The 144,179-nt window shown below is 41.8% G+C and overlaps 1 protein-coding gene, 1 long non-coding RNA gene and 1 other non-coding gene across 3 annotated transcripts; 1 reads left to right on the top strand and 2 right to left on the bottom strand.

Moving 5' to 3' along the window:
• Window positions 1-10,260: 10,260 nt before the first annotated feature.
• LOC120104843 (small nucleolar RNA R71) lies at window positions 10,261-10,366 on the top strand. Its single transcript, XR_005507198.3, has one exon. It is a non-coding gene; the product is annotated as a small nucleolar RNA R71 (small nucleolar RNA).
• Window positions 10,367-31,076: 20,710 nt separating this feature from the next.
• LOC149753696 (uncharacterized) lies at window positions 31,077-31,522 on the bottom strand. The gene is made up of 2 exons (XR_016400418.1): window positions 31,476-31,522; window positions 31,077-31,377 (listed from the first exon to the last, which is right to left on the bottom strand). It is a non-coding gene; the product is annotated as an uncharacterized LOC149753696 (long non-coding RNA).
• Window positions 31,523-50,850: 19,328 nt separating this feature from the next.
• LOC149753695 (uncharacterized) lies at window positions 50,851-130,908 on the bottom strand. The gene is made up of 3 exons (XM_089930369.1): window positions 130,679-130,908; window positions 129,887-130,597; window positions 50,851-51,201 (listed from the first exon to the last, which is right to left on the bottom strand). Exons 1-3 carry the CDS (start codon window positions 130,874-130,876, stop codon window positions 50,851-50,853), a joined length of 1,260 nt encoding a protein of 419 aa, XP_089786495.1. The 5' UTR covers window positions 130,877-130,908.
• Between the last annotated feature and the right edge of the window lie 13,271 nt (window positions 130,909-144,179).

Below are 144,179 nucleotides of genomic sequence, written 5' to 3'. Positions count from 1 at the left end.
CATTTCAGTATTTCACTAAGCATATGACATTACTATCTCATAGTAAATTAATAATCATACATCATGCATAATTATTTTGTTGAACCAATAAAGGACGGCTCTGATACCACTGAAGGGTTTTATCATATCATAATAGACAGTGGAAGCTAGGGATTTTAAAAATTTCTTAATAAAGTCCATTGACATGAAACCCTTATAAAGCCTAGATCACCTTAATGGTAACAATCAAATAATATAAATATAAATACTGAAATAGAAGAATACCTGTAACGCTAAATCCAAGTTTGTAGAATCTCCATGAGGCGTCCAAGTGTCCGCCCTCCAACGGTGATCCACACGGAAACTCGATCAAGACTTTAGCTCCAAAGATTTTTGATTCTTAATGCTGAATCCTTTCAAAGAATTTAAATTGGTTTGCTTTATCTCCTCTCTTATTTTTCTTTTACCTTTCTAAATCACTTCTAATATTTTTTATCCTAAAGAAGACCTCCTTGTCTTGGCTTAGGATACTCTAGAAGCAATGCTAGAAAGAGACAAAGGGTTGTAAGAAAGAAGGGATAAGGGAGAGAGAATACGGTGGAGTTGGAATGAAGAATACGGTGGAATGGCTCCCTATTTATAGATGTGAAGGGATGTATCCTAGCCATCCCTTCATGCATCAAAGGGTGTGATAAGAGGGTGCCAACAAGAGAGAGAGGGAGGCGTATCAAGCTTTAGAAAAAGCCGTATCTAATGATACGCTTCTTTCTCACGTCTCCCTCTTAAATCCTGATGATCCAAGGGCTCAAATGCAGGGAACCAAAGCCAATGGTCCAGATCTAGGCGCCATCTAATGGTCCAGATCACGGCATCATCATCCAGGGTGCCATCGAATGGTCCTAAAGCAAGATGCCATCACCAATGGTCCAGATTCAGGCGCTGAGCAATGGTCCAGATCTTTCATCCAGGGAGCCATCTAGTGGTCCAGATTCAGGCGCTGAGCAATGGTCCAGATCTTTCATCTAGGGAGTCATCCAGTGGTCTAGATTCAGGCATTGAGCAATGGTCCAGATCTTTCATCTAGTGAGCCATCCAGTGGTCCAGATTCAGGCGCTGACCAATGGTTCAGATTATTCATCCAGGGAGCCATCCAATGGTCCAGAATAAGGCACCAACCAATGGACCAGATCCTTCATCCAGGAAGCCATCCAATGGTCCAGATGAAGGCGCCAACCAGTGGACCAGATCCTTCATCTAGGGAGCGATCAATGGTCCAGAAGTGAAGGCCCTATCAAACCCAATCCAATTGGGTTTAACCAACTTAAAGGAAATAATAAACCTAATCAAATCAGGTCTAAATAAAGCCAAATGGGTTCCAACTCTTGGCTAACCCATATTAGGTCATGATCTATGTTAGGAACCCGCCCATGCCGCAGAAAATTAAAAAAAATTTAGATGGTAGCGGAAGAGGCATGTGCGGGATCGACGTTCATCTCATGAACGTTGTTCAAAAACCGTTCATAGATAGATTAGGATTAAAAAAATTTTAAACCATTAGGAAGATTAGATCCTCACCTTGTGCGGGTAGATGATCACCGCAAACTGAAGTTCGTGGTTTAGGATGAAGGTTCGCTTGAAGCCATTCACTTGTCCGGCCTCTACGAGTATCCACACGAAGTAGAGATCCGATCAAAGCTTTCTTGTCTCCCCGGGGTGCTAGCTTCCTTGCAGAGTGATCGGTTCTTTCAATTTTGAAAATAAACCACGCAATAGCACATATCCTGTAGGATAGTGATTACGGGTGTCGGTCCACAGGGATTGGAGACAAGTCATTTTTCTTTTAAAAATAAATTAAGAAGAAGAGTTTGCTAACTTAATTATACTGAATTAATCTATGAGTACGAATTGAAATTTATCAAAGTAAATAAATCTATGGTTTGGAATCCACCGCGTAGCATTGCATTAGGAACTGTGTTCTTAATTTTTATCTTTTGGAGAGGCATGCAAATTGGCTACAAGCCTTTTAAAATAAAAACATAAAGAGTTTTAAGAAAATCCATCTTCGGTATAGCAAGAAGTGTCTACCTAACTATGCTAACCTAGGGTGCAGTACACCTTATCTTCCTAGGCATAGATCATCTTAGACTACTTTAGCAAACATGAATAATAAATAGCATGCTTAAAGTTTAAACATCATGAAAGGATTTTTCATTGATAATAAGAATTTAAACAAGCTCCAAAATAATAAAGAAAATAAGAACTACAATGCCCTGTAACATTGCTAGGGCTTCATCAAGCCCTAGACTAAACGTTTAGCCGAGCATGGCTTCCGGACGACTTCCCATCTTCAAATGAAAGCCTTCACCTCCCATTATTCCCAATATATCACAAACTATTCTCTTTCCCCACCTCCTTTCTCTCTTTTTTTATTTCTTTCTCTTCCGAATAGAGGCTCCTCCTCTGTTCTTCAAACCGTGGCCTTTTTATAGCCCCCTTTTCCTCACGATTTCATTCAAAATAAATTCAATTCTCCGTAAAGCTGATTTGCTCTAGCTAGGTGACTGGATTCGGGGGATATGAAGTTAATTCATATGGGGAAAAAAACTGGATCTTGGCTTTGCGGATGGGAGCAGAGACGGAAGGTGTTGATCTGGTAGCTGATTTGTTGATCGCGAAGAAGAGCTGAAGGCTGGATCCTTGCAGGCAGGGGACGTGATCTGATGCTTCTTCAATGTGGAAAAGGATCTGGATTTGGTGGAACGTGAATAACAATTGATCATGCTGAGATGCACAGAGGATGCGGCCGAGAGGAAGGCTGCGGATGTGCTGGGATGCGATCTGATCTTGAAACAGGGGATTCCATTTTTTTTGGACGTGATCGGCTGGGAGGAAATCAAGTCTGGAGCAAGAAATCTGGGAGGATGGGGGTGATCACGGGATGCTCTGGTGCGGTTGAATGGGAGGAATCCGGGACGATTTGCTTCGGTGTGCTGGGAAGGAAAGAAGTTACCGGCTGGCTGATTTGGGAAGAAGGTCTCCCCTGTTTCAGCGCTGGGAAGGAGAAAGGATTTCTTCTTGGAATGAATCTGGGCGAAGATGAGGCTCGGTGAAGCAGAGAGGATCTTGAAACAGGGGTTCTGATTCTTTATTTAACGTGATCCGGGGGCGATCAAGGGTACGACTGGGCTGGGAGTTATTCATGGAAGGAGGGAATACGCTGGGAGGATGCGGAGAAGATCCGTGAAGCTCGGGATGGCTGGAGGTTGAGCTTTGAATCGCGAAGGCGGGGGAGGGGAGGACGTGGAACAGGGGAAAGAAATGATTCGTGAGCTGGGATAAAATCTTTGGGCGCTGGATTGGATGTGGAAAGGATGATCATGCGGCTTGTTCCAAAACAGGGGAGAAGAAGATAAAAGAAATTGACATGGAAGATGAATACGGGAATGAGTAGGATATGTGAATTTTTTATTATTTATATTTCTTCTTCCTTTTTTAGAAAAGTGGTTGGGGTCCACTCGGGTAGGTTGGAAGGGCTTTGTTCTGAATCTAAAATAAAGGAAGTTTGGACACGTGGAGAAAATGGGAGAGGCCTTTGTTTTGCTAAGTTGGGAAGCTTGGTGCACACGGGAAATATGACGTGGACAAAGAAATGGGTAGCTTCATGCACATGTGGGAGAAAGTAGTCCACACATGGAACAGATTGGGACTAGTTCGTGAATGGGATGACTCGACTTGCACACACATTAGACTAAATTAATATAGAAAATTAAATCAAACTTGAATTACCTCTAATAATTTATTAAAATGCAATGACGAGGGGAAACACATTTTCTTCTGTTAATATTTAAAATATGTGCATAACAATAATAATAAGTGCTATGTAAAATAGATAAATTTGTATATTATTTAGCACTTATCACACCGCCAAACCTACATTTTGCTAGTCCTCGAGCAAAATAAAAGAGAAATTAACTCACTTTCGCAGGAATCGCGATTACATTTACCATATGCAACATGGCTTTAAACCCCTAGGTTATCCTATTGGACGAGTTATAGTCTCGTGAGGGTTTCCAGCGAAGATACCCACAAACTTCAATATTAAAAGGAATCATTTATTGTTATCATTAATTTGTTGTTGTTTTTTATATATTTTTTTAATTTATTTTTATTTTTATTTATTTTTTTTAATTCCTCTTTTTTTTTAAATTCGATTTATCTATCAAATTCCAAATGCATACTAGCTTAGAATTTCAAAAAAACTCTCTCTTTTTATTAAAATCTAATTTAAGATACATAAATGATGAAAATTTCAAAGCACACACGGTTTTATTTACTAAGTCAGCCCAAATTCTAGGTTAGTATGCTATCTAAGTTAAAGTTATTAAGTTTCTATTTATGGAGTTGTAAGACTCATTTATACTGGAGTGCTCGGTGAAATCTGGACCGTACACAAGCTAAGTGTTCGGATCTCCAAAATATTATTAATACTAGTAGTTTTCCAAGGATTGATTGAAAGGACCTGCTCACTGATTCAAAATCATCTTATCTGCAGAATTTCGAGAGTTGTGGATGTTTACTTTAGTACCTCACGAACTTTATCTGTAATATTTCAGTTTACTCGAATTTTTACAACGACGGCTTTCACACTATTATCTTTTTCAAGGTCAATACAGAGTTTTTTTTTTTAAACATCATAAAAAATATATAAATTGTGCACTTTTACTCTTGTAGTGATTTCTCCGTGTAACGAGCAGTTAGTCGACAACTCTCACACCAGTTGGCATAAGGTGTCGGGCATCAAGACTCCCCTACGGACTTATGCTCGGAGTCCTCATCACAAGCCCATTTGACCTTTGACAATAGGTAGCCCTTTTCGATGTTCCTGGCTAAATCCATTTTTATTTATGATTTTTTTTTTTTTGTATTAGATAAGTATGATTCATCAGGGTCCAAGGTTGCTACCATACTCTCAACATAATGTCGAGCCTAGACCTTAGAAGAGTCGGCCAGTGTGTAGTGAAATTCCAAAGTATTAATTAGCTTACAACTCCCTAAGAGAGACTTAATAAAAAGAACTTAAATTTGTATTATTTCCGACTAGTCATTGGGCTTTTTAGATTTTATATACCCTGTGTGTTTATCATTCTCGCATTCATGTATAGAAATTAGGTAAATTTTTTTTAATTAATTATAAAAATGAACACAATTTTTTAAAAGATATTTTTATTTTTTTATTTTTTATTTCTTTTGATAAACCTGACATTATGAAGTAAAAACGAATGCAAGAGATGCAAACAAAACAAAAAATAAAAAAAATACTTAAAAATACCCCCAAACCTAAACCTAACATTGTCCTCAATGTTAAAAAAAATCTAAGAGAATTGGGTTACCTCCCAACAAGCGCTAAGTTTATTGTCTTCAGCTAGACACAGTGCATCCTTAATTATTTTGATAAACAGGGTTCGTCAAATTAAGGGATTCGATAAATTACCCATTGGTAACATAGTCCACATAAGATTTTAACCTTTGGCCATTGACTTTAAAACATGTTCACCATTGAGGTGTTGGATCTCTACTGCACCATAAGAAAAAACCTTTTTCACTACGAATGGTCCATCCCACCTAGAGCGAAGTTTACCCGGAAAGAGTCGCAACTTGGAATGGAATAGCCAAACCTTTTGACCAGGTTCGAAGGACTTACGGTTAATATTTTTATCATGAAAAGCTTTAGTCTTTGCTTTATAAATTTTAGCATTTTCATAAGCCTCATTGTGCAATTCTTCAAGTTCACTTAGTTGGAGTTTTCGGTGAGGACCAGCTACTGCCATGTCTAAGTTAAACTTTTTGATAGCCCAGAAAGCTCTATGTTCAAGTTCTACCGGTAAGTGGCAAGCTTTTCCAAAAACTAATCGGTAGGGGGACATGCCAATAGGAGTTTTGTAGGCAGTACGGTATGCCCAGAGAGCATCATTTATCCTTTAAGACCAATCTTTTCTATCGGAACGTACCGTTTTCTCTAAGATGTGTTTTAACTCCCGATTGGACACCTCGACTTGTCCACTCGTTTGGGGATGGTATGGGGTAGCAACTTTATGGGTGATGTTATATTTGCGAACCAAAGCCTCGAATGACCGGTTGCAAAAATGAGATCCCCCATCACTGATGATGGCTCTGGGTGTGCCAAAATGACAAAAGATATTTTCATGTAAAAATTTAACCACAACTTTGTGGTTATTAGTTTTAGTGGCGACAGCTTCTACCCATTTTGAGACATAATCAACCCCTACTAGAATGTATTCGAAACCAAAAGATGGTGGGAAAGGGCCCATAAAGTCAATACCCCATACATCAAAAATTTCTACAATTAAAATAGGTTTGAGAGGCATCATATCTCTACGGGAGATGGTACCCATCCGTTGGCACCGTTCACAACTTTGGAAAAAGTTATAGGCATCTTTGAAAAGTGTGGGCCAATAAAATCCACTCTGTAAAACTTTTGCTGCAGTTTTTTATCCCAAAATGTCCCCCACAAGCTTGTGAATGGCAGAATGAAAGAATACTTTGAAATTCGCATTCGGGGACACATCGACGGATTACTTGATCGGAACAATACTTGAATAGATCGGGATCATCCCAATAATAGAACTTTACTTGTGAGAAGAATCGGTTCTTGTCTTGAGTTGACCAATCATCAGGAATTCGTCCTATGGCAAGGTAATTTACTATGTTTGCAAACCATGGCGTTTTCATTCCTTGTACCCCAAATAATTGTTCATCTGGGAAAGCATCATGTAAGGGTGAGGTATTCTTAGAGGGCTCAAGAAGAATCCTAGATAAGTGGTATGCTACGACATTTGCAGTTCCTTTCTTGTAACGAATTTCTAGGTCAAATTCTTGTAGTAAAAGAATCCATCGAATCAGACGAGGTTTGGTGTCCTTCTTTGCAAGAAGGTGTCGAAGGGCAGCATGATCAGTGAATACGGTAACCTTGGATCCTAATAGGTAAGATCGAAACTTGTCTCGCGCGAATACTACAGCTAGCAATTCTTTCTCAGTGGTGGTATAGTTCAATTGTGCATCTGAGAGTGCTTTACTAGCGTAGTAGATGACATGAGGTACCTTATCTAGTCGTTACCCTAAAACTGCCCCAATGGCATAGTCGGATGCGTCACACATCAGTTCAAATGGAAGGATCCAATTAGGAGGCCGTATGATAGGTGCAGTGGTCAATTTCGAGTGAAGATTTTCAAATGCTTCTTTGCATGCTTCATTAAAGACAAAGGGAGTGTCCTTGGCAAGAAGATTGCACAAGGGTTTGGATATTTTACTGAAATTCTGAATGAAGCGACGGTAGAAACCAGCATGGCCAAGGAATGATCGGATTTGTTTCACAGTTTTAAGTGGAGGGAGATTGGAAATAAGATCGACTTTGGCTTTATCTACTTCAATGCCCCTCTTGGACACGACGTATCCTAAAACTATGCCTTCTTGAACCATGAAATGGCTCTTTTTCCAACTTAATACTTGGTTGGTCTCCTTACATCTTTTCAAAATTATGGTCAAATTATCCAGACAATCGTCAAAAGATAGACCAAAAACTGAGAAATCATCAATGAACACTTCTAGAAAGTTTTCCACCATATCTGAAAAAATGGCCATCATGCATCGTTGAAAAGTTGCGGGTGCATTGCATAGTCCAAAAGGCATCCTCCTATATGCAAATATCCCAAATGGGCAAGTAAAGGTGGTTTTCTCTTGATCGTCTGGGTAAACAGGTACTTGATTATATCCAGAATAACCATCTAAGAAGCAGTAGAAACCTTGACCAGCCAACCGTTCTAAAATTTGATCTATGAAAGGTAGAGGGAAATGGTCCTTCCTAGTCATTGAATTAAGTTTTCTGTAGTCAATGCACACGCGCCAACCCGTGGTTGTGCGTGTTTGTATCAATTCTCCTTCCGTATTTTCAACCACAGTGATACCTGATTTCTTGGGTACCACTTGTGTCGGACTCACCCACTTACTATCAGAAATTGGATAAATGATTTCGGCATCTAATAACTTCACCACTTCTTTCTTGACTACCTCCTTCATGTTAAGATTGAGTCTTCTTTGCATTTCTCGAGTGGGCTTTGCATCATCTTCGAGGTGGATTCGATGCATGCATATGGAGGGATCAACCCCTTTCAAATCGGCTACAGACCATCCTATGGCATGTTTATTCTCTTCTAGTACCCTTAAAAGTTTACCCTCCTGTTCAGTAGGTAAGTTGGCCGCGATGATTACAGGGAGGGTATCTTCTGGTCCTAGAAAGGCATACTTAAGAGTTGTCGGAAGTGGCTTTAACTCAAGTTTAGGTGGAGAATCAATGGAAGGACAAAGTGGTGCGCTAGCAATGGGGGGAAGAGGTTCAGGTCGGATCTTCCAAGGAAGGGAACTCATGGGAGATTGATTGTCGAGTAAGATGTTGACTTCTTCTATGGCCTTGTCTATGTCAAAGTTGTCAATGTCAAAATGGGCCAAGCATGCCTCTAGGGGGTCATCTGCTAAGATATAGGGAAGGGCTTCCTCTACAAGATCATCCATTTCATCAATTAGGCAACACCCGTCTTTCCTCACATGTTGGTCAGCGGCATAAAACACATTCAACTTAATTTTCATGTTCCCAAATGATATATCCATTGTCCCAGTTCTATAATTGATACATGCATTGGCTGTAGCTAAAAAGGGACGACCAAGAATCACAGGGATTTGTTTTTTAAGGTTGGGCACATGTTCCATGTCAAGGATGATAAAATCTACTGAAAAATAGAATTTGTCTACCTTGACAACAACATCTTCAATTATCCCCTGTGGTATCTTCACAGATCGATCAGCCAATTGTAAGGACACCGAGGTAGGTTTTAATTCACCTAATCCAAATTTTTCATAGACTGAATAGGGTAGAAGATTCACACTTGCCCCTAGATCTAAGAGTGCTCGGTCGATGGAGTTATTTCCTATGACACAGGAAATAGTGGGAGCACCAGGATCTTTGAACTTTGGAGGGGTGTTGTGTTGGAGAATGGAACTTACCTGCTCAGTTAGGAGGACCTTTTTAGGCACATGTGTCCTAGATTTCCGCTTTTGGGTGCAAAGGTCTTTGAGAAATTTGGCATAGGAGGGAACTTGTTTGATGGCATCAAGGAGTGGGAGGTTGATTTTAACTTGTTTGAAGACCTCCATCATCTCTTCTAATGAAGTTCCCTTCTTGCCAAAGGGAGAGGGTGCATTAAGTGCTTCAGGGAATGGAGCCTTTGGAATGTGGGTTGTGGCAGATGGTGGACTAACTGAAGAAGGTTTTGGGTTTTCATATGATACATTCCTCTCCTCTTCTTCACCTTCCTTATTGTTACCCTCCCCAACCTTATTATTTATTATACGTCCACTCCTTAGGGTAGTCAAAGCATTGGCTTGCTCATGATTTAGTCGAGTTTCTTGAGCCACGTATTGTCCCCTAGGATTACTCATTGGTTGACTTGGAAGCTTACCTTCCTCTCGCTTGTTTAATGCATTGGTTAGTTGACCATTTGGAATTCTAGCTTAGCAATCGATTGCGTGTGAGAGTGCAATAGTTGTGTGTTTGCCTCCAAACCTGGAAGGGCAGTCAACACTTTCTCCTCAAAGGCTGTATTTCTTTGGGTTGGAGGAGGAGGGTGTTGAAATTGAGTTGAGGGACGGTAGAGATGAAAATTCTGAGGGTTTTGAAAATTTTGGGAGTAGGGTTGGGTAGTATTCGAAGCTTGTTGCCTCCAAGAAAAATTTGGATGATTCTGCCATCCCGAATTATATGTATTGGAAAATGGATCATTACCCGGTCTGGGTTGTGTTTGAGCAGCATTGATGTGTTCTTGCACGAGTTCGGAGAATTGGGGTGCTGAGGGGCACTCATGAATAGGATGCGATGGGCTAGAACAGATAGCACACACTTGTGCTTGGGAAGAGCTAATGACATGTCCTCCTATCATCAGTTGGTCGATCTTATGGGACAATGCATCTACCTTGCTAGACAGGTCCATAGAATGACTTATTTCACAAATGGTCCCTTTTCTTTGAGAACTCGGAGGTACTTGACGAGAACAGGAAGCATGGTGAAGGGAGTTTTCATTAAGATTTTCAAATAATTGCCATGCTTCATGCTCATTTTGAAGCATGAAAGTCCCCCCGCATGCAGCATCGATCATCTAACGGTTTCGTTCAGTCAATCCGTCATAAAAACATTGCCCTAGTTGCCACTTAGGTATTTGATGATGAGGGCATTTACGGATTAGGTCCCTAAATCTCTTCCAAATTTCATGAAATTCTTCTCTCTCAGTTTGGGAGAAGCTTGTAATGGCACGTCTAAACTGGTTCGTTCTTCCTATGAAAAAGTATTTTTTAAGGAATTCTTGTTGCATTTGATCCCAAGAACGAATTGAGTTAGCTTCTAAAGAATTCAGCCCTTGTTTGGCTCTATTTTTTAAGGGAGAAAGGGTATAATCTAAGTTTCAGAGCATCATCAGTGAAGTTCTGAATCTTGACTGTGGTGCAAATCTCAAGAAATTCATCTAGGTGTTTATATGGTTCTTCGTTGGTGAACCCATAAAAAGATGGGAGCATTTGGATCACACTAGACTTTATTTCGTATTGTACAGCTGCTACTTCAGGTAATCGAATACAAGATGGGAAAGTGTAAATGGTGGGAGTAAAGTACTCCCTCAGGAGTTTGGGTTGTTCTTCAGCCATCTCAAGAGGTGGGGATGATTCTATTGTTCTGATCTCAGCTCGAATATTTCTAAGGGTCCGTTCTATTTCAGGGTCAAAAGGTAATAGGTCACGTACTCTAGAACGACTCCCTTACATACACTAGTACTTGATCAATCAAGCATGCAATAAAAGAAAAAAAAAAGACATAAATCCTGGTATTTGTCCTAAAATCACTAGACAGCTTCTAACTGGTTTGAAGAGGGCACCTAAGCCTCCAATCCGGTCTAATGAACCGAGTTGACCAGGTAAGCTCCCAGGTAAGTGGAGGGGTCACGATGCATTCGCAAAGGTCCCACTTAAAACCCACTTGCCTCGAACAGATGAACTGTCTTTCTTATAGGGACAAAGCTTGCCTAGACATCAACTAAGCCACAGAGCGAAATTGGTGCAACTTTCGGTGATCTTCGTCCTATTGAGCTCGAATGTCCCTAGGAGCCAACGTCTAATTGATTTTAATTAAAGTGACACTATGTGAGATTGAGTTCACCTAAGTTGGGCAAGAGTCCGGTGATGAAATCCGGCTCTTATCTCGTTGGGGTGATTGCCCTTACTAAGTGTAGATTAATTGGTGTATGTGTATTAGGCATGCATTCACAATTTTGCTGAAATTAAAATCAAACAATCACCATAAAATTTCAAGGTAATAATCAATTTAAACAAGAAAGGTTTAGAGGTTACCAAAGGGAATTTCTCCAGCAATTTTAAATTTTTTTTAGGCAAACCTCTAAAGCATTCCTTTTTGATAGCCTAGATCTCCTCTTCGATTCCTGATCAAATAAGACCAAAAGAAAAATTAAAAAAGAAAAAAAATTAGTAGAAGAGAAAAAGGAGATAAGAAAAGTAACAATAATAGAAAACAATTTTTTTATTTTATTTTAGATATATAAATGTTTTTTTGAAAGTTTTTTTAATTAACATTTTTTTTTAATGATAGAAAAAATAACTATGCTAGCAATCCCCGGCAACGGCGCTAAAAATTGATCGGTTCTTTCAATTTTGAAAATAAACCACGCAATAGCACGTATCCTGTAGGATAGTGATTACGGGTGTCGGTCCACAGGAATTGGAGACAAGTTATTTTTCTTTTAAAAGTAAATTAAGAAGAAGAGTTTGCTAACTTAATTATACTGAATTAATCTATGAGTACGAATTGAAATTTATCAAAGTAAATAGATCTAGGGTTTGGAATCCACCGTGTAGCATTGCATTAGGGACTGTGTTCTTAATTTTTATCTTTTGGAGAGGCATGCAAATTGGCTACAAGCCTTTTAAAATAAAAACATAAAGAGTTTTAAGAAAATCCATCTTCGATATAGCAAGAAGTGTCTACCTAACTATGCTAACCTAGGGTGCAATACACCTTATCTTCCTAGGCATGGATCATCTTAGACTACTTTAGCAAACATGAATAATAAATAGCATGCTTAAAGTTTAAACATCATAAAAGGATTTTTTATTGATAATAAGAATTTAAACAAGCTCCAAAATAATAAAGAAAATAAGAACTACAATGCCCTATAACGTTGCTAGGGCTTCATCAAGCCCTAGACTAGACGTTTAGCCGAGCATGGCTTCCGGACGACCTCCCATCTTCAAATGAAAGCCTTCACCTCCCATTATTCCCAATATATCACAAACTATTCTCTTTCCCCCCCTCCTTTCTCTCTTTTTTTATTTCTTTCTCTTCCGAACAGAGGCTCCTCCTCTGTTCTTCAAACTGTGGCCTTTTTATAGCCCTCTTTTCCTCATGATTTCATTCAAAATAAATTCAATTCTCCGCAGAGCTGATTTGCTCCAGCTGGGTGACTGGATCCGGGGGATATGAAGTTAATTCATATGGGGAAAAAAACTGGATCTTGGCTTTGCGGATGGGAGCAGAGACGGAAGGTGTTGATCCGGTAGCTGATTTGTTGATCGCGAAGAAAAGTTGAAGGCTGGATCCTTGCGGGCAGGGGACGTGATCCGATGCTTCTTCAATGCGGAAAAGGATCTGGATTTGGTGGAACGTGAATAACAATTGATCACGCTGAGATGCACAGAGGATGCGGCCGAGAGGAAGGCTGCGGATGTGCTGGGACGCGATCTGATCTTGAAATAGGGGATTCCATTTTTTTTGGACGTGATCGGCTGGGAGGAAATCAAGTCTGGAGCAAGAAATCTGGGAGGACGAGGGTGATCACGGGATGCTCTGGTGCGGTTGAATGGGAGGAATCCGGGATGATTTGCTTCGGTGTGCTGGGAAGGAAAGAAGTCACCGGCTGGCTGATTTGGGAAGAAGGTCTCCCCTGTTTCAGCGCTGGGAAGGAGAAAGGATTTCTTCTTGGAATGAATCTGGGCGAAGATGAGGCTCGGTGAAGCGGAGAGGATCTTGAAACAGGGGTTCTGATTCTTTATTTAACGTGATCCGGGGGCCATCAAGGGTACGGCTGGGCTGGGAGTTATTCATGGAAGGAGGGAATACGCTGGGAGGATGCGGAGAAGATTCGTGAAGCTCGGGATGGCTGGAGGTTGAGCTTTGAATCGCGAAGGAGGGGGAGGGGAGGACGTGGAACAGGGGAAAGAAATGATTCGTGAGCTGGGATAAAATCTTTGGGCGCTAGATTGGATGCGGAAAGGATGATCATGCGGCTTGTTCCAAAACAGGGGAGGAGAAGATAAAAGAAATTGACATGGAAGATGAATACGGGAATGAGTAGGATATGTGAATTTTTTATTATTTATATTTCTTCTTCCTTTTTTAGAAAAGTGGTTGGGGTCCACTCGGGTAGGTTGGAAGGGCTTTGTTCTGAATCTAAAATAAAGGAAGTTTGGACACATGGAGAAAATGGGAGAGGCCTTTGTTTTGCTAAGTTGGGAAGCTTGGTGCACACGGAAAATATGACGTGGACAAAGGAATGGGTAGCTTCATGCACATGTGGGAGGTAGTAGTCCACACATGGAACAGATTGGGACTAGTTCGTGAATGGGATGACTCGACCTGCACACACATTAGACTAAATTAATATAGAAAATTAAATCAAACTTGAATTACCTCTAATAATTTATTAAAATGCAATGACGAGGGGAAACACATTTTCTTCTGTTAATATTTAAAATATGTGCATAACAATAATAATAAGTGCTATGTAAAATAGATAAATTTGTATATTATTTAGCACTTATCACAGAGACAACTTTGGATGGCTGATTTCCTCCCTTTGAATCAATCCTTGATTGTGCTTGGGAGGAGGAAGAAGAAGGATGAAAACTTGAAGAAGAATCAAAGCACCTTGCAGCCTTTTTCTTTCCCTTGCGTCGGATGAAGCAAAGGAGGAGGGGGGAGGCCGCCAAGCTTTCTTTTCTTCTCACCTTGCTTGCGGCTGAAACCAAGAGGAAAGAGGAGGGGTACGGCCACAAGGAGGAGGGTTTCAATAATCCCTAGGTGCTGCCCACAACTCCTTTTATAAGCATGTGGAGCTCCTAACATTTAGGAGCTCCTGACTACTTTCCTAAGAGGGGCTCCGGCCCCTCTCTTCATGCCGCACCAAGGAGAGAAAGGAGGAGGGGCATGCGCCTCTCCCTCATGGTTAACCCTAATCCTCCTCTAAGGAGGATTGGGAGGCCCTAATGTGGCTAAGCCCTAATCTAATTTGGCTTAGTTCAAAGGTGAACCAATTTCGGATTTAATCCATACTAGTTCTAATCCAATTAGAACTTGAATGAACTATGACACAATTGAACTCTTCAATCCTAACCCAATTAGGAGTCATCTTCATTCATTAGATTAATAATTAATTAGGACTTAAGAAATCTTAATCCAATTAGGATTTAATTAATTTTAGTCCTAATCCAATTAGGACTCTTATTGGAATCCAAAGTCCTAATCTAATTAGGACTTCTAGGAATTCTACTCTAAGTAGGAATCCAAATTGAATTCAAAATCCTAATCTAATTAGGATTATAGGAATCCTACTCTAAGTAGGACTCCCAGTCCTAGTCCAAGTAGGAATCTCAGTCCTAATCCAATTAGGACTATAGGAATCCTACTCCAGGTAGGATTCTTGTTTTAAGTCCAATTGATCAATTTTCATTGTTCCTTCTTCAACTGATTATCAATCGAATTGATTACTCGTGATTCATAATCACATTTCAACCATCTGATCGATCAATACCTCTAGTGTGTGTGACCCCATAGGTTCTATTCTGACTGGTAGTGAGATACATTGAGATCTCTATCACAATATCATTGAAAACTCCTTTCAATGGGTTGGAACAGTTCCAACTCAACTCATTAGGCTTTATCGATCATCAAGATATTCCCTGTGAGTCTCACCATCCACCAGTGACACCTAGCAGCATGTAGTGGCTACCCAGCAGAATGGAATGATGAACCTCTAGGTGCAGTTATCGTATGATACAGTCCTTCTATCGTAGATCTCTACAGGATGGAGGTCATGGACAACTCGTCAAACCCCATTGTCTGTCATATGTCAAGATTCCTTCGACTTAAGTTCGAGAATGAAAAACTCTTTCTCCACTGTGTATACTGCCCCGGCCGAGGTCTTACGAACTCAGTCTTATAAATCACATAGGATCTCTCCTTATCTACCAAGGTCGATAGATTCTATATAGGTGCATACCTTACTCCTACAGTAAACCTATTGCAGCCAATCTACACTGCATGGACCCGTATGCCTAGAGACCATGTATACGTGTAGTCAAACTACAATAACCTCACTATGAGTAGCCGAAGCACCGCAGGTCAAAGGACCAGTCACACTACTGCAACATCAAGCAAGTCTCTGACGAGTGGATCGACATCCAAGTCTTGGTCACGCTCAGTACCCTTGTTCTTTAACAAGCACCTGCACTATTACTTCAGTGTCGCCACACCGTGGACTCAAGTCTCGTCCATCCATAAGGAAAGCAATGTGTACACTGATCTCATCGGATCGATCACCGTCCTCGTGATGATCCATTGATCAGGAGCATTCAGAAATTAATCACCAATGATGCATGGCTCAAATTCTTAACTCTTAAGAATATGCATTATCATCTTATTAATTCTTGGACGATTCATAGACACATAAATAATATGAATGAAAAAGATGCCTTTTATTTATTCAATAATAAATAGTCAAGTACAAAATTATGTCCTAAAATTAATAATGTGTCAGCCAGATTGGCTTCTAGGGCATACATCTAACAATCTCCCACTTGCACTAAAGCCAATCAGTTATATATCTAAGTCCCATCTTCTCGGGGTGGGCTTCAGTCTTTTGCAGACTCAGCTGCTTAGTGAAAGGGTCCGCCACGTTGTCCGCAGAGTCTACTCTCTGCACATCGACATACTTTTTCTCAACATAGTCGCGTATGAGGTGGACCGATCTATATGCTTGGACTTCTGATGAGACCTTGGCTCCTTAGCAAGAGCTATGGCACCATTATTATCGCAGTAGAGTGTTATAGTATCTGATGACATTACATCCAATTTCGCAATAAATTTTTTGAACCAGAAGCCTTCCTTAGCAGCTTTAGAGGCGGCGATATATTCAAATTCCATAGTAGAATCAGCAATGATCGGTTGTTTAGAACTTTTTCAATTCACCGTACCACCATTGGCCATACTGAACCTTTTCAGCACTTCCTCTATGTACATCTTCTGTGATAGGCCAAGCATCCTTTTAGATCTATCTCTATAGACCTTTATTCCCAAAATATAGGATGCTTCCCCAAGGTCTTTCATGGAGAATTCTTTTGACAACCAGAGTTTGACCGAGGTTAGCATGGAAATATTATTTCCTATCAGGAGGATGTCGTCCATGTACACTACGAGAAATACGACAGCACTCTCACTAACCTTCTTGTAAACACACGGTTCCTCTTCGTTCTTGATGAAATCAAATGTTTTGATTGCATCATTGAATCGAGTGTTCCAACTCCGAGATGCTTGCTTTAGTCCATAAATGGATCTTTGCAGCTTGCAGACCTTGTGATCTTCGTCATTGGAAGTGAAACCCAAAGGCTGATCCATATAGATATCTTCATCAAGATATCCATTCAGGAAAGCAGTTTTCACATCCATCTGTCAAATTTCATAATCATGAAATGCTGCAATGGCAAGCAATGTTCGAATGGATTTCAGCATGGCTACAGGTGAAAAGGTCTCCTGATAGTCAATGCCTTCGCGTTGACTATACCCTTTCGCTACTAGCCTTGCCTTATAGGTCTCTACCTTTCCATCCGAACCTATCTTCTTTTGGTAGATCCATTTGCATCCAATAGGTACAATACCTTCTGGTGTATCCACTAAAGTCCAGACTTGGTTGGAATGCATGGAGTCTAACTCTGACTTCATAGCTTCCAGCCATTTCTCGGAATCGATATCTGATATCGCCTCGTTGTAGGTTTTGGGATCCTCTATGTGTTCCCTATCTCCCATGAGGAACATTTCCTTAGTATCCTCTTCAAGCATATCTAAGTATCTATCAGGAGGATGGGAGACCCTACTAGATTTGTGAGGTGGAGGAACAACGTGTACTGGCTCTGTATGAATGGGTTCTATAGGATCCATGACTCGTTGCTTTTCGGAGACTTTCTCTTCAAGCTCAATTTTCCTCCCACTGCCTCTATCAAGGATAAACTTTTTTTCCAAGAAGATGGCATGTCGGCTCACAAACACATTGTGATTCTCTGAGACGTAAAAATTATATCCTAATGACTCTTTAGGATATCCTATAAAACGAGCACTTATGGTCCTAGCCTCTAGCTTGTCCGCCTGTAGTCACTTGACGTGGGCCGGACATCCCCAAATCTTGAGATGACCAAGACTTGGCTTCTTACCATGCCATATCTCATACGGTGTGGTAGGAACGGATTTAGAGGAAATTCTATTCAGTAGATAAATTGCGGTAAGTAAGGCATCTCCCTAAAGAAACATAGGTAAATCAGTGAAGCTCATCATGGACCGGACCATATCCAATAGAGTCCGATTTCTCCTCTCTGACACCCCGTTGAGTTGAAGTGTACCTGGAGGAGTCCATTGTGAGACTATGCCATTCTTCTTGAGATAGTCCCGAAATTCTTCACTAAGGTATTCTCCTCCTCGATCCGATCGAAGAGCCTTAAGAGATTTTCAGGTTTGTTTTTCTACTTCATTCCTGAACTCCTTGAACTTTTCAAAAGATTCAGATTTGTGTCTCATTAGATACACATATCCATACTGTAAATAATCATCGGTAAAAGTAATGAAGTACAAATAACGACCTCTGGCTAGAACATCGAATGGGCCACACACATCTATATGTACCAGGATAAGTATTTCAGTGGTCCTCTCCCCATGTCCTACAAAGGGCAATCTAGCCATTTTTTCTTGAAGATAGGACTCGCAAACTGGATATGACTCGGAAGTCAATGAGCCTAGAAGCCCATCTTTATCCATTTTGTTCATTCTATCCTCTCCAATATGGCCAAGTCTGAGGTGGCACAATTATTTTTGGTTTATCTCATCCCTGGATCTCTTGGATCCTTTGGCACTCACTTCTTGCTTAGACACATTTACAGACACATCCATATGCAAATGGTAGAGACTGTCAATCATAAAACCACGTGCGACTATTTTATTTCTGAAATAAATAGAACAGCAGTCTTTGTCAAATGTAAAAATATGACCATCCTATGCTAGACATGAAACAGAAATCAAATTTCTATTAGCAGCATGTACATAATAACAGTCTCTAAGTAATAAACTAAAACCAGACGGTAGTCGCAGAGGGTAGGTGCCCACAGCCACAGCAGCAACTTTTGCCCCGTTGCCAACCCGAAGGGTTACCGCACCTTCCGCCAGCCTTCTACTTTTTTTTAGACCCTGCATAGTAGTACACAAATGAGCAATAGAACCAGAATCTATAATCCAACTAGAAGTAGAGAAAACCGTAAGGTTAGTTTCAATTACGAGCAAGTCTAACATACCTTCTGAAGGTGTGTCTGCCTTCTTGTTCTTCAGGCTCTCGAGGTATGAAGGGCAGTTCCTCTTCCAGTGGCCATCGACATTGCAGTGGAAACATTTTTCTTTGTCATTAGTCTTTTTCTTTTGAACTTCCTTCTTTGGCTTTTTGCCTTTCTTCTGCTTCTTTGCAGGCTTCTTTTTCTCCTAAGTAGACTTTCTCTTGGAACCAGAAGTCAACTCAACAGCAAGGACATTGCCCCTTCAACCTTTCAAGGCTCCCTTAGCAGTTACCAACATGTTTAACAGTTCAGTCTTAGTGCATTCAATCTTATTCATGTGGTAGTTTACTATAAACTGTCCAAATAAATCAGAAAGGGATTGAAGGATCAGATCTACTTGCAATTCCTTGTGCATGTTCATATCGAGCTTCTCAAGCTCCTCTAGGTCCTTGATCATAGTCAGACCGTGATCATGGACAGACTGCCCCTCGCGCATCTTTGCCTTGAAGAGCCTCTTGGACACTTCAAAACGAGCTGTGCGACTCTGTTCACCATACAACTCTTGCAGGTGTGCCAGTATGTCCCTAGCAGTCTTTATATTTTCATGCTAGCATTGGAGTTCATTGGACAAGGATGCCATGATATAGCACTTGACCCTAATGTCATCGTCTGTTCACTTTTCATGCGTCGCACGCCAATCAGCGGTCGACGTGCTGGTAATGTGGGGATATCATTGTCGAGTACATAGCCTATTTTCTCGCAACTTAAAATAATTTTGAGATTTCTAAGCCAGTCTCTGTAATTGGTACCGGTCAGTCGGTTGGTCTCCAGAATACGGGTCAAAGGGTTTGAGGTTGATATTGTGATCTGCAGAGAGTAAAGATTCTAGTTAGATTTTTGCACTTGATCCTAATTTGTTCTAGGGTCTTTTCGAACAAATGTACCTCCCACTATTTTCTCGAATTCCTCACACTCCCCTGGTAGGAAAACAGAAATCCTACATGACTAGGATTTCTAGTGGGTACTGCGGTCCCACCGATTTACATGCCACCTCACCTAACAGTTATTGGTGACACATAAATAGATGAGTGTACAACTCTTATACAATGCCTCTCAAGCATGTTGCAGTGCAACTTGGTCTCTAAGTCATTAAAACCTCACCTAACAGTTATTGGTCCCATTCTTTAGTTAAGTCAGACCCACCGTATAACCGTAGAAATAAAGTCGTCATTGGATCCTCACCTAACAGTTATTGATGCCCAACCCCACCTTTACCCCTACAATATCTCATGTCTATAGAGAGGTCCAGCCCCCCGATGCAACTTGCCCATTGTGTCCAGCCGAGACAAGTCAACACCAGAAAGACCTTAGCAGCTCTACTACAGTGGAAGACCTATGGACTTAATATTGGTTAATGATGTCTTAGTGTTTGCAACTTGAGCTCTTCATAAGAGGTAATCGAACAATTGGCCAGGTAAGCAGGTGGGAGGCTCCCCTTACTCAGAGATTAAGGTCCTAATTAAGTAACCACCTTTCATGCTTTTCTAGACACCAATTAGATCAATTAATCTAATATGACTCGCTCATGTTGGTTCACTCTCGACTTGATTGAGGAGGTTTTAGTTTAGGTCTCTTTCGATTGACTATTCGCATCTCATGCACACATCCATCTACGTGCTATGCATAGGCATAAACATTAAACATCCAGGCAAATATATAAGAAAGTAAATGTAACTGGTGATGATCATGGATCTAGGATGGGTCATAGTACAAGCACATGCAGTCAATTGGTTTGATTGTCTTCAACTCTTGACTTGATCTTGATCCCTTAGGTTCAATTGTAATCAACTCCTTGATCCATCTTAAATCAACCTATGATCTTGATCCGTGCAAAGCTTGCTTGCAGGAGGCGTGCATCGATCAACCATCGACATGCATCATACATCACAGATTACATCCTAGATAAAATTCAAAAATAAAAGAATAATTACAACCCCTTTTTGATGAGACACGCAGGTCTCTAATACATGAATTTAAGATGCTCGCAGGCATCTGAAAAATGATTTACATGTTATCACATAACATCACAGATTACATCGCAGAACATTTTAGCATATTCACAAAGGGTCATCCATGATCATCACCGTACGCATCACATGCATAAATATAATTTACAGATTTGAAACTTAATTGATTACCTCATCTCATGAGTCGCTGATCATGCAAGGGATGATTCTAAATAATTGTAATCATATTAATTACACAGCAGAATCATTAATCAATGCATACTAAATTCAGCATGCAGAAGAATTCTGCAACGTAAAATTCTGCTTGCATAAAAATCAGCAGGCTTAATCCTTTAATTTTCAGATCTAATATGCCTTAATCCTTTTAATTCTAATCATAATCTATGAAGCCCTGGCTCTGATACCACTGTTGGGAACCCGCCCATGCCGCAGAAAATTAAAAAAATTTCAAATGGCAGCGGAAGAGGCATGTGCGGGATCGACGTTCATCTCATGAACGTTGTTCAAAAACCGTTCATAGATAGATTACGATTAAAAACTTTTTAAACCATTAGGAAGATTAGATCTTCACCTTGTGCGGGTAGATGACCACCGCAAACTGAAGTTCGTGGTTTAGGATGAAGGTTCGCTTGAAGCCGTTCACGTGTCCGGCCTCTACGGGTATCCACACGAAATAGAGATCTGATCAAAACTTCCTTGTCTCCCTGGGGTGCTAGCTCCCTTACAGAGACAACTTTGTATGGCTGATTTTCTCCCTTTGAATCAACCCTTGATTGTGCTTCGGAGGGGGAAGAAGAAGGATGAAAACTTGAAGAAGAATCAAAGCACCTTGCAGCCTTTTTCTTTCCCTTGCGTTGGATGAAGCAATGGAGGGAGGAGGCCGCCAAGCTTTCTTTTCTTCTCACCTTTCTTGCGGCTGAAACCAAGAGGAAAGAGGAGGGGTACGGCCACAAGGAGGAGGGTTTCAATAATCCCTAGGTGCTGCCCACAACTCCATTTATAAGCATGTGGAGCTCCTGACTACTTTCCTAAGAGGGTCGCCGGCCCCTCTCTTCATGCCACATCAAGGAGAGAAAGGGGGAGGGGCATGCGCCCCTCCCTCATGGTTAACCCTAATCCTCCTCTAAGGAGGATTAGGAGGCCCTAATGTGGCTAAGCCCTAATCTAATTAGGCTTAGTTCAAGGGTGAACCAATTTCGGGTTTAATCCATACTAGTTCTAATCCAATTAGAACTTGAATGAACCATGACTCAATTGAACTCTTCAATCCTAACCTAATTAGGAGTCATCTTGATTTATTAGATTAATAATTAATTAGACTTAAGAAATCTTAATCCAATTAGGATTTAATTAATTTTAGTCCTAATCCAATTTGGACTCTTATTTGAATCCGAAGTCCTAATCTAATTAGGACTTCTAGAAATCCTACTCTAAGTAGGAATCCAAATTGAATTCAAAATCCTAATCTAATTAGAATTATAGGAATCCTACTCTCAGTAGGACTCCCAGTCCTAGTCCAAGTAGGAATCCCAATTCTAATCCAATTAGGACTGTAGGAATCCTACTCCAGGTAGGATTCTTGTTTTAAGTCCAATTAATCAATTCCCATTGTTCCTTCTTCAACTGATTATCAATCGAATTGATTACTCGTGATTCATAATCATATTTCAACCATCTGATCGGTCAATACCTCTAGTGTGTGTGACCCCATAGGTTCTATTTTGACTGGTAGTGAGATACATTGCGATTTCTATCACAATATCATTGAAAACTCCTTTCAACGGGTTGGAACAATTTCAACTCAACTCATTAGGATTTATCGATCATCAAGATATTCCCTGTGAGTCTCACCATCCCCCAGTAACACCTAGCAGCATGTAGTGGCTACCCAGCAGAATGGAATGATGAACCTCTAGGTGCAGTTATCGTATGATACAATCCTTCTATCGTAGATCCTTACAGGATGGAGGTCATGTACAACTCGTCAAACCCCATCGTCTGTCATATGTCAAGATTCATTTGACTTAAGTTCAAAAGTGGAAAACTCTTTCTCCACTGTGTATACTGCTCCGGCCGAGGTCTTACGAACTCAGTCTTATAAATCACATAGGATCTCTCCTTATCTACCAAGGTCGATAGATTCATATAGGTGCATACCCTACTCCTACAGTGAACCTATTGCGGTCAATCTACACTGCATGGACCCGTATGTCCAGAGACCATGTATACATGCAGTCAAACTATAATAACCTCACTTTGAGTAGCCGAAGCACCGCAGGTCAAAGGACCAGTCACACTACTGCAACATCAAGCAAGTCACTGACGAGTGGATAGACATCCAAGCGACTTTTTGTCTTGGTCACGCTCAGTACCCTTATTCTTTAACAAGCACCTACACTATTATTTTAGTGTCGCCACACCGTGGACTCGAGTCTCGTCCATCCATAAGGAAAGCAATGTGTGCACTGATCTCATCGGATCGATCACCGTCCTCGTGATGATCCATTGATCAGGAGCATTCAGAAATTAATCACCAATGATGCATGGCTCAAATTATTAACTCTTAAGACTATGCATCATCATCTTATTAATTCTTAGACGATTCATAGACACATAAATAATATGAATGAAAAATATGCCTTTTATTTATTCAATAATAAATAGTCAAGTACAAAATTATGTCCTAAAATTAACAATATGTTAGCCAGATTGGCTTCTAGGGCATACATCTAACAATCTAATCATATTAGATCAAACTAATCTAAGAATCAGATTCGAATTTAATTTGAATCAAGAACTAGAATTTGCAATACCTACTTGGATGTTTATCTTGCAAACATGATCTAATCCAATTAAACCCTTGATAAATTTTCTTGTGTATGACCCGTTGGGTTCCATACTTAGCCAGCAATCTGTGTGAGTGCGAGTTGACCCAACTTGATTAGAACTCTTCTAATCGATTTAAGTCCAAACTACGCAAACCCGAACTTAATAATTAGAATTCTTTTTAATTGGTGATCGAATTAAACTTTTTAACTCGATCAAACCTATAAGACAAGATTGACGTCTAGCAACGTATCATGTCTACCCGAAAAATATGAAATTTGTAGAAATACCCAAAATACCCTTCAGTGGTAAGTTACCATGCAATTCAATCCTTTAATCAAACTGCATCCTGAATATGTATAAGAGTATGAATATAAGTCAAACTCAATTTCATATTCATATAGTTCTCAATCTTATAATGATAATTCAAATAATGAAATATTAGAAACTCTTTCTAATTTTCATTATGCTTTGATCAAAGGCTCCTTGAATTATCATATGATTAGAATAAATAGGATGCGATCTTCTCTTACTAGAAGTGATTAATTTCTTGTTGACCTACTCATAACCTTCGTACACAATCCACCATATTCAGAAGACCTCGTACACAACTTATTGTCATAAATGAGTGAAAACCAAAATATGGATTTATGTGCACAAGATACTATGGTGATCTCAGGTCAAAGGATCAGTTGCACAACTTCCACTAAGAGAATCATCTTTTCACATGTAAGTAGGACTTCATAAAATTTCTCTTTGTAGGTCAATTCAGTAAACTCATTTCTCTAATGAGCACCCACATCTTTGTATTAGTGTCTCCACACAAGTGATTGTGAGATCAATCACCCTTTGCATCGAGCATACATAAGATGTGCCAGTCTTTCCGGTAAACATTGATCCCCGACTCAATGTACCAATGACTGAAAATATTTAAGATTAGGATTTTAGGATTTTAGGTCTCATTAGTATGATCTCATCATAGCCTCAAAACCATTGCCCTAATCTTAGAGGTTTATCACAAATATAATCAACAGCATATGATAAAACACAATGCCTTTATACATATTTAAATGTCATGTACATGATTTGAAAAATCAAAAGAAAATCCTTCGCAATACATATTACGATTGGCTTGTAAGGCATCTATTCTTTAAATCTCCCACTTGCACTAAAGCCAATCGCCCTTATATTTCATCCCCATACAATCGAGGTGGCGATTGAATTGCTGTTGTGGTAGAGTTTTAGTGAATGGGTCTGCTAGGTTGTTCTTTGTGTTTACTCGTTCAATCACTATGTCTTGTCTCTCGACGATCTCTCGAACGAGGTGGAAGCGTCTTAGAATGTGTTTGGATTTGTGATGAGACCTTGATTCCTTCGCTTGAGCAACAGCTCCAGTGTTATCACAATAAACTGGGACTGGTCCAGCAATCTCAGAAACTACTGCTAACTCAGAAATGAATTTCTTCATCCAGACAGCTTCCTTAGCGGCTTCACTTACAGCAATGTATTCTGCCTCAATAGTTGAGTCAGCTACAATTTGCTGCTTGGAACTCTTCCAGCTCACTGCACCACCATTTAGGATAAAGACATACCCTGAAGTGAACTTGCTATCATCTGGATCTGACTGAAAACTAGAATCAGAAAATCTTTCTAGTTTCAACTCAGATCTTCCATAAACTAGAAAAATATCTTTAGTCCTTCTCAAGTACTTAAGAATATTTTTCACAGCTATCCAATGATCCTCTCCTGGATCAGCCTAGAATCTGCTTGTTATGCCTAAGGCATAAGCAACATCAGGCCTGGTACATAGCATAGCATACATAATCGATCCTACTGCCGAAGCATAGGGAATAGAATTCATTCTATTCCTTTCTTCAGATGTCTTAGGAGACATCTTCTTAGAGAGACGTATGCCATGACTCATAGGCAAGTAACCTCTTTTACTTCCTTCCATGCTGAATCTTTTCAGCACATGATCTATGTACCTAGACTGAGACAAGCCTAGCATCCTTTTAGATCTATCCCTATAGATCTTTATACCAAGTATATAGGATGCTTCTCCCAAGTCTTTCATGGAAAAGCTTTTTGATAGCCAAGTCTTGACCGATTGTAACATTGGAATATCCTTTCCAATGATCAGTATGTCATCTACATACAATATTAAGAAGACAATGGCACTCCCACTAGTCTTCTTGTACATACATGGTTCATTCACATTTTTGATAAAACCAAACTCTTTGACTGTTATATCAAAATGAATGTTCCAACTCCTCGATGCTTGCTTTAATCCATAAATGGATCTCTTAAGCTTGCATACTTGATTTGCTCTCTTACTTGAGACAAATCCTTCTAGCTGTGTCATGTAAATATCTTCCTCAAGATGACCATTAAGGAAGATGGTTTTGACATCCATCTGCCAGATTTTATAATCATAGTATGCAGCTATTGCAAGCAAAATTCGAATAGATTTGAGCATAGCTACTGGTGAAAAAGTTTCATCATAGTCAATTCCTTGTTTTTGCCTGAAACCTTTTGCCACCAATCTAGCCCTGTAGGTTTCTACTTGACCATCTGCTCCAATCTTTTTCTTATAGAAATATTTGCAACCTATAGGGTTTACACCCTTTGGTGCATCAACCAAAGTCCATACTTGGTTGGTATACATAGAATCTATTTCGGATTTCATGGCTTCTAGTGATAGTATGCGTGCAGAGGGCTAAGCATGAATTTTAGAAAATTTTATGCGGAAAGAATGGGTTAAACATTTTAACCTAAAACATGCTTGATATTTTAGATATTTTTGACTCTGGTACCAGTCGAATACAGTCTTCAACTGCACATCACATGTGGCGCGGGTTCAGTCCCAATACATAGGGTGACACCCGCGCGTGCCTATCAAAGCACTCATCATATGAGCCCCCGGGTGGAGAACCAAGCTTCGTCACACGATCACGCGTGAGAGTTTCCGGAAATCGGATAGTCTCCACTAATCCTTTGCTTTGACACCAAATATCACAAAGCCCTCAGATTCCGAGGATTGTGTGATTCAAATAAATATGCATAAATCACAACTTCTTTTGATTTGAAGATTGAGATCATATCTCAACCATAAAAGAGATCAGGTCTCTTACCTTTAAAAGGGGGTTCCTTCAAGGATGCTTCGCAGCTGCACAAGCGTCCGGCCTTGATGACTCGTCCACGCGAAGCTCCGGAATGATCAGCTTTTCGGAGAGTGCTAGCTCGCAGGAAGGCAGAAGGTTGGCTGAAAGGAAGAAGGAAGAAGATGGACCTTCACAGCTCAAGAACTCCTTTTTGGGCTTTCACCTTCAGAGCTACTCTCTCCTCTCACTCTCTTTCTCTGGTGCTCTTTTTTTGTGTAGAGAAGAAGGAAGAGGGGTGGCCTATTTATAGGTCAAGAAGAGGGTGAGGTGTCCGATGAGGTGTCCTACCAGGACACATGTCACACATGCAAGAAAAAGATGTGTCTTGCTCCGCCACATGTCATGCATGCAAAGGGTGAGGTGGCCTGGAGGGCGATGTCATGGATGACCTCATGAGGAAGATAAGGTCATGGATGACATTAGGAGGAGTGTGAGGTGTCCAGGCCCGCCACATGTCACACATGCAGAAGGATGACGTGGCCTGGAGGGCGATCGGGATGTGGGTCCCACATACAGTATGTGGGTCCCACCTAGGCAGGACGTGGGTCCCACATACAGTATGTGGGTCCCACATATGCAGGACGTGGGTCCCACATACAGTATGTGGGTTCTACATAGGCAGGGCGTGGGTCCCACATACTGTATGTGGGTCCCACATGGGCAAAGAAGTTCTAGTCCAATTTGACTCAAGCCAAATCTAATTTGGTTGGGGGCAAATTGAGTCTAATCAGTGATCCAATCACCAATTAACTTTTTCAAGCAACAAATGCCTAGGGCAATCAGTCAATCACATTGGCTATTTTACCTCTAGACGATTCTCAATCGTCAATCAGCCATTTGATCAATCTAGAAACTTCTAAGCGTGTGACCTCACAGATTTGAGCCTAAGCCGGTAGTACAAGAACACTTTCTACACTAATCGAAGTAACCATCTAGCAATGGGACCCGACGACCGGATAGGCCGAATAGATACAAAGCAACATTCTAGAACCTATGGACTATGGTTACCGCATAATTCATCCTCTTGACCAGAAAATGCCCAGGGTAGGTTCAAAGTCTGTCTACCCTGAAACGATCCATTCGGAAATATGTTTCAATTCAATAAGTCAAGTGATAGAGATTTGACTTTTTCTGGCCAGGGTACTACTTAATTGAAAACACAAGGCATTCACCCTTATTCTTAAGGGAGGTCAATCCCATCTTGATTTGCAACTGACTACCAAAGTACAGTGAGTTGCTTGCGAGCCACCGGTTGCAATCTCAGGTCTAAAGGATACATATGCCCATATCCACTCGGAACAACTCTTGACAAGAGAGAGTCCGTCAATTGGTCACGTTCAGTGAACGTACAGTACCATTCACCTGCATACCATACTCGTATCTCTATACTCTTTAGTTTGGAAGACAACCAACAATTATGATACACAATGACCTATGCCCGATAATACTATCGTCCTATTAATAGTATATTATACGGTCATGAACATTTAAGGACCTATGTGACAAAATCATATTTCATTACACAAAGCAGTCCTAAGGACTTCATCACATCGGAGTTTGTGAAGATGTTCTGGTGATGAATAAATACCATGTTATTTAAAATTGATCCAAATACATTTACAATCACTAATTGATTGGATTTATGACATAATTTCCAACAACTCCCACTTGACCTAAAGCCAATCAGTACAGTATCGTATACCCATCTTCAAGTAATGATGGTCAAACTCCTTTACACTGAGGGCCTTAGTGAAGGGGTCGACAAAGTTATCCTTCCCGTCAATCTTTTGAAGATCAACGTCACCTCGTTCTACTATCTTACGAACAAGGTGATACCGGCGCAGAATGTGCTTGGTGCGCTGCTGTGCCTTTGGTTCCTTAGCTTGAGCGATGGCCCCAGTGCTATCACAGTATAGTGGGACTGGTCCATCAGCGGAGGGTGTAACTCCTAGCTCAGCAATGAACTTTCGTAACCAGACAGCTTCTTTGGCGGCATCAGATGCAGCAATGTATTCAGCCTCGCATACAGAGTCTGCCACGGTATGCTGCTTAGAACTTTTCCAGCACACGGCCCCACCTAACATGGTAAATACATAACCAGACACAGACTTGCTATCGTCACGGTCTGATTGAAAACTTGAATCGGTATAACCGATAAGTCTCAACTCAGTATCTCCATAAACAAGCCACTTATCCTTAGTATTTCTCAAATACTTGAGGATAGTCTTTACAACTTTCCAGTGGCTCTCTCCTGGGTTAGATTGGTACCTACTCACTAGTCCTAGTGAATACGCCACATCTGGTCTAGTACATGTCATAGCATACATAATAGATCCCACAGCAGAGGTATATGAAATTCTACTCATACGCTCTCTTTCTTGGGGAGTTGTTGGGCAATCTCCTTTAGAAAGAGTGATTCCCTGACTTATCGAAAGATAGCCTTTCTTGAAATTTTCCATGCTGAATCATTTCAACACAGTATTTATGTACGTGGACTGGGATAACCCAAGCAACCTTTTAGACCTATCTCTATAGATCTTCATCCCTAGGATGTAGGATGCATCTTTCAGATCTTTCATGGAGAACTGTAATGACAGCCAGATCTTTATTCTCTGTATTGCAGGAATATCATTCCCTATTAAAAGAATATCATCCACATACAGTACAAGAAACATCACTACTGAACTATTTACCCACTTATATATGCAAGGTTCCTCTCCGTTCCTAACGAAGCCATACGTCTCGATCACCGTATCAAAGCGTATGTTCCAATTTCGAGAAGCCTGATTCAGTCCGTATAAGGACTTCTGAAGCTTGCATACCTTAGATTCATTTGCAGAAATAAAACCTTCAGGCTGTATCATATACACCTGTTCCTCTAAACCTCTATTCAGAAAAGCAATTTTAACATCCATCTGCCAAATCTCTAAGTCCAGATGTGCAGCTATCGCAAGCATGATCTGAATGGATTTTAGCATTGCCACAGGAGAAAACGTCTCGTCATAGTCTATGCCATAATGTTGGCGAAATTCCTTGGCAACCAGACGGGCTTTGTAGGTTTCCATATTTCCGTTTGTGCCTCTCTTCCTCTTGAAGATCGATTTACACCCAATGGATTTGATTCCTTCAGGTGGGTCAACCAATGTCCATACATCATTGACCTCAATGGACTCCATTTTGGATTTCATGGCATTAAACCATTTCTCAGAATCAGACCTTTGCATAGCATCCATGTAGGTGACGGGATCCTCTGTGTTCTCATTGAGACCAACAGGTTCGCCGTCCTGGACCAGAAAACCATAGTATCTGTCCGGCTGATGCGGTACTCTACCGGATCGTCTCACAGATGTCTCTATAATGGGTTTTGGATCTGATCTAATCAAATTCGGTTCTTTAGTCTGTACTGGTTCTTCTATACGTTGAACTTCCTTAAGTGCAACATCAGAGCTGTTAGCTCCTTCACCAAGGAACTCCTTGTCAAGGAAAACAGCCCTATTACAGACAAACAACTTTTGCGTATCAGTATTATAGAAGTAATACCCTAAGGTTTCTTTTGGATATCTGATGAAGAAACAATTATTAGACTTGGATTCCAGCTTATCTGCTTTCAAACGCTTGACATAGGCCTTACACCCCCAAACTCTTAGGTGACTAATCACTGGCTTACGCCCAGTCCACATCTCATGTGGAGTTTTAATTACAGAATTACTAGGAACCTTATTTAAGATATAGCAGGCAGATTCTAGAACATATTCCCAAAAGGATAAAGGCAGGCTAGCGAAACCCATCATAGACCGGACCATGTCTAACAGAGTCCTGTTCCTCCTTTCAGATACACCGTTATGTTGAGGTGTTCTAGGAGGGGTCCACTGAGATAGAATTCCATTCTCTTCCAGATAAGTCAAGAAATCACTGGAGAGATATTTTCCTCCTCAATCAGATCGAAGAATTTTAATATACTTTCCAGTTTGTTTCTCTACTTCATTACGGTATAATTTGAACATTTCAAAGGACTCAGACTTATGCCTCATAAGAAACACATGCCCGTACCTTGATAGGTCGTCTGTAAACGTAATAAAATAGCTGTACCCTTCTCTGGCAATTGTACTCATAGGTCCACATACATCAGTATGTACGAGTCCTAGAATATCTATGGCTCTCTCACCTTTTCCAGTAAAGGATGATTTGGTCATTTTACCAGGAAGACAAGACTCACAAGTTAGAAATGATTCAAGATCATTAATATTCAGAATACCCAACTTGACCAACTTGTTGATCCTGTTCTTGTTAATATGTCCTAGCCGGCAATGCCATAGGTAGGTATCAGAGACATTATCTATCCTGGGTCGCTTACTTGATGTGTACATTACACTAACAGGATGTGATATTGTGTAAATGCCATTTATTAATTGTCCATCAACCATAATAACACCATTCACAATGATATTACAAGAACGATTCTTTATTGATATTTCATAACCGTTTTGGGCTAAAAGCCCTACAGAAATGATGTTCATTAAGAACGACGGACAAAAGTGATAGTTACTTAAGGCGATTACATGAGAATTGAAAACTAACTTAAGATCTTCCAATGCTAGAACTGGAACAGTCCTTCCATCTCCAACATTCAGGAACCTCTCATTATCCTCAAATCTCTTATTGACATGCAGTCCCTGTAATGAATTGCAAATATTATAAGGACTTCCGGTATCCAATACCCAGGTCAATTTATCACATATGAAGAAATTACAAGGAGTTATCATATAAGTACCTTGCCCAGCAACTGTTTGCTCATTTCTCCTGGGCCTTTTTAGATCAAGGGTGGCTACATACAGAGGACAGTTCCTTTTCCAGTGTCCCGATTTTTGACAGTGGTAGCACACCGCCTTTCTAGGGTCAGCCCGCTTTCTTATCATCTGATAAGATGTCCCGACACTTAGCACCTTTCTCTTTCTTTTATTTTTATTTTTAATTTTATTTTTGTTTTTCCCTTTCCCAAAGGGACGACATCCTGCCCCACCACCAACCACATTAACCGACCCTTTTCTGAGCTGGTTATCCTTCTCAAAGTTCTGCAACAACCCCAAAAGACCATGAAAGTTGAGTACAGGCTTTGTCATTCTATAATGAGTGAGGAATGGTCGGTAGGAATCAGGTAGGAAATTCAAAATCGCATCCTTTCCCAATTGTTCATGCAGGAAAAAGCCGAGTTTGCTCAGGCACTCTATCAGCTCGATCATGTACAGTACATGGTCCGTAACAGAGGCCCATTCCCTGAGTTTGGTGTTGAAGATACGCAACTGGTACTATACCTTTTATCGTCATCAGGGATGCCAAACGATTCATTCAACACTTGAATGATCTCGTTCGGCTGAGCACTCTCGAATCTTCGCAAGAATTCGTCGCTCATTGCTGCTAGCATAATGCACCGGATAGTGATCCGATCAATCGTCCATTTCTGGTAAGCGTCACGAACTACTACCCGTGCATTCGCTGGAGGCAATTCAGGTGCCGGATCAGTAATTATATACATGGTCCTCTCGTGTTCCAGAATGATCTTAAGCTTTCTAAGCCAGATTGAAAAGTTAGGACCGGTCAACTTATCATTATCTAATAATGACCTAAGTGACAATTGAGTTGCCATTTCTGCAAAGAATGACAACAAAGCCTAATCAATAAATGAATCAATATAATCAAGAAATTTAGATTTTAGTCTAAGGATCCTTCCACCATTTTGTACGAATCAATAGCCTCTACTTTAATCCGAAGAATTACTCCTAATTCTTTAGTGGGTACAGGAATCCACATAGACTACAAATGGGCCCGAGTGTGGCTCGGCTAACCCATCTGTTTCTAAGGGTAGGTTCATAACCAATTGTTTCACTAAACAACTCTCAGTAATATCCTTTTGCCACAGGCCACTTCAGCAGGTGTGTGTCACTTCCACTGAAAAATCTGGTCAGGTCCAACCATCAACTTGCTGCAATAAGTTCATCACATCAGTAGATGACCAAGCCTGAGTGTGGCTCGGCTCACCTGACCACCTATTTAATGGATGCAACCGATTCAACATTAATTGAGTGATAATCCTAATAGCCGATGAGCACCAGGCGTGTATCGCCTCCAATGATCGTAAACATATTGGACTCATTATCATTTCAACGCAATAGGAGGCTATGACACGGTCATCTTCCATTAACCGCACCATTTTTAAGAACCTGATAATTTAGAGGACTTTTATGAAACAAGAAAAGCTGACTAACCTTGATCCTCCCACTGACTTCTTCAAATCAGAGGTTAATAAGAACAGGTTTGAGTCAGTGCACCTAAATCGGTCCGACCGATTTCCTTATTTGGCATGGGTCAACAAGAGTTAATCAGAGATCTGATCAAAAGAGATTCACTAAGATGGCCAGGTAAGTGAAATCAGCGGAAGGGTATGCCATTAACTTGACTGGACCAAAACCCAGCAAGTAGCTTCCAATTAAAAATCTACTGATAACAGTTGCCTTAGACACCAACTGGTTCATCAATTTCAATTCGATCAATATCAAAACTCAGTGCTCAACCGCGGAGCCCAAATCAACATCCATTTGGTCTTATCAAGAGACATGGACTTGATCAACTACAACTATTGCAAAGATCAAGAGTTACCTTGATCGAATCCAAAGTAAACATTTTAAATTAGATTTGACCAGTTATTGTTCCGTATTTTGATTTTGACCATTGGGTCTAACCCAACCAGATTTGATTAGATAACCCATTATCCCCATGATTTATGCAATGTCTTAGATGTTTAAATCACATTTAAAATCTAAGATCTACATCAATACTTAATTCACAATTAAGTGTATTGCATTATTCATGTCTTATCTTGGTTTTGCATGCATTACAACTTTGAATCATTAAAACCCCTTTTAATGTTCAAGTTAAATGGTTTCCACATGCATACAAACATGTCTATTCATCATATGAATAACATCATAAAATAATATAATCAGTTTACATCATACGTAAAAGATCACATTTTGCATAGATATTTGATATCATAAAGAATCTGGACGAGCTCTGATACCACTGATAGTATGCGTACAGAGGGCTAAGCATGAATTTCAGAAAATTTTATGCGGAAAGAATGGGTTAAATATTTTAACCTAAAATATGCTTGATATTTTAGATATTTTTGACTCTGGTACCAGTCGAATACAGTCTTCAACTGCACATCACATGTGGCGCGGGCTCAGTCCCAATACATAGGGTGACACCTGCGCGTGCCTATCAAAGCACTTATCATATGAGCCCCCGGGTGGAGAGCCATGCTTCGTCACACGATCACGCGTGAGAGTTCCCGGGAATCGGATAGTCTCCACTAATCCTTTGCTTTGACACCAAATATCACAAAGCCCTCAGATCCCGAGGATTGTGTGATTCAAATAAATATGCATAAATCACAACTTCTTATGATTTGAAGATTGAGATCATATCTCAACCGTAAAAGAGATCAGGTCTCTTACCTTTAGAAGGGGATTCCTTCAAGGATGCTTCGCAGCCGCACAAGCGTCCAGCCTCGATGACTCGTCCACGCGAAGCTCCGGAATGATCAGCTTCCCGAGGAGTGCTAGCTCGCAGGGAGGCAGAAGGTTGGCTGAAAGGGAGAAGGAAGAAGATAGACCTTCACAGCTCAAGAACTCCTTCTTGGGCTTTCACCTTCAGAGCTACTCTCTCCTCTCACTCTCTTTCTCTGGTGCTCTTTCTTTGTGTAGAGAAGAAGAAAGAGGGGTGGCCTATTTATAGGTCAAGAAGAGGGTGAGGTGTCCCTATGAGATGTCCGATGAGGTGTCCTGCCAGGACACATGTCACACATGCAAGAAAAAGAGGTATCCTGCTCCGCCACATGTCACGCATGCAAAGGAATGAGGTGGCCTGAAGGACGATGTCATGGATGACCTCATGAGGCAGATGAGGTCATGGATGACATCAGAAGGAGTGTGAGGTGTCCAGGCTCGCCACATGTCACACATGCAAGCAAAAGAGGTCTCCTGCTCCGCCACGTGTCACGCATGCAAAAGGATGATGTGGCCTGGAGGGCGATCGGGAGGTGGGTCCCACATACAGTATGTGGGTCCCACCTAGGCAGGACGTGGGTCCCACATATAGTATGTGGGTCCCACATATGCAGGACGTGGGTCCACATACAGTATGTGGGTCCCACATAGGCAGGACGTGGGTCCCACATGGGCAAAGAAGTCCTAGTCCAATTTGACTCAAGCCAAATCTAATTTGGTTGGGGGCAAATTGAGTCTAATCAGTGATCCAATCACCAATTAACTTTTCCAAGCAACAATTGTTTAGGGCAATCAGTCAATCACATTGACTATTTTACCTCTAGACAATTCTCAAACGTCAATCAGCCATTTGATCAATCCAAAAACTTCTAAGCGTGTGACCTCACAGGTTCGAGCCTAAGCCAGTAGTACAAGAACACTTCCTACACTAATCGAAGTAACCATCTAGCAATGGGACCCGACGATCGGATAGGCCGAATAGATGCAAAGCAACATTCTAGAACCTATGGACTATGGTTGCCGCATAATTCATCCTCTTGACCAGAAAATGCCCAGGGTGGGTTCAGAGTCTGTCTACCCTGAAACGATCCATCCAGAAATATGTTTCAATTCAATAAGTCAAGTGATAGAGATTTGACTTTTTCTGGCTAGGGTACTACTTAATTGAAAACACAAGGCATTCACCCTTATTCCTAAGGGAGGTCAATCCCATTTTGATTTGCATCTGACTACCACAAGTACTTGACTGGACCTAGAAACCTTTCGTTGCTGGATTAGAAATCCAGGTAGTTCGGCACCAAAGTACAGTGAGTTGCTTGCAAGTCACTGGTTGCAATCTCAGGTCTAAAGGATACATATACCCATATCCACTCGGAACAACTCTTGACAAGAGAGAGTCCGTCAATTGGTCACGTTCAGTGAACGTACACTACCATTCACCTGCATACCATACTAGTATTTCTATACTCTTTGGTTTGGAAGACAACCAACAATTATGATACACAATGACCTATGCCCGATAATACTATCGTCCTATTAATAGTATATCATACGGTCATGAACATTTAAGGACCTGTGTGACAAAATCATATTTCATTACACAAAGCAGTCCTAAGGACATCATCACATCGAAGTTTGTGAAGATGTTCTGGTGATGAATAAATACCATGTTATTTATAATTGATCCAAATACATTTACAATCACTAATTGATTGGATTTAGAACATAATTTCCAACATCTAGCCATTTGTCAGAGTCACTACTCATGACAGCTTCCGAATAGGTCAGAGGATCATTATTCTGAACAATTTTGGCTTCATCATTCTCAATGATAAATCCATATCTCTCAGGTGCTCTTTGCACTCTATCTGACCTTCAGAGAGGAGATGTATGTTGTGGCTATACCTCATTTATGGGTACATCTGGTTGAAGAATTTCTTATGTTTCTATTTGTAGGTCTTAAACTTCAGTAAGTTCAATTCTTCTTTCACTGCCCTTTTCTAAGATAAACTCTTTTTCTAAGAAAGTGGCATGCCTACTAACAAATACCTTTTGTTCAGTAGGGTGATAGAAGGGATATCCAATACTTTATGACGCAATCGGGGTGGGCTGCAGATTTTTTTTCTTCTTTGAGGATGGCTGAATCTTTCTTCTCTTCTTTTTTTTCTAAGCAATGGCAATGGAGGCTAGGGTTCTTTGTGGTGGAAGGAAGAAGAAAGAGGATGGGTTGGAAAAATTGATTTGAATTGGCAGCAATTGGCTCCAAAGAAAGGTTGGCGTTGGGCGGTTCTAGATTGCAATTGGATTCATTGAGAGGAATCAATTCAAACCGATTGGATTGATCAATATAAGGTCTGATGGCTTGAGAGTTTTTTTGAGTATTAGATGGATTCTGAAAGGGATGAAGTATTAAAGAGGATGGAAGAAACTTTACTTGAATTTAATCAGGATTTCTAATAGGTTGGTGATGGAAGAACTAGGGCACAATCGGTACACCAAAAGGAACTAGTCTGAACCCGATTTGATGATCAATATATTGGCTATATGAACGTAGATTTTTCTGAAGAATATGAAGGTTGGAAGCTCTTGTGGACGTGAGGGAACAATGGAGTATATATTTTTTTTTTTTTTTGGATTTTATTTCTAAAGGATAACTAAGGAAACTAGGTTGAGTCTCACACCCTAGGTTCCTAGAATTTGAGGAGAAGGTTGGGGCGTCTCACCTTTATCTTCTTCTCTCCAATGGTGTCTCACCAATGGCTGGAAAAGAGCCCTTCTTTTCGTGGTCTCTCTCTCACCAATCTCTAGAATTTTTTTCAAATAAATTTGATATCCTTTCATTCATCAAAACCTCCTCTTATAAAGAGAAAGAGGTTGGAAGTTACAAACAGATTTACTTAGACTCAAAATCAGATAAGGACATTTTTTAAAATTCAAATCTAAAGATAAACTTCTTAAACAACTTGCCAACTAAAGGTTGGACAAGTGTCAACCCTTCATGGTGTGTGGGTTGGAGATTAGGAGCAGGAAACCCCAACCGCACCATTACTCAAACACCTTCTCGAGTACCAACATCAGCATGAAGTTCAGGAGACTCCTCAAATTTCATCTGATCTCGAAATTTCATGTTCTTATAGTCATTGGAAAGCTACGGATGTCTATTTTCCAACAAAATTTAAATCAACTTAATCAGACTTCTGTAGCTCCCAAAATCTTCAAAATACCATATGGTGTTCAATCTGTCACGGATTTCAACTGGATTTGAACTCTGAATTTCTTCCACATGTGAGAGATCTTCATGGTTGAACTTCTCCACGTGATGAGTGATGATCTTCACGGCATTAGGAATCCTTCTTAATGGCACTCAATCATAAGGACTCAATCTTAAACACATGGACTCAATCCTCTCGCATAAGGACTCAATTTCACTCATACGACTAAACTAAATTCTCCACACATGACCCAATATGACTTGACTCAATCCTTGCATAACATGGACTCTTTTGATGCCACTTGGCATTCAATTACAAACATAAATCAGCAAATTGCAAACCCAAAATAAGAACTCAAATAAACCCAAAATAAAAGGACTCAATGTGACCAAAATAGAATAGACTCAATCCAATTAAATGCTAGAAATTATGAACCCAATGTGTTTTCGGGCACTCCCAAGCAAGAATCCAAACTCGACGTACATCCATTATGATTTGGGCTCGTGCTCCTGCATCAATTCCCCCCTTCTGGAAAAAAGACTCGACTCCGTCGAGTTTCACAACTGATAGAGCTTGTAGAAGTTTGGGTTCAGCTGTTGGACTTCCTCCATCTTTAATCATGAGCGATCTGAATTTAGTCGATCCTCCAATGAAAAACTTCTGATATCCTCCTCGATGGGTGGACACTATCTGAACAACTAGGATGTCCTCAATGATGTCCGTCGGGGCTAATCGTCGAAGAAGTGAAGATGGTACAGATGGGATGTCTTCATCTTCAACATAGTGAGCTTCATAGGGCTGCAACTCTTCAACATAGAAGATGGGGCTAACCTGCAAATCATCTGGTAACTCGAGCACAAAGGCCTTGGGTCCCATCCACTTCAGCACCTTGAAGAATTCGACTTGGCAAGGTTGAAGCTTCTGAAAATTTCTGCATTCAACACTCAACCACATCAACACAAAGTTTGCTTCCTTGCGCAGGGTCGGCAAATAGAACTTATCCTCCACCATGGTGACTATTTTGATGTAGCCAAAGTGACCACCAAGGTCTCCGCCATGGACCTCTCGAACAATATGATCACCAAGTGAGGTCTCCGGGACACATAAAAGAAAGCAATCATGGGTCAAAAATTCTGAATGCTGCCACTGATCCACTCCTGAAACTTCTGCATATATGGGCTGAAAATATACTTCAGAGGGGTACAAAAATTTTAGATTGGCAAACCCCATTACCTCAACATTCAAAAGAGTTAGAACATATGAATTTTGACTGAGGGCATCAGCAATAAAATCTTCTGCATGCGGCCCATGCTTCAGGACTTGGCGGTGAAGCTCCTCATGTTCTCTAGGATTCAGCCGGTATGCAGGAAGATTCGGTAGACTTGAACCGGGCACCAAATCTATGGAATGTTGGATGTCCCTCATCGGTGGAAGCTCCTTGGGAAGGTCCTCAGGGGTTACATCAGAGAAATCATCCAATATAGACTTGAAATCAGGAGGAACAACTTCTGAAATTTCAGCCCCAACTTCCCTAGCCATTAGTGCATACATGACCCCAATCTCTCGGCTACAAGCTTCAAACTTTCTCATGGTTAAAACCCGTTGGATTATCAGATTTTCAGAGGTAAAATCAGTGATCCTAAGGGGCTTTAACACAACTCTTTTGTTGGCACAATATAGAGAATAACAATTGGATCGACCATCATACTCGACACTACGATCATACAACCAAGGTCTTCCTAGAAGAAGATGGCACGCTTTCATGGGCAGAACATCGCACCATACTTCATCTCGGAGGTCCTTACCAAGTGAAAAACTGATCAAGCATCTTTGTTTAACAGGGATGGAGGAGTCTTCGATCCAACTTACCCGATACGGCTTTGGATGCGGTACCGGTTTCAGATTCAGCTTTTTCGGCACTTCTTCGGAAATGATATTCATGCAGCTTCCATTGTCAATGATGAGGTTTAGAGACTTGTTGGCATGCTCGACGCGAGTGTGGAAGATATTGGTGCGCCTCCAATCTTCCTCCACGTTCTCCTCCAGCTTGCAACCCGTAAGAACCCGCCGCACGACGCACACAGGTAGATCTGAAGCTTCTAGCTCCACCGCAGGGGCTTCTTCATCATGTTCTTCGTTTCCTTCATTTCCCTCTTCATCAGCGGGCTGAGAGGGAGGAGTGACTTCAGAGGGTCCTATGATCTCATCCTCCTCGCATACCAATGCAAATCGTTGGTCTCGGGTAGGACAAACAACGGCGAAATGGCCTCGCCCGCCGCACTTGTAGCATTCAACAGGATTCTTCCCTTGCGGTGTGGATTGTGGCATAGGACCTTTACCCTTTTCATTAGCCCTTGGAGCACCCCTTTCCTGATATGTGCTTCTATTTACAGAGGTTTCAGATCTGAAAGCAGGGGCGTTACCTCGAGGAAATGGAACTCCTCGGTTGGTGCTGCGCTCGGGAAATCGTCGTACAACTGGTGCTTGCGCAGGGCGTCTTTGTCGTAGCTGCGATTCAACTCGAATGGCGAGTTGGTATGCCTCCTCTAGGCTGAAGATGCGCGTTGTCATTAGCTCCCTCTTGATGTCATCCCTCAGCCCGGATCGGTACCGAGTTAGGGACTGTCGATCCGTCTCCGTGAGGTTGCTGCGGATCATCAACTCATGGAATCGTGCCGTATACTCCTCTACGGAAGAGCTTCCTTGACGAAGTTTCAGAAGTTCTTCAAAGAGTGTCTCCTCATAATCAAGGGGAAGATACTTTTCCTTCAAACGAAGTTTCATCTCCTCCCAATCATTGATAGGGGGCTGTCGGAGTCGATGAAGCTTCTCTTCAACGCTATGCCACCATATGCGTGCTTGGCCCTTGAGCTTCATCTTCACGAATCGCACCTTGGTTTCATTGGGCATGCTGAACCATTCGAAGTAGTCTTCGAGAGACATCAACCAATCCTGGAAGTAGGTTGGGTCCATGCTTCCGCTGTAATCAGCAACTTCTACACGAACCCGCTTCATGACATCGTCGAGATCATGGCGCTCCCGCTGATTTTGATGAACATAAGGGTTCCGGAAATTATTCCCCATACGAGGAATGTTTGGAGGGGGCATCCGCTGATCCCTAGGTGGCCTTTGGGGTGATAGACCCCTGGGGGAGAATGCTTCAACATCGGGATCTCCTCCAAATGGCACTTCTGAATTTTCAGGTTGCGCGGGGACAGCATGTTCATCTTCAAGATTGTTTGGCTCGGGGAAGAGACGATCCCAAACAACTTCCACCTTCTGATTCAAGGCCGCCACTTGCCGGATGAGCTCGGCCATCATCTCAGCACGTTGTCGTTCATTGTTGTAGGGGCGACCACTTCTGGTACTCATGGCGACAAGGATTCGCTCTGATACCAATTGACGCAATCGGGGTGGGCTGCAGATTTTTTTTCTTCTTTGAGGATGGCTGAATCTTTCTTCTCTTCTTTTTTTTCTAAGCAATGGCAATGGAGGCTAGGGTTCTTTGTGGTGGAAGGAAGAAGAAAGAGGATGGGTTGGAAAAATTGATTTGAATTGGCAGCAATTGGCTCCAAAGAAAGGTTGGCGTTGGGCGGTTCTAGATTGCAATTGGATTCATTGAGAGGAATCAATTCAAACCGATTGGATTGATCAATATAAGGTCTGATGGCTTGAGAGTTTTTTTGAGTATTAGATGGATTCTGAAAGGGATGAAGTATTAAAGAGGATGGAAGAAACTTTACTTGAATTTAATCAGGATTTCTAATAGGTTGGTGATGGAAGAACTAGGGCACAATCGGTACACCAAAAGGAACTAGTCTGAACCCGATTTGATGATCAATATATTGGCTATATGAACGTAGATTTTTCTGAAGAATATGAAGGTTGGAAGCTCTTGTGGACGTGAGGGAACAATGGAGTATATATTTTTTTTTTTTTTTGGATTTTATTTCTAAAGGATAACTAAGGAAACTAGGTTGAGTCTCACACCCTAGGTTCCTAGAATTTGAGGAGAAGGTTGGGGCGTCTCACCTTTATCTTCTTCTCTCCAATGGTGTCTCACCAATGGCTGGAAAAGAGCCCTTCTTTTCGTGGTCTCTCTCTCACCAATCTCTAGAATTTTTTTCAAATAAATTTGATATCCTTTCATTCATCAAAACCTCCTCTTATAAAGAGAAAGAGGTTGGAAGTTACAAACAGATTTACTTAGACTCAAAATCAGATAAGGACATTTTTTAAAATTCAAATCTAAAGATAAACTTCTTAAACAACTTGCCAACTAAAGGTTGGACAAGTGTCAACCCTTCATGGTGTGTGGGTTGGAGATTAGGAGCAGGAAACCCCAACCGCACCATTACTCAAACACCTTCTCGAGTACCAACATCAGCATGAAGTTCAGGAGACTCCTCAAATTTCATCTGATCTCGAAATTTCATGTTCTTATAGTCATTGGAAAGCTACGGATGTCTATTTTCCAACAAAATTTAAATCAACTTAATCAGACTTCTGTAGCTCCCAAAATCTTCAAAATACCATATGGTGTTCAATCTGTCACGGATTTCAACTGGATTTGAACTCTGAATTTCTTCCACATGTGAGAGATCTTCATGGTTGAACTTCTCCACGTGATGAGTGATGATCTTCACGGCATTAGGAATCCTTCTTAATGGCACTCAATCATAAGGACTCAATCTTAAACACATGGACTCAATCCTCTCGCATAAGGACTCAATTTCACTCATACGACTAAACTAAATTCTCCACACATGACCCAATATGACTTGACTCAATCCTTGCATAACATGGACTCTTTTGATGCCACTTGGCATTCAATTACAAACATAAATCAGCAAATTGCAAACCCAAAATAAGAACTCAAATAAACCCAAAATAAAAGGACTCAATGTGACCAAAATAGAATAGACTCAATCCAATTAAATGCTAGAAATTATGAACCCAATGTGTTTTCGGGCACTCCCAAGCAAGAATCCAAACTCGACGTACATCCATTATGATTTGGGCTCGTGCTCCTGCATCACTTTATTTGGAATAACTCTTTCGAGTCGACTCTGGTACACTATGAGTCGACTCCGACTGAGAATAGACAGAAGGACAGAAAGATGAATTTCAGACCCTATCATCGAATCGACTCCAAAGATTTCGAGTCGACTCCGATGCTTGCCGAGTCGACTCTCGACGGTTCCGAGTCGACTCCAAAGGGTAACAGACAGAAAGACAGAACGATGGTTTTTAGATCCTGTTACCGAGTCAACTCCAGAAGGTTATGAATCGATTCTGATGTTTGGCAAGTCGACTCCTAGTTATGTCCGAGTCAACTCCCAGAGGAAAGCAAGTCCAAAAGGTAGAGAACCATTTTCGGAAACCCTATGAACGAGTCAACTCCAAATATTCCCGAGTCGACTCCCAAGTCAGCCGAGTTGACTCCAACAAGGTGCGAGTCGACTCTGAGGCAGTTCAGATCAACAGACAGAGAATCGGCTTTTCAAACTCTGAAAGCCGAGTCAACTCCAAGAGAACCCGAGTCGACTCGAGAGAGAAAAGCAGAGAAATGGATTTCTGGAATCCTGAGAACGAGCCGTCTCCAAAAGTGCCGAGTCATCTCCAGATATTGGCGAGTCGACTCCAGATTTGGTCCGAGTCGACTCCAGGATGGGACAACACTTTAATTCAAATTCTGAATAGTGGGTGAGTCGTCTCCAGTGAAGCATGAGTCGACTCCAACAATAATAGCCGAGTCGACTCCAGATCGAGCGAGTCGACTCCGACCCCAACGGATACATTGTCAGGATAGGCAGACTGTACAGATCAGCTACAAATCAGTGTCTAACGACTATTTTCCATAGTGAACAGTTTAAATTGCCAGAGTAAACAATAGTAGACAAGGATTGAGCTATTCCGTTGTGTGCATTAAAGCTTTTCAACGACCAAGATTCTCTAGAGAGAAAATACAAGCAAAAGATGGAAGAAGCACATTCAACTCAACCCAACAAGTACTTCCTTCGCAATTAAGGCTCTACTACTGTCATTCAATCTTCTGTGCATTCAAGAGGAGACTCAGAAATCGAGAAGCCCCTACTTCCCCTTCCGAAATCTGTTTGAGGGCTTCTAACCTTTCTCTATTAATATTGTTCACATTTGCTTTATAGAAGCTTTCCTTGTGATTTTCCCAAACTATTTTTCTTACTTGATTCAATTAGGAGATAGAATCAAGGGTGGTAAGGTTTGTTGGTAAGCCAAAGTTAAAACCAATGGTGTAAGGGCTTGATTGTGATCCTAGAAAAACTATCGGATGGTTCTAGTCGGTGAGCCTGTGAAAACCGATCGAGTTCGTTGTGATCTCGCGAAAACAACAAGTTGGGTTGTGAACTTGTAAAACAACCGGTTGTAATCCTAGGGATTATAGTGAACTTCCAAGTGCGGTTTGGGGAGTGGACGTAGGAGCAAGAGTTGGCTCCGAACTACTATAAAGTCTCTTGTGTTTGTATTGATTAATTGTCTCTTCCACTCTCTCCATTCACTACATCTAGTAATCTATTTAACCTGCTTGTAATAGATTTAATTAATTACTCATTAAGTTTTAATTTGTCAATAATTAATTAAAACCTAATTCACCCCCCTCTTGGGTTGTCTTCTTGGGCAACAAGTGGTATCAGAGCAGGTGCTCTTATATCGATTGGTGTTCCAATCCCCAAAAGAGTAAAAGATTAAAATGACAACCCCTTTTGGATCTTTCCTTAGTGAGGGGCAATCCACCAATAGGCCTCCATTGTTCAATGGAACTAACTACACCTATTGGAAGGCTAGGATGAGGATATTTATCCAAGCCCAAGACTATGATATTTGGAGCATCATAGTTAATGGACCATATACTCCTTCTATCTATGTAGATAACATGGCCATACCCAAGCTTGAAAAGGATTGGGATGATAACGATAGAAGGAAGGCACAACTAAATACCAAAGCAATGAATGTACTTTATTGTGCCTTGGATCCTAATGAATTCAATAGAATCTCTACTTGCAATTCTGCAAAAGAGATATGAGATAGACTTGAAGTGACCCACGAGGGTACAAATCAAGTCAAGGAATCTAAAATAAACATGCTAGTTCATAAATATGAACTATTTAAAATGGAGTCTAATGAAACCATCTCTTGCATGTTTACTCGATTTACTGATATTGTCAATGGTCTAAAAAGCCTTGGCAAAAGTTATACTAACAGTGATCTTGTCAGAAAAATTCTTCGCTCTTTACCAAGGTTATGGGAAGCCAAAGTCATGGCAATCCAAGACGCAAGGAACTTGAACAAGCTGCCACTCGAGGAGCTTCTTGGATCCCTAATGACGTATGAGCTCACAATGAAACAACACAGCAAAGAAGAATCCTCTCATAAGAAAAAGGTAATGGCCCTCAAATCTACTTCTTCTAACAAGAATCTATCTTGCAGTAGCAGCAGCGAAGAAGAAGACAATGAGGAAGATGAAGAAGAGGCTCTTCTCGTGTGAAAGTTCAGAAGATTCATCAACCGAAAGAAGTCCTTTCATCAGAAGAGAGGTTCCTCAAGTTCCTACAACAAGGATAAAGGTAAGAAAAAAAAAGTGAGGGAATCGGATGCTATGAATGCAAGAAGCCGGGACATTTCAGAGTCGACTGTCCCTTGCTGAAGAAGGGCAGCAAATACAAGAAAAAGAAAGCTCTTGTTTCCACTTTGATAGACTTCGATCAATCATCATCATCATCGGATGAGGAACAAGAGGAAAAGGCCAATCTTTGCTTTATGGCAAATGAAAATGAAGTAACATCTGAAACTTATTTAAATTTTACTTTTGAAGAATTGCATGATGGCTTTAATGAGCTATTGGATGAGTATAAATCAATAAATCTTAAAAACAAAGATTTGAGGCTAACTAATCAATCCTACAGTCATAAAAATGACAATCTGATTATGGAAAAGAATTCCATTGTTAAGGAGAACTTAGAACTTAAAACAAGCAACCAATTGCTAACTCAAAAGAACTGTACCCTAATTAAAGATAAAGAAAGACTAACTAAAGAAATTTCAGAACTTAAAAACAATAATCAAACTCTAAAAAATAACCTTACAAAAGACTTAAGCTTATTAAAAATAGAAAAACTGAACTTAATAAAAGAACTTGAAAAATATAAACCTATTGTTGAGAAGTTTACCTATAGCTCTGAAAAATTAGAAATGATTCTTAATAATCAAAGAGCTGTGTTTAATAGAGCCGGTTTAGGGTATAAGCCAAAGAATAAACAAAAATTTCTTAAAAACTTTTTTGTAAAAGCCGGAGAAAGTAAAACTAAAAATGTAACTTGTTTCTATCGTGGAAAAGTAGGACATAAAGCTAATGTGTGTGACCATAGAAAAATAAAAGCTAAAAGAAAAATTAAAAAGGTTTGGGTTCCAAAAGGAACCAACAAAACTAACCTTGAAGGATCCAAGAAAACTTGCGTACCTAAGATTATATGATTTCCTTGTGTAGGAGTGTCTTGCAGCCAAGCTCAATAAAAACTGTTGGTACTTGGATAGTGGCTGCTCAAGACATATGACGGGTGACAAGAAGCAATTCTTCATCCTAGAACCTAAGAAAGGAGGTGTGGTGATTTTTGGAGATGATAACCAAGGTCACATCATGGGTATTGGTAAGATAAAAATCACACCTTCAACCTTTATTGATAATGTTCGGTTTGTAGATGGTCTTAAGCACAATTTACTTAGCATTAGTCAACTATGTGATAAAGGTTTTGACGTATTGTTTAAGCTATCTATGTGCATCATAACCAACTCAACTAACAATAGTTTAGTTTTCAAAGGACTAAGACATGGCAATTTTTATGTAGCAGATCTTAATGATCTTGCTAAAAACAGCCACCGCTTAGTAGCTAATGATACTAAGCTTAGTGAGGCAAGTTGGTTATGGCATCGTAAATTAGGTCATGCAAGCATGGACACGTTATCTAAATTAGTTAAAAGAGATTCCGTGATTGGTTTGCCAAAGCTGAAATTTGAGAAAAATAAAATCTGTAAAGTATGTCAATTTGGCAAACAATCTAGAAGCTCTTTTAAGTCCATAAATTATGTCTCTACAACTAGACCCCTTGAGCTACTTCACATGGACCTTTTTGGACCAACTAGGACCACAAGCCTTGGTGGAAACAAGTATGGACTTGTCATAGTTGATAATTTTTCTAGATATACATGGGTCATGTTTTTAGCTCATAAGGATGAAGCATTTTCAGTTTTTAAGAAATTCCACAAGGAGGTAACATATACAAAAAATAGTTCAGTTATAGCAATTAGGAGTGATCATGGAACAGAATTTGAAAATCATCTATTTGAAGAATTCTGTAGTAAAAAGAGAATAACTCATAATTTCTCTGCACCTAGGACACCACAACAAAATGGAGTTGTAGAAAGAAAGAATAGAACCCTAGAGAAAATGGCTAGGACCATGTTGTGTGAAAGTGACCTCCCAAAGTATTTTTGGGAAGAAGCCATTAACACATCATGTCATATAATATATAGAGTTCTATTAAGACCAATTATAAATAAAACACCTTACGAACTTTGGAGACATATAAAGCCCAAAGTAAACTGCTTTCATATGTTTGGCTGTAGGTGTTTCATTCATAATAATGACAAAGATAACTTAGAAAAATTTGACTCCAAATCTGATGAAGGTATCTTTTTGGGATATTCTACATCGAGTAAGGCTTATAGAGTCTTCAACAAAAGAACTCTTATTATTGAAGAATCCATTCATGTTGTTTTTGATGAGTCTAATGATGCTTCCTCCAGCAAGAGAGTAGTATTTGATGATGATGCAGGAATAATTGAAGAAAAGATGGATCACATGACTCTACAAGAGGATGAACCCAAGCAAGTTGAAGAAACTTCAACAAGCCAAGAGGTAATTGCCGAACATGGGCTTACAAAGGCTTGGAGTATGCTCACGGTCACCCTAAAGAGTTAATCTTAGATGATCCATCTCAACCTGTTAGAACTAGAGCCTCTCTTAGAAATTTAAATAATTATCTTGCATTTGTTTCACATTTAGAACCTAAAAATATTGAAGAAGCTGAAAGTGATGTAAATTGGATAAATGCTATGCAAGAGAAACTTAACCAATTTACAAAAAATAAAGTATGGAACTTAGTTGAAAGACCCACTGAATACTCAATAATAGGAACTAAATGGATATACAAAAATAAACTTGATGAAAATGGAGTTGTGGTTAGGAACAAGGCTAGACTAGTAGCAAAGGGCTATAATCAAGAAGAAGGTATAGACTTTGATGAGACTTTTGCTCCTGTGGCTAGACTTGAGGCAATTAGATTGTTACTAGCATTTGCATGTTATAAAGATTTTAAATTATTCCAAATAGATGTAAAAAGTGCCTTCTTGAATGGGTATATTAATGAGAAGGTTTATGTAGAACAACCTTGTTGCCCAAGAAGACAACCCAAGAGGGGGGGTGAATTGGGTTTGGATTAATTCTCGACCAATTAAAAACTCTGATTAGTAATTAACTAAATCTATTGCAAGCAAATTGGTTAAGTTACTAGATGAAGTGAATGACGAGAGAGAGAGAGGTCAGCGGCCAATACAAACATAAACCAATTTATAGTGGTTCGGAGCTAACCCTTGCTCCTACGTCCACTTCCCAAGCTTCACTTGGAAGTTCACTATAATCCCTTGGATTACAGCCAATTGTTTTACAAGTTCACAACCCAACTTGTTGTTTTCACGAGATCACAATGAACTCGGTCGATTTTCACAGGCTCACCGACTAGAACCTCCCGATTGTTTTTTCGGGATCACAATCGAATCCTTACACCGTTGGTTTTAACTTCGGCTCACCAACAAACCTTAAAACCCTTGATTCAATCCCCTGATTGAATCAAGTAAGAAAATAGTTTGGGAAAAGTTACAAGAAAAGCTTCTTAATAAGCAAATATTAATCAATATGAATAGAGTAGAGTTAGAAGCCCTCAAACATATTTTGGAAGAGGAAGAAGGGGCTTTTCGAACTCTGAGTCTCCTCTTTGAGTGCACTGAAGATCTGATGTCAGAGGGAGAGCCTTGAATGTGAAGGGAAGACTTCTAGGAATGTATTGAATGCGGTTCTTCCTTCTTTTGCTTGACTTTTCTTTCAATTGACTCTTGGAAGTTGGAAAACACTTAATGCTCAGATGGAGTAACTCTCTTTTTTTCTACTACTGTTCACCCTGGCTATTTAAGCAGTCCCCTTTGAAAAATAGCCGTTAGATACTGATTTGTGGCCGTTCTGCACAGTCTGCACTTTCTGACAATGTATCCGTTGGGGTCGGAGTCGACTCGCTCGATCTGGAGTCGACTCGGCTGTTGCTGGAGTCGACTCATGCTTAACTGGAGACGACTCGCCTACTATTCAGGATTTCAATTAAAGTGCTATCCCATCCTGGAGTCGACTCGGGCCAAACCTGGAGTCGACTCGCCAATATCCGGAGATGACTCGGCACTTTTGGAGACGGCTCGTTCTCAGGATTCCAGAGAGCTATGTTTCTGCATTTCTCTCTCGAGTCGACTCGGATCATCTTCGAGTCGACTCGGCTCTCAGAGCCCGAAAACTGATCCTCTGTCTTTTGAGTTGAATTGCCTCGGAGTCGACTCGCACTTTGTTGGGGTCGACTCGGCTGACTTGGGGTCGACTCGCGTATTCTCGGAGTTGACTCGTTTATAGAGTCACTTTGTTTGGTTTTCTGCCTTTCAGTCTGCTTTCCTCTGAGAGTCGACTTTTGCATATTTAGGAGTCGACTCGCCAAACGTTAGAGTCGACTCGCATTCTTCTGCAGTCGACTCGGTAACAGGGTCTTGAAAATACTTTTCTGTCTTTCTGTCTGTTACTCCTTGGAGTCGACTCGAAACCGTCGGGAGTCGACTCGGCAAGCATCGAAGTCGACTCAAAATCGTCGGAGTCGACTCGGTGACAGGGTCTGAAATTCATCTTTCTATCCTTTTGTCTGTTCTCAGTCGGAGTCGACTCGTAGTGTACCGGAGTCGACTCGGGCTTGTGCTAGAACCTCTGAAACACTTAGAGTCGACTCGTAATCTTCCGGAGTCGACTCGAGCTTCAGACTTTGGCTTAATTGAATTCAACACTTAGCCAAATGACCTTGAACAAAAGCTCGATGCTCTTAAATATAAATTCACATATATTTTCCTGAGACACTAGATTGAATTCATTAGTACAACATGAAATATACTCAAATGCTTTGAGCTCATCAAAATCAAATAGGGGTATAATCAATCACTCCACAATCTCCCCCTTTTTGATGATGATAAAACATTGAGTATTTGTAAAGTGAATTGCTCAACCAAAAGGTGATTTATAGTAAAGTTTTGAAATGAATTCAAATGTCTAGTCATTTAATTTATCCAAAATTGAAAGGTATGAATCAGTAAATCCTGAAATTAGAGCTTTTCCTTTTATTTGGAATTATATAAGCCTTCATATCATGCAATCAATTATTTGGCTTATATGTGTTTAATAAATTTGCTTTCTTAAGATTTCAGATTCTCCTTCTCAACATATGCATTCAATTTTGTTTAGGTTCTCTAAATTTTCTTTTAATGTCTTGAAGTTTTTAAGCTTAAATTCTTACTTTAAGAGAGAAAATCTGACAATTTGTTCTTGAGTATGATTCAACTAATCTCCGAATATCCCTTGAATAAATTCTGGTGATTACTCCTTGAGGAGCCCCAACAGAGAGATAATGAGCCTCGAGGTATCAAATCCACTAAGAACAAATTACTTTTTGCTTTAAGGATTTTCTTTTTAGTGATTCCCTTTACATTTCAATTCATTATATTTTCTCCCTCTTTTTATCATCATAGCAAAAAGGCACAAAACACAGAAAAGTATAAGAACTCAAATTGCACAGTTTTGAAAGGAAATTTCTACTCATTATATTAAAGTCAAATTTGAGTACAAGTGTGATTACATAACAGAAAAAATTCTCAAGGGACTGTACATAAAAAAAATACACTAGGGTTTCTTTGTAGTGGAGGATGTGGCTCCCGTTCTCAGTCTATTAACTTGCATGACCAAGCTTATCCCCTCGGAGACGTTCCCTACCTGCTCGATGATCTCCAAGGTGGCCTTAGACTGTATCGAGGTGAGCTGGGTCACACTTTCTTGGAGGGTGTCAAGTTTGGAGGTCAAGGCATTTGCTAGCCTTTCTGCACCCTGACTTTGGCTACCAAGCTCGTTTCTAATGCTATCTCGCATCTTCCTCGTGTCATCCTTTACGTCGCTAATATTCCAGTATTGAGCTTGGACTAGGCTTCAGATGTTGTAGATTTCCTCCTTCAGGTCTGCAACCATCTTGGACACGGCTGCTAAGGAGAGAACAACATCAGAGGAAGGAGCACTGAGTGGACCTCGGAGCTCTCTCAACAAATCATCTCTCAGCTCTCTCACAATCTCCTGTTTCATCTCCCGGAGCTGCTCAGTGCTGATCCGGACTTCAAAAGGTTGCTGAGGTGGTGGAGCTGTAGATGGTTTAGCAGAAGTAGATGGGAATAATGGACCAGATGTGGAAGGAAAAGTGGGAGGAGCTATGTAGTGGTCCTGATCATGATCAGGACTAGGTGAGTGATGAGTGGTAGGGTCGGATGGTGTGGATGAGAAGTTTTCCTAACCCAGACATTTTTGACTTTATGGAACCCCATTCTATGGAGAGTCCCCTCACCCATGTGATCAGTATTTCGAAGTGAACGAGAGGGTTCCCCCTTAGGGATAGGGACCTCTAACTCCCTAAGGAAGAGTGTGAATAGCATGGCATAAGGAAGACTCAACCTAGGCTTATCTAGGGGTTCACAGATATATTTGTAGATGAGTTGGGCAAGTTGATGGGAGTGTCTTGGAGAATGTGGAACATCAATGCTAGGTCTCTCTCAGAGATGAAGTCAAACCTACCAGTTTTGAGAAAGAGAGTCCTAGAAATGATACTTAGGAGGAGCCGCATTTTAGCTGAAAGCTGATTTGCAAATACCTCCTCGATAGAAGATTGAGGTGGGCTCCCTAAGATGGCCGTAAGGGCCTCAGTCCTATCATGGGGATGAGTGGGGAAAATTCCCTCTCGGGAAAGATGGAGGATTCGAGCATTGAAGTCCTCCGAGATAAAAACAGGGACACCCGCTACGGTTCCCTGGATACCACCACTACCTCAGGCTACAGTCCCATAAAATTCCCTAACTAACCCTGGGTAGGTAGGGAGGTCTAAAGAATAGAACAACTCTAACCCTTGAGCCCTAAGATGATGCCCTAGGGTGAACCCTTCTCGGGAGAGGAAGTCAAAGTTGACTTTCCTCCCGGTAGAGACTGCCCTCCCGGCGCACGGACGCGAGGGAACCGGCTTAGGCAGGGAAGGAACCGGAGGTGGTAGCCTCACGGGTTCGTTTCGTGCCTTGGACCATCGCTCGACGTCGCTCACGGAGTGAGGTCTCTTCCGGCTCGGGACAATGGCTTTTCTAGGCATTTTGACCTAAAAACCGAGGGATGGACAAGAAAAATGGAAGAAAACTCGAGGGAGAGGACCTAGTCGGAGACGAGGTCGGAGACGACTCTAGGGTTTTGGAACAGTGGCGGCCGAGAATAGAAGTGAGGATTAAACGTTTCAATTAGGGTTAAAAATTGGATTCCCGACCTCGAGTCGACTCTGGTAAGTCGCGAGTCGACTCGACCTCGAGTCGACTCCTAAATATGCGTGAGTCGACTCGCCCACGAGCCGACTCTAAAATCTATTTGAGTCGACTCGAACTCTGGCACATAACCAAAAAACTTGTTATTACCGTGCCAAAGGAGAGAGTTATGAAAATATCTAAGATTTAAGAACTGATTTGATGACCATAGATAAGAAATCCTATGTCTAGCATAAGCTAATCATCAAAATTAATCAATTAGAGGGGAGTATCACAAGAATGGATCAATCACTCCTAACCCTCTTCTAAGAATACAAAATCGATCTTCACTCAAGGATTTTGTGAAGATATCAGCAAGTTGATCATCAGTGCAAACAAATTCAAGCATTACATCACCATTTAACACATGATCTCTTATGAAGTGATGTCTTATCTCAATATGTTTAGTTCTTGAGTGTTGAATTGGATTTTTAGTTAGATTTATGGCACTTGTATTATCACAATTTATGAAAATCTTATCTTGTTTAATGCCATAATCTTCAAGTTGTTGCTTGATCCATAAAATTTGAGCACAACAACTCCCGGCAGCAATATATTCGGCTTCAGCCGTAGATAGTGCAACCGAGTTTTGTTTCTTGCTAAACCATGAAATTAGATTTTCTCCTAAAAATTGACAAGACCCGCTGGTGCTTTTTCTATCAAGTTCCAGCGAAGTCTGAATCAGTGTACCCTATTAAGTTTATGCTTGATTCTTTAGAGTACCATAGACCTATGTTTTTTGTTCCTATGAGATATTTAAAAATTCTCTTAACTGCAATTAGGTGTGATTCCTTAGGATTAGATTGATATCTAGCACACATGCATACACTAAACATGATATCAGGTCTACTTGCTGTAAGATATAGTAAAGATCTTATCATACCTCTATACAGCTTTTGATCTACTGATTTACCTGATTCATCTTTGTCTAGTTTGCATGATGAGCTCATTAGGGTGCCAATTGACTTATTTCCATCTATGTCAAACTTCTTTAGCATTTTCTTGATGTATTTAGCTTGATTGATGAAAATTCCTTCCTTGGATTGTTTGATTTGAAGTTCGAGGAAGTAGTTCAATTCTCCCATCATGCTCATCTCAAATTCACTCTGCATTAACTCAGCAAACTCTTCGCAAAGGCGATTGTTAGTAGCACCGAAGATAATATCATCTACATAAATCTGCACTACCAACATATTTTTATTTTCCTTTTTCAAAAATAGAGTTGTATCAACATTTTCTCTAGAAAATTCATGGTCTAATAGAAATTTGCTAAGTCTTTCATACCATGCTCTACGGGCTTGTTTTAGACCATAAAGTGCTTTATTTAGTTTATAAACATGATTGGGGTATTGATGGTTCTCAAAATCAGAAGGTTGTTCTACATAAACTTCCTCATTAATATACCCATTCAAGAAGGCACTTTTTACATCCATTTAGAGTAATTTGAAATCTTTATTGCATGCAAATGCTAGTAATAATCTAATTGCCTCAAATCTAGCTACAGGAGCAAAAGTCTCATCAAAATCTATACCTTCTTCTTGATTATAGCCCTTTGCTACTAGTCTAGCCTTGTTCCTAATCACAATTCTATTTTCATCAAGTTTATTTTTGTATATCCATTTAGTTCCCATTATTGAGTATTTAGTGGGTCTTTCAACTAAGTTCCATACTTTATTTCTTATAAATTGGTTAAGTTTCTCTTGCATAGCATTCATCCAATTTACATCACTTTCAGCTTCTTCTATGCTTTTAGGTTCTAAATATGAAACAAATGCAAAATGATTATTTAAGTTCCTAAGAGAGGCTCTAGTTCTAACAAGTTGAGATGGATCATCTAAGATTAATTCTTTAAGATGACCATGAGCATACCTCCAAGCCTTAGTAAGCCCATGATTAACAATTACCTCTTGGTTTGTTGATGTATCTCCAATCTGTTTCGGTTCATTTTATTGTAATATCATGTCATTCATCTTTTCCTCAAGTATCCCTGCATCATCATTAAGAGCTACTCTCTTGCTAGAAGAGACATCATTAGTATCATAAAAAACAACATGTATAGACTCTTCAATAAAAAGGATTCTTTTATTGAAGACTCTATAAGCTTTACTTGATGTAGAATATTTCAAAAAGATACCTTCATCAGATTTGGAATCAAATTTGCCTAAGTTATTTTTGCCATTATTATGAATGAAACACCTACACCCAAAAACATGAAAATAATTTACTTTGGGCTTTCTATCTCTCCAAAATTCATAAGGTGTTTTCTTTATAATTGGTCTCAATAAAACTCTATTTACTATATGACATGATGTGTTAATGGCTTCTCCCCAAAAATACTTAGGGAGGTTACTTTCACACAACATGGTTCTAGCCATTTTCTCTAGGGTTCTATTCTTTCTTTTCACAACTCCATTTTGTTGTGGTGTCCTAGGTGCAGAGAAATTATGAGTTATTCCCTTTTTACTACAGAATTCATCAAATAGATGATTTTCAAATTCCATTCCATGATCACTCCTAATAGCTATAACTGAAGCATTTCTTGAGTTAGTTACTTCCTTATGAAATTTCTTAAATACTGAAAATATTTCATCTTTATAAGCTAAAAACATGACCCATGTGTATCTAGAAAAATCATCTATAATGACAAGACCATACTTGTTTCCACCAAGGCTTGTGGTTCTAGTTGGTCCAAAAAGATCCATGTGAAGTAGTTCAAGGGGTCTAGCAATAGAGACACAATTTATGGATTTAAAGAAACTTCTAGATTGTTTGCCAAATTGACATGCTTCACAAATTTTATTTTTCTCAAATTTTAGCTTTGGCAAACCAATCACAGAATCTCTTTTAACTAATTTTGATATTGTATCCATATTTGCATGACCTAATTTACGGTGCCATAACCAACTTGCATCATTGACTTTAGAATCACTAGCTACAAGGCAACGGCTATTATTAGCGAGATCTTCAAGATCTACTACATAAACATTGCCACGTCTTATTCCTTTGAATGCTAAGCTATTGTCAATTGAGTTAGTTATGATGCATAGAGATGGCTTAAACAGAACATCAAAACCTCTATCACATAATTGACTAACGCTAAGTAAGTTATGCTTAAGACCATCTACAAATCGTACATTATCAACGAAGGTTGAAGAGGTGATTTGTACTTTACCTATACCCATTTTTTTCTTTCTTTCAAATAAGTTGGCTTGAGGCCTTCCTTTGTAAAAACCCAATTCAGACTTGACTGTTGCCCACGGGTTCCTATGGTATCGGCTTGACCTTTCATAAGCAGGGACAGAATGAAACGACCATAATAAAGACGGCCAATGATGTGACCTTGGTTATCGTCTCCAAAAATCACAACACCTTCCTTTTAGGCTCTAGGATGAAGAATTGCTCCTTGTCACCCGTCATGTGTCTTGAGCAGCCACTATCCAAGTACCAACAGTTTTTGTCGACCTTGGCTGCAAGACACTCCTACACAAGGAAATCATACAATTTTAGGTACCCAAGTTTTCTTGGGTCCTTCAAGGTTAGCTATGTTGGTTCCTTTTAGAACCCAAATCTTTTTAATTTTTCTTTTAGCTTCTATTTTCCTATGGTCACACACATTAGCTTTATGTCCTACTTTTCCACAGCAAAAACAGGTTATATTTTTAGTTTTACTTTTCCCAGCTTTTACAAAAAAGTTTTTAAGAAATTTTTGCTTATTCTTAGGCTTATACCCTAAACCAGCTCTATTAAACACAGCTCGTTGACTATTAAGAATCATCTCCAATTTTTCAGAACTATATGTAAACTTTTCTACAATAAGTTTGTATTTTTCAAGTTCTTTTGTTAACTTTAGTTTTTCTGTTTTTAGTAAGTTTAAGTCTTTTGTAAGATTATCTTTTATAGTTTGGTTTCTATTTTTAAGTTCTGTTACTTCCTTAGTTAGTCTTTCATTATCTTTAATTAAGGTATTAGTTTTTTGAGTTATCAATTTATTGCTTGTTTTAAGTTCTAAGTTTTTTTTGATGATAGAGTCCTTGTCCTTAATCAATTTATCGTACTTATGAGTGTAAGATTGATTAGTTACTTTCAATTCTTTGTTTTTAAGGTTTATTGTGTTATATTCATCCATTAGTTCATTAAAAGCATCATATAATTCATCAAAGATAAAATCTAAATGTGTTTCAGATATTACCTCATTATCATTTGCCATGAAGTAAAAATTTGCTTTTTTCTCTTGTTCCTCATCCGATGATGATGAAGATTGATCGGAGTCTGTCAAGGTAGAGACAAGAGCTTTCTTCTTCTTGTATTTGCTGCCCTTCTTCAGCAAGGGACAGTCAATTCTGAAATGTCCCGGCTTCTTGCATTCATAGCAACCGATTTCCTCACTTTTCCTTTTCTTACCTTTGTCCTTGTTGTAGAAAATTGAGGAACCTCTCTTCTGATGAAAGGACTTCTTTCGGTTAATGAATCTTCTGAACTTTCGCACAAGAAGAGCCTCATCTTCATCTCCTTCATTGTCTTCTTCTTCACTGCTGCTACTGCAAGAGGGATTCTTGTTAGAAGAAGTAGACTTAAGGGCAATTACCTTTTTCTTGTGGGAGGACTCTTCTTCACTGTGTTGCTTCATTGTGAGCTCATGTGTCATCAAAGATCCAAGGAGCTCTTCGAGTGCCAGCTTGTTCAAGTCTTTGGCTTCTTGGATCGCCGTTACCTTGGCTTCCCATGACCTTGGTAAAGATCGAAGAACTTTCCCGACAAGATCACTGTTAGTATAACTTTTGCCAAGGCTTTTTAAGCCATTGACAATATCAGTAAATCTAGTAAACATGCAAGTGATAGTTTCATTAGATTTCATTTTAAATAGTTCATACTTATGAACTAGCATGTTTATTTTGGATTCCTTGACTTGATTCATGCCCTCGTAAGTCACTTCAAGTCTATCCCATATCTCTTTTGCAGAATTGCAAGTAGAGATTCTATTGAATTCATTAGGGTCTAAGGCACAAAATAATACATTCATTGCTTTGGCATTTAGTTATGCCTTCCTTCTATCACTATCATCTCAATCTTTTTCAAGTTTGGGTATATAAATGTTATCTACACAGATAGAAGGAATATATGGTCCATTAACTATGATACTCCAAACATCATAGTCTTGGGCTTGGATAAATATCCTCATTCTAGCCTTCCAGTAGGTGTAGTTAGTTCCATTGAAGAATGGAGGCCTATTGGTGGATTGCCCATCACTAAGAGAAGATCCAAAAGGGGTTGTCATTTTGATCCTTTACTCTTTTAATATAAGAGCTCCGGCTCTGATACCACTTGTTGCCCAAGAAGACAACCTAAGAGGGAGGGTGAATTGGGTTTGGATTAATTCTCGACCAATTAAAAACTCTGATTAGTAATTAACTAAGTCTATTGCAAGCAAATTGGTTAAGTTACTAGATGAAGTGAATGACGAGAGAGAGAGAGGTCAGCGGCCAATACAAACACAAACCAATTTATAGTGGTTCGGAGCTAACCCTTGCTCCTACGTCCACTCCCCAAGCTTCACTTGGGAGTTCACTATAATTCCTTGGATTACAGTCGGTTGTTTTACAAGTTAACAACCCAACTTGTTGTTTTCGCGAGATCACAACGAACTCGGTCGATTTTCACAGGCTCACCAACTAGAACCTCCCGATTATTTTTCCGGGATCACAATCGAACCCTTACACCATTGGTTTTAACTTCGGCTCACCAACAAACCTTAAAACCCTTGATTCAATCCCCTGATTGAATCAAGTAAGAAAACAGTTTGGAAAAAGTTGCAAGGAAAGCTTCTTAATAAGCAAATATTAATCAATATGAATAGAGTAGAGTTAGAAGCCCTCAAACAGATTTTGGAAGAGGAAGAAGGGGCTTCTCGAACTCTGAGTCTTCTCTTTGAGTGCACTGAAGATCTGATGTCAGAGGAAGAGCCTTGAATATGAAGGAAAGACTTCTAGGAATGTATTGAATGCGGTTCTTTCTTCTTTTGCTTGACTTTTCTTTCAATTGACAAGCCTGTTAGATGTATGCCCTAGAAGCCAATTTTGGCTGACACATTATTAATTCTAGGACATAATTTGTACTTGACTTTATTATTATTGAATAAATGAAAGGCATCTTTTTCATTCATATTATTATTGTGTCTATGAATCGTCCAAGGAATTAATAAGATGATGATACATATTCTCAAGAGTTGAGAATTTGAGCCATGTATCATTAGTATTAATTTCTGAACGCTCCTGATCGATAGATCATCACGAGGACGGTGATCGATCCGATGAGATCAGTGCACAGATTACTTTTCTTATGGATGGACGAGACTCGAGTCCACAGTGTGGCGACACTGAAGTAATAGTGTAGGTGCTTATTAAGAACAAGGGTACTGAGCGTGACCAATACAAGAAGTCACTTGGATGTCTATCCACTCGTCAGTGACTTGCTTGATGTTGCAGTAGTGTGACTGGTCCTTTGACCTGCGGTGCTTCGGCTACTCACAGTGAGGTTATTGTAGTTTGACTGCACACATACATGGTCTCTAGCCATATGGGTCCATGCAGTGTAGATTGGCTGCAGTAAGTTCACTGTAGGAGTAGGGAATGTACCTATAAGAAATCTATCGACCTTGATAGATAAGGAGAGATCCTATGTGATTTATAAGACTGAGTTTGTAAGACCTCAGCCGGGGCAGTATGCACAGTGGAGAAAGAGTTTTTCACTCTCGAACTTAAGTCGAATAAATCTTCACATATGACAGATGATGGGGTTTGACGAGTTGTCCATGACCTCCGTCCTGTAGGGATCCACGATAGTAGGACTGTATCACACGATAACTGCACCTAGAGGTTCACCATTCTATTCTGCTGGGTAGCCACTACATGCTGCTAGGTGTCACTGGTGGATGGTGGAACTCATAGGGATTGTCTCGATGATCGATAAACCCTAATGAGTTGAGTTGGAATCATTCCAACCCATTGAAAGGAGTTTTTTAATGATATTGTGATAGAGATCACAATATATCTCACTACTAGTCAGAGTAGAACCTATGGGGTCACACACACTAGAAGTATTGACCGATCCGATGGTTGAATCGTGATTAAGAATCACAAGTAATCAATTCGATTGATATTCAGTTGAAGAAGGAACAAAGGAAATTAATTAATTGGACTTGAAACAAGAGTCCTACTTCGAGTAGGATTCCTAGAGTCCTAATTGGATTAGGACTAGGAATCCTAGTTGGAGTAGGACTGGGATTCCTACTTGGAATAGGATTCCTACAATTCTAATGAGATTAGGAGTTTTGAATTAAAATTGGATTCCTGCTTGGAATAGGATTCCTAGAGTCCTAATCAGATTAGGACTTCGGATTCAAATAAGAGTCCTAATTAGATTAGGACTAAAATCAAATATGTCCTAATTTGGATTAGGATTTCTTAAGTCCTAATTAATTATTAATCTAATAAATTAATATGACTTCTAATTGGATTAGGATTGAAGAGTTCAATTGAGTCATGGTTCATTTAAGTTCTAATTGGATTAGGACTAGCATAGATTGAACCCGATTGATCCATGATTTGGTTAATCCTAATTAGATTAGGACTAAACCATGAGAAGGGCACCTAATCCCCCTTGGAAGAGGATTGGGTTAACCAAGCTAGAGGGGCATAAGCCCCTCTCATCTTGATTAGGTGCGGCATGAAGAGAGGGGGCCGGCGCCCCCTCTTGGAAAGAAGTCAAGGGCTCCTAACTTGTAGGAGCCCTTCATGCTTATAAAAGAGGAACTAGGGCCGGCGCCCTAGATGGACTTCTCCTTCTCTTCAAGCCGTGGCCTCCCTCTCTTCCACCTTGAGTTTCAGCCGCAAGCAAAGGAAGAGCAAAGGTCCAAGAGTTGGCGGCCTCCTCCCCTTCCCTTCCTTCATCCAACGCAGGAAAAGGAAAGGCTGCAGTAGGGGCTTTGGTTCTTCTTCAAGATCCCTCCTTCTTCTTCCTCCTCTCAAGCACAATCAAGGGTTGATTGAAAGAGAGGAAATCAGCCATCAAACGAAGTCTTTGCAAGGGAGCTAGCACTCCGGAAAGACAAGAAAGCTTTGATCGGTCCTCTGCTTCGTGTGGATACCCGTAGAGGCCGGACGTTTGAACGGCTTCAAACGAACCTTCATCCTAAAACCACGAACTTCAGTTTGCGGTGATCATCTACCCGCACAAGGTGAAGATCTGATCTTCTAATGTATTTAAAAGTTTTTAATCCTTACCTATCTACGAACGGTTCATGAAACAACATTCATGCGATGAACGTCGATCCCGCACATGCCTCTTCCGCTGCCATCTGATTTTTTTTGAAATATCAGCGGCATAGGCGGGTTCCCAACAGTGGTATCAGAACCTAGGCTTCGTAGATTAAGGTAAGAATTAATTATAAATAGGCTTATTAGATCTGAAAATTGAATGATCATGCATGCTGAAAATTTCTGCATGCAGATTTTTTCCTAGGGTGCTGATTTTTACATGCTGATTTTTATGTGATAAAAAGATGATTCTAATTGCATTGCTAATGGGATTACAAAGTTTAGAATCATGATTAGCATGATCAGCAACCTATGTCATGAGATAATCAGTTAGTTTTCAGATCTGAAAATTATAATTGCTGCATGTGGTGATGATCATAGGATTCAAACCCTTTTGGTATCAAATGTAATGACCTGCAATGTGATCTGTGATGTCATGTAATTTTTCAGATGCTTGCATGCATCTTATTTGATGTTTTGAGAGGCTTGCGTGCCTCCTAAAAGGGAGATGTAATTTATTTTTATTTTATTTTATATCTGGTTGTATTTTTGTGATGTGATGTACGTCAACGATCAAGTCGAAGATGATGCATGAGATGAGCAGGGGTCTAAGCGGTTGATGGCGATTGGATCAAGAGTTGGTCAAGGATCGAATCAAGGAGGCTTGGAACCAATTCAAGAGTTGAAGACCAGTTGATCGATTGACGTGCATGTGCTTGTAATACGACCTAACTAGAATCCATGATCATCACCTATTTAAAGTTTAGCTTTAATTATTGCTGCGATTATAACTGCCTGCAATGTGCCGTTTGCATGTGATGTGAATGAGAGTCGGGTAGATCGGTTTACATGTGACGTAGCAAACCCAATTGAGACCTAAATTAAAACCTCCTCAATCAAGTCGAGAGTGAACCAACATGAGCAAGTCATATTAGATTAATTGATCTAATTGGTGTCTAGGAAAGCATGAAAGCTGGTTACTTAATTAGAACCTTACTCTCTGAGTAAGGAGAGCCTCCCACCTGCTTACCTGGCCAATTGTTCGATTACCTCTTATGAAGAGCTCAAGTTGCAAACACTAAGACCTGATTAACCAATATTAAGTCAACAGGTCTTCCACCGTAGTAGAGCTGCTAAGGCCTTTCTGATGTTGATTTGTCTCGGCTGGATACAGTGGTCAAGTTGCATCGGGGGGCTGGACCTCTCTATAGACATGAGATGTTGTAGGATAAAGGTGGGGTTGGGCACCAATAACTGTTAGGTGAGGACCCAATGACGACGTTATTCCTACGGTTATATGGTGGGTCTGACTTAACTAAGAAATGGGACCAATAACTGTTAGGTGAGGTTTTCATGGCTTAGAGACCAAGTTGCACTGCAACATGTTTGAGAAGCATTGTGCAAGAGTTGTACATTCATCAATCTATGTGTCACCAATAACTGTTAGGTGAGGTGGCATGTAAATCGGTGGAACCGCAGTACCCACTAGAAACCCTAGTCGTGTAGGATTTCCGTTTTCCTACCAGGAGAGTGTGAGGAATTCGAGAAAATAGTGGGAGGTACATTTGTTCTAAAAGACCTTAGAACAGATTAATGATCAAGTACAAAAGTCTCACTAGAATCTTTACTCTCTGCAGATACAATGTCAGCTTCAAACCCTTTGACCCGTATTCTTGAGACCAACCGATTGACCGGAACCAATTACAAGGACTGGCTTAGAAACCTCAAAATTGTTTTGGACTGTGAGAAAATAGGCTACATACTCGATTCAGATAGCCGCATACTACCAACACGTCCTACTGATGTTCAGCGTCAGATGCATCAAAAGTGGATGGATGATGACATTAGAGTTAAATGCTATATGATGGCATCCATGTCAAATGAACTCCAATGCCAGCATGAGAATCTCAAGACTACTAGGGACATACTAGCACACCTGCAAGAGTTGTATGGTGAGCAGAGTCGCACAGCTCGTTTTGAAGTATCCAAGAGGCTCTTCAAGACAAAGATGCGCGAAGGGCAGTCTGTCCATGATCATGGTCTGACTATAATCAAGGACCTAGAGGAGCTTGAGAAGCTCGGAATGAACATGCACAAGGAATTACAAGTGGATTTGATCCTACAGTCACTTCCTGATTCATTTGGTCAGTTTATAGTAAACTACCACATGAATAAAATTGAATGCACTAAGACTGAACTAATAAACATGTTGGTAACTGCTGAGGGAGCCTTGAAAGGTTCAAGGGGCAATGTCCTTGCTGCTGAGTTGACTTCTGGTTGATAGTGAATCCTAGGTTCTTCGGTGTTTAGCATGCTGAATTTTCTTTTTTTTTTTTGAAAACCATGGCTGAACCTGATCGGGTTGCCTACGTACCTCTTCATAAGGGGGATCAAGCCATATGTAGTTCTTTTTAAGTTTTAAAACGCAGCGGAAAAACCGAATCAAACAATTTAATTCATGCATACTTACAAGATCAAATCTAGAAATCAGCACCTTAAGAACACATAGGATTATGCCGGAATCGTTTAAACAATTATGCTAAAACTTTTATGCATGATTAACTATCAGATCTGAAACTTAAGAACTCTATTCCAATTAATCTCCGAATATCCATCGAATGGATTCTGGAGATATCTCCGTGAGGAGCCCCAAAAGAGGGTAAAACCTCGGAGAATTAGACCTAGACCTTGACACCATAATAAATGATTAATGCTAGATTAATACCTTTTATGATGGATGAAAGTTGTGAATCTGATTCTTGACATCGCAGCCACGCACACGAATGGCCTCTACGAGAAGTACAGGCGAAGTCCTGAAGGATCTTCTTCCGCAACAGTGCTAGCAGCTGCAGAACACTTGAAAGCTGAAATCTGCCCACCGGAATTCAATCAATTCTTGATCAATCGTCTTGAAGCAGATAGAGATGAGGTTTGTAAGGGAAGTAGAGGACTCAGATCTGATCTTGAATCTTCTAGATATTCACCCTGAAAATCCTATCTAAAATGGAGAAGAAGAGGAGGAGGAGGCGGGTGAGGAAGAAGGCTGCAATGGATGTGTTTTTGGTGCCCATGTTTGACCCCTTTTAATGGCCTCCGAATTTTCATTCAAAATTCAAAATTTATTTTCAGAAAACCTCTTTTAGTTGGCACATGCAAAGGAATAGGAACAACCCAAATCAGATCTCAACCAAATCTGATTTAAATTCAAATTTTAAACACATGTGCAAGAGGGAAGGAATTTGAAATCCATGCGGCAAGGTAAAACACTTCATAATTTCGAAATCACCTCTTGAAATTCGAATTTAATCCATTCAAAAACTCAGACGCCACCTTGGCTGATGGTTTGAGTGATTAAAATCATTTAACACATTGCTTAATGTTTGAATTTAAATTCAAATAACAAACAATGTCGTTATGTGTCAAGCAATGGGTCCATGTGCCATGCAATAATTTTGGTTTATTTAAAATTCATGAAATCCAATTCCATGTCACCAATAATTGCCACATCATCTGAGCCTAATCCCCTTGGGTTGCACCTAATCAAATTTGGTCAAACCCGAATTAAAACAAAGCAATTTGGTTGAACCCAATCTAATCAAGTCAGACCCTGATTGAGCTCAAATTGAATCCAATTCAATTTTGGCTCATGCAAACTCAATCAAATTGAATTATTACTTTGTGTTGGACCTAATTCAATTAGGTCAATCCCCAATTAAGAACAAATTAATTTAAAATTAATTTGATCAGCTTAAGTCCTTTTTGGTTCTGACCTAATCCAATCAGGTCAAAATCCTGATTGAGCCCAAACTTGAATCCAATTCAATTTGGCTCATCCTTAGCACAATTACTCAATCAAATTGAGTTTATTAGTAATTTAATTACTAATTAATCCTTCAATAATTACTTTATTTATTTTATAAGATAATTTGCCAATCAAATTGACCAAATTACCCTTGAATGATTCTTAATCATTCATCAGCTTTCTTGATCAATCAGGAATCTTCTATGCGTGTGACCTCATAGGTTCGAACCTAAGCCGGTAGTATAGGAACAATTTTCTACACTAATCGATGTGACCATCTAGCAATGGTACCCGACGTCCGGATAGGTCGAATATATGCGAAGCAAATATTCTAGAACCCTGAACTATGGTTACTATATAATTCAATCCCTTTGACTCCTAATGCCAGGATGACTTAGAGCTCACTGTCAACCCTATAATTAGTACATCCATTATGTGATTAACTTTAGATATCCCGTGACTCCTTACTGGGATTACCCTGGCCAAGGTTTTGCTAAATTAATCACAAGACATTATCTCCTGTTTTCAGGAGGGGTCAATTCCATCTTGACTCACAACTGACTATGCAAGTACTTGACTGCACCCAGTGACCTTCCGTCACTGAATTAGAAATTCAGGTAGTCCGGTACCAAAGTACAGTGAGTTGCTTGCTAGTCACAGGTTGCGGTCTCAGGTCAGAGGGCCAAACTTATACCCATATCCACTCGGAACATCTCTCGACAGTAGAGCGTTCCGGAATTGGTCACGTTCAGTGAAATGTACTCCTACACTTCACCTGTGTGGCATACCAGTGTCTCCACACTCCTTGGTTAAGAGGACAACCAACGTATATATCACACAACGACCTAATCTCGATAATGCTGTCGTCCTAGTAACAACATATCATTTGGTCGCGAACAAGTTTAAGGACTCAAAGATAAATCCTCCTTTATCATAACATAAGTCCTAAGGACTTCATCATATAAGAGTTCATTTGAAGATGAAATGATGAATAATGCCAAATAACACTTTATTAATTTGTCAATTCATTTACAAAATTCAATCATCAATATGCTGGCGATTGACATTTAGGATACAAATCCCAACAACTCCCACTTAGCCTATTGCCAATCGGCACAGTATCTAATACCCATCTTCGACTTGTGTTCGTCGAACTCTTTAATGCCGAGGACTTTGGTAAATGGGTCAGCCAGATTTTCTTTTGTGTCAATCTTCTGAAGATCAATATCACCTCGATCGATGATCTCTCGAACCAGGTGGTAGCGACGTAGAATATGCTTGGTCCGCTGATGTGCTTTAGGTTCCCTTGCTTGAGCTATGGCCCCAGTATTGTCACAAAATACAGGCACTGGACCATCAATGGAGGGTGTCACTCCAAGCTCGGTGATGAACTTCCACAACCATACAGCTTCCTTGGCGGCATCAGATGCTGCGATATATTCTGCTTCACATGTAGAATCTGCCACTGTATGCTGCTTAGAACTCTTCCAGCAGATGGCCCCACCCTTAAGAGTGAAGATATATCCTGACACGCTCTTGCTGTCATCTTGATCTGACTGAAAACTTGAATCAGTATATCCCTCAAGTTTTAAGTCAGAATCACCATAGACAAGCCACTGATCTTTAGTATTTCTCAAATACTTAAGGATAGTTTTTACAACCTTCCAGTGGTTGCTATCTGGATCAGACTGGTATCTACTCACTACTCCTAGTGAGTATGCCACGTCTGGTCTAGTACATGTCATGGCATACATTATAGATCCCACTGCCGAAGCATATGGAATTCTATCCATACTCTCTCTTTCTTGAGGGGTTGTCGGACAATCCCTTTTAGAGAGGTTAATTCCATGCCCATCGGAAGATAGCCTTTCTTGGAATTAATCATACTGAACCTCTTCAGTATAGTATCAATGTATGTGGATTGGGATAATCCAAGCAATCTTCTAGATCTATCTCTATAGATCTTCATCCCTAGGATGTAAGATGCTTCTCCCAAATCCTTCATAGCAAATTGAGATGATAGCCAAACCTTTATTCCTTGTAATGCAGGAATGTCATTTCCGATTAAAAGAATGTCATCCACATACAAAATAAGGAATATAATAACTGAACCATTTGCCCATTTATAAATGCAAGGTTCCTCTTCATTCTTAATGAAGCCATATGTTTTGATTACCTTATCAAAACATATATTCCAACTCCGTGAAGCTTGCTTTAATTCATAAATAGATTTTTGAAGCTTGCACACTTTAGACTCATCTGCGGATGTAAAACCTTCAGGTTGTATCATATACACTTCTTCTTCTAAATCTCCATTTAGAAATGCGGTCTTTACATCCATTTGCCAGATTTCATAGTCTAAATGTGCTGCTATCGCAAGCACTATCCGAATGGACTTGAGCATTGCCACAGGAGAAAACGTCTCGTCATAGTCAATACCATAACGTTGACGATAACCCTTGGCAACTAGACGGGCTTTATAGGTCTCTACCTTTCCGTCTGCGCCTCGTTTCCTTTTGAATATCTTACACCCTATGGGTTTAATTCCTTCGGGTGGGTCAACTAATGTCCAAACATCATTGACCTTCATGGATTCCATTTCGGATTGCATGGCTCCAAGCCATTTATCAGAGTCATACCTCTGCATTGCATCCATATATGTGATCGGATCCTCATCGTTTTCATCAAGTTCGATAGGATCCCCATCCCGGACCAAGAAACCGTAGTATCTGTCCGGCTGACGTGGTACTCTATCCAATCGCCTTAATGGTGCATCTAATATGGGTTTTGGATCTGATCTAATCAAATCCGACTCAACTGCTTCAGTAGATGGTGTCGGATCTTCTACATGTTGAACTTCTCTAAGCTCAATATTAGAGCTATTTGTTCCTTCACCAAGGAATTCCTTTTCTAAGAAAATTGCTCTATTGCTTACGAACAATTTTTGTTCTTCAGCAAAGTAGAAGTAATATCCTTTAGTTTCTTTAGGGTAACCAACAAAAAAATATTTGTCAGACTTGGGTTTAAGTTTGTCTGTCTTCAAACGTTTGACGTACGCCGGACACCCCCAAATCCTAAGGTGAGAGAGCATCGGCTTGCGTCCAGTCCACATCTCATGTGGTGTTTTATTTACAGACTTACTTGGAACCTTATTTAGAATATAGCAGGCTGACTCAAGAGCATATTCCCAAAAAGATATGGGCAGATTAGCAAACCCCATCATGGATCGAACCATGTCTAACAGAGTTCGATTTCTCCTTTCTGACACACCATTATATTGTGGTGTACTAGGAGGAGTCCATTGATAGAGAATCCCATTTTCTCCTAGATATGTCAAATTCACTGGAGAGGTATTTGTTGTCGGCGCCCCGCACCGGAACCCACTCACACCAGCGCCGCCACTGACGTCGGACAAGCAAGAGAGATACAAACGGATAAGCACTCTCTCGCTCCCTCGACTCCGGACTCAAGGATCACCTCTTCGCTCCGCCTACGAAGGGCAAAAGATTACCCCGTGGTATCAGTAGGATAAAACACTTGAGCACCGCAACGGATTATCAAAGATCAAAGGAAGAAGAAGGAAGAAAATAGCAAAGCAAACACAAAAAATGTAACGAGGTTCGGCTACAAATAGCCTACGTCCTCCACCGCTCCAAATCTCAATAAGGATGAACTGATTACAGAGATAGCACACACCCGAACGATCACAAGCGATCGATCTACAAGAGATTCACACAGAATTCCCTTTGCACAAGAAGTAGGATCCCAATCCTCTTCTTCTCTAGAACCCTAGCCTCACAAACAAGAGTCTCTCTCAAATATACGGCCAATAATCTTACCCTAGGGCTCTCATGAGTCCTATATATAGTCTCAAGACCTTCAGATGATCATAGCCGTCGAAACGCCACCAAAAACACCAAAAGAAAAATCGTCCGTACGATTTTTCGCGAGCCCGAGTCGACTCGGCTGAAGTCCGAGTCGACTCTGGCACGTCTGAACAACTTCCAGTTTAACTGGCACGATCTCGAGTCGACTCCACTGTATCTCGAGTCGACTCGACGATGCTCCGAGTCGACTCGACTGTAGTTCGAGTCGACTCTGACAGTCCAGACAGAAACATGGTTTTTGCGGCTTTCTCCTCTCGGGTCGACTCGACAGACCTCGAGTCGACTCGACTGTTCCCGAGTCGACTCGACTGTTCCCGAGTCGACTCGACTGAAGCTCGAGTCGACTCCGACAGTCCGCCAGACAGAAAACTATGCAGAATTGATTTTTCTTCAATTCTCTTCATCACCAAAGGTCTCCACATACCCCAACAGTATTCACCTCCTCGATCTGATCGAAGAGTTTTAATACTTTTTCCAGTTTGTTTTTCTACTTCATTACGATATAATTTGAACATTTCAAATGATTCAGATTTATGTCTCATTAAATAGACATAACCATATCTTGAAAGGTCGTCTGTAAACGTACATCAGAATACCCACCTCTAGCATCTGTGCTCATTGGCCCACATACATCTGTAAATATGAATACCCACCTCTAGCATCTGTGCTCATTGGCCCACATACATCAGAATGTACAAGGGTCAATAAATCACTGGCTCGTTCACCTTTTCCGGTAAAAGGTGATTTGGTCATTTTACCAAGAAGACATGATTCACAGGTTGTCAATGATTCACAATCATTAATATCAAGGATTCCTTCTTTACTTAACCTGTTCATCTTGTTCTTGTTAATATGACCTAGCCTATGATGCCAAAGGTAGACATCCGTGACATTATCTATTCTAGGGCGCTTATTGGATTTATACATTACATGAACAGGCTGTGACAAAATGTAAATGCCATTACTCAGAATTCCATTCATTACAACAACACCATTCCAAATGACATTGCAATAATCCTTTTTTATTGATATTTCATAACCATTTTTGGCCAAAAGGCCTACAGAAATGATATTCAATAGAAAACTTGGACAATAGTGACAATCACTAAGGACATTTACATGAGAGCTGAATTTATGTTTAAGAATTCCTAAAGCTAGAACTGGAACTGGTCTTCCATCTCCAACATTCAGGAACCTTTCTCCTTCTTCAAATCTCTTACTGACTTGTAGCCCCTGCAACAAATTGCAAATATTAAAAGGACTACCGGTATAATACCCAGGTCGAATTATCACAAATAAAAAAATTGCAAGGTGTTATCATATAAGTACCTTGATTGGCAACTGATTGCCCACTTTTCTTAGGCCGGTTCGGATCGAGGGATGCAATGTAAAGAGGACAATTCCTCTTCCAATGTCCTTGCTTCTTGCAGAAGAAGCACTCCGCCTTTCTCTGATCAGCCTTTTTATTATTTTTCTGACTAGGCTGAGCATGGTGCACCTGTTTCTTTTGGATTTTATTTTTCTTTTTCCCTTTCTTAAAGGAGCGATCCTTGGATGAACCTCCCACTAAGTTCACCGTCTTCTTAAGAAGTTGGTGATCATTCTCAAACGTCTGTAGTAACCCCAACAATTGGTGATAATTCACTACAGGTTTCGTCATACGAAAATGAGTGAGAAAATGACGGTATGATCCAGGCAATGAGTTTAGTATGGCATCCTTCCCCAATTGATCATGAAGGAAAAAGCCAAGAGAGCTTAGACGCTCGATCAACTCAATCATGTACAGTACATGATCAGTTACCGAGGTCCCATCTTTCATTCGGGCGCTGAAGATGGCACAACTAGTTTTGTGCCTCTCAACGTCGTCAGGAACGCCGAATGATTCATTCAACACTTGAATGATATCTTCCGGCTGCGTATTCTCAAAACGCCTACTAAACTCATCACTCATTGCTGCCAACATGATGCATCGAATAGTGATCTGGTCACTGAGCCACTTCTGATAAATGTCTCTGGCTGATCTTGATGCATTAGCAGCGGGCTGCTCAGGTGCTTGATCCGTTATCACATAAAGGATCCTCTCATGCTCTAACACTATTTTCAGTTTCCTATGCCAATTATTGAAATTTGGACCAGTCAACTTGTCATTGTCCAACAATGAGCAAAGTGACAAATTAGTGGCCATTTTTGCATAAAAAGAAAATTTGCCTATTAGTATATGAATTGACTAAACTCAATAGACTTGGACTTTAGTCTAAAGGTATTCCCACTATTTTATACAAATTGGTAGCCTCTACCTCTAATTCGAAAAATTACTCCTAATTCTTTAGTGGGCACTAGAACCCAATAGATCACATATAGGCCCGAGTGTGGCTCGGCCAACCCATATGCACCTATTGGTAGGTTCTTAACCAATTGCTTCACCAAGCAACTTCTAGTGATGATTTTGCCCTAGGTTTTCCGGCAGGCGTGTGGCGCCTCCACCGAATACCCTAGTCAGGTCCAACCATTAAATGATAGGGTTAAGTCTAATCAACTAATAGACGACCAAGCCCGAGTGTGGCTCGGCTCACCTGACCGCCTATTGAAGGTACACTTAACTCATCATATATTGAATGACAATTCCAATGCTTGATAAGTACCAGGCGTGTGGCGCCTCCAATAATTATCAAAACATTGGACCCATTATCACCCAACTTAATGGGAGGCTATGACCTAGTTATCCCCATAACCATTTCATTTTAAGGACCTAATAATTTTAGAGGATTTTATAATTAGGATAGATGAGAAGATCCGGTTAGTCTAATTTCTCCCACTGACTTCACCAAATCAGATTAGACTCAAACCGGTTAAGTAGACACCTAAATCAGTCATACTGATTTTCCTTAAGGCATGGGCTAACTCGAATCATTAAGTGATCCAATCAAAATGTGATTGACCATGTCGGCCAGGTAAGTGAGATCGGTGAAAGGGATATGCCATTAACTCGACAAAGACGAATCAGTGCGAGTAGCTCCCAATTAAAAACCACCGGTCAAAACTGCCAAACTTACCTTAGACACCGACTGGTTAATCAATTTCGATTTGATTACTCAAATGACTCGGGCTACACCTCTGAGCCTAAATCAAGTTCCATCTTGGTCTAATCAAAGACATGGAATTGATCAATCTACAACTATTGTATTTAACCTAGAGTTTCCTTGACCTAATCTAGTTACTACTTAATTAGATTTGATCAATTAACTCTAATTAGACCATGTTTGATTCTAACCTTAGGTCTAACCCAATCCTAAGAACTTGATTCAAGCTAACCCATATGCCCAAAGAATTATGCAATGTCAATTAATTGAGTTACAATTCTATTTCATAACACTTAATTCTCAATTAAGTTTAGACTTATGAAAGTTTTGATCATTGCATATTTCTTTTTAATTACATATTAATTACAATCTTTCAGTTCTTAAAACATATTTTCAGATCTGAGTTTTTGTAATTAATCACATGTAATCAGATTTAATTCATGTTTAAGTCATTATGTTTTATGTTCATGCATCACATATACATAACAACATGAATTAATACAAACAACATACATCTTATGTATTTGTTTTTTCACTTTTATTTTCAGATCTGATTTGTTCATTAAAATCAGAGATCATATGAATCATAAACTTTATTTAGATCTAATCTAAACAATATTATGATTTCAGATTTATTCATGTTACTAATCCTAACACAAACATGCATCATATGCATCCAAAATTTCAGATCTACTTAATCATGCATAATCAGCAATTAAATCAATCATAAAAAGCACTTTAGATCTAATCTAAACATGTTAATGATTTCAGATTTAATTGCAAGAATTAAAACAAAAAAGTTTAAACATAAACCTGGCTCTGATACCACTGATAGTGAATCCTAGGTTCTTCGGTGTTTAGCATGCTGAATTTTTTTTTTTTTTTTTGAAAACCATGGCTGAACCTGATCGGGTTGCCTACGTACCCCTTCATAAGGGGGATCAAGCCATACGTAGTTCTTTTTAAGTTTTAAAACGCAGCGGAAAAACCGAATCAAACAATTTAATTCATGCATGCTTACAAGATCAAATCTAGAAATCAGCACCTTAAGAACACATAGGATTATGCCGGAATCGTTTAAACAATTATGCTAAAACTTTTATGCACGATTAACTATCAGATCTGAAACTTAAGAACTCTATTCCAATTAATCTCCGAATATCCATCGAATGGATTCTGGAGATATCTCCGTGAGGAGCCCCAAAAGAGGGTAAAACCTCGGGGAATTGGACCTAGACCTTGAAACCATAATAAATGATTAATGCTAGATTAATACCTTTTATGATGGATGAAAGTTGTGAATCTGATTCTTGACTTCGCAGCCACGCACACGAATGGCCTCTACGAGAAGTACACGCGAAGTCCTGAAGGATCTTCTTCCGCAACAGTGCTAGCAGCTGCAGAACACTTGAAAGCTGAAATCTGCCCGCCGGGATTCAATCAACTCTTGATCAATCGTCTTGAAGCAGATAGAGATGAGGTTTGTAAGAAAAGTAGAGGACTCAGATCTGATCTTGAATCTTCTAGATATTCACCCTGAAAACCCTATCTAAAATGGAGAAGAAGAGGAGGAGGAGGCGGGTGAGGAAGAAGGCTGCAATGGATGTATTTTTGGTGCCCATGTTTGACCCCTTTTAATGGCCTCCGAATTTTCATTCAAAATTTGAAATTTATTTTTAGAAAACCTCTTTTAGTTGGCACATGCAAAGGAATAGGAACAACCCAAATCAGATCTCAACCAAATCTGATTTAAATTCAAATTTTAAACACATGTGCAAGAGGGAAGGAATTTGAAATCCATGCGGCAAGGTAAAACACTTCATAATTTCGAAATCACCTCTTGAAATTTGAATTTAATCCATTCAAAAACTCAGACGCCACCTTGGCTGATGGTTTGAGTGATTAAAATCATTTAACACATTGCTTAATGTTTGAATTTAAATTCAAATAACAAACAATGTCGCCATGTGTCAAGCAATGGGTCCATGTGCCATGCAATAATTTTGGTTTATTTAAAATTCATGAAATCCAATTCCATGTCACCAATAATTGCCACATCATCTGAGCCTAATCCCCTTGGGTTGCACCTAATCAAATTTGGTCAAACCCGAATTAAAACAAAGCAATTTGGTTGAACCCAATCTAATCAGGTCAGACCCTGATTGAGCTCAAATTGAATCCAATTCAATTTTGGCTCATGCAAACTCAATCAAATTGAATTATTACTTTGTGTTGGACCTAATTCAATTAGGTCAATCCCCAATTAAGAACAAATTAATTTAAAATTAATTTGATCAGCTTAAGTCCTTTTTGGTTCTGACCTAATCCAATCAGGTCAAAATCCTGATTGAGCCCAAACTTGAATCCAATTCAATTTGGCTCATCCTTAGCACAATTACTCAATCAAATTGAGTTTATTAGTAATTTAATTACTAATTAATCCTTCAATAATTACTTTATTTATTTTATAAGATAATTTGCCAATCAAATTGACCAAATTATCCTTGAATGATTCTTAATCATTCATCAGCTTTCTTGATCAATCAGGAATCTTCTATGCGTGTGACCTCATAGGTTCGAACTTAAGCCGGTAGTATAGGAACAATTTTCTACACTAATCGATGTGACCATCTAGCAATGGTACCCGACGTCCGGATAGGTCGAATATATGCGAAGCAAATATTCTGGAACCCTGAACTATGGTTACTATATAATTCAATCCCTTTGACTCCTAATGCCAGGATGACTTAGAGCTCACTGTCAACCCTATAATTAGTACATCCATTATGTGATTAACTTTAGATATCGCGTGACTCCTTACTGGGATTACCCTGGCCAAGGTTTTGCTAAATTAATCACAAGACATTATCTCCTATTTTCAGGAGGGGTCAATTCCATCTTGACTCACAACTGACTACGCAAGTACTTGACTGCACCCAGTGACCTTCCGTCACTGAATTAGAAATTCAGGTAGTCCGGTACCAAAGTACAGTGAGTTGCTTGCTAGTCACAGGTTGCGGTCTCAGGTCAGAGGGCCAAACTTATACCCATATCCACTCGGAACATCTCTCGACAGTAGAGCGTTCCGAAATTGGTCACGTTCAGTGAAATGTACTCCTACACTTCACCTGTGTGGCATACCAGTGTCTCCACACTCCTTGGTTAAGAGGACAACCAACGTATATGTCACACAACGACCTAATCTCGATAATGCTGTCGTCCTAGTAACAACATATCATTTGGTCGCGAACAAGTTTAAGGACTCAAAGATAAATCCTCCTTTATCATAACATAAGTCCTAAGGACTTCATCATATAAGAGTTCATTTGAAGATGAAATGATGAATAATGCCAAATAACACTTTATTAATTTGTCAATTCATTTACAAAATTCAATCATCAATATGCTGACGATTGACATTTAGGATACAAATCCCAACACTGGTTTCAAGAGAAAGTCTACTTGGAAGAAAAAGAAGCCTGCTAAGAAGCAGAAGAAAGACAAGAAGCCAAATAAGGAAGTTCAAAAGAAAAAGGCTAATGACAAAGGAAAATGTTTCCACTGCAATGTCGGCGGCCACTGAAAAAGTAACTATCCTTCATACCTCGAGAGCCTGAAGAACAAGAAGATTGACACACCTTCAGAAGGTATAGACTTGCTCATTATTGAAACTAATCTAACGGTTTCTTCTACTTCTAGTTTGGTTATAGATTCTGGTTCTAGTGCTCATTTGTGCACTACCATGCAGGGTCTAAAGGAAAGTAGAAGGCTGGCGGAAGGTACGGTAACCCTTCGGGTTGGCAACGGGGCAAAAGTTGCTGCTTGGCTGTCGGCACCTACCATCTGTGACTACCGTCTGGTTTTAGTTTATTACTTAGAGACTGCTATTATGTACCTGCTGCTAGTAGAAATTTGATTTCTGTTTCATGTCTAGCACAGGAAGGTCATGTTTTTACATTTGACAAAGACTGCTGTTCTATTTATTTAAGAAATAAAATAGTCGTACGTGGTTTTATGATTGACAGTCTCTATCATTTGCATATGGATGTATCTATAAATGTGTCTGAGCAAGTAGTGAATGCCAAAGGATCCAAAAGATCCAGGGATAAGATGAACCAAAAATATTTGTGGCACCTCAGGCTTGGCCATATTGGAGAGGATAGGATGAACAAAATGGATAAAGATGGGCTTCTCAGCTCATTGACTTCCGAGTCATATCCAGTTTGCGAGTCCTGTCTTCAAGAAAAAATGGCCAGATTGCCCTTTGTAGGACATGGGGAGAGGACCACTGAAATACTTACCCTAGTACATACAGATGTATGTGGCCCATTCGATGTGCTATCTAGGAGACGTTATTCATACTTCATTACCTTTACCGATGATTATTCACGGTATGGGTATGTGTATCTTATGAGACACAAGTCTGAATCTTTTGAAAGGTTCAAGGAGTTCAGAAATGAAGTAGAAAAACAAACTGGAAAACCTCTTAAGGCTCTTCGATCAGATCGAGGAAGAGAATACCTTAGTGGAGAATTCCGGGAGTATCTCAAGGACAATGGCATAGTCTCACAATGGACTCCTCCGGGTACACCTCAACTCAACGGAGTGTCAGAGAGGAGGAATCGGACCCTATTGGATATGGTCAGGTCCATGATGAGCTTCACTGATTTACCTATGTTTCTTTGGGGAGATGCCTTACTTACCGCAGTATATCTACTGAATAGAGTTCCCTCTAAATCCGTTCCTACCACACCGTATGAGATATGGCATGGTAAGAAACCAAGTCTTGGTCATCTCAAGATTTGGGGATGTCCGGCCCACGTCAAGAGACTACAGGCGGACAAACTAGAGGCTAGGACCATAAGTGCTCGTTTTATAGGATATCCTAAAGAGTCATTAGGATACAATTTTTACGTCTCAGAGGATCACAATGTGTTTGTGAGCCGTCATGCCATCTTCTTGGAAAACCAGTTTATCCTTGATAGAGGCAGTGGGAGGAAAATTGAGCTTGAAGAGAAAGTCTCTGAAAAGCAACGAGTCATAGATCCTATTGAACCCATTCATACAGAGCCAGTACACGACGTCTCTCGCCACCTCGTAGATCTAGTAGGGTCTCCCATCCTCCCGATAGATACTTAGGTATACTAGAAGAGGATACCGAGGAAATGTTCCTAGTGGGAGATAGGGATCATACAGAACATCCCAAAACCTACGATGAGGCGATATCTGATACCGATTCCGAGAAATGGCTGGAAGCCATGAAGTCAGAGTTAGACTCCATGCATTCCAACCAAGTCTGGACCTTAGTAGATCCACCAGAAGGTATTGTACCTATTAGATGTAAATGGATCTATAAAAGGAAAATAGGTTCGGATGGAAAGGTAGAGACCTTTAAGGCAAGGCTGGTGGCGAAAGGGTATAGTCAACGCGAAGGCATTGACTATCAGGAGACCTTTTCACCTGTAGCCATGCTGAAATCCATCCGAACATTGCTTGCCATTGCAGCATTTCATGATTATGAAATCTGGCAGATGGATGTAAAAACTGCTTTCCTGAATGGATATCTTGATGAAGATATCTATATGGAACAGCCTCTGGGTTTCACTTCCAGTGATGGAGATCACAAGGTCTGCAAGCTGCAAAGGTCCATTTATGGACTAAAACAAGCATCTCGAAGTTGGAACACTCATTTCGATGACGCAATCAAAACGTTTGATTTCATCAAAAATGAAGAGGAACCGTGTGTTTACAAAAAGGTTAGTGGGAGCGCTGTCGTTTTTCTCGTACTGTACGTGGACGACATCCTCCTGATAGGGAATGATATTCCCATGCTAACCTCGGTCAAGGTCTGGTTGTCAAAAGAATTCTCCATGAAAGACCTTGGAGAAGCATCCTATATTTTGGGAATAAAGGTCTATAGAGATAGATCTAAAAGGATGCTTGGCCTATCACAGAAAATGTATATAGAGGAAGTACTGAAAAGGTTCAGCATGGAAAACTCCAAAAGGGGTCTTTTATCCCTTAGGCATGGAATTCATCTCTCCAAGAAGATGTGCCCCAACACATCTGAAGAGATTCAACGCATGAGCAAGATTCCCTATGCATCGGCAATAGGGAGCCTCATGTATGCCATGCTATGTACACGACCTGATATAGCTCTCGCTGTGAGTGTCACAAGCAGATATCAGTCAAATCCAGGTGAAGAACACTGGACAGCTGTGAAGAATATTCTTAAGTACTTGAGAAGAACTAAAGATTTATTCTTGGTTTTTGGAGGATCATCAGAGTTGAAGGTAGAAGGATACACAGATTCAGACTTCATGACTGATGTCGATGATAGGAAGTCAACATCTGGATATGTGTTCTTGTGCAATGGTGGTACGGTAAATTGGAAGAGTTCCAAACAACCGATCATTGCTGATTCTACTATGGAAGCTGAATACATCGCCGCCTCCGAAGCTGCTAAGGAAGGCTTCTGGTTCAAGAAATTCATTGCGGAATTGGATGTAATGTCATCAGATGCCATAACACTCTACTGCGATAATAATGGCGCCATAGCCCTTGCTAAGGAGCCAAGGTCTCATCAGAAGTCCAAGCATATAGAGCGGCGCTTCCATCTCATACGCGACTATGTTGAGAAGAAATATGTCGAAGTGCAGAGAGTAGACTCCGTGGATAACGTGGCAGACCCGTTCACTAAACAGCTAAGTCAGCAAAAGACTGAAGCCCACCTTGAGAAGATGGGACTAAGATATATGACTGATTGGCTTTAGTGCAAGTGGGAGATTGTTAGATGTATGCCCTAGAAGCCAATTTTGGCTGACACATTATTAATTCTAGGACATAATTTATACTTGACTTTATTATTATTGAATAAATGAAAGGCATCTTTTTCATTCATATTATTATTGTGTCTATGAATCGTCCAAGGAATTAATAAGATGATGATGCATATTCTCAAGAGTTGAGAATTTGAGCAATGTATCATTAGTGATTAATTTCTGAACGCTCCTGATCGATAGATCATCACGAGGACGGTGATCGATCCGATGAGATCAGTGCACAGATTACTTTCCTTATGGATGGACGAGACTCGAGTCCACAGTGTGGCGACACTGAAGTAATAGTGCAGGTGCTTGTTAAGAACAAGGGTACTGAGCGTGACCAATACAAGAAGTCACTTGGATGTCTATCCACTCGTCAGTGACTTACTTGATGTTGCAGTAGTGTGACTGGTCCTTTGACCTGCGGTGCTTCGGCTACTCACAGTGAGGTTATTGTAGTTTGACTGCACACATACATGGTCTCTAGCCATATGGGTCCATGTAGTGTAGATTGGCTGCAGTAAGTTCACTGTAGGAGTAGGGAATGTACCTATAAGGAATCTATCGACCTTGATAGATAAGGAGAGATCCTATGTGATTTATAAGACTGAGTTTGTAAGATCTCGGCCGGGGCAGTATGCACAGTGGAGAAAGAGTTTTCCACTCTCGAACTTAAGTCGAATAAATCTTCACATATGACAGACGATGGGGTTTGACGAGTTGTCCATGACCTCCATCCTGTAGGGATCCACGATAGTAGGACTGTATCACACGATAACTGCACCTAGAGGTTCACCATTCTATTCTGCTGGGTAGCCACTACATGCTGCTAGGTGTCACTGGTGGATGGTGGGACTCATAGGGATTGTCTCGATGATCGATAAACCCTAATGAGTTGAGTTGGAATCGTTCCAACCCATTGAAAGGAGTTTTTTAATGATATTGTGATAGAGATCACAATATATCTCACTACTAGTCAGAGTAGAACCTATGGGGTCACACACACTAGAAGTATTGACCGATCCGATGGTTGAATCGTGATTAAGAATCACAAGTAATCAATTCGATTGATATTCAGTTGAAGAAGGAACAAAGGGAATTAATTAATTGGACTTGAAACAAGAGTCCTACTTCGAGTAGGATTCCTAGAGTCCTAATTGGATTAGGACTAGGAATCCTAGTTGGAGTAGGACTGGGATTCCTACTTGGAATAGGATTCCTACAATTCTAATGAGATTAGGAGTTTTGAATTAAAATTGGATTCCTGCTTGGAATAGGATTCCTAGAGTCCTAATCAGATTAGGACTTCGGATTCAAATAAGAGTCCTAATTAGATTAGGACTAAAATCAAATATGTCCTAATTTGGATTAGGATTTCTTAAGTCCTAATTAATTATTAATCTAATAAATCAATATGACTTCTAATTGGATTAGGATTGAAGAGTTCAATTGAGTCATGGTTCATTTAAGTTCTAATTGGATTAGGACTAGCATAGATTGAACCCGATTGATCCATGATTTGGTTAATCCTAATTAGATTAGGACTAAACCATGAGAAGGGCACCTAATCCCCCTTGGAAGAGGATTGGGTTAACCAAGCTAGAGGGGCATAAGCCCCTCTCATCTTGATTAGGTGCGGCATGAAGAGAGGGGGCCGGCGCCCCCTCTTGGAAAGAAGTCAAGGGCTCCTAACTTGTAGGAGCCCTTCATGCTTATAAAAGAGGAACTAGGGCCGGCGCCCTAGATGGACTTCTCCTTCTCTTCAAGCCGTGGCCTCCCTCTCTTCCACCTTGAGTTTCAGCCGCAAGCAAAGGAAGAGCAAAGGTCCAAGAGTTGGCGGCCTCCTCCCCTTCCCTTCCTTCATCCAACGCAGGGAAAAGAAAGGCTGCAGTAGGGGCTTTGGTTCTTCTTCAAGATCCCTCCTTCTTCTTCCTCCTCTCAAGCACAATCAAGTGTTGATTGAAAGAGAGGAAATCAGCCATCAAAAGAAGTCTTTGCAAGGGAGCTAGCACCTCGGGAAGACAAGAAAGCTTTGATCGGTCCTCTGCTTCGTGTGGATACCCGTAGAGGCCGGACGTTTGAACGGCTTCAAACGAACCTTCATCCTAAAACCACGAACTTCAGTTTGCGGTGATCATCTACCCGCACAAGGTGAAGATCTGATCTTCTAATGTATTTAAAAGTTTTTAATCCTTACCTATCTACGAACGGTTCATGAAACAACGTTCATGCGATGAACGTCGATCCCGCACATGCCTCTTCCGCTGCCATCTGATTTTTTTTGAAATATCAGCGGCATAGGCGGGTTCCCAACAAAGCCAAGAGGGGGGGATGAATTGGTTTTTCTAAATTTTTGCTATCTTACTTTAGTCAATTGATGAGTGAGTGAAATTGAACTAATATACAATACAAACACACGAGAAGTATAGTGGTTCGGTGCTCTCCTAAGCACCTACGTCCACTCCCCAAGCGACCTCTTGGGAATTCACTATAATCCCACGGATTACAGTTGGATTGTTTTCCGGGCTCACAATCTAAAAACCTTTACACTTTGGTTTTTCGGGATCACCAAGAACCTATGTTGGTTTTACGGGCTCACCAACGAACTTTCACAATTGGTTTTACGGGTTCACCAATAAACCTATACCGTTGGTTTTGCGGGCTCACCAACAAATCTTTACAAGGTGATTAACAAAAGAAAGATGAAAGTTGAAGCTCCTAGATGAGCAAATATAACAATTATAAGCTACAAAGAAGAGTTTAGAATATAGTTATCGCTTGATGAAACTTCTCTCTTTTTTGTCAAGAATGCTTTTCTCTTCAAGGGTGGATGGAGCTCTTAATATCTCTTGAAATCTGCTCAACCACTTCCTTTTGACTCTTTGAATGAAGCACTTGGATGAAGAAGATTAGGGCACTTGTCTTTCTTGTGTAAGCTTTGATATTTTGCAAAAGGATATTTTCTCTGATGAATAGTGTCCCTTTAAATAGTTTTTCTCATCCATTGGACACCCCCCATTGGTCAGATTTCAAAAACTAGCCATTACTTGCTGTTGGAAGGACAAAAAGTACTTCTGCAAAACTAGCCGTTATGCTTCTGCCCGTGCTTGGGTCGACCCAATCTTTCCTGGGGTCGACTCAAACCACTGTTCATCAGACTTGGGGTCGACTCAACTTTCACTGGGATCGACCCAACTTTCACTTGGGTCGACTCATGCAACATTGGGGTCGACCCTCTCAGGAAACACAGAACCTTGTATTTTGGGTCGACTCAAGTTCCATTTGGGTCGACCCTCTCAGGGATTCCAGAGAACTGTTTTCTTAAGGCTTGAAGATGGGGTCGACTCAACTTCCACTTGGGTCGACCCAAGTACTGTTCATCCATCCCATGAGTGCTAGATTGTGCCAGTATGTTTCTAAAACGTGCCAGGGTCGATTCCATCTCTTCTAGGGTCGACTCCTACTCTGTGCCAAGTGTTCCAAAGGTGCGCCACTTCGTTCCAAGGCGTGCCAAATGTATCAGGGTCGACTCCAAACTAATTGGGGTCGACTCTAATCATATTTTTCTCCACTTTGAAAGTTAGTTATGCACATTGAAACAACAATATGATATTTCAATCAAATTACGATGCATGGCACAATAGAGTTTCATACCCTTAATAGTAGAAATTGCCGAATTGCCCTTTTAGGTATTTTCAACGTGAAACTTTGCCAAAATGGATTCTTGAGCTTATTACCATTCTCTATTACAAATTATATCTCGTTATAAATTCTTGAGAGTGGTTTTGACCATATGCTCTTAATGTATCGTAAATGTATCGAGGGTGTGTCATTTATCAATGATGTATCATAGTACCTTGTAGTATTCAATTAGATATTCCTTCAATGGTTGTGTTAATCATCAAAATAATACTATCACCCTTAATCTCCCCCTTTTTGATGATTACAAAATATTGAGTATGAGCAAATTGATTCTTATCTTAAAATTAGTTTTAGAAGGGCTCAAGTTGCTGAATTTCAGCTTTTCACATTTGAGAGTGAAGTCTTTCCCTATTTCATCCAAATATTACCAATTTGAACTTTTGATTTACTCCCCCTTTCTTTTATATTTGGTTAAAGATGAAACGTCAAAAATTTGAGATAATGCAAGAGTTTCAGATTATGTATCGAGGTGTGAGAGGTATGCGCCAAATTCTGAAATTTGATTAAAAGTTTAGATTTTAATACATATCGCTCCCCCTTAAGTATATATTGTCCTTGTTTGTCAACTTATTACAACTTAATTTTCTTTCCTTGCTTCTCCCCTTTTTGTTATCATCAAATAGGGGCATGGCAATAGATAAGTAGACACAGTAAATAATAAACATTCAGATTTTACTGATCAAACATGGAACATTGTAGTACATTAACACAAATACAATGTTCTTCAATCAAAGTACAAAGTACATGATCAACAAAAAATACATATGAGAACTAGATAAATCCTAGGCACTAATACCAAAAGTGCTAACATCAGCCTAGGAGGTATTTAATGGCTATGATCTAGTCCTCATCCTCCTAGCATAAGTGGCGAGGGGAGGTCGAGCCTGATGGGACTGAGTCTGGCGTGGACCTCGCTGAGCTGGATGACTCTGTGCCGAAACCTCTGACTCAGCTGCTCGGAGCACAGATGGACCATGAGCCTCTCTCTCTCCGTAATGCTCCGACCTCCTCTCTGAGATCGCTAATCTCAGCAGTCATGATATCCAACCTGCTCGTCAATCCATCAGTGATAGTCCTCGCCTGAGCTGACATAAGCTCAGTCATCCTACTCCAAAACTCATCTGTGCACCCCGCAGGAACAGATGACGATGGGCCAGCCTCTGAAGGTGCCGTAGGATGCTCCTCAGGTACCTCAGCCTCAGGGATGGGGTCTCCAACCTCTGGTGCATCACCCTCCGGTGCATGTATCCCTGCTCCTGTACGCACCCACTGCCCGTTCACCTTCTCATAACCCATGCGAATGAGGGATCGTGCAGTGTAAGTGTCAGTGTATAGAAGGTGCCTGGAGATCTCTCTCTCTATTGATATGTCATGCTGTCGGAAGATCAGGGTGAGTATCATACCATAAGGCAGGGAGACTCTCGAATTGCATATGACCTTTCTCATCTGCCTAAGCATCATAGCTGGGAGGTTCAGGGGAATGCCCTGAATAATGTGCTCCATGATGACCAGGTCTCACTCAGAAATGAGATCAAATCTTCCGCTTTTTGGAAACAAAATCCAACCTATGAAGTTGTGCAACAACCTCATTTCAGCTGAAAGAGAGCTTGTTATTATATTTTCGAAATAGTCGAAATCATCATTCTCAAGAATCAACTGTAAAGCTCTCAACTTGTTTTCAGGCTTTTCTGGAGTTGCACCTTCGCACGGGAGATGAAGCAACTCACTCAAACTTTCTTCTGAAGCCCTAATCCTTACTCATCGGACTTCAGATATAAGCCCTCCTATTCCAACTTTCAGGAAGGCATAGAACTCACGAACCAACCCTGGGTAGATCACCACATCTAGGGAGCAAAGATACTCCCATCCTTGCCTTCGGATCCAATCACCCAACCGGAACCCTTCTTGATCCAAAAACTCGGAGTGGATCCTTCTTTCCGTGGTAACCGGTCTCCCCGCAAATTTTGCAAGTTGGACTGAAGGGGAGAGAGGAGGAGGAGGCTCTACACGTGTCTCACCTTATGGAGGCACTGTAGAAGACTCTGTAGCATTTCTATCAACACGGGTTGTCCGTGAAACCCTCCCGGATCGCTTAGCCACGGCTCGCTTGGGTCCCATTTCTTCAAGATCTTGATCTAACGGCTTGGGGAAGCTTCCTTCTACTGTTTGGAGATGATTGGAAGAGATTTGAGAGTGTAAAATAGGATTTTTGGAAGAGGACAAGATGAAATAGTGCCCTAGAATGCTCACGGGTCCCCCTTTTAAAAGTGGAGTCCCGTCGTTGGGTCGACCCCAGATTTTTCTTGGGTCGACTCAACGTTGGGTCGACCCCATTCTGGCTTGGGTCAACCCTAGTTCAGAAATTTTTCTTTCTCTTCCTTTTTCTTTTTAAAAATTCTTCCTTTCCTCCAAACCTTACAAATTCTTACTGGGACAATGATACATTAGTAAGGAATCTATAGATGACTAGTTTGACTAATGTTTCATGGGTTTTTCAAAATGGAAGGAGAGTATCATGAGACAACTTGCTCTTTTTTATATCTCCTTAATCAAAAGGATCACATATGCCTAATTTCCTCCTAAGCATACAGAATCTATCTTCACTCAAAGGTTTTGTGAAGATGTCAGCTAATTATTTTTCAGTACAAACATGCTTAATACATATGTTCCCATTTTGCACATGATCTCTAATGAAATGATATCTTATTTCAATATGTTTGGCCTTCGAGTGCTGAACTGAATTTTTAGTAAGGTTGATAGCACTAGTATTATCACACTTTATAGAAATATTATCCAGTTTAACTCCATAGTCCTCTAGTTATTGCTTAAGCCATAGTACTTGAGCACAACAACTACCGGCAGCTATATATTCGGCTTCAGCCGTTGACAATGCTACTGAATTCTGCTTTTTGCTAAACCATGATACTAAGTTGTTTCCTAAAAGTTGACATGTTCCACTAGTGCTCTTCCTATCTAATTTGCATCCAGCAAAATCTGCATCAGAGTATGCAAGCAAATCTAGACAGGAATCTCTCGAGTACCATAATCCTATGTTTGTAGTTCCTCTCAAATATCTAAGGATTCTTTTAACAGCACTTAGATGTTACTTCTTAGGATCTGATTGGTATCTAGCACATATTCCCACACTAAACACTATGTCTGGCCTACTAGCAGTAAAGTAAAGCAAAGATCCAATTAAACCTCTATAAAGCTTCATATCTATACTTTTTCCTTTTCCATCTTTGTCTAGCTTACTAGTGGGATTCATTGGGGTCCCTATTTCCTTGTGATTTTCATTCCCAAACTTCTTTAATATTTTCTTTGTGTACTTAGTTTGATGAATGAAGATACCTTCTTTAGTTTGCTTGATTTGTAATCCGAGAAAAAAATTGAGTTCTCCCATCATACTCATCTCGAATTCTCCTTGTATTAAATTAGCAAACTCTTTGCAAAGATTACCATTTGTGGCACCAAAGATTATGTCATCTACATATATTTGTACCACTAGCAGATTTTTGTCTTTCCTTTTGAGAAAAAGTGTTTTATCTACATTTCCTCTACTGAAATCATTATTCAGTAGAAATTTGCTTAGTCGATCATACCAAACCCTAGGTGCTTGTTTTAATCCATATAATGCCTTATGTAATTTAAACACATGATTTGGCAAATCATGATTCTCAAAACTAGAAGGTTGCTCTACATATACTTCTTTCTCTATAAAATCGTTTAAGAAGCCACTTTTCACATCCATTTGATACAATTTGAAATCCATGAAACATGCAAAAGCTAGAAGTAATCTAATGGCTTTTAATCTGGCCACGGGAGCAAATGTTTCCTCAAAATCTATCCCTTCTTCTTGATTGTATCCCTTAGCCACAAGTCTAGCTTTATTTCTTATAACTACCCCATTTTCATCTAATTTATTTCTAAAGATTCATTTTGTTCCAATTACAGAGTTATGCTTTGGTCTCTCAGTTAATGTCCATACATTACTTCTTTTGAATTGATTTAATTCTTCTTGCATAGCATTTATCCAATTGGTGTCTTTTTCAGCTTCTTCATAAGTCTTAGGTTCTAATTGTGAAACAAAAGCAAGATAATCATTTAAATTTCTAAGAGAGGATCGAGTTCTTATCCCTTGAGATGGATCACCAATAATTAAGTCTTTGGGGTGTCCATGTGCATACCTCCATTCCTTTGGCAAGTCTTGAGATTGTGGTGGCACGCAATCATTTTCTTTATCTTGATTTGGCACGTCATCAAGATTCAATTTTTCAAAGTCAATAATTCCTGCATCATCATCAAGAATATTTTCTCTCCTAGGAGAATCACTATCAGACTCATCAAAAATGATATTAACTGACTCTTCAACTACAGGAGTTCTTTTATTGAACACTCTGTATGCCCTGCTAAATGTAGAGTATCCTAAGAAGATACCTTCATCTCACTTGGCATCAAATTTACTTAGATCCTTCTTGCCATTGTTTAAAATGAAACATCTACATCCAAATACTCTAAGATATTTAGCAGTTGGTTTCTTATTCTTCCAAAGTTCATAAGGAGTTTTCTTGGTTATTGGTCGTATTAAAATCCGATTTAGAATATGGCAAGCGGTACTTATAGCTTCAGCCCAAAAGTACTTTGGAAGATTTGACTCGCACAACATTGTGCGTGCCATTTCTGCCAAGGTCCTATTTTTCCTTTCAACAACCCTATTTTGTTGAGACGTTCTAGGTGCTGAAAATTGACGTGAGATACCATTTTCATTACAAAATTTTTCAAAGTGTTGATTTTCAAATTCAGTTCCATGATCACTTCGAATTGCTATTAAGGTGAGCTTCTTTTCATTTATGATATTTTTATAATATTTAAAGAATACTGAAAATGCTTCATTCTTATGTGCAAGAAATGAAATCCATGTATACCTTGAAAAATTATCTACTATGACTAGTTCATACTTCTTCCCTCCTAGACTCGCGGTTCTAGTGGGTCCAAATAGATCCATATGTATGAGTTCAAAGTGCCTAGTGGTCGATACTATATTCTTTGATTTGAAGGATGATTTTGTTTGCTTTCCTAATGAGCATGGTCCACAGATTTTGTTCTTCTCAAAAATCAATTTTGGCACATCTTTTATTAATTCCTTTTTGACTAGTTTTAATATTAAGTCCATACTCGTATGTCCTAGTCTACGATGCCAAAGCCAACTTGCTTCATTTTTCTTTTCTTCGTTAGTAATTAAACATAATCCATTTTTCTTGCCTAATTCATGAAGATCTACCATTAAATATTTATTTGCCTTTGTCCTATAAGTACAATGCTATTATCTTTAGGATTTGTGATTATGCATACTGAGGCTTCAAATGTGACTTTAAAATCTTTATCACAAAATTGACTTATGCTAAGTAGGTTATGTTTCAAACCATTAACTAATAAGACATTTTCTATAAAGGTAGATGGAGTAATAAAAATTTTACCCTTTCCAATGATATACCATTTTCCATTGTCTCCATAGGTTACTACTCCACCCTTCTTAGATTCCAAGGTGACAAATTGTTCAACGTCACCTGTCATGTGTCTTGAACAGCCGCTGTCTAGATACCATCGTTTATCCACCTTATTAGCTGCAAGATACCCCTGCAATCAAGATCAAGAATAAGCTTTAGGTACCCAAACTATGTTGGGTCCTTTAGGGTTAGTACTTGATGTTCCTTTTGGAACCCAAACTTTCTTGAATTTAAGCTTATAATTATTACTCAATTTGTTGTTGCTAGACTTTCTATAGTTACATTCACATGCTTTATGTCCTAATTTATTGCAGCAATGACAAGTTATATTTTTATTTTTGGCTTTCACAAATATGTTCTTTAAGTATTTTTGTTTTCTATTTATTTTATATCCTAATCCAGCTTTATCATATACGGCTTTTTGACTATCAAGAATCATATTTAATTTGGTTGAGCTAAGTGTAAACTTGTCTACTAAGGATTTGTATTTTTCAGCATCTTCTTTTAACTTGACATTTTCAGCAATTAGATTCTCGGTTTCATTTGTGAATCTCCTACTTAATGTTTCATAGTTATTAGATAGTTTCAGCTTATCTTTGATAAGAGACTGATTTTCATCTTTTAGAGCTTTATTTTTATTGATTAGTTTTTTGTGTTCTTCCATGAGTTCTAAAACTGCATCATGTAATTCTTCAACAGTAAAATCACATTCAAGTTCAGAATCTACCTCATCGTCATTAGCCATATGGCACATTTGGGCCGTCTCTTGTTGATCTTCCTCTTCCGAACTTGATGCCTCACTTTTACTCCATTCAGCCATGAAGTTCTTCTTCTTAAGTTTTCTTGCCATCCACTTCAATTCCGGACATTCTATCTTGAAATGCCCGGGCTGTTGGCAGCGACCCGCACCGGAACCCACTCACACCGGTACAACCACCAACGTCGGACAAGCCAAGAGAGAAGCAAACAGATAAGCACTCTCTTGCTCCCTCGACACCGGACTCAAGGATCACCGCTTCGCTTCCGCTACGAAGGGCAAAAGATTACCCCGTGGTATCAATAGGGTAAAACACTTGAGCACCGCAGCGGATTATCAAACCAAAAGAAGAAGAAATAGGAAGAAAATAGCAAAGCAAGCACAAAAATGTAACGAGGTTCGGCTACAAGTAGCCTACGTCCTCCACCGCTCCAAATCTCAATTAGGATGAACAGATTACAGAGATAGCACACACCCGAACGATCACACGCGATCGCTCTACAAGAGATTCACACAGAATTCCCTTTGCACAAGAAGTAGGATCCCAATCCTCTTCTTCTCTAGAACCCTAGCCGCACAAAACAAGAGTCTCTCTCAAAAATATCCTTGAATATCTCACCTCCTAGGGCTCTCATGAGTCCTATATATAGTCTCAAGACCTTCAGATGATCATAGCCGTCGAAACGCCACCAAAAACACCAAAAGAAAATCGTCCGTACGATTTTTTGCGAGCCCGAGTCGACTCGGCTGTGGTTCGAGTCGACTCTGGCACGTCTGGACAAAACTGGCACGATCTAGAGTCGACTCGACTATAGCTCGAGTCGACTCGACGATGCTTCGAGTCGACTCGACTGTATCTCGAGTCGACTCTGACAGTCGAGACAGAAACATGGTTTTCTCGGTCTTCTAGCCTTTCTCCTTCCGGGTCGACTCGACTGTTCCCGAGTCGACTCGACTGTAGCTTGAGTCGACTCCGACAGTCTGCCAGACAGAATTATGCAGAATTGATTCTCCTTCAATTCTCTTCATCACCAATGGTCTCCACATACCCCAACAATCTCCCACTTGGAGACCTTGGGTATATCCTCTTGTTACTTGGCTCTCCTCTGTGCTCCCACTGAAACTGAATCATCCTAGTGAGATAGGTACGATGCCTCCTCAACGTCTTCAAGCATGAAGACCAGCAGAAGCTGAACAACTCCTCAGCTTCTCCACCGTGACGACCTTCGTCAACATATCTGCAGGATTCTGACTTGTATGAATCTTCTCCAACTTGACGAGTCCCTGCTCGAGCAATGACCTCACAAAGTGGTACCGTATGTCAATATGCTTCGTCCTTGAATGGAAAGCTGAATTCTTTGCCAGATGAATTGCACTTTGACTATCTGAATATAACATGCAATCCTTCTGCTCCTTCCTAAGCTCCTTCATCAAGCCCTGAAGCCATATTAGTTCATTGCACGCCTCTGTGGCTGCCACATACTCCGCCTCCGTAGTCGACAATGCAACAACTGGTTGCAACCTGGAAATCCAACTGACGGCTCCACTGCCCAGGGTGAACAAGTACCCTGTCGTGCTCCTCCTGCCGTCCAAGTCCCCTGCCATGTCTGAGTCCACAAAGCCCTGTAACCAGATCTCAGAACCTCCATAGCACATTGATATGTGCTCCGTGCCTCTCAGATACCTCAGTATCCATTTGACCGCACGCCAATGCTCCAAGCCTGGGCAACTCATAAAGCGACTCACAACTCCCACTGCTTGAGCAATGTCAGGTCTCGTACAGACCATAGCGTACATCAAGCTCCCCACCGCCGATGCATACGGGATTTTTGACATATTGAGCTCCTCCACCCGCGTCTTCGGACTTTGTCCTTTTGAAAGCTTTAAGTGGGCACCTAGTGGTGTGCCAACAGGTTTGGCACCCTCCATGCAGAATTTCTTGAGTACTCGGCTGATGTACTCCGCCTGAGATAGTCTAAGGATATGTTTAGACCTATCTCTGCTGATCCGCATCCCAAGGATCTGTTTCGCTGCTCCTAGATCCTTCATTGCAAATTTTCTTGACAGCTTCAGCTTCAATTTTGCAATCTCATGCATGCTAGCTCCTGCAACTAACATGTCATCAACATATAATAGCAAGATAATATAAGATGTACCGAAGTCCCAGAAGTAGCAACAGTGATCCTCCTGACATCTCCTGTATCCTATCTCAAGCATGTAACTATCGAACTTGAGATACCATTGCCTGGGCGCCTGTTTCAAACCATAGAGGCTTTTCTTCAATTTGCAAACCAAGTCACCTATGCCAGCTGCAATGTATCCCTCCGGCTGCTGCATATATATCTCCTCATCGAGATCTCCGTGAAGAAAAGCTGTCTTCACATCAAGCTGCTCTAAGTGAAGATTCTCTACTGCCACCATGCTCAGCACTGCCCGAATAGAACTCATCTTGACTACAGGAGAAAAGATCTCCGTGAAGTCGATACCTGCTCTCTGCTGAAATCCTTTTACAACCAGCCTGGCCTTGTACCGTTTCTTCCCATTCTGCTCTTCCTTCAGCCTGTAAACCCATTTGTTTGACAGTGCTTTCTTCCCCTTGGGCAGATCCACCAAATCCCACGTTTGATTCTGCTCCAATGACTCCATCTCATCATCCATGGCCAACTCCCACTCCTTCCTGGTATCAACCTCCAATGCCTCCGTGAAGCATTCAGGTTCGCCATTATCTGTGAGCAGCAAATAACTAAGAGTCCCATCATACCTTTGAGGAGGCTTTCCATGAGTACTATGAGTGGACCTTCTTAGTTGTGGAGAGGGTGCCAATACTTCAGGTTCTTGCTCTGACTGAGTCTTCTGACCAGAATTTGTGGACTCCTCTTCAGGATCCACAAAACACAGCTCAACAGGTTTTGTTTCTGATTCAGTGCTCTGCTGCATTTTCTCATTAAATACCACATCATTACTACGAATGATCTTCCTGTGTTCGGGATCCCAAAAACGATACCCAAACTGTTGACCTCCGTATCCAACGAAAATGCACTTCTTTGATTTGGCGTCTAATTTGCTTCTTTGATTGGAATCAACATGGACATAACTGGTACAACCGAATACTCGTAAGTGCGCCAAATCAATCTTCTTCGCTGTCCATGCTTCCTCAGGAATTCCAAATTCAAGTTTCTTTGATGGCCCTCTGTTGATCAAGTAGGTAGCAATGTTAACTGCTTCTGCCCAAAACTGCTGTGGCAATCTAGCATGTATCCTCATACTCCTGGCACGCTCATTAATTGTTCTGTTCATCCTTTCAGCAACTCCATTTTGTTGTGGTGTCCCTGGAACTGTCCTCTGCCTGACGATCCCAGCTTCTGCACAGTAGTCCTCAAACTCTCTGCTACAATACTCACCACCGTTGTCTGATCTCAGGCATTTTAACCTCCTTCCTGTCTCGAGTTCTACCATTGCCTGCCATCTCTTGAAAACCCCAAATACCTCTGACTTGTGCTTCAAGAAGAACACCCAAAGCTTCCTGGTAGCATCATCAATAAAAGTAACATAGTACTGAGATCCACCAATGGAAGAAACCGGTGCAGGCCCCCACACATCCATGTGCACGAGATCTAGCTTTTCTTGCTTCCGAGGTTTACCTTCTTTGTTGAATGAAACACGCTTCTGCTTTCCGAGAATACAATCCTCACAGAAATCCATCTCAACACTCCTGAGACCCTGCAGCTTTCCCAACTGGTGCATCACCTCCAGTCCCTGATAACTCATGTGCCCAAGTCTGCAATGCCATAACTTGGCGTCCACATCTGCTGCAGCAACTCCAATAGAGTTTTCCGTGCCGTTGGCGATATAAAGTGTCCCAACCTTCTTGCCACTAGCCACCATCAACGAACCCCTGGATATCTTCCACTGATCAGCTGTGAAAATAGTCTTGTACCCCTGGCTCGCCAACTGCCCAATAGAAATCAGATTCCTCTGCAGTTGAGGCACGTGCCGTACGTCCTCAAGCTCAAGTGAAGATCCAGAAATCAACTTCACTTCCGCGCTTCCCCTTCCTTGTATGGTGCAAGGCTCTCCATCCCCTAAGTAGACTTTGCCGAAGTCTCCCTTCTCATATCCTCCAAGAAGCTTCCGTTGGGATGTAGCATGGAAAGACGCGCCTGAGTCTATCACCCAAGACTCGTCACCGGTAGATAAAGATAGAACGAGGGCATCCATGTCACCGTTTTCAGTAAGATTTGCCAGATCCTTGCTGACTCCTTCGATGTGGTCGCCTTGCTTCCCTTTAGGAGATTTGCAGTCCCTCCTAAAGTGCCCCATCTTCCCGCAGTTCCAGCACTTCGCTCCCTTGTTCTGAGGTGCTCGAGACCTACTGGATCTCGACTTCGAGTCGCTTCGAAATCGACCGTCCTTCTTTTGTCTTCTCCGGTTAGAGATATTTAGTGCACTTCCAGACGACTCCGTAGCTCCAGAAGATTTCCTTCTTGCTTCTTCACTCAGAAGCACTCCCACAACGTCATCAAAGATCAACTTCCCCGTCGCCGAAGAGTTGCTCACCGCCATCACCAGGCCCTCCCAGCTATCAGGCAGTCCGGAGAGGATTAGCAATGCCCGAATCTCATCGTCAAAACTAATCTCCACTGACTCCAACTGGGCCGTGAGTCCGTTGAACTCGTTGAAGTATTCTGCTACGCTGCCGCCATTTTTCATACGAAGATTAAACAACCTCTTCATGAGAAATACCTTGTTTGATGCTGAGGGTTTCTCGTACATCCGCAACAATGTTGCCATCAACTCCATCGTCGTCTTCTCATTCTTGATGTTGAATGCCACTTGGGATGCAAGTGACAATCTAATGGTGCCGAGCGTCTTCCGATCGAGGACCTCCCAGTCTTCATCGGACATCTTCTCTGGTTTCTTCGCTCTACCTCCAAGAGGTAAATAGAGATCCTTCTGGTAAAGATAATCCTCTATTTGCATCTTCCAAAATCCGAAGTTCGTGCCATTGAACTTCTCAATTCGCAACTTCCCTTCATCCGCCATTGCAGAATACCAATAGCTCTGATACCACTTGTTGGCAGCGACCCGCACCGGAACCCACTCACACCGGTACAACCACCAACGTCGGACAAGCCAAGAGAGAAGCAAACGGATAAGCACTCTCTCGCTCCCTTGACACCGGACTCAAGGATCACCGCTTCGCTTCCGCTACGAAGGGCAAAAGATTACCCCGTGGTATCAATAGGGTAAAACACTTGAGCACCGCAGCGGATTATCAAACCAAAAGAAGAAGAAATAGGAAGAAAATAGCAAAGCAAACACAAAAATGTAACGAGGTTCGGCTACAAGTAGCCTATGTCCTCCACCGCTCCAAATCTCAATTAGGATGAACAGATTACAGAGATAGCACACACCCGAACGATCACACGCGATCGCTCTACAAGAGATTCACACAGAATTCCCTTTGCACAAGAAGTAGGATCCCAATCCTCTTCTTCTCTAGAACCCTAGCCACACAAAACAAGAGTCTCTCTCAAAAATATACTTGAATATCTCACCTCCTAGGGCTCTCATGAGTCCTATATATAGTCTCAAGACCTTCAGATGATCATAGCCGTCGAAATGCCACCAAAAACACCAAAAGAAAATCGTCCGTACGATTTTTCGCGAGCCCGAGTCGACTCGGCTGTGGTTCGAGTCGACTCTGGCACGTCTGGACAAAACTGGCACGATCTAGAGTCGACTCGACGATGCTTCGAGTCGACTCGACTGTATCTCGAGTCGACTCTGACAGTCGAGACAGAAATATGGTTTTCTCGGTCTTCTGGCCTTTCTCCTTCCGGGTCGACTCGACTGTTTCCGAGTCGACTCGACTGTTTCCGAGTCGACTCGACTGTAGCTCGAGTCGACTCCGACAGTCCGCCAGACAGAATTATGCAGAATTGATTCTCCTTCAATTCTCTTCATCACCAATGGTCTCCACATACCCCAACACGGGCTTGTTACACTCATAACAAATTGGTGTTTTCTTTTCTTTTTCTTTGTCCTTACCCTTTTCTTTGCTTGAGCTACCTTTGAAGAAGGGCTTCTTTTTATGAAATTTCTTCTTTCCTCTCAGAAATTTTCTGAATTTTCTTCCAAGCATGGCCATTCCTTCTTCATCAAATTCCTCCTCATCATCAGATTCTTCCAATTCAGTTTCGTATTTTGGAGTGGTAGTCTTTAATATAATGGTCTTTCTTCTCTTGACCTCATCTTCTGAATTTTGCCTCATGGTCAACTTATGGGTCATGAGTGATCCTAAAAGTTTCTTCAATTGCAATGTATTGAGGTCCTTTGCTTCCTGAATTGCTGTTACCTTGGCCTCCCAAACTCTTGGTAGAGATCTGAGAATTTTTCGCATCAATTCAGAGTTAGTATAAGACTTTCCTAAACTCTTTAGCCTATTTATGATTTCGTGAAACGAGTAAACATTTCAGTTATGGACTCAGTGGATTCCATTTTAAACAACTCATACTTATGTACTAATATGTTTATTTTTGAATCCTTAACTTGATTAGTTCCTTCATGTGTGACCTCCAGTTTATCCCAAATTTCTTTCGCAGAGATGCATATAGATATTCTATTGAATTCACTTACATCTAGTGAACAGTAAAGCACATTAATTGCTTTAGCATTTAGTTGTGCTAGTCTTCTATCACTCTCATTCCAATCTATTTCTGGTTTGGGAATGATTGTGCCCTCTATACTAATTGTGGGTGTGTGAGGTCCTCTGGTTATAATATAACACAATTCATAGTCTAGAGCTTGAATGAATATCCTCATCCTAGCTTTCCAGTATGTGTAATTAGTGCCATTAAATAGAGGAGGTCTATTTATGGATTGATCCTCACTCATAGAACATCCTACTTGAGTTGTCATGATCTTTGTCTCTTGATTGTGAGATCAACAAAATACTATGTGAGCACCTTGCTCTGATACCACTTGTTGCCCAAGGTGACAAGCCAAGAGGGGGGGGTGAATTGGTTTTTCTAAATTTTTGCTATCTTACTTTAGTCAATTGATGAGTGAGTAAAATTGAACTAATACACAATACAAACACACAAGAAGTATAGTGGTTCGGTGCTCTCCTAAGCACCTACGTCCACTTTCCAAGCGACCCCTTGGGAATTCACTATAATCCCACGGATTATAGTTGGATTGTTTTTCGGGCTCACAATCCAAAAACCTTTACACTTTGGTTTTCCGGGATCACCAAGAACCTATGTTGGTTTTACGGGCTCACCAACGAACCTTCACAATTGGTTTTACGGGTTCATCAATAAACCTACACCGTTGGTTTTGCGGGCTCACCAACAAACCTTTACAAAGTGATTAACAAAAGAAAGATGAAAGTTGAAGCTCCTAGATTAGCAAATATAACAATTATAAGCTACAAAGAAGAGTTTAGAATATAGTTATCGCTTGATGAAACTTCTCTCTTCTTTGTCAAGAATGCTTTTCTCTTCAAGGGTGGATGGAGCTCTTAATATCTCTTGAAATCTGCTCAACCACTTTCTTTTGACTCTTTGAATGAAGCACTTGGATAAAGAAGATTAGGGCACTTATCTTTCTTGTGTAAGCATTGATATTTTGCAAAAAGATATTTTCTCTGATGAATAGTATCCCTTTAAATAGTTTTCCTCATCCATTGGACACCCTCCATTGGTCAGATTTCAAAAACTAGCCGTTACTTGCCATTGGGAGGATAAAAAGTACTTCTGCAGAACTAGCCGTTATGCTTCTGCTCGTGCTTGGGTCGATCCAATCTTTTCTGGAGTCGACTCAAACCACTGTTCATCAGACTTGGGGTCGACTCAACTTTCACTGGGGTCGATCCAACTTTCACTTGGGTCGACTCATGCAACATTGGAGTCGACCCTCTCAGGAAACACAGAACCTTGTATTTCAGCCTTCCTTCACTTGGGTCGACTCAACTCTTTTTGGGTCGACTCAAGGTTCAGTTGGGTCGACTCAAATTCCACTCGGGTTGACCCTCTCAGGGATTCCAGAGAATCAATTTTTGAATGACATAGCCTTTGGGTCGACTCATGTTCAGTTGGGGTCGACTTAAGGTTGGGTCGACTCAAGTTCCATTTGGGTCGACCCTCTCAGGGATTCCAGAGAACTGTTTTCTTGAGGCTTGAAGATGGGGTCGACTCAACTTCCACTTGGGTCGACCCAAGTACTGTTCATCCATCCCATGAGTGCTAGATTGTGCCAGTATGTTTCTAAAATGTGCCAGAGTCGACTCCATCTCTTCTAGGGTCGACTCCTACTCTGTGCCAAGTGTTCCAAAGGCGTGCCACTTCGTTCAAAGGCGTGCCAAATGTATCGGGATCGACTCCAAACTAATTGGGGTCGACTCTAATCATATTTTTCTGCACTTTGAAAGTTAGTTATGCACATTGAAACAACAATATGATATTTCAAACAAATTATGATGCATGGCACAATAGAGTTTCATACCCTTAATAGTAAAAATTGCCGAATTGCCCTTTTAGGTATTTTGAACGTGAAACTTTGCCAAAATGGATTCTTAAGCTTTCTACCATTCTCTATTACAAATTATATCTCGTTATAAATTCTTGAGAGTTGTTTTGACCATATGTTCTTAATGTATCGTAAATATATCGAGGGTGTGTCATTTATCAATGATGTATCATAGTACCTTGTAATATTCAATTAGATATTCCTTCAATGGTTGTGTTAATCATCAAAATAACACTATCACCCTTAGTCACTTTGTTTGGTTTTCTGCCTTTCAGTCTGCTTTCCTCTGAGAGTCGACTTTTGCATATTTAGGAGTCGACTCGCCAAACGTTGGAGTCGACTCGCATTCTTCTGGAGTCGACTCGGTGACAGGGTCTTGAAAATACTTCTCTGTCTTTCTGTCTGTTACTCCTTGGAGTCGACTCGGAACCGTCGGAAGTCGACTCGGCAAGCATTGGAGTCGACTCGAAATCGTCGGAGTCGACTCGGTGACAGGGTCTGAAATTCATCTTTCTGTCCTTCTGTCTGTTCTCAGTCGGAGTCGACTCGTAGTGTACCGGAGTCGACTCGGGCTTGTGCCAGAACCTCTGAAACACTTGGAGTCGACTCGTAATCTTCCGGAGTCGACTCGAGCTTCAGACTTTGGCTTAATTGAGTTCAATACTTAGCCAAATGACCTTGAACAAAAGCTCGATGCTCTTAAATGTAAATTCACATATATTTGCCTGAGACACTAGATTGAATTCATTAGTACAACATGAAATATACTCAAATGCTTTGAGCTCATCAAAATCAAATAGGGGTATAATCAATCACTCCATAAACCTCCTAGTTTTAAGAATCATCAATATCCCGATCATGTTTATAAACTAAATAAAGCACTTTATGGTCTAAAACAAGCCCCTAGAGCATGGTATAAAAGACTTAGCAAATTTCTATTAGATCATGAATTTTTTATAGGAAATGTTGATACAACCCTATTTTTGAAAAAGAAAAACAAAAATATGTTAGTAGTGCAGATTTATGTAGATGATATTATTTTCGGTGCTACTAACAATCGCCTTTGCGAAGAGTTTGCTGAATTAATGCAGAGTGAATTTGAGATGAGCATGATGGAAGAATTGAACTACTTCCTCGGACTTCAAATCAAACAATCCAAGGAAGAAATTTTCATCAATCAAGCTAAATACATCAAGAAAATGCTAAAGAAGTTTGATATGGGTGGAAACAAGTCTATTGGCACTCCCATGAGCTCATCATGCAAACTAGACAAAGATGAATCAGGTAAATCAGTAGATCAAAAGCTGTATAGAGGTATGATAGGATCATTATTATATCTTACAGCAAGTAGACCTGATATTATGTTTAGTGTATGCATGTGTGCTAGATATCAATCTAATCCTAAGGAATCACACCTAATTACAGTTAAGAGAATTTTTAAATATCTAATAGGAGCAAAAAATATAGGTCTATGGTACTCTAAAGAATCAAGCATCAACTTAATAGGGTACACTGATTCTGACTTCGCTAGTTATAAACTTGATAGAAAAAGCACCAGCGGGTCATGTCAATTCTTAGGAGAGAACCTAATCTCATAGTTTAGCAAGAAATAAAACTCAGTTGCACTATCCACGGCGGAAGCCGAATATATTGCTGCCGGGAGTTGTTGTGCTCAAATTTTATGGATCAAGCAACAACTTGAAGATTATGGCATTAAACAGGATAAGATTTCCATAAATTGTGATAATACAAGTGCCATAAATCTAACTAAAAATCCAATTCAACACTCAAGAACTAAACATATTGAGATAAGACATCACTTCATAAGAGATCATGTATTAAATGGTGATGTGATGCTTGAATTTGTTTGTACTGATAATCAATTTGCTGATATCTTCACAAAACCCTTGAGTGAAGATCGATTTGTATCCTTAGAAGAGGGTTAGGAGTGATTGATCCATTTTTGTGATACTCTCCTATAATTCATTGATTTTGATGATTAGCTTATGTTGGATATAGGATTTCTCGTCTATGGTCATCAAATCATTCCTTAAGCTCTAAAGATTACCATATCTCTCTCCTTTGGCACAGAATTAACTGAGTTTTTTTGGTTATGTGCCAGAGTTCGAGTCGACTTGAATAGAATTTAGAGTCGGCTCGTGGGCGAGTCGACTCACACATGTTTAGGAGTCGACTCGAGATCGAGTCGACTCGCGCGTGCTTAGGAGTCGACTCGAGGTCGGAAATTCGACTTTTAACCCTAAGCGAAATATTTTTTCTCCACTTCTATTTTCAGCTGCCACTGTTCAAAAAGCCCTAGAGTCGTCTCCTACATCGTCCCCGACCTATTTTTGGCCCTTTCTCTCGTATTTTCTCCTATTTTTCTTGTCCTTCCCTCGGTTTTTAGGTCAAAATGCCTAGGAAAGCCATTGTCCCGAGCCGGAAGAGACCTCTCACCGTGAGCGGCGCCGAGAGACGATCCAAGGCACGGAACGAACCCGTGAGACCACCACCTCTGGTTCCTTCTCCGCCTAGGCCGGTTCCCTCGCGTCCGTGCGCCGGGAGGGTTGTCTCTACCGGAAGGCAAGTCAACTTTGACTTCCTCCTTCGGGAAGGGTTCACCCTAGGGCATCGTCTTAGGGCCCAGGGCTTAGAGTATTTTTGTTCACTTGACCTCCCTACATACCCAGGGTTAGTTAGAAAATTTTATGGGACCGTCACATGGGGTGGCGGTGGCATCCAAGGGACTGTAGCAGGTGTCCCTATTTTCATTTCAGAGGACTTCATTGCTCGAGTCCTCCATCTCTTCCGAGAGGGGATAGCTCCCACACATCCATCTGATAGGACTGAAGCTCTTACGGCCATCTTAGGGAGCCTACCTCAATCCCCCATAAAGGAGGTGTTTGCAAATCAGCTTTTAGCTGAAATGTGACTCCTCCTAAGTATCATCTCTAGGACTCTCTTTCCTAAGACCGGGAGGTTTGACTTCATTTCTGAGAAAGATCTAGGCTTGATGTTCCACATTCTACAGGACATTCCCCTGAACTTCCCCAAACTCATCTATAGATATATCTGTGAACCCCTAGACAAACCTAGGTTGAGTCTCCCGTATGGCATGCTTTTCATACTCATCTTCAGGTAGTTAGAAGTTCCTATCCCTGAGGGAGAACCCTCTCGCTCCCTCAGACACACTGATCACATGGGTGAGGGGACTCTCCACCGAATGGGTTTCCATAAGGTGGAGGGTGTCTGAGTTAGGAGAACATCCACATCCACACCATCTGACCCCACTACTCATCATTCACCTAGCTCTGATCATGACCAGGACCACTCCACAGATCCTTCTACCTTTCCATCCACATCTGGTCCTTCAGTCCCTGATGAGCCATCTACTTCAGCAGGATCCTCTACCGTACCACCACCTCAGCAGCCCCTAGAAGTCAGGATCAGCACTGAGCAGCTCCGGGAGCTGAGAGATGAGATAGTGAGGGAGCTGAGAGATGACATAGTGAGGGAGCTGAGAGGTTCACACAGTGCACCCTCCACTAACGTCATTCCCTCCACAGCAGCGGTATCCATGATGATAGCAGAACTTAGGGAGGAAATGTCAAACATGAGGAGCCTAGTCCAGGGTCAATATTTGAGCCTTACAGCCATAAAGGAAGACACGAGACAGATGCGAGACAACATTAGAGAAGAGATGGGTGTTGGGTTTCCCAGTGCCCTAGGGCGCAATGGAAGATACGGGATTATAAAGTTTTCTTATAAAACCCATTATATGAAACCCTAATAAGCCAAGATCGCCTTAATAGTATAACCAAATAATGTAGAAAATATAATCTTGGTATAGAAGAATACCTATCACGCTATATCCAATATGTCTGAAGATGTCCTAAGGTGCCCAAATGTCACCCTCCGATGTTGATCCACACAGGAATGGGTTCAAGACTCTAGCTCCACCAAAACTTGATTCTAATTGTTCAATCCTTCCAAAGGATTTAATTGGCTGATTTTTCTTCACTTCCTTCTTTCTTTCTACCTCTAAAACATTCACTAGCCTTTTTGTCCTAAAGAAGACCCTCTTGTCTTGGGTTAGGACAAAAGAGAGAGGCTTGTAAGAAAGAAGGGATAAGGGAGAGAGAAGGAGAGACTTTTTCTTTGATGATCTTTAGAACCCCAAGGCACCTCCTTATTTATAAGAGATGGAGGGATGCATCATAAAGGGATGCATCCCATCCACACACCTCATCATGATGAGGCATGTGCCAAAAGAGGGTGTATCAACTTCTTTCTCATATCTCCCTCTTAAATCCTGATGATCCAAGGGCCCAAATGCAGTGAACCAAAGCCAATGGTCCAGATCTAGGCGCCATCTAATGGTCCAGATCAAGACATCATCATCTAGGATGCCATCCAATGGTCCAGAAAGATGCCATCACCGATGGTCCAGATTCAGGCGCTGAGCAATGGTCCAGATCTTTCATCCAGAGAGCCATCCAGTGGTCCAGATTCAGGCGCTGACCATTGGTCCAGATCCTTCATCCAGGAATCCATCCAATGGTCCAGATGAAGGCGCCAACCAGTGGACCAGATCCTTCATCCAGGAAGCCATCCAATGGTCCAGAAGTGAAGGCCCTATCAAACCCAATCCAATTGGGTTTAACCAACTTAAAGAAAACATTAAATCTAATCAAATCAGGTCTAATTAAAGCCAAATGGGTTCCAACTCTTGGCTAACCCATATTAGGTCATGATCTAATCATATTAGATCAACCTAACCTAAGAATCCAATTTGAATTTAATTTGAATCAGGAGCTAGGGTTTGCAACACGTGCTAGCATGTTCATCTTGCAAACGTGATCTAATCCAATTAGACCCTTGATCAATTTCCTTGTGTGTGACCCATTGGGTTCCTTATCTTAGCCAGCAGTAGGTGCAGGTGCAAGTTGACCTAACCTGATTAGAATACCTCTAATCCAATTTAGGTTCAATTTACTGCTAAACCTGACTTAGCAATCAGAACCTTTCTGATGCTTTGATCTAATCAAACTCTTTGATCTGATCAACTCACAAGACATGATTGACGTCTAGCAACGTATCATGTCTACCCGGAAGATGAGGAATGTATTGGACAAATCCAAACATACCCTTCAGTGGCAAGTTACTGTGCAATTCAATCCCTCAGTCATACTACATCCTGAATAAGTGCATGAGTATGGATCAATATCAAACTCCATCACTTATTCATGTCTCTCTCAATCTTTTATATGATAATTCAAACAATGAAACATTAGAAACTCTTTCTAATATTCATTTTGCTTTGATCAAAGGCTTCTTGAATCATCATAAGATTAGAGTAAGTAGGATGTTACCTTCTCTTACTAGAAGTGACTGATTCCTTGTTGACCTACTCACAACCTTCGTACAAAATCCACCATATCCAGAATACCCCGTACACAATGCAATGTCGTGAATGAGGGTAAACCAAAACATAGCTTCAAGTGCACAAGGTACCATGGTGATCTCAGGTCTAAGGATCACTTGCACAACTCCCACTATGAGAACTATCTTTTGATAATTAAGTAAGAATCCATAAGATGTTCTCATGGCTGGTCATTTCAGTGAACTCATTCCTCTAATGAGCACCCACATCTTTGTATTAGTGTCTCATACAAGTGATTGTGAGATCAATCACCCTCTACATTGAGCATACATAAGATGTGCCAGTCTTTCCGGTAATATTGATCCCCGACTCAATATACCAATTTGACTGGGAATATTCTAAATTAGGATTTTAGAATTTTAGATCTCACTGGTATGATCTCATCATAACCCTAAAACCAATGTCCCAATTTATGGGGTTCATCATCCAATAATAAAATAGATAAGCAGCAAATGATGAAACACAATGCCTTTATTGATATATATCGAGTGTCAAAGTACATGATTTGGAGGATTACAAAGAGAAACCCATCAAATGATTAGCTTATAGGGCATCTACTCTTTCAATCTCCCACTTGCACTAAAGCTAATTGCCCTTATATTTTAACCCCATACAATCGAGGTGACGATTGATTTGCTGCTGTGGTAGAGCTTTAGTGAATGGGTCTGCTATATTGTTCTTTGTGTCTACTCGTTCATTCTTGACATCTTGTCTTTCGATTATCTCTCGAACAAGGTGGAAGCGTCTCAAAATTTGCTTGGATCTATGATGAGACCTTGGTTCCTTAGCCTGTGCAACAGCTCCAGTGTTATCGCAATAAACTGGGACTGGTTCGGCAATCTCAGGAACTACACCCAGCTCTGTGATGAACTTCTTTATCCAGACTGCTTCCTTAGCAGCTTCACTAACAGCTATGTATTCTGCCTCAGTAGTTGAGTCAGCTACAGTTTGCTGTTTGGAACTTTTCCAACTCATAGCTCCACCATTCAAAGTGAAGATATATCCAGAGATTGACTTGCTATCATCTGAATCAGATTGAAAGCTAGAATCTGAATAGCCTTCTAGTTTCAATTCTAATCCTCCATAAATCAGAAAAACATCTCTAGTCCTTCTCAAGTATTTGAGAATGCTTTTCACAATTTTTCAATGATCCTCCCCGGGATCTGCCTAAAATCTACTTACCATACCCAAGGCATAAGCTACATCAGGCCTGGTACATAACATAGCATACATGATCGACCCTACTGCCGAAGCATAGGGAATAGAACTCATTCTATTCCTCTCTTCAGATGTCTTAGGAGACATCTGCCTAGAGAGTTGTATGCCATGTCCTATGGGTAAGAAACCTTTCTTACTTCCATCCATGCTGAACCACTTCAGCACATTATCAATGTACCTAGACTAGGACAAACCTAGCATCCTTTTAGATCTATCTCTATAGATCCTTATACCAAGTATATAGGATACTTCACCCAAGTCTTTCATGGAAAATTTCTTTGATAATCAAGTCTTGACCGATTGCATCATTAGAACATCATTTCCAATGACCAATATATCGTCCACATATAATATCAAGAAGACAATAGCACTCCCACTAGTCTTCTTGTACACACAAGGTTCATCTATATTTTTAATGAAGCCAAACTCTTTGACTATCATGTCAAAATAGATGTTCCAACTCCTAGATGCCTGCTTTAATCCATAAATGGATTTCTTAAGCCTACATACTTGATTTGCTCTCCCTCCTGAGACAAATCCCTCTGGCTGTGTCATATAAACCTCTTCCTCAAAGTGACCATTAAGAAAGGCGATTTTGACATCCATCTGCCAGATCTCATAATCATAGTATGCAGCTATAGCAAGCATAATCCGAATAGATTTGAGCATAGCTACTGGCGAAAAAGTTTCATCATAATCAATACCTTGTTTTTGCCTAAAACCTTTTGCCATTAGCCTGGCCTTTTAGGTTTCTACTTGGCCATCAGCTCCTATCTTCTTCTTGTATACCCATTTGCACCCTATTGGAATCACTCCCTCAGGTGCATCAACCAAAGTCCACACTTGATTTGTATACATAGAATCTATCTTGGATTTCATGGCGTCCAGCCATCTGTCAGAGTCCCTACTCTTGACAGCTTCCGAATAGGTCAGAGGGTCATCATTATCAATGATGTGGGCTTCATCATTCTCAATGATAAATCCATACCTCTCAGGTGCATTTCGCACTCTTTCTGACCTTCGGAGAGGAGTAGTGTGTAGTGGTTGTACCTCTTCCATGGGTACATCTGGTTGAGGATTATTATGTGTCTCACCTTGTAGGTCTTGAACTTCATCAAGTTCAATTCTTCTATCCTTGCCTCTTTCTAAGAAAAACTCTTTTTTCAAGAAAGTGGCATGCCTAGCAACAAATACCTTTTGTTCGGTAGGATCATAGAAGATATATCCTAAACTGTCTTTAGGATAACCTACAAATATACATTTGTCCGATCTAGCACTTAGCTTATGTCCAAAATTTCTTTTGACATAAGCATGACAACCCCATATCTTAAGATACTTAAGATTAGGTTTCTTTCCTTTCCATATCTCATATGGAGTGCTAGATACAGACTTAGATGGTACTCTATTTAATACTAATGCAGCAGTTTCTAGGGCATGTCCCCAGAAGAAAATTGGAAGATTTGTGAAGCACATCATGTACCGTACCATATCTAATAAGGTACGATTCCTCCTTTCAGCTACACCATTTAGTTGTGGCGTATATGGAGGTGTCCATTCAGAGAGTATACCCTTTAATTTAAGATAGTCTAAAAATTCACTAGAAAGGTATTCTCCTCCTCGATCAGATCGAAAGATTTTAATACACTTCCCAGTTTGTTTTTCGACCATACTTTGATACTCTTTAAATTTATCAAAGGCTTCGAATTTATGTTTCATTAGATACACAAAACCGAACTTTGATAAGTTATCAGTAAATGTGATGAAGTAAGAGTATCCACCTCTAGCTGGAGTTGATATAGGACCGCACACATCAGTGTGTACGAGTTCTAACAACTCACTTGTCCTTTCTCCATGTCCCGAGAATGGAGACTTGGTCATTTTACCCATAAGACAAGATTCACAAGTTCCTAATGATTCAAAATCATAAGGGTCAAAGAATTTATCTTTATACAACTTGTGTAACCTTGTCTCACTAATATGATCTAATCGGTAATGCCAGAGGAGGGTATTATTAATATTCTCTCTTTTTCTTTTATTATCTTTGCCAATATGAAATATAACATTATTAAGACATAATACTAAAAGACCATTTTCCATAGTGCCATGACAATAATACTCATTAGATAAAGAAATAGAGCAACCATTGCTCTTTCCATTTATTTCGAATCCTTTCTTAAGCAACAAAGGAATTGAAATTACATTTCTAATGATTTTTGGCATAAAATAATAGTCTTCTAGCTTCAAGAACTTCCCGGAGGGTAGCTCTAGTATGTAGGTGCCAACAGCTTCAGCCTGGATGGATTCTCCTCCAGCGCCATATAACTCGAAGTCACCTTTCTTCAAACTTCTAATTTTCTGCAGTCCATGCAAAGATTTGCATATGTGAGAACCACAACCGGTATCCAATACCCATGAATTAGAATCAGAAGAACTTAATGTCATATTGGCATGTAATAAAAACATACCTTTTGATGCAACACTTGCATCAGGCTTCACACTTGCAAGAAAGCTCTTGCAGTTCCTTTTCCAATGCCCCGTCTTGCCGCAGTGGAAACAGGTACCGGGTCTAGAGATTTTCTTTTCCTGCTTCTTTTTGATGCGACTCTTAGGGTTTAATTTTTTCTTTAACCCTTGTTGCCCGATTTCTTCTTTGAGCTCTCACCAACAAGAAGGATCGGACCCTTGTCCTTCTTGATGTGAGACTCTGCTATTTTCAGCATATTTAGAAGCTCAGGCAGGGAGGAATTCAGTTTGTTCATGTGATAATTCATAACAAACTGCGAGAATGAGTCGGGTAGTGATTGCAGGATCAAATCCTGACTGAGCTCACTGTCCATAGCAAAGCCAAGTTGACTCATTCGAGTGATCAAGTCTATAACCTTTAAACAGTGGTCTTGCACAGACGATCCCTCGATCATTCTAGCACGGAACAACTGCTTAAATATCTCATATCTAGCAGTTCTGCTCTGCTCACCATATAACTCCTTCAAGTTAAGGAGTATGGAGTGAGTATCTATGCTATCATGCTGCCTCTGCAATTCATTATTCATAGAAGCAAGCATGATACATTTGACAGTCAAAATGTCATTTTTCCACATACGATATGCGGCCAATTCCTCCTCAGTTGCATCTTCCCCTGCTGACCCTAGGTCAGGGGTTTCAAGAATGTAGGAAAGTTTTTCTTGTGTGAGAATAATCTTTAAATTCCTCAACCAGTCCACATAGTTGGGACCAGTCAATTTGTTTGTATCTAAGATACCTCTAAGTGAGAGTGAAGATGCCATTTTTGCAGAATTAATCTATAATTACAAAGAACACTAATATAAGCAGACCAATCATGATGACATGTATTCAATCAGACAAGGACTTTTATCTAATTGTTACTCCCACTATTTTTATCGAATATCATAACCCTCAAGTATAATGAACGAGAAAATACTAATTTTCTTAGTGGGGTTGAGATCCAAATTCCTTATAAAAGACCTTGTGGGAATCACAACAAGCCCTTATAAGTTCAAAGGTAGGAAACTCTTTCCAATTGCATCCCATGCAATTCCCAACTTTATTCTGTCCTCTAGCACACATATAGTCTTGTGGGAATCACAACAAACTATTGTGTCTAGTTAAGTCAAACCCTTCATTTTTATACAGTCATATTTGAATAATGCTGCCCTTGTAGGAATCACAATAAGGCAACATATTAAAATATGCCATATGCATCATATGCACCAAGATATTACAATATCAATTCCTAATACTAGCCTTGTGGGAATCACAACAAGCTAGCGTAGATATTGACATAATAATATCTAAGCATGAAGGAAGGACCTTTATAGTGTTATATCAGCAATTAGCTTTTCCATGGAGGTCAATCAAATAGTTGGCTAGGTAAGCAGACGGGAGGCTCTCCTTACTTAGTAAGGTCCTAATTAAATAACCACCTGTAGCCTCTTTTCTAGACACCAACTTAGTCAATTGATTCAGAATGGCTCAGCTTAAAGCAATTAACACTACGACTTAATTATGAAATTAGTGAGGGCTTTCGAATAGCAGTATCTTACTAATATTAAGCTCAACCATAAAGGACAATCAAATAATTGGCCAGGAAAGCAGATGGGAGGCACCCCTCACTCAGAGAGTGAGGTTCTAATTAAGTAACCACCTGTGGCTTCCTTCCTAGACACCAACTGAGTCGATTGTTCCAGAATGGGTCAGCCCAAAGTTTTCATACTACTATATTGGTCTCATTGCACATTCTATAATTTAGCACTAGCAATTATACTATGCTACAACATAAATATAACACTATCTCATGGCATAAACTAACCATGCATACAAACAACCTAGCTATCTCATAGCATCAAGATAATAGTATGTATTATCATTTGGTTAAACTGATTAAGGGTGGCTCTGATACCACTGTTGGGTTTTCCAGTGCCCTAGGGCGCAGCGGAAGATACGGGATTATAAAGTTTTCTTATAAAACCCATTATATGAAACCCTAATAAGCCAAGATCGCCTTAATAGTATAACCAAATAATGTAGAAAATATAATCTTGGTATAGAAGAATACCTATCACGCTATATCCAATATGTCTGAAGATGTCCTAAGGTGCCCAAATGTTCACCCTCCGATGTTGATCCACACAGGAATGGGTTCAAGACTCTAGCTCCACCAAAACTTGATTCTAATTATTCAATCCTTCTAAAGGATTTAATTGGCTGATTTTCCTTCACTTCCTTTTTTCTTTCTACCTCTAAAACATTCACTAGCCTTTTTGTCCTAAAGAAGACCCTTTTGTCTTGGGTTAGGACAAAAGAGAGAGGCTTGTAAGAAAGAAGGGATAAGGGAGAGAGAAGGAGAGACTTTTTTTTTGATGATCCTTAGAACCCCAAGGCACCTCCTTATTTATAAGAGATGGAGGGATGCATCATAAAGGGATGCATCCCATCCACACACCTCATCATGATGAGGCATGTGCCAAGAGAGGCATCCCATCATGATGGGGTGCTAAGGAGAAGGGTGTATCAACTTCTTTCTCATGTCTCCCTCTTAAATCCTGATAATCCAAGGGCCCAAATGCAGTGAACCAAAGCCAATGGTCCAGATCTAGGCGCTATCTAATGGTCCAGATCAAGGCATCATCATCTAGGGTGTCATCCAATGGTCCAGAAGAAAGATGCCATCACCGATGGTCCAGATTCAGGCGCTGAGCAACGGTCCAGATCTTTCATCCAGAGAGCCATCCAGTGGTCCAGATTCAGGCGCTGACCAATGGCCCAGATCCTTCATCCAGGAATCCATCCAATGGTCCAGATGAAGGTGCCAACCAGTGGACCAGATCCTTCATCCAGGAAGCCATCCAATGGTCCAGAAGTGAAGGCCCTATCAAACCCAATCCAATTGGGTTTAACCAACTTAAAGAAAACATTAAACCTAATCAAATCATGTCTAATTAAAGCCAAATGGGTTCCAACTCTTGGCTAACCCATATTAGGTCATGATCTAATCATATTAGATCAACCTAACCAAAGAATCAGATTTGAATTTAATTTGAATCAGGAGCTAGGGTTTGCAACACGTGCTAGCATGTTCATCTTGCAAACATGATCTAATCTAATTAGACCCTTGATCAATTTTCTTGTGTGTGACCCATTGGGTTCCTTATCTTAGCCAGCAGTAGGTGCAGGTGCAAGTTGACCAAACCTGATTAGAATACCTCTAATCCAATTTAGGTTCAATTTAGTGCTAAACCTGACTTAGCAATCAGAACCTTTCTGATGCTTTGATCTAATCAAACTCTTTGATCTGATCAACCCACAAGACATGATTGACGTCTAGCAATGTATCATGTCTACTCGGAAGATGAGGAATGTATTAGACAAATCCAAACATACCCTTCAGTGGCAAGTTACTGTGCAATTCAATCCCTCAGTTATACTACATCCTGAATAAGTGCATGAGTATGGATCAATATCAAACTCCATCACTTATTCATGTCTCTCTCAATCTTTTATATGATAATTCAAACAATGAAACATTAGAAACTCTTTCTAATATTCATTTTGCTTTGATCAAAGGCTTCTTGAATCATCATAAGATTAGAGTAAGTAGGATGTTATCTTCTCTTACTAGAAGTGACTGATTCCTTGTTGACCTACTCACAACCTTCGTACAAAATCCACCATATCCAGAATACCCCGTACACAACGCAATGTCGTGAATGAGGGTAAACCAAAATATAGCCTCAAGTGCACAAGGTACCATGGTGATCTCAGGTCTAAGGATCACTTGCACAACTCCCACTATGAGAACTATCTTTTGATAATTAAGTAAGAATCCATAAGATGTTCTCATGGCTGGTCATTTCAGTGAACTCATTCCTCTAATGGGCACCCACATCTTTGTATTAGTGTCTCACACAAGTGATTGTGAGATCAATCACCCTCTACATTGAGCATACATAAGATGTGCCAATCTTTCCGGTAATATTGATCCCCGACTCAATATACCAATTTGACTGGAAATATTCTAAATTAGGATTTTAGATCTCACTGGTATGATCTCATCATAACCCTAAAACCAATGTCCTAATTTATAGGGTTCATCATCCAATAATAAAATAGATAAGCAGCAAATGATGAAACACAATGCCTTTATTGATATATATCGAGTGTCAAAGTACATGATTTGGAGGATTACAAAGAGAAACCCATCAAATGATTGGCTTATAGGGCATCTACTCTTTCAATGGGAAGGCAGAGTAAAGAGGCGGAAAGGCTTGCAAATGCCGTGATCTTCAAACTCAACTCCATCCAAGAAAGTGTGACCCAACTAGCGGAGACAGGCTAAGGCAACCTCAGAGATCATCACGCAACTAGGAAATGTATCTGAGGGGATGAGCCTGGTCCTCCGATCTAGCCGACTAAATTTGGGAGCCTCATCCTCCTCCTCTACTAGACATTCCTAGTTGCATTTCTATTTTTAATGATGTACAGTCCTTTGTGAACTTTCTGAAATGTACTCAATCTTGAATTTAATACAATGAATAGAGATTTTCTTTAAAAAAACTGTGCAATTTGATTTGTTATCTCTTTCTGTGTTATGTACCTTTTGCTATGATGACAAAAAGGGGGAGAAAATATGATGTATTGGATGTAAAGGGAATCACTAACTAAACAAAAGAAATCTCCTCAAGGAGTAATCTCCAAAATCTATTCAAGAGATATTCGGAGAATAGTTGAATCATACTCAAGAACAAATTGTCAGATTTTTTTTTCTGAAAGTAAGAATTTAAGCTCAAAAGTTTCAAAACATTAAAAGAAAATTCAGAAAACTTGAACTAGACTTACACAAAATTCAGACCCATCACCGAGTCGACTCCGAAGATTTCGAGTCGACTCCGATGCTTGCCGAGTCGACTCTCGACGGTTTTGAGTTGACTCCAAAGGGTAACAGACAGAAAGACAGAACGATGGTTTTTAGACCCTGTTACCGAGTCGACTCCAGAAGGTTATGAGTCGACTCCGATGTTTGGCGAGTCGACTCCCAGTTATGTCCGAGTCGACTCCCAGAGGAAAGCAAGTCCAAAAGGCAGAGAACCATTTTCGGAGACCCTGTGAACGAGTCGACTCCAAGTGTTCCAGAGTCGACTCCCAAGTCAGCCGAGTCGACTCCAACAAGGTGCGAGTCGACTCCGAGTCAATTTAGATCAATAGACAGAGGATCGACTTTTCGGACTCTGAGAGTCGAGTCGACTCCAAGAGAACCCGAGTCGACTCGAGAGAGAAAAGTAGAGAAATGGATTTCTGAAACCCTGAGAACGAGCCGTCTCCAAAAGTGCCGAGTCATCTCCAGATATTGGCGAGTCGACTCCAAGTTTGGTCCGAGTCGACTCCAGGACGGGACAGCACTTTAATTCAAATCCTGAACAGTGGGCGAGTCGTCTCCAGTGAAGCATGAGTCGACTCCAACAACAGTCGAGTCGACTCCAGATCGAGCGAGTCGACTCCGACCCCAACGGATATATTGTTAGGATGTACAGACTGTACAGAACGGCTACAAATCAGTGTCTAACGGCCATTTTCCATAGGGAACAGTTTAAATAGCCAGAGTAAACAGTAGTAGACAAGGATTGAGCTATTCCGTTGTGTGCATTAAAGCTTTTCAACCACCAAAATTCTCTAGAGAGAAAATACAAGCAAAAGAAGGAAGAAGCGCATTCAACTCAACCCAGCAAGTACTTCCTTCGCAATTAAGGCTCTACTACTGTCATTCAATCTTCTGTGCATTCAAGAGGAGACTCAAAAATCGAGAAGCTCCTACTTCCCCGTCCGAAATCTGTTTGAGGGCTTCTAACCTTTCTCTATTAATATTGTTCACATTTGCTTTATAGAAGCTTTTCTTGTAATTTTCCCAAACTGTTTTTCTTACTTGATTCAATCAGGGGATTGAATCAAGGGTGGTAAGGTTTGTTGGTAAGCCAAAGTTAAAACCAATGGTGTAAGGGTTTGACTGTGATCCCGGAAAAATAATCGGATGGTTCTAGTCGGTGAGCCTGTGAAAACTGACCGAGTTCGTTGTGATATTGTAATAAGTGCTAAATAATGCATAAATTAATACCTTATTCATAGCACTTATCATTATTTTAATTCATATATTTTGTAAATTTAACTAAAAAAATGTGTTACCTTCATCATTGCATTTTAATAAATTATTAAAGGTAATTCAAGTTTTACTTATTTATTTACTGATTGAGTCTAATGTGTGCAGGTCGAGTCAACTCATTTGGGATGATCCCTGAACCCAAATCGCATGCACCCTGCGATTCAAATCCTCTCAGATTTTTGATTCAGCTGTTCATCCCAACTCTATTGTTTCTTTCACATCTAACTGAGCTCGACTTTTTATGTTCTAACATTTTGTCCCAAAACTTCCCACATTGCACTGTTTAAACCCGTATTACATTCATTAGATTTTATCCCGATTGAAACCAGCCATTCCAGTCATTCCATCATCCACGAATTAATTTCCCTGCTTTACATCTCGTGCATGATCTTCCCTTCCACATTTTTCTTATCCTCTCCTATCTCCCACGTGTTCCAACCGTATCATCCTATCCTCCCATATCCCACGTTCGGCCGATTGCATTAGATCTCCCGTTCAAAGACCACAGCCATAACGCCTTCTAGATTAATCCCAGCAAACTTCCCACGCTTATCCTCGCAAGTCTTCCATGAACCAAACCAAGCCATCCAAGTCCCAACTTCCTCCCATCCTCTCGGCTTCATGGATTCCATCTCTCAGCCGAGATCTCCACGTTCGCAGCCTCCTTCCCCTGTTCCACGTCAGAGCTGTGTCTCCTCCACGTCCTTCCCGGCTCATGATTTATCATCCTCATCCCGTGAGCATCCCAAACCTCCCAGCTCCTCTATTTCCAACGGAACAAATCTTATCCCGTGATCTTATTCTTCCGACTTCTTCTTAGCTCACGAATCAAGTCCAACAAATCTCACACGGTAACTCCCCTGTAATCAACCTTATCCCAGCCTTCCTCCGGATGCGTTCGTGATCTATCTTCATCCAACGACCGCGTCAAATTCCCCTGCATCCAGTCTTCTGTTATCCACGGATAAGTCCAGCTCGCTCCCAACCATTCTGTGAGATCTTTCCCAATGTTAGGGTCACATCTCTCTTCCGTGTCCAAAGATTTCTTTCGAGCCGAATCAAGCCAACCTCTTCCCCGGATCACGCCATTAAATCTACCACCTGCGATCGAGTTCATCTCCCCTTCATCCTGTTCAGAATCATTCATTCTTCTTCCCCACCGGGGGCTGCTCCCATCAAGCTTCTCCAAGGCTGAGATCCCACAGAGTGCATGAGTGAGAGAGTAGTTTGGCTATTTTGGGAATAACTTCCCACATATAAAAAAATAAGAATGAAGTGCTGAGAGAGGAAGAAGGAAGGAGGGAGGAAGAAGGAAGCCGATCGTGATACAAATGGAAGCCTTCTCCACTACTGCTGCTGTCGCCCACGACTCCATGGAAGGCTGATCTCCTTGCTAGGGCCGGATGCAGCCCTAACAAAGGGCTAAGGGTTTTGTATTTTTAATTTTTATTCTTGGAGTTGTATAAACTTTATTTCGTTCTTAATGAATATTTTATTTCATCTCATATTTAATTTCTGTGATTTTAAGTATGACGTTTATACAACTGTTCTTCATGATCACTAAGTAAATATAAGATAATCCATACTTAGGGAAGATGCAATGTCCTGCCACATTAGTTTAGGGTAGACATTTCATGCCAACTGAAGATGGATTATTCCCAAATTACTTTTGTGAATTTTTATTTAAATGCTTATTAGGCTTGTAGCCAATTTGCATGTTAATCCAAGAATAAATTAAAATACAAATAACCCTTGTTCTGATGTTAGTGGTGAATTCCTTGCCCTAGGTTTTTCTCAAACTGATAATATTTTAATTACTTTTTTAATTAAATTTCTTAGTTTAATTTTCTTCACAAACTCTTGTATTTAAATATTTTTTATTTTTAAGAAAACAACTGTACCCCAATCCCTATGGATCGATACCCGTAATCACTATCCTACCAGATACGTGCTATTGCGTGGTCTTTAAAATTGACTATCAATTTTTGGCGTCGTTGCCGGGGATTGCTAGCATAGTTGTTTTTCTTTTCCTAAAAAAAAACTTTCAAAAATATATATATCTAAAATAAAAAAAATATTTTCTATTTTTGTTACTTTTTTTTATCTCCTTTCTCTCTCTTACTAATTTTTGATTTTTTTTTGATCAGGAATCGAAGAAGACATCTGGGACGATCAAAAAGAAAATTGCTGGAAAAGGAATGCTGTAGAGGTTTGCCTAAAAGAATTAAAAAAATTGCTGGAAAAATTTTCTTTGGTAACCTCTAAACCTTTCTTATTTAAATTGATTCCCAATTAGCTTAAAATTTTGTGGTGATTCCCAATCAGCAAAAGTGTGAATGCATGCTTGATACAAATGCACCAATTAATCCGCACATCGTAAGGGCAATCACCCCAACAAGATAAGAACTGGATTTCATCACCAGATTTTTGTCCAAATTAGGTGAATCAATTTTCACATAGCTATCAATTTAATTAAAATCAATTAGACGTTGGCCCCTAGGGACATTCGAGCTCAATAGGACAAAGATCATCGAAAGTTGCACCAATTTCGCTCTGTGGCTCAGTTGATGTCTAGGCAAGCTTTGTCCCAAGGGAGACAGTTCATCTGTTCGAGGCAAGTGATTTTTAAGTGGGACCTTTGCAACGCATCATGACCCCCCCACTTACCTGGGAGCTTACTGTTGGAAATTATATCCTAAATATCAATCGTTAGTATATTGATGATTGAATTTCGTAAATGAATTGACAAATTAATAAAGTATTATTTGGCATTGTTCATCATTTCATCTTCAAATGAACTCTTATATGATGAAGTCCTTAGGACTTATGTTATGATAAAGGAGGATTTATCTTTGAGTCCTTAAACTTGTTCGCGACCAAATGATATGTTGTTACTAGGACGACAACATTATCGAGATTAGGTTGTTGTGTGACATATACGTTGGTTGTCCTCTTAACCAAGGAGAGTGGAGACACTTGTATGCCATACAGGTGAAGTGTAGGAGTACATTTCACGGAACGTGACCAATTTCGGAATGCTCTACTGTCAAGAGATGTTCCGAGTGGATATGGGTATAAGTTTGGCCCTCTGACCTGAGATCGTAACCTGTGACTAGCAAGCAACTCACTGTACTTTAGTACCGAACTATCTGAATTTCTAATTTAGTGACGGAAGGTCACTGGGTGCAGTCAAGTACTTGCGTAATCAGTTATGAGTCGAGATGGAATTGACCCCTCCTGGAAACAGGAGATAATGTCTTGTGATTAATTTAGCAAAACCTTGGCCAGGGTAATCCCAGTGAGGAGTCACGGGATATCTAAAGTTAATCACCTAATGGATGTACTAATTATAGGGTTGACAGTGAGCTATAAGTCATCCTGGCATTAGGAGTCAAAGGGATTGAATTATACAGTAACCATAGTCCAGGGTTCTAGAATATTTGCTTCGCATATATTCGGCCTATCCGGACGTCGGGTACCATTGCTAAATGGTCACATCGATTAGTATAAGAAGATGTTTCTATACTACCGGCTTAGGTTCGAACCTATGAGGTCACACGCATAGAAGTTTCTAGGTTGATCAAATGGCTGATTGATGATTAAGAATCATTCAGGAATAATTTGGTCAATTCGATTGACAAATTATCCTAAGCAAAAGTTGCATTAAAATAATTATCGAATTATTGGAGGATTAATTAGCAATTAGATTGCTAATGAACTCAATTTGATTGAGTAATTGGGCTTAGGTTGAGCCAAATTGAATAGGATTCAATTTGGGCTGCATCAGGGTTTGACCTAATTGGATTAGGTTCAACCCAAGTAGATTGAGCTTGACCCAATTGATGGAACTTGATCCAATTGGATTGGGCTTGATCCAAATCAATTAGAAGACCTTATTTGATGAGGATTATGAGTCCAAATAATCAGAATTGGATAAGGAGAAGAATCCCTAAATTTTAGGAACCCATCCTTATCTTCTTAGAGAAGAATGACACCTTAATTTATCCCCAATATTTTCTATGCCTATCCTCTTTATTTTTAGTCAAAAATTGGCGTGAGAAGAGAGGAGGCGTGGGGCTATATTTCTTATAAAAATGGCACCTTAAATCTTTCTAGAAAGATTTAGATGAATTTCCTAATTTGTAGGGATTGCATGGTGCATGAAATAGGGTGGTCTGCGGCTGAACTTTGGATGCATGAATTCCTATCTTTTAAGGATCCAAAATGTACGAAATTTCGATATGTTTATCTCCTCTTAGCTGCCAAACCACCAGAATTTTTTGGAAATTTTATCAGCCAAATTAGTTGGCTAAATTAGGTGTGAGGCATGGGGTGGTCTTTTGGCTATAAAAGACCCTCATGCCTTGGGTTCAAGATATACCATATTTAGAAGTTTCAAAAAATTCTGAAAAAATTCTCTGAGGGCCTCCATCCCTTCTTCTCCTTCTTCCTCGCGTCCATCCTCCATCTCCTTGAAGAACAATCAAAGGTTGAGTATTTAGAAGGAGAAAGCTTCAGCCATTGCAACGTTCCTACGCGAGCTAGCACTCCCGCGGAAGACGATCTACCTAGGGCTTCGCGTGTACTTCTCATAGAGGCCATTCGTGTGCGTGGCTGCGAAGTCAAGGATCAGATCCACAAGTTTCTTCTATCATAAAAGGTCTTAATCCCACATCCATATTTTATTTTGGAGTCAGGGTCTAGGCCTGATTTTCCGAGATTTTACCCTCCTTTTGGGGCTCCTCATGGAGTTATCTCCAGAATCCATTCGATGGATATTCGGAGATTAATTGGAATAGAGTGTTTACCTTTCAGATCTGATAGTTAATCATGCATGAATATTTTAGCATAATTGTTTAAACGATTTCGGCCTAATCCTATGTGTTCTTAAGGTGCTAATTTCTAGATTTGATCTTGTAAGCATGCATGAATTAAATTATTTGATTTGGTTTTTCGCTACATTTTAAAACTTAAAAAGAACTATGTATGGCTTGATTTTCCTTATGAAAGGGTACGTAGGCAACCCGATCAGGTTCAGCCATGGTTTAAAAAAAAAAAAATCAGCATGCTTAATACCGAAGAACCTAGGAATCACTTTCAGTGGTATCAGAGCCAGGTTCATGTTTAAACTTTTATGTTTTAATTTTTGTAATTAAATCTGAAATCATGAGCATGCTTAGATTAGATCTAAAGTATTTTTATGATTGATTTAATTGCTGATTATGCATGATTAACTAGATCTGAAATTTTGGATGCATATGATGCATGTTTGTGTTAAGATTTGTAACATAAATAAATCTGAAATCATAATATTGTTTAGATTAGATCTAAATAAAATTTATGATTCATATGATCTCTGATTTTAATGAACAAATTAGATATGAAAATAAAAGTAAAAAAATAAATACATAAGATGTATGTTGTTTGTATTAATTCATGTTGTTATGTATATGTGGTGCATGAACATAAAATATAATGACTTATACATGAATTAAATCTGATTACATGTGATTAATTACAAAAACTCAGATCTAAAAATATGTTTTAAGAACTAAAAGATTGTAATTAATATGTAATTAAAAAGAAATATGCAATGATCAAAACTTTCATAAGTCTAAACTTAATTGAGAATTAAGTGTTATGAAATAGAATTGTAACTCAATTAATTGACATTGCATAATTCTTTGGGCATATGGGTTAGCTTGAATCAAGTTCCTAGGATTGGGTTAGACCTAAGGTTAGAATCATACATGGACAAATAGAATTAATTGATCAAATCTAATTAAGTAGTAACTAGATTAGGTCAAAAAAATTCTAGATCAATTTACAATAGTTCTAGATGGATCAAGTCCATGTCTTTGATTAGACCAAGATGGAACTTGATTTAGGCTCAGAGGTGTAGTCTGAGTCATTTGAGTAATCAAATCGAAATTGATTAACCAGTCGGTGTCTAAGGTAAGTTTGGCAGTTTTGACTGGTGGTTTTTAATTGGGAGCTACTCGCACTGATTCGTCTTTGTCGAGTTAATGGCATATCCCTTCCACCGATCTCACTTACCTGGCCGACATGGTCAATCACATTTCGATTGGATCACTTAATGATTCAAGTTAGCCCATGCCTATAAGGAAAATCAGTTTGACTGATTTAGGTGCCTCCTTAACCGGTTTGAGTCTAATTTGATTTGGTGAAGTCAGTGGGAGAAATTAAACTAATCGGATCTTCTCATCTATCCTAATTATGAAATCCTCTAAAATTATTAGGTCCTTAAAATGAAATGGTTATTGGGATAACTAGGTCATAGCCTTCCATTAAGTTGGGTGATAATGGGTCCAATGTTTTGATAATTATTGGAGGCGCCACACGCCTGATACTTATCAAGCATTGAAATTGTCATTCAATATATGATGAGTTAAGTGTACCTTCAATAGGCGGTCAGGTGAGCCGAGCCACACTCGGGCTTGGTCGTCTATTAGTTGATTAGACTTAACCCTATCATTTAATGGTTGGACCTGACTAGGATATTCGGTGGAGGCGCCACACGTCTGCCGAAGAACCTAGGGCAAAATCATCACTAGAAGTTGCTTGATGAAGCAATTGGTTAAGAACCTACCAATAGGTGCCTATGGGTTAGCCGAGCCACACTCGGGCTTATATGCGATCTATTGGGTTCTAGTGCCCACTAAAGAATTAGGAGTAATTTTTCGAATTGGAGGTAGAGGCTACCAATTTGTATAAAATAGTAGGAGTACCTTTAGACTAAAGTCCAAGTCTATTGAGTTTAGTCAATTCATATACTAATAGCCAAATTTTCTTTTTATGCAGAAATGGCCACTAATTTGTCACTTCGCTCATTGTTGGACAATGACAAGTTGACAGGTCCAAATTTCAATAATTGGCATAGGAAACTGAAAATAGTGCTAGAGCATGAGAGGATCCTTTATGTGATAATGGATCAAGCACCTGAGCAGCCCACTGCTAATACATCAAGATCGGCCAGAGATACTTATCAGAAGTGGGTCAGTGACCGGATCACTGTTTGATGCATCATGTTGGCAGCAATGACTGATGAGTTTAGTAGGCGTTTTGAGAATACGCAGCCAGAAGATATCATTCAAGTGTTGAATGAATCATTCGGCATTCCTAACGATGTTGAGAGGCACAAAACTAGTTGTGCCATCTTCAGCGCCCAAATGAAAGATGGAACCTCGATAACTGATCATGTACTGTACATGATTGAGTTGATCGAGCGTCTAAGCTCTCTTGGCTTTCTCCTTCATGATCAATTGGGGAAGGATGCTATACTAAACTCATTGCCTGGATCATACCGTCCTTTTCTCACTCATTTTCATATGACGAAATCTACAGTGAATTATCACCAATTGTTGGGGTTACTGCAGACGTTTGAGAATGATCACCAACTTCTTAAGAAGACGGTGAACTTAGTGGGAGGTTCATCCAAGGGCCGCCCCTCTAAGAAAGAAAAAAAGAAAAATAAAATTCAAAAAAAACAGGTGCACCATGCTCAGCCTAGTCAGAAAAAGAATAAAAAGGCTGATCAGAGCAAGGCGGAGTGCTTCTTCTGCAAGAAGCAAGGACATTGGAAGAGGAACTGTCCTCTTTACATTGCATCCCTCAATCCGAACCGGCTTAAAAAAAGTGGACAATCAGTTGCCAATCAAGGTACTTATATGATAACACCTTGCAATTTTTCTATTTGTGATAATTCGACCTGAGTATTGGATACCGGTAGTCCTTTTAATATTTGCAATTCGTTGCAGGGGCTACAAGTCAGTGAGAGGTTTGAAGAAGGAGAAAGGTTCCTAAATATTGGAGATGGAAGATCAGTTCCAGTTCTAGCTTTAGGAATTCTTAAACTTGAATTCAGCTCTCATATAAATGTCCTTAGTGATTGTCACTATTGTCCAAGTTTTTTATTGAATATCATTTCTGTAGGCCTTTTGGCCAAAAATGGTTATGAAATATCAATAAAAAAGGATTATTGCAATATCATTTGGAATGGTGCTGCTGTAATGAATGGAACTCTGAGTAATGGCATTTACATTTTGTCACAGCCTGTTCATGTAATGTACAAGTCCAATAAGCGCCCTAGAATAGATAATGTCATGGATGTCTACCTTTAGCATCATAGGCTAGGACATATTAACAAGAACAGAATGAACAGGTTAAGTAAAGAGAGAATCCTCGATGTTAATGATTGTGAATCATTGACAACCTGTGAATCATGCCTTCTTGGTAAAATGACCAAATCACCTTTTACCAGAAAAGGTGAACGAGCTAGTGACTTATTAACCCTTGTACATTCTGATGTATGTGGGCCAATGAGCACAAATGCTAGAGGTGGGTATTCATATTTCATTACGTTTACAGATGACCTTTCTAGGTATGGTTATGTCTATTTAATGAGACATAAATCTGAATCATTTGAAATGTTCAAATTATATCGTAATGAAGTAGAAAAATAAACTGGAAAGAGTATTAAAACTCTTCGATCAGATCGAGGAAGTGAATACCTCACCAGTGAGTTTTTGACATATCTAGGAGAAAATGGGATCCTCTCTCAATGGACTCCTCCTGGTACACCACAGTATAACGGTGTATCAGAAAGGAGAAATCGAACTCTGTTAGACATGGTTCGATCCATGATGGGGTTTGCTGATCTACCCATATCCTTTTGGGGATATGCTCTTGAGTCAACCTGCTACATTCTAAATAAGGTTCCAAGTAAGTCTGTAAATAAAACACCCCATGATATGTGGACTGGACGTAAGCCGATGCTCTCTCACCTTAGGATTTGGGGGTGTCCAGCGTACGTCTAACGTTTGAAGACAGACAAACTTGAACCCAAGTCTGACAAATGTTTCTTTGTTGGTTATCCTAAAGAAACTAAAGGATATTATTTCTACTTTGTTGAAGAACAAAAGTTGTTCGTAAGCAATAGAGCTGTTTTCCTGGAGAAAGAATTCCTTAGTGAGGGAACTAAAAGCTCTAATGTTGAGCTTAGGAAAGTTCAACATGTAGAAGATCTGATACCATCCACTGAACCAATTGAGTCAGATTTGATTAGATCAGATCTAGAACCCATCTTAGATGCACCATTAAGGCGATCAGGTAGAGTACCACGTCAGCCGGATAGATACTACGGTTTCTTGGTTCGGGACGGGGATCCTATCGAACTTGATGAAAATGATAAGGATCCGATCACATATATGGATGCAATGCAGAGGTATGACTTTGATAAATGGCTTGGTGCCATGCAATCCGAAATGGAATCCATGAAGGTCAATGATGTATGGACATTAGTTGACCCACCCGAAGGGATTAAACCCATAGGGTGTAAGTGGATATTCAAAAGGAAACGGGACGCAGACGGAAAGGTAGAGACCTATAAAGCCCGTCTGGTTGCCAAGGGATATCGTCAACGCTATGGTATTGACTATGACGAGACATTTTCTTCTGTGGCAATGCTCATGTCTATTCGGATTGTGCTTGCGATAGCAGCACATTTAGACTATGAAATCTGGCAAATGGATGTAAAGACCGCATTTCTAAATGGAGATTTAGAAGAGGAGGTATATATGATACAACCTGAAGGTTTTACATCTACAGATGAGTCTAAGGTGTGCAAGCTACAAAGGTCCATTTATGGATTAAAGCAAGCTTCACGGAGTAGGAATATACGTTTTGATAAGGTAATCAAAATATATGGCTTCATTAAGAATGAAGAGGAACCTTGCATTTATAAATGGGCAAATGGTTCAGTTATTATATTTCCTATTTTGTATGTGGATGACATTCTTTTAATCGGAAATGACATTCCTCCATTACAAGGAATAAAGGCATGGCTATTGTTACGGGGAACTTAGCCACCATGCCCCACGTGACCGGCACGCGCGCCCAGGAAGACTACGGCTGCCCCTTGATCCAGCAATCCGACCTCGGGTCGGATATCTTCGGCTCCGCAGCCCGACCCCGAGTCAGCTGCCCCTTGATCCAGCAATCCGACCTCGGGTCGGATATCTTCGGCTCCGCAGTCCGACCCCGAGTCGGCTGCCCCTTGATCCAGCAATCCGACCTCGGGTCGGATATCTTCGGCTCCGCAGCCCGACCCCGAGTCGGCTGCCCCTTGATCCAGCAGTCCGACCCCGAGTCGGTTGCCCCTTGATCCAGCAATCCGACCTCGGGTCGGCAATCTCTTGACAACAACAGACTGTTCTCCTGAGGCACGCCGCGGCCCCCTGCTCCACTACTCCCTACAACGGCCGAATCCGGCGCTGCCCCACGATCCCCTGTAACAACCGTACAAAGCGGAGCTCCACTACGCCCTGCCATGGCCGTACCCGGCGCTGCCCCACGACGCCCTGTAACGGCCACGTCAGTGGCAACCCCATCGTGCCACACGATGACCAATCCCCAGAAAAACCCCCCAGCCTGATATATATGGGGCTGGGGGGAAGGGGGGGTAAGCAAGATTCTCCATAGCATCATCTTACCTGCTACCTCTCCTTCTCCTTCGATTCCCTCTAACTTGATCGTCGGAGGGCCCCCACAACCCCAGTGGTGGTGCGAGGCTTGCTTGCAGGTTTCCCGGCGGAAGGTGGAGCGCAACCAAAGCAATTCAAAGGGAACCCCATTCAAACCGCTGTGCCAATCGTTCTCGATTTGGACTCCCAGCAACAGTTGGCGCTAGAAGGAGGGCCCGGATCTCAGAGCGATCGTAATGGCACGGCGAGGTGGTCGTGGAGCTTCCAATGCTTCCGGTCGCGGGGCCTCTCGCGCCACTGGCCGGGAGGCCGCTGCATCTCCAACACGCTCTCAGCAACACTCCACCGCCCCACCGCCCATTCAGATGATCGAAGCCGCCCAGTTCGACCAGCTAACCCAGCAGGTTCGCACCCTTGCGGAGGCGGTGCAGAATCTGCAGGGTGCGATGTCCCGGGCGCCGCAGCGGGCTCAGGAGCCGCCGCTGCCTGAGCGTTCGCCTGTCCTCCTCAACCCGCGCTCCTTCCTCTCCCATGAGGAGGAGCGCCGGCGCGAGGAGGATTCTCGAGCACGCTCCATTCTGCCGGGACCTTCCCACCGGAGCTGCGCGGGGTACGAGAGGCGGGCCCGGGCGCGTTCCCAGACCCCCCAGTCCTCGAGGAACCCGTGCTCCAGTCGGTCCCCCTCTCGCCGCTCCTTGTCTCCCACCCACCGGTCGCGCTCCCTGGACCGGCGGGTGGACGATCTCCACCGACAACTCCAGGTCCTGAAGGGCCATTCCAAAGATCCCTTCGCCGACTTAGAGATCTCCTCCCAGCCGGCGCTCGCCTCGAGGATCCTGCGGACCCCGAATCCGCCGGGGTTCAAAATGCCGGCGATCGAGCCCTATGACGGGGCGGCGAATCCGCGGGATCACGTCGAGAGTTTCAGGACCCTTATGCTCCTCCACGGAGCATCAGATCCCCTTCTCTGCAAGGCTTTCCCGGCAACCCTCCGCGGCCCGGCGAGGGCATGGTTCGCCGGGCTGGAGGCTGACTCAATCCGGTCCTTCGACCAGTTCACTCGCCTCTTCATCACTCATTTCGCCGTCAGTAGCCGGCGGCGACTGGTCTCCGACTCCCTCTTTGATGTCCGGCAAAACGAGGGAGAAAGCCTGCGGGATTATCTTACCCGCTTCAACAGGGCTACGCTGGAGGTCCGGAACCTGAGTCAGGAGGTAGCTCTTTCAACCCTGAAGCGTGGCTTCCGAAAGGGCAGACTCACCTTCTCCCTGGACAAACGCGTGCCGCGGAGCTTCCCAAAGCTGTTGTCCCGGGCGAACCAGTATGCGGACGCCGAGGAGGCGGCCGCCCACCGGAGCAAGGAGGCCGCCGAGATCCCTCAAAAGCTTGGGAAGAAAAGGCGGAAAGAGGCACGCCAGAGGAGGAGCCCGACGCCTCAGCGTCGGCGCAGAAGCCCGTCGCCGGCGAAGAACCACGGCGCCCCACGCCCTCGTTCTCCGCCCCGACGTTTTCACCGGTACACCCCTCTCCTGACTCCCCGGGCCCAGATCCTTATGGAGATCAAGGGGCGGGAGGACCTCCCGGCCCCGAGACAGATGCGGAGGATCCCTGGGAAGAGGCCCTCCCAGGCGTACTGTGAGTACCACCGAGACCACGGCCACGACACGGAGGACTGCTTCCAGCTTCGGGACGAGATCGAGGCTCTCATCCGCCGGGGGCGTCTCGGTCGATATGTGAGCGACCGACGTCCCCCCGCAGACCCGCGTCCGGCCGACCCGGCCCCTCCGGAGCCTCGGGAGCAGAATCGACCCGTTGCGGGCGTAATCCACACTATCACTGGGGGCTGCCCCCGGCCCGTGAGGAAAGCAGGGGGCTCGACGGAAGCGTTAGGGGCGGCCGTCGCAAAGAGGCAGAGGGTCGGCAATGTAATCACCTTTTGTGATGAGGATGTAAAGGGGGTTCAGACCCCCCACGATGACGCCATGGTGATCTCCCTCACTATGGCAAACTATGATGTAAGGCGTGTTCTTGTGGATAGTGGAAGCTCAGCTGATATCTTGTTTTACGAGGCCTTCCAAAAGATGGGCTTGTCCAGACAATTGTTGCACAAAATATCCACCCCCCTCATAGGATTCACCGGTGACGCTGTCCCGGCGGAAGGTGTCGTTGAGCTGCCTGTGACTACGGGCGTCGCACCCGCAGAAGCCACGGTGCGACTCGGGTTCTTGGTCGTCCGTGTTCCCTCGGCCTACAACGCTATCCTCGGACGACCCGGACTGAACGCCCTTCGCGCGGTGGTCTCTACGTACCACTTGCTCATGCGGTTCCCCACGGCGGTCGGGATCGGGGAGGTCCGAGGCGACCAACCGACCGCACGGCAATGTTTCCTAGCGACCCTCAAAGGGAAGAAGCCCGCAGAAGCCCTAAGCGTCGAGTCCCTTGATGCCAGAGACGAGGTGGCCTTGCGGCAGGGGGAGCCGGCCGAGGGTGTGGTCGAAGTTCCCCTCGAGGAAGGCCGCCGGGACCGGGTGGTCCGGGTCGGCGCCAATCTCGACCCGGGAGCTCGGGCCCGGCTGGTGGAATTCCTCCGAGCCAATGCCGATGTATTTGCCTGGTCGGCGGCCGATGTACCTGGGATCGACCCGGAGGTCATTTCTCACGCCCTCAACGTCGACCCGACCCACCGGCCAGTGAAGCAGAAGAAGAGACACTGTGCCCCAGATCGGATCCGGGTGGTCGACCAGGAGGTAGACAAACTCTTGGAGGCAGGATTCATAAGGGAGGTGAGTTACCCCGAGTGGCTGGCAAATGTTGTACTTGTCCGGAAGGCGAGCGGGAAGTGGAGGATGTGCGTCGACTATACCGACCTGAACAAGGCGTGCCCTAAGGATAGCTTCCCGCTTCCGCGGATAGACCAACTGGTCGACGCGACTTCCAGATATCAGCTGCTGTCTTTCATGGACGCCTTCTCCGGTTACAACCAGATAATGATGGCCCCACAGGACGAGGAGAAAACTGCCTTTATAACGGACCGGGGGCTGTACTGCTACAAGGTAATGCCCTTCGGTCTGAAGAACGCTGGCGCCACTTACCAGCGCCTCGTCAACAAAATCTTCAAAGAGCAAATCGGCCGGAACATGGAGGTGTACGTGGACGATATGCTGGTGAAGAGCCGCCAGGCAGACCAGCACATCGTGGATCTGGAGGAGACTTTCACCACCTTACGGAAGTTTCGCATGAAGCTGAACCCAGCGAAGTGCGCCTTTGGCGCTTCGGCCGGGAGGTTCCTTGGTTTTATTGTCAACCAGCGGGGTATCGAAGCCAACCCGGACAAAATCAAGGCCATCCAAGGTATGTCCCCTCCGACCAAAGTAAAGGAAGTTCAGGAGCTCGCTGGAAGGGTCGCCGCGCTCGGACGATTTGTGGCAAAATCGGCCGAACGCTGCCAACCATTCTTCAAGGTGTTAAAACGCCCAAAAGACTTCCTCTGGACTGCCGAATGTCAAGCAGCATTCGACCAGCTCAAGGAATACCTGGCGTCTCCTCCCCTACTGTCCAAGCCGCAAGAAGGGGAGATGCTCTACCTCTATCTGGCGGTCTCCCCAACCGCGGTCAGTGCGGTGCTGGTTCGGAAAGAGGCAAGGCTCCAGAAGCCTGTGTACTACATCAGCCGGGTCCTACGGGACGCCGAGACGCGGTATACGAAGGCTGAAAAGATCGCCTTCGCGCTGCTGACCGCGACCAGGAGGCTCCGCCCCTATTTCCAGGCCCATTCTGTCACCCTCTTAACTGATCAACCGTTACGACAGATCCTCAGCAACCCCGAGAATGCGGGACGGCTGGTGAAGTGGGCAGTAGAACTCGGAGAATTCGACATCCGCTACCAGCCTCGACCCGCCATCAAGGCCCAGGTGCTCGCGGACTTCCTCGCTGAGTGCACGGCGCAGGAGACGGAACCTAGACCGCCGGAAGCGCCCAGCCTCGACCTTCCGACCTGGACGCTTCACATCGATGGATCGTCGAACCCGGAGGGTGGAGGGGCCGGGCTGGTCCTTACCAGTCCTGATGGAGTGATAGCCGAGTATGCCTTGAGGTTTGGATTTTCAGTTACCAACAACGAGGCGGAATACGAGGCCCTAGTCGCAGGACTCAAACTCACTGGGGAGCTCGGCATCTGGCGTTTGAAGGTCTTCACCGACTCCCAGCTGGTGGTCGGGCAGGTCCGTGGGGAGTTCGAGGCCCGGAGCCCGACCATGCAGAACTACATCCGGAAGGTGCAAGCACTCATTCCCGACCTCGGCAGTGTCGACATCCAGCAAGTCCCCAGAAGCGAAAATGCCAGGGCCGACAGGTTGTCCCGCTTGGTGGGTGCAGAGGCGCACAACTTGTCGAGGGCAATCTACCTGGAGACCCTGGATGCCCCGAGCATCGGCGAGGCTGGAGCGGTGATGGCGATTGATCCGGAGCCGTCTTGGATGGACCCGCTCGTCGCCTACCTCGCCGAAGGAATCCTCCCTGAAGACGAAGATCAAGCTCGGCGACTTGTCAGGAAGTCCGCCCACTACGTACTCTATGAAGGGAGGCTGTATCGGACCTCGTTTACCGCCCCCCTCTTAAGGTGCCTCCGTCCCTCGGAGGCGGCCTACGTCCTCGGCGAAGTCCATGAGGGCGTCTGCGGATCGCACTCGGGGGCTAGGTCCTTGGCGCACAAGATCATGAGGCAAGGCTATTATTGGCCTACCTTGTTGGAGGACTCAAAGGATCACGTACGGAAATGCGATGCCTGCCAGCGCCACGCCAACGTCCAGAGAGCCCCTTCTGTCCCCTTGGCACCAATCACCGCACCCTGGCCCTTCGCACAGTGGGGAATGGATATCCTCGGACCATTCCCCGTCGCTTCCGCCCAGCGGAAATTCTTGATTGTTGCAATCGACTACTTCACCAAGTGGGTGGAGGCAGAGCCGCTGGCCACTATCACGGAGGCGCAAGTCCGGAAGTTCGTGAAGAAAAACATCATCGTCCGATTTGGGGTACCCCGGGTCCTCATCTCGGATAATGGTCGACAGTTCGACAACAAGCATTTCCGTGACTTCTGCGAGGAATTCGGGATCGAGCATCGGTTCACATCTGTGTCGCATCCCCAAACCAACGGTGAGGCCGAGGTGACAAACCGGACAATCCTCCAAGGAATTAAGGCACGAATCGGTCGGACGGGGCAAGCTTGGGTCGAAGAACTCGAGAACGTCCTTTGGGCGTATCGGACCACGCATCGGACCCCTACCGGGGAGACGCCTTTCAGCCTAACCTATGGCACGGAAGCGGTTGTCCCCGTGGAGCTCGGACTCCCCTCGCCCCGGGTGGCTACGCAGCCGATGATCATCCCGGGAGCAGACTAGCCTGAAGCCCCGACCGGTCGCCTCGGCTTGCGCCAGCCTTGGCCGACCAACGAGCGGAATTCTCCGAGGCTCGGCCCTCGGATGCCAGGCTAACCCGATGATCATCCCGGGAGCAGACTAGCCTGAAGCCCCGACCGGTCGCCTCGGCTTGCGCCAGCCTTGGCCGACCAACAAGCGGAATTCCCCGAAGCTCGGCCTTCGGATGCCAGGCTAACCCGATGATCATCCCGGGAGCAGACTAGCCTGAAGCCCCGACCGGTCGCCTCGGCTTGCGCCAGCCTTGGCCGACCAACGAGCGGAATTCCTCGAGGCTCGGCCCTCGGATGCCAGGCTAACCCGATGATCATCCCGGGAGCAGACTAGCCTGAAGCCCCGACCGGTCGCCTCGGCTTGCGCCAGCCTTGGCCGACCAACGAGCGGAATTCCCCGAGGCTCGGCCCTCGGATGCCAGGCTAACCCGATGATCATCCCGGGAGCAGACTAGCCTGAAGCCCCGACCGGTCGCCTCGGCTTGCGCCAGCCTTGGCCGACCAACGAGCGGAATTCCCCGAGGCTCGGCCCTCGGATGCCAGGCTAACCCGATGATCATCCCGGGAGCAGACTAGCCTGAAGCCCCGACCGGTCGCCTCGGCTTGCGCCAGCCTTGGCCGACCAACGAGCGGAATTCTCCGAGGCTCGGCCCTCGGATGCCAGGCTAACCCGATGATCATCCCGGGAGCAGACTAGCCTGAAGCCCCGACCGGTCGCCTCGGCTTGCGCCAGCCTTGGCCGACCAACGAGCGGAATTTCCCGAGGCTCGGCCCTCGAATGCCAGGCTAACCCGATGATCATCCCGGGAGCAGACTAGCCTGAAGCCCCGACCGGTCGCCTCGGCTTGCGCCAGCCTTGGCCAACCAACGAGCGGAATTCCCCGAGGCTCGGCCCTCGGATGCCAGGCTAACCCGATGATCATCCCGGGAACAGACTAGCCTGAAGCCCCGACCGGTCGCCTCGGCTTGCGCCAGCCTTGGCCGACCAACGAGCGGAATTCTCCGAAGCTCGGCCTTCGGGTGCCAGGCTAACCCGATGATCATCCCGGGAGCAGACTAGCCTGAAGCTCCGACCGATCGCCTCGGCTTGCGCCAGCCTTGGCCGACCAACGAGCAGAATTCCCCGAGGCTCAGTCCTCGGATGCCAGGCTAACCCGATGATCATCCCGGGAGCAGACTAGCCTGAAGCCCCGACCGGTCGCCTCGGCTTGCGCCAGCCTTGGCCAACCAACGAGCGGAATTCCCCGAGGCTCGGCCCTCGGATGCCTGGCCTAGCACCGGAAGAATTTCCTGAGGCCTAACCCTCGGATGCCTGGCCTAGCGCCGGAAGAATTTTCTGAGGCCTAACCCTCGGATGCCTGGCCTAGCGCCGGAAGAATTTTCTGAGGCCTAACCCTCGGATGCCTGGCCTAGCGACGGAAGAATTTCCTGAGGCCTAACCCTCGGATGCCTGGCCTAGCGCCGGAGGAATTTCTTGAGGCCAAACCCTCGGATGCCTGGCCTAGCGCCGGAAGAATTTCCTGAGGCCTAACCCTCGGATGCCTGGCCTAGCGCCGGAAGAATTTCCTGAGGCCTAACCCTCGGATGCCTGGCCTAGCGCCGGAAGGATTTCCTGAGGCCTAACCCTCGGATGCCTGGCCTAGTGCCAGAGGAACTTCAAGAGTCAGGAGTCGGCGAGACGCTATCAAGAGTTAAAAAGAGGAAGGACGAAAGTGAAATGAGGAAACACTTTGTTTGCATTAACTTTCGTTGCATCAGGGCCGAGACCCATACAACATGGCAAAACGCCAACATACAAAGAAAAGAACAAAGAAAAAGTACAGAGGGTCAGCTTGGAGGAACCCCTGGATCGGGAACGGCGAGCACGTCCGCGAAGGGTAGGGAGACGGTTGGAGAACCGGCAGGCAATGGCATCGGAGGGGAGTCGAGGAGGGAGACCCCACTCAGGTCAATTCCGGGGTATTTAGTGGACACCCTTGCCAGGCCTTCATCAAAGCCTAAGGCAAAGGAGTCGGACCCCGCATCCGACATGTCACGGATGAACTCGGCGGACTGACGATAGGCCTGTACCGCCTGACGCCCGATTTCTGCGCTCTTCTCGGCCAGCGCCGCCTCCGCTCGCTCCGTAATCTGAGCTTTCGCTTCCATGACCTTCGCCACAATCCGCTCGTCCGCCTCGGAGGAGACCCTCAGCAGATCGGCCCGAGCCTCCATGTGCTTCGCCTCGGCAGCGACGCGAGCAGCCTCAGCCTCCTCCAGGCGCGAATGAAGCTCCTGGTTGCTCGCACGAGTCCCCTCCAAGGCCGACTCCAATTCGGCCATCTTGGCTTCAAGAGATCGGGTTCGGTTGCGGGCGTTGTCGGCCGACTGCTGGGCCTTCTCCCACCTCTCTCGGAAGTCGGCAGCCTTCCGGGACTGCTTTTCGGCTCGCTCCTCCGCCTTCCTGATCTCGCTTTCGAGACCCGAGGCAACCTTGAGTTGCTCCTGAGCCTCCAACAGTTGCCTCTCGAGGGCGGCGAAGCCGAGTGCCCGCTCTTCGGCCACCTGGAGCCTCGTCTCGAGGTCCCTGGTCGTTCTCCCCGCCGCAGCCTGGCCTCCCTCCTCTACAGCTTTCAGTCGGCTCTCGGCCTTCGCCAGGAGCCTCGCCTGTTCCTCGTGGCTCTCCTCCAGACGGATCATGTACTGGGCGAGCTAAGAGACAGGAAAAATGAGAGCGTCAGACGGGGATCAATAGAGCCTATAAATGACGAAAGCGACCAAAAGAACACTCACCGACATGAGGCAGACGCAGCTGGCAGCTCCGACTTCAGGGATCCTCATCTGCCGGACCTGCCTACGGTCACCCTCCAGCAGCACCGTCTCGATGAGGTTTCGGGCGCCGGCGAAAGTGAAGGCCGACCCCGACTTCGCCCCGGAGCCGGACGGTGGTTCTGCGGCCTTACCCTTACCCATTGCTTGAGGGAGAGTCATGCCGACCGTGCTCGGGGCGGGGGCCGCGCCAGAAATCGATAGGGTCTCGCTCGGCCGAGGCCTCGGCGCGCCCCTCCTCGTATCATCCGAGGCCGACCGAGTCGAAGGCCGGGCTGGGAACCGACCGCGTCCGACCCGGCCGTCTCGGGCGCGCCCGGATGACACCTCCGGAAAAGCGGTAGTCTCATCACCGGAGGGCTGATACGGCGTCAACTGTCGGTCCGAGCCCGCGGCGTCCCCCTGATCGGTGGGCCCGGACCCGTCTGTCGGCGTCGGAGTCGCCTGCTGGCGGGGCTTCTTAACCGGTGGGACCCCGCTCGGAGGAGTCCGTTTCTTCCTCCGGACCGCTTCCAGTAGGGACGCCCTACTAACAGCCATTGCCCTGTCCGACTGCATGACGTCGTCGATTTCTGCAAAAAGAACGAGATGGTTAGAAACTGAGAAGCTGATGGAAAGAAGAAACGAAAGAGGAGAAAAGAGCTAAAAAAGAAGAAGTGATGGCGGGCTCACGGTCGGCGGGGACCGAGCTCAGACCGACGTTCACCAAGGCATCCTCGGAAATAAGGCGAGCCGCCGGGGGGAGCCAGCCCTCGGCAACCAACCCCCTCAAAACGGCGACGCCATCGGACTCCTCCCTTGACAACCTCGATAGGCCGATCGGGGACTTCATCGGCGTCTCCCAGGTTGTCCCGATTCCCCAAGAGGGATCTACGTCGATGAAAAAGAAACGCTCCTTCCAGCCATGAATGGAGGAAGGAGCCTCCTTGACGAGGCCGCACCCTCGCCGCGCCGCAAAGCACCACCACCCTCTGTCCCGGGGGTGGCCGTTCAGGCCGTAGCATTTCCAAAAGACATTCAGGGTGGCGGGAACCTCGTGCATGCGGCAGAGAACCTGGAAGGCCGTCAGGGTACGCCATGAGTTCGGCACCAGTTGCGTCGGCGCCACTCTTAAACCTCGAAGCACCTGCACGACTAAGTCCGAGGGGGGAAAGCGGAACCCAGCCTGAAGGATGTCCTCATTAATGGCGACCTTCCCTGGAGGAGGATGGGACATCCTCTCCTCAGGCCCCGGGAGCGTAACGTTCAGGCTTCGGAAAGGTGGTACCGGGCCACGAACCTATCTAGGTCTTCGGGGACCAGCTCCGACTGAATGCGGTCCGCTCTTACTTCGTCCATCCCCAACGGCCAGAGAATCTACGGTCAGGACGGGGTCAAGAGGGGAGAAGGGACCGGAACGACTGGGGTACACTAATACGAAAGGAGAAAGTACGGAGAGCCCTAAATTGAAGAGTGGGGCAACTCACCGGAAGGAAAGGAAGAATGGCTCCGAGAGCGTCAAAGGAGGAGCGAACGAACAGTCCGACGGCAACGGCAACAGCACAAGGGAGAAACTCGAGGATGCCTGTGAAGAGAAAGGCGGACGGGGGAGGGCCCCCGGTTAAATAGGCAGAAAGGCGGGTGACGCCTCGGTGACGCCAGAGGACGCCTGGCTACCGAAGGATCGTTCTCGCCCCAAAGGCGAATCGACGCCATTAAGGAAGAATGTCCGCCGAAATCCGCAGACCGCCAGATCAGCGACAACCGCCATACGCCATAAAAAAAGAGCGGGGAGCTCGGAGCGTGCGCGCCTTTCCGAGGGATGGCGGCAATCTCGAAGCATCACTCCCTTCACCCGTTCCCCTCCTGGTTCCAGGCTCGGAAGTGGGGGGCTACTGTTACGGGGGAACTTAGCCACCATGCCCCACGTGACCGGCACGCGCGCCCAGGAAGACTACGGCTGCCCCTTGATCCAGCAATCCGACCTCGGGTCGGATATCTTCGGCTCCGCAGCCCGACCCCGAGTCGGCTGCCCCTTGATCCAGCAATCCGACCTCGGGTCGGATATCTTCGGCTCCGCAGTCCGACCCCGAGTCGGCTGCCCCTTGATCCAGCAATCCGACCTCGGGTCGGATATCTTCGGCTCTGCAGCCCGACCCCGAGTCGGCTGCCCCTTGATCCAGCAGTCCGACCCCGAGTCGGTTGCCCCTTGATCCAGCAATCCGACCTCGGGTCGGCAATCTCTTGACAACAACAGACTGTTCTCCTGAGGCACGCCGCGGCCCCCTGCTCCACTACTCCCTGCAACGGCCGAATCCGGCGCTGCCCCACGATCCCCTGTAACAACCGTACAAAGCGGAGCTCCACTACGCCCTGCCATGGCCGTACCTGGCACTGCCCCACGACGCCCTGTAACGGCCACGTCAGTGGCAACCCCATCGTGCCACACGATGACCAATCCCCAGAAAAACCCCCCAGCCTGATATATATGGGGCTGGGGGGGAAGGGGGGAGTAAGCAAGATTCTCCATAGCATCATCTTACCTGCTACCTCTCCTTCTCCTTCGATTTCCTCTAACTTGATCGTCGGAGGGCCCCCACTACCCCAGTGGTGGTGCGAGGCTTGCTTGCAGGTTTCCCGGCGGAAGGTGGAGCGCAACCAAAGCAATTCAAAGGGAACCCCGTTCACACCGCTGTGCCAATCGTTCTCGGTTTGGACCCCCAGCAACAGCTATCATCTCAATTTGCCATGAAGGATTTGGAAGAAGCATCTTACATCCTAGGAATGAAGATCTATAGAGATAGATTGCTTGGATTATCCCAATCCACATACATTGATACTATACTGAAAAGGTTCAGTATGATTAATTCCAAGAAAGGCTATCTTCCAATGGGCCATGGAATTAACCTCTCTAAAAGGGATTGTCCGACAACCTCTCAAGAAAGAGAGAGTATGGATAGAATTCCATATGCTTCGGCAGTAGGATCTATAATGTATGCCATGATATGTACTAGACTAGATATGGCATACTCACTAGGAGTAGTGAGCAGATACCAGTCTGATCCAGGTAGCAACCACTAGAAGATTGTAAAAACCATACTTAAGTATTTAAGAAATAATAAAGATCAGTGGCTTGTCTATGGTGATTCTGACTTAAAACTTGAGGGATATACCGATTCAAGTTTTCAGTCAGATCAAGATGATAGCAAGAGCGTGTCAGGATATATCTTCACTCTTAAGGGTGGGGCCATCTGCTGGAAGAGTTCCAAGCAGCATACAATGGCAGATTCTACATGTGAAGCAGAATACATCGCTGCATCTGATGCAGCCAAGTTCATCACCGAGCTGGGAGTGGCACCTTCCATTGATGGTCCAGTTCTTATATTTTGTGATAACACTGGAGCCATAGCTCAGGCAAAGGAACCTAAAGCACATCAGCGGACCAAGCATATTCTGCGACGCTATCACCTGGTTTGAGAGATTATAGAACGAGGTGATATTGATCTTCAGAAGATTGACATAAAAGAAAATCTGACTGACCCATTTACCAAAGTCCTCGATATCAAAGAGTTCAATGAACACAAGTCGAAGATGGGTATTAGATACTGTGCCGATTGGCTTTAGGCTAAGTGGTAGTTGTTGGAAATTATATCCTAAATGTCAATCGTCAGCATATTGATGATTGAATTTTGTAAATGAATTAACAAATTAATAAAGTCTTATTTGGCATTATTCATCATTTCATCTTCAAATAAACTCTTATATGATGAAGTTCTTAGGACTTATGTAATGATAAAGGAGGATTTATCTTTGAGTCCTTAAACTTGTTCGCGACCAAATGATATGTTGTTACCAGGACGACAACATTATCGAGATTAGGTCGTTGGGTGACATATACGCTGGTTGTCCTCTTAACTAAGGAGTATGGAGACACTGGTATGCCATACAGATGAAGTGTAGGAGTACATTTCACGGAACGTGATGAATTCCGGAATGCTCTACTGTCAAGAGATGTTCCGAGTGGATATGGGTATAAGTTTGGCCCTCTGACCTGAGATCGCAACCTGTGACTAGCAAGCAACTCACTGTACTTTAGTACTGGACTACCTAAATTTTTAATTCAGTGACGAAAGGTCACTGGGTGCAGTCAAGTACTTGCGTAGTCAGTTGTAAGTCGAGATGGAATTGACCCCTCCTAGAAACAGGAGATAATGTCTTATGATTAATTTAGCAAAACCTTGGCCAGGGTAATCCGAGTGAGGAGCCACGGGATATCTAAAGTTAATCACAAAATAGATGTACTAATTATAGGGTTGACAGTGAGCTCTAAGTCATCCTGGCATTAGGAGTCAAAGGGATTGAATTATACAGTAACCATAGTCCAGGGTTCTAGAATATTTGCTTCGCATATATTCGGCCTATCCGGACGTCGGGTACCATTGCTAGATGGTCACATCGATTAGTATAAGAAGATGTTTCTATACTACCGGCTTAGGTTCGAACCTATAAGGTCACACGCATAGAAGTTTCTAAGTTGATCAAATGGCTGATTGATAATTAAGAATCATTCAGGGATAATTTGGTCAATTCGATTGACAAATTATCCTAAGCAAAAGTTGCATTAAAATAATTATCGAATTATTGGAGGATTAATTAGCAATTAGATTGCTAATGAACTCAATTTGATTGAGTAATTGGGCTTAGGTTGAGCCAAATTGAATAGGATTCAATTTGGGCTGCATTAGGGTTTGACCTAATTGGATTGTGTTCAACCCAAGTAGATTGAGCTTGACCCAATTGATGGAACTTGATCCAATTGGATTGGGCTTGATCCAAATCAATTAGAAGACCTTATTTGATGAGGATTATGAGTCCAAAAAATCAGAATTGGATAAGGAGAACAATCCCTAAATTTTAGGAACCCATTCTTATCTTCTTGGAGAAGAATGACACCTTAATTTATCCCCCAATATTTTCTATGCCTATCCTCTTTATTTTTAGTCAAAAATTGGCATGAGAAGAGAGGAGGCGTGGGGCTATATTTCTTATAAAAATGGCGCCTTAAATCTTTCTAGAAAGATTTAGATGAATTTCCTAATTTGTAGGGATTGCATGGTGCATGAAATAGGGTGGTCTGCGGCTGAACTTTGGATGCATGAATTCCTATCTTTTATCTCCTCTTAGCTGGCAAGCCACCAGAATTTTTTGGGAATTTTATCAGCCAAATTAGTTGGCTAAATTAGGTGTGAGGCGTGGGGTGGTCTTTTGGCTATAAAAGACCCCCATGCCTTGGGTTCAACATATACCATATTTAGAGGTTTCAAAAAATTCTGAAAAAATTCTCTGAGGGCCTCCATCCCTTCTTCTCCTTCTTCCTCACATCCATCCTCCATCTCCTTGAAGAACAATCAAAGGTTGAGTGTTTAGAAGGAGAAAGCTTCAGCCATTGCAACGTTCCTACACGAGCTAGCACTCCTGCGGAAGACGATCTACCTAGGGCTTCGCGTGTACTTCTCATAGAGGCCATTCGTGTGCGTGGCTGCGAAGTCAAGGATCAGATCCACAAGTTTCTTCTATCATAAAAGGTATTAATCCCACATCAATATTTTATTTTGGAGTCAGGGTCTAGGTCTGATTCTCCGAGGTTTTACCCTCCTTTTGGGGCACCTCACGGAGTTATCTCCAGAATCCATTCGATGGATATTCGGAGATTAATCAGAATAGAGTGTTTACCTTTCAGATCTTAATGTTAATCATGCATGAATATTTTAGCATAATTGTTTAAACGATTCCGGCATAATCCTATGTGTTCTTAAGGTGCTGATTTCTAGATTTGATCTTGTAAGCATGCATGAATTAAATTGTTTAATTTAGTTTTTTCACTGCGTTTTAAAATTTAAAAAGAACTACGTATGGCTTGATTCCCCTTATGAAGGGGTATGTAGGCAACCCGATCAGGTTCAGCCATGGTTTTTTAAAAAAAAAATCAGCATGCTTAATATCGAAGAACCTAGGAATCACTTTCACTTACCTGGTCAACTCAGTTCATTAGACCGGATTGGAGGCTTAGGTGCCCTCTTCAAACCAGTTAGGAGATGTCTAGTGATTTTAGGATAAACACAAGGATTTGATATGTTTTTCCTTTAATGCATGATTGATTGTACTTGACTGATCCAATAAGCTTTAGTGTATGCTAGGGTGTCGTTCCAGATCTCCTGAATTAGTACCTTTTGATTCTGAAATAGAGCGTTCTATTAGGGCCCTTCGAGCCGAAATCCGCACCTATAGAACCATAGGATCTACACCACCTGTCGAGATGGCTGAAGAACAACCCAAAGTGCTAAAGGAGTACTTTACTCCTTCCATTTATACCTCTCCATCTTGTATTCGACTACCTGATACCACCGCTGCTCTACAGTTTGAGATTAAGTCTAGTGTCATCCAAATGCTTCCCTCTTTTTATGGACTCAACAATGAAGACCCATACAAACATTTAGATGAGTTCCTTGAGATCTGCACTACTATCAAAATTCAGAACTTCACTGATGATGCTCTGAAACTTAGGCTGTTTTCTTTTTTCCTTAAGGATAGAGCTAAGCAGTGGCTCCATTCATTAGAAGCCAATTCCATTCTTTCATGGGCTCAAATGCAACATGAATTTTTGAAAAAATATTTTTCCATAGTAAGAACGAACCAATTTAGGCGTGTTATCATGAGCTTCTCCCAATCTGACGGAGAAAAATTTCATGAAACTTGGAAAAAATTTAGAGACTTACTCCGAAAATGCCCACATCATCAAATACCCAAATGGCAATTAGTGCAATGTTTCTATGACGGATTGACTGAACGAAGCCGTCAGATGATCGATGCCGCATGCGGAGGTACTTTCATGCTTAAAAGTGACCATGAGGCATGGCAATTGTTTGAGAACCTTAATGAAAATTCCCTCCACCATACCTCCTCCGCTCGTCAAGCACCACCCGAGTTCTCAAAGAAAAGGAACAATATATGAAGTTAGCCAGTCCATAGGTCTATCTGACAAAGTAGATGCACTATCCCGCAAGTTGGACCAGTTAATGTCTAGAGAATAGCTTCCAAACTTTCTCCAAGCACAAGTTTGTGCTCTCTGTTCTAGCATGTCTCATCCTATTTTTGAGTGCCCTTCGGCAGCTCAATTCCCTGAATTTGTGCAAGAACAAATTAATGCTGCCCAAACACAGTTCCGACCGGGTAATGATCCGTATTCTAACACTTATAACCCGGGGTGGCGCAACCATCCAAACTTCTCTTGGAAGCAATAGACTTCCAATACTTCCCAACCTTATTCCCAAAACTTTCAACCCTTTCAGAATGTTCATTCGAACCGTCCTCCTACTCACTATTCACATTTTCAACAAGTCCCTCCTCCAGCACCCCAAAGAGATATGGCTTTTGAGCAAAAAGTTTTGACTACCCTTCAAGGACTCGAAGCCAATACACAATTGTTGCACTCCCATACCCAATCTATTGCCAAATTAGAAACCCAGCTAGGGCAGCTAGCGAGTGCACTAAATAAAAGAGAGGAAGGCAAGCTTCCAAGCCAACCAGTGAGTAACCCAAGAGGGCAGTACATGGCTCAAGAGACTCATCCGAATGATATTCACCATGAACAAGCTAATGCCATGACTACCTTAAGAAGTGGACGCATAGTGAACAATAAGGTTGGAGAAAAGGAACACAAAGAAAATAAAGACAAGAGTATGATTGTGCCTAAAGAGAACCCAAACTCGTCTTTGTCGCCATCTAGTCCAGTATCGACCCCACCGTTTACACCAAAGGCTCCATTTCCTCAGTGTCTGAATACACCTTCTTCCTTTGGCAAGAAAGGAACTTCGTTGGAAGAAATAATGGAGGTATTCAAACAAGTCAAAATCAACCTCCCTCTCCTTGATGCCATAAAACAAGTTCCATCCTATGCCAAATTTCTCAAAGACCTTTGTACCCAGAAACGAAAATCTAGGTCACATGTGCCTAAAAAGGTCTTCTTAACTGAACAAGTGAGCTCCATCCTCCAGCATAAAACCTCTCCTAAGTTCAAGGATCCTGGTGCGCCTACCATTTCTTGTGTGGTAGGAGACAATTCCATTGTTCGAGCACTATTAGATTTAGGGGCAAGTGTGAACCTTCTACCTTACTCAGTTTATGAGAAATTTGGATTAGGTGAATTAAAACCAACCTCGGTATCCCTTCAATTGGCTGATCGATCTATAAAAACACCACGTGGGATAATTGAAGATGTACTTGTCAAGGTAGACAAATTCTATTTTTCAGTAGATCTTGTAGAAGAAACCATTCCCTATATTTTGGTAGATGACCCTCTGAAAACATACTTGGCCCATTTTGACTTTGATATAGAAAAGGTCATAGAAGCAGTCAACTTCTTACCTGATAATCAGTCTCCCACAAATTTTCTTCTTTGGAGAACTCGGCATGAACCCGGTATGATTTGATAAGGATGCGCTACGTTTGGCTGAAGACGTTAAACTTACCGCTTGTTGGGAGGCAACCCAATTTTTTGTAGATCATTTTTGCATATTTTTATTGCTTTTTTTGCAGGATCCCTCATATTACTGATGCAACTAAGGTAAAATACTTCTATCCTTTATATGCATCATATCTTCGTCCCCAATTAAAAAAATATACAAAAAAATAATAATAAAAAAAATATATATATATAATATAAAAAAATATTGAGGACAATATCTGATCTAGGTTGTGGGGTATAAGATTCAAAATTTTTTTTTTACGTAATTTTTCATTTTTGATTTTTTGAATAAGTTTTTCGAAAAAAAAAGAAAAAAAACATTGAGGACAATGTCTGATCTAGGTTGGAAGGTATAGGATTCGAATTTTTGAAGAAATTTTTACATTTTCGTATTTTTAAATAAGTTTATCTCAAAAAAAAAAGAACCTAATTTCTATGCTTTAGTGCTGAAATGATAAACACACGAAGTATATAAAATCTAAAAAAGCCCAATGACTAGTCAGAAATAAGACAATTTGAGTTCTTTTTATTAAAAGTTCTTTTAGCGAGTTGTAAGATAATTTTTACTTTGGAATTTCACAACACACATGGCCTGCACTTCTAAGGGTTAGGTTCAACATTATGTTGTTAAGTCTGGTAGCAACCTTGAGTCCTGATGAATCATTCCTATCTAATTCACTATTATCCCATATTTATAAAAAAAAAAGAAAGTGAATTTAGTCAGGTACATCGAAAAGGGCTACCTATTGTCAAAGGTCAGCGGGCTTATATGAGGAACCCGAGCATAGGTCCGTATGGGAGTCTTGATGCCCAACACCTTATGTCATCTGGTGTGGGAATATTGACTGAATGCTCGCTACACGGAGAAATCATTACAAGAGTAAAAGTGCATAATTTATTTATGAATAAAAAAAGAAAGAAAAAAAAGAAGAAAGAGAAAACAATATAGACTTTGAAAAAGATGATAGTGTGAAAGCCGTTGTTATAAAAATTCGAGTAAACTGAAATATTACAGATAAAGCCCATGAGGTATTAAAGTAAACATCCACAACTCTCGAAATCCTGCAAGATAGGATGATTTTGAATCAGTGATTAGGTCATATCTGATCAATTCTTGGAAACTACTAGCTTTAGCAGGATTTTGAGGGATCTAAAGCCTTAGCTTGTGTACGGTCCAGATATCACCGAGCTTCCAAGTATAAATAAATCTTACAACTCTCTAACGGAAACTTAATGATTTCAACTGAAGTACATACAAATCTAGGATTTGGGCTGACTTAGTAATTAAAACTTTGTGTGCTTTTGAAATTCTTGGCATTAATGCATTTGAAATTAGATTTTATAAAGCAATAAAACAAATTCTTTAAGTAGAGACAAGCAGTTTGTGGGTATCTGAGCTGGAAATCCTCACGAGACAAAATTCGTCCACTAGGGCCACCTAGGGGTTTAAAGCCTTATTGCATACGGTAAATGCAATAACGATTCCTGCGAAAGTGAGTTAGTTTTTATTTTGCTTGAGGACTAGCAGAATGTAGGTTAGGGGGTGTGATAAGTGCTAAATAATGCATAAATTAATATCTTATTTATAGCACTTATCATTATTTTAATTCATATATTTTGTAAATTTAACTAAAAAAATGTGTTACCTTCATCATTGCATTTTAATAAATTATTAAAGGTAATTCGAGTTTTACTTATTTATTTACTGATTGAGTCTAATGTATGCAGGTCGAGTCAAACTCATTTGGGATGATCCCTGAACCCAAATTGCATGCACCCTGCGATTCAAATCCTCTCAGATTTTCGATTCAGCCGTTCCTCCTAACTCTATTGTTTCTTTCACATCTAATGGAGCTCGACTTTTCATGTTCTAACATTTTGTCCGAAAACTTCCCACGTTGCACTGTTTAAACCCGTATCACATTCATTAGATTTTATCCCGATTGAAACCAGCCATTCCAGTCATTCCATCATCCACGAATTAATTCCCCTGCTTTACATCTCATGCATGATCTTCCCTTCCACATTTTTCTTATCGTCCTATCTCCCACATGTTCCGACCGTATCATCCTATCCTCCCATATCCCACGTTTGGCCGACTGCATTAGATCTCCCGTTCAAAGACCATAGCCATAACGCCTCCAGATTAATCCCAGCAAACTTCCCACGCTTATCCTTGCAAGTCTTCCACGAACCAAACCAAGCCATCCGAGTCCCAACTTCCTCCCATCCTCTCGGCTTCATGGATTGTATTCCATCTCTCAGCCGAGATCTCCACATCCGCAGCCTCCTTCCCCTGTTCCACGTCAGAGCTGTGTCTCCTCCACGTCCTTCCAGGCTCATGATTTATCATCCTCATCCTGTGAGCATCCCAAACCTCCCAGCTCCTCTGTTTCCAGCGAAACAAATCTTATCCCGTGATCTTATTCTTCCAACTTCTTCTTAGCTCATGAATCAAGTCCAACAAATCTCACACGGTAACTCCCCTGTAATCAACCTTATCCCAGCCTTCCTCCGGATGCGTTCGTGATCTATCTTCATCCAACGATCGCGTCAAATTCCCCTGCATCCAGTCTTCTGTTATCCACGGATAAGTCCAGCTCGCTCCCAACCATTCCGTGAGATGTTCCCCAACGTCAGGGTCACATCTCTCTTCCGCGTCCAAAGATTTCTTTCCAGCCGAATCAAGCCAACCTCTTCCCCCGGATCACGCCATTAAATCTTCCACCTGCGATCGAGTTCATCTCCCCTTCATCTCGTTTAGAATCATTCATTCTTCTTCCCCACGGGGGGCTGCTCCCATCAAGCTTCTCCAAGGCTGAGATCCCACAGAGTGCATGAGTGAGAGAGTAGTTTGGCTATTTTGGGAATAACTTCCCACATATAAAAAAATAAGAATGAAGTGCTGAGAGAGGAAGAAGGAAGGAGGGAGGAAGAAGGAAGCCGATCGTGATACAAATGGAAGCCTTCTCCACTACTGCTGCTGTCGCCCACGACTCCATGGAAGGCTGATCTCCTTGCTAGGGCCGGATGCAGCCCTAACAAAGGGCTAAGAATTTTGTATTTTTAATTTTTATTCTTGGAGTTGTATAAACTTTATTTTGTTCTTAATGAATATTTTATTTCATCTCATATTTAATTTCTGTGATTTTAAGTATGACGTTTATACAACTGTTCTTCATGATCACTAAGTAAATATAAGATAATCCATGCTTAGGGAAGATGCAATGTCCTGCCACATTAGTTTAGGATAGACATTTCATGCCAACTGAAGATGGATTATTTCCAAATTACTTTTGTGAATTTCTATTTAAATGCTTATTTTCCCTAACTTAATATATAAATTTATATTAATATATAGATTTATATATAATATATATTTATTTATATATAATTATTTATTTATATATAATAAATATATAAGTATAAGTCCCGAGATCCATCGAAAAATCAATGGAGGAAAAATAGTATGGGTATGGGCATATATTAACTATATATTAGAAGATTAAATCGGAAATATCGACAAATTCTTGCCTTGCGTGGTCTAAGGAAATAAAAAAAATCAATCCGCTTGTACAATTTAATCTATATCGAATTAATCTATATCGAATTTAAATATCAGAATAGCTGATATAGTCATCATTCAATGGGTCTGTGGATTCTCGATTCATAACGAAAGCAGAACACTCGCCAGGGATAGTCAAACATAGGGTGCGGCGTCAAGCAACATCTTCATTAACGATAAAAGAAACGATCGTCAGAAGCTGATTGCAAAACCAATTTGCATGTTAATCCAATAATAAATTAAAATACAAATAACCCTTGTTCCGATGTTAGTGGTGAATTCCTTGCCCTAGGTTTCTCTCAAACTGATAACATTTTAATTATATTTTTAATTAAATTTCTTAGTTTAATTTTCTTCATAAACTCTTCTTTTTAAATATTTTTTATTTTTAAGAAAACAACTGTACCCCAATTTCTGTGGATCGATACCCGTAATCACTATCCTACCAGATACGTGCTATTGCGTGGTCTTTAAAGTTGACTATCATCTCGCGAAAACAACAAGTTAGGTTGTGAACTTGTAAAACAACCGGCTGTAATTCTAGGAATTATACTGAACTCTCAAGTGCGGCTTGGGGAGTGGACGTAGGAGCAAGAGTTGGCTCCGAACCACTATAAAGTCTCTTGTGTTTGTATTGATTAATTGTCTCTTCTACTCTCTCTATTCACTACATCTAGTAATCTATTTAACCTGCTTGCAATAGATTTAATTAATTACTCATTAAGTTTTAATTTGTCAATAATTAATTAAAACCCAATTCACCCCTCCTCTTGGGTTGTCTCCTTGGGCAACAAAAGCCTTGTGGTTACACAACAAACCCTGATGAGTTCAAAGGTAGGAAATCTTTCCAATTGCATCTCATGCAATTCTCAACTTTATCTTGTCCTCTTAAAATACTTATTGCCTTGTGTTAGCACAACAAACAATAATGTTTTAGTTAAGTCAAACCCTTCATTTCCATATAGTCATATTCGAATAATATTGCCCTTGTAGTTGCACAACAAAGCAATATATTAAAATATCCCATAAGCATCTTAATGCACCAAGACAATATAAAATCAGTCCCCATACCAAGCCTTGTGTTAGCACAACAAACTAGCATGGATCTTGACATAATAATGTCGAGGCATGAAGGAAGGCTATCAATAGTGTTATATCAATATTAAGCTTATCCATAATAGGCAATCAAACAATTGGCCAGGTAAGCAGATGGGAGGCTCCCCTTATTCAGAGAGCAAGGTCCTAATTAGAGAACCATCTTTAGTGCTTTCCTTAGACACCAATTAGATTAATTGTTCTAGAATGGGTTAGCCCAAAGTTTTTCAACATTATGACTTAATATAATTTTTATTGAGGGCTTACTAGTCTCTAGCACATTCTTTAATTATAACATATAT

Source organism: Phoenix dactylifera, chromosome 4 (assembly GCF_051530095.1).
Source record: "Phoenix dactylifera cultivar Ajwa chromosome 4, Ajwa_hap1_PhDact_Kaust_v1.1, whole genome shotgun sequence".
In the NCBI taxonomy this organism is placed as follows: domain Eukaryota; kingdom Viridiplantae; phylum Streptophyta; class Magnoliopsida; order Arecales; family Arecaceae; genus Phoenix; species Phoenix dactylifera.
This window is presented reverse-complemented; position numbering and strand designations above follow the sequence as displayed.

Coding starts and splice junctions, on each gene's coding strand:
- LOC149753695 (XM_089930369.1), bottom strand. CDS start 130,876: ATGACTCTCCCTCAAGCAATGGGTAAGGGTAAGGCCGCAGAACCACCG. Junction 130,598..130,678: donor GCTGCGTCTGCCTCATGTCG/GTGAGTGTTCTT, acceptor CCTGTCTCTTAG/CTCGCCCAGTACATGATCCG. Junction 51,202..129,886: donor TAGGCTTTGATGAAGGCCTG/GCAAGGGTGTCC, acceptor TGTCTGGGTTAG/GAAAACTTCTCATCCACACC.